The following is a 143,370-nucleotide window of genomic DNA, read 5'->3' as shown; positions in this document are numbered from 1 at the left end:
ACTTAAAACTGCACAGAGTGAAGGTCGGGTTATCTAGCCATAGTTATTACATTCTCCTTTCTTTTATAAACCTTGTTGTCATCCATACACTCTACTCTGTTGTCATCCGGCCCTCTACTCTGCTCTTGTGAGGCCCCATCTGGAGGCTGCATCCACGTCTGGAGCCCCCAGTATGAGAAAGACAGGGAGCTGTTGGAGAGGGTCCAGAGGAGCCACAGAGATGATCAGGGACTGAGGAGAGGGGAATGGAGGAGAAGGAAGGACGAAAGGAAAGGAAAAGGGAACTGTGAAGGGGAAGCGAAGGGAAGAGAAAGAAGGAAAAGGGAAAGGAAATGGGGGAGGAAGGAGAAGAAAGGGAAAAGTTGAGTTGGCTTGTGCCAGAGAGGTGTGTTTGTTTTTTGAAGGACTAAATGAAGTCAGTTTCTGGTTGCATCCAAATACGTGTGTTTAAAAGATGGATGGCGTGCTCTGATGGAGTGTGATTTTGTTGTTTGTTTTGCTTTTTCTAAAGAAAGCCCAAATACTGTGAGGCTTGTAGAGCAGGGCTGAGGTGAAAGTAAGAGATTTCCCTCAGGTGCAGTGCTTGGAAGAAGTGAAAGAACAATGGGAAACCATTGCCTTAAATTAACCTACTGAGAAAAAAATGCTAGTGAGTAGGAAAAGTCACGCAGACAGTGGGACTGAATACAGTTTTGTGCTCCAAGTGCAGAGCAGCTGTTGGAAAGCAGTTCAGCAGAGGGTTCCAAGACGATGAGGTGTCTGAAGCAGATGAGAAAAGAGAGAGACCTTGAAAAGGTGCTGTGTAATGTGCTGCACAGCGTAAAGGCTCTGACTGGCCGTGCGTTGTTGCCTGAGCAGCCTTTGGAGTGAAGTCTCTGTTTCTGGAAGTAGAATGACTCCCTTGAACAGCAGGTCACGATGAGAGCTTACATCCCACTTTGTGGCTTACAGCTGCTGTTAGTTCCCACCAGCTGGGAGCTGATAACTGATTTCCTTGTTGATGGCAGTCGTTCAGTTCAGTGGGATGAAGTATTTGTGCTACGGACGTGAGCATTTCAGTGCTGCACGTTGCGAGTGCTGGCACAACAGGCAAATACTTGCAAGGCAGCTGAATGAGCAGTTGAGAAAAGTTTGCAAATCTAATTTCTGTATTAGATGGATAATATTCATCTGAATTGCTCTAATACTTTCTGGAGAGCAGCCAAATTTGGACCTGCTGCAATGCCTTTCTGCTACACTGTGCTCAGAGAAAGGGAATGGAGCAGGTCAGAGAGAGCGGCTCTCAAGCAAACAGCTGCAGGGATTTGCTACCAGCTGGGGAGAGGATTTCAGAGGAACTTGTTGTCCTGCCTGCTCTGCCTGCCCTCAGAATAGGGTCAAGGATACGAAAAGCGAGCTCCACTGGGAAAATGACTGCTTGGTGCTGCTGAGAGAGACAGAAGAGAGTTACTGAACTGCATGCCTTTGGCAGTGTTTGTGCAGTTGGATAAGGTAGTGTTACATCTTCCATAAGGTGAAAATGTCACTGCTTTTGCACTTGGTGGCAGCAGTGCTTTAAGAAAATGCACACCCATACATAGGTGTGAAATGGGTGCAGGTTAAAAGAAGCCGATAGGGGGGCAGCATGAGAGCCTTGGCGTTTGAGAGAAATCTGGGCTTTAAAGACTTCTGTTTTTTGTGCTTGGAAGTGATTCTGGATGTTGCTCATAGTGCTGCTGACCTTTTGTTTCTGGTAGTTGAGGTCCTACGCAGAGTGACAGCTCCAAAGCAAGAAATGGCGCTTGGTAAGACTTTTTTCCCTGGTTTTTGCATTTCTGAACGAGGGGCTGTGTGGTTTACAAACACGATGACTGAACAATTTGTGAAGTTCTGAGCGCATCCTTAAAAAGAATTGTACTGTTGTACATTCAAATATGGAATTGTCTTTCAAAGCAAGTTAATTGCAACTTTCTTTAACATAACTGGCAGTAGGACCCTTTTTCCAGCATTCAGCAGAACTGCTCTGTACTCACTCAACATCATGTGAGAGCGCTGGCTTTGCATTCGGAAACTGACTATTGGCGGGTTTTTCTTTATCTGCTTCGTTTAAAGTTGTACAACTGCGTGGGCTGTCAGCCTTGGGCATCAGAACAGGTGCTTTGGTGTGGCTGAGTCCAGCAGCACAGACGGTTGGCATGTTTTACAAGCACTCGCAGGTGCGGAGCCACAGCTGGGAAGGTTGCATAGAAAGATTTAGGTTCAATTGGTCTTCTCTGAGCAACTAAGTGTGTTGCTGTGAGGTGCGTGTGTATCCTGCTGCCTCTGTTGTGAGGACAGCACCTGGTGTTAGGAGTGCAATGTTGATGAAACCAGTAAGGTTTTGGCTGCCACAGCAGCTGGCTTTGTAAATTTCTGCCTTAAAAGGACTGAAATAAGCATGGTGTTGCATTGGCTCTCATACATCAGTCGACATTCCTAGTTCAAAAACTGTGAGCCTCTTCCCATACGGTATTCTTGGATTTGTAGCTCTTGTGAAAATGCTTGAGCTGAGTGCAGGTTTTCAGTATCATGGGCAAATTCTGTTCTGTTTTGAGGACGCGTGGTTGAATCTCTTAACTTGACTGTCCCTGCTGCGCGGAACTGTTTCAGGGAGCACAGCAGCAGTAGGCAGTTTTCTCAATGAAAGCTAGCAAGCTGCAATTTAGAGCTGGTCTGAAAAGGACTTGTCTCCCTCCAAAGTACAGAGTATTTCTCCTTCTAATGTGTGCTGAGTGCAGCTTCCGTTCTCGAGTCAAGGATACAAATGAAAAGCCCAAAATAAAAAGATTTATTAGAGAGAGAATTTCCCAGCGATAAATCAGACTGCATAAAAATAAATATAATCTTTAAAGAAGTGCCACTGGTGCACAAACAGCACGGTGCATGCCTTTTACATTTCTGTTTCACAGCACGGAGGTATCAGATCTCTGTTTTGCTTTGTTGAGAGGATACCGAAAGAGAACAGTTGCAGTGTTTGAAGACTGATTTGGGATGATGTTCCGTACAACTGAGTGGGATAAAAGTGACCACATGTAACCTGCAGTGAGCACCAAGCCACTTTAATTAGTTTCCAGTCCTGCGAGTATGTTAAGTGTTTGTACAATGTGCAGCACGCTCAGATGAGATCTGGAATAGCTGAGTTGATGTGTAAGAAGGCAGAACTCACAGCTGACTTAGCTGAGTAGCCTGGAGTCTTCCTGTAGAAGTCTTATATAGTTCTGTTTCCTTTCTTTGCTCAGACAAGTATTTCCCTGCCTGGGTATGGAATGCCCAATAATAGTGATAAGAGCTTGTGTGGTTTTAGTCCCACCTAACAGGGCTTTTGGTGTTCCTGAAGGATTGCTTCAGGAACTTCTTGTGTCAAGCAAGATTTTAAAAGTCTGATGTGGTCACAGCTTTCTTTCAGTGCTGCTTTGTTCAGATTTTGTGTTTTTCTCGCTGGTGAGCTTTGCGGCCGCAGCAATGCAGTGGCCAGGTGCTGGCGAGCATTCCCAGCGCGGTGTAGAAATAAACTCCCTGTGGATTGTTGAAGTCTTGCAGCATTTGTCTTCTGGCCCTTTTTTCTCCCTCGGTGAGCTGACTTGACTTTTTAAGGAGAATAGAATCATAGAATCATAGAATCACCAAGGTTGGAAAAGACCTAAAAGATCATCCAGTCCAACCGTTCACCTGTTCCCAATAGCTCCCACTAAACCATGTCCCTCAACACAACATCCAGCCTTTCCTTGAACACCCCCAGGCTCGGTGACTCCACCACCTCCCTGGGCAGTCCATTGCAGTGCCTGACCACCCTTTCTGAAAAGTAATACTTCCTCATGTCCAGCCTGAATCTGCCCTGCCGTAGCTTGAAACCATTCCCTCTGCTCCTATCACTAATGACACGAGAGAAGAGGCCGACCCCCAGCTCACTACAGGAAGTTATAGAGAGCAAGTTAACCTCCCTTCAGGAAGTTATAGAGAGCAATGAGGTCTCCCCTGAGCCTCCTCTTCTCCAGGCTGAACATTCCCAGCTCCTTCAGCCTCTCCTCATATGGCCTGCGTTCCAGACCCCTCACCAGCTTTGTTGCCCTCCTTTGAACACGTTCCAGGGTCTCAATATCTTTCTTGCAGTGAGGGGCCCAAAACTGGACACAGTACTCAAGGTGCGGCCTCACTAGTGCTGAATATAGGGGAACAATCACCTCTCTGCTCCTGCTTGCAACGCTGTTTCTGATGCAAGCCAGGTTGCCATTGGCCTTCTTGGCCACCTGAGCACACTGTCGGCTCATGTTCAGCCGAGCATCAATCAATACCCCCAGGTCCGTTTCCTCTACACAGTCCTCCAGCCACACCGCCCCAAGCCTGTAGCGTCGCCTGGGGTTGTTGTAGCCGAAGTGCAGGACCCGGCATTTGGCCTTGTTGAAACTCATCCCATTGGCTTCAGCGCAGCTCTCCAGCCTGTCCAGATCCCTCTGTAGGGCCTCGCTACCCCCAGGCAGATCCACGCTTCCAGCCAATTTGGTGTCATCTGCGAATTTACTGAGGGTGCACTCGATGCCCTCATCGAGGTCATCAATAAAGATATTGAAGAGGACAGGCCCCAGCACCGACCCCTGGGGAACACCGCTCACGACCGGTCGCCAGCTGGATTTCACTCCATTCACCACCACTCTCTGTGCCCGGCCCTCCAGCCAGCTCCTCACCCAGCCCACAGTGCAGCCATCCAAGCCTCGGGCTGCCAGCTTCTGCAGGAGAATGCTGTGGGAGACAGTGTCAAAGGCTTTGCTGAAGTCTAGGTAGACCACATCAACAGCCTTTCCCTCATCCACCAGATAGGTCACTAGATCATAGAAGGAGATCAGGTTGGTCAAGCAGGACCTGCCCTTCACGAACCCATGCTGGCTAGGCCTGATCCCCCGCTCATCCCGCACATGCCGCATGATCTCCCTCAAGACAATCTGCTCCATCACCTTCCCTGGCACCGAGGTCAGGCTAACAGGCCTGTAGTTCCCCGGATCCTCCTTATTTTGATCTCCTGCAATCTTTTGTAATCTCCACAGTTGTTCTCTTGTTCCCCTTTCGTTCTACTATGGAATGTACCATGTCTACCATTTGATCCGCTATTGGTTGCCTATCGGTTCCCCCAGATTTCCCTGCCCCCATCCCATCTCCTATAAATCCCCCCTTGTATTCCCTGCCTCCCCTTCCAGCCCCTATCAATTATTTTGTCCCAGTCATCTTGTGCATCAATGTCCATCCTTTATTGACCCACCATCTATCCACCTAAGTGTTACTTCCTCCCAGCCATACTGAGGAATCCCACATTGGTTGGTGGTTCTCCACTACCTCCAGGTGCCCCCTGGCGACAGAGAGGGACTCATCTGTGCCAACCAGGAAATCCCATCCCAAGTGGGCACCCACCACCCCACAGACCCCTGTGACCTATGCTAACAATGGGTGCTGGAAGACCCCATTAATGCCTCCCTCCAAAGCGTCTCATTTTTGGTGTGAGACCCACATTCCCTGTTTTGGGCCCCCTGATGCTCTCTTCCCCCTTCAATGACTCCCAGATCTCCTCAAATCCAGTACCCCTGAATGCCCACCAGTGCCCCAAATGCTTCCCAATCACATCAAATAACTAAGTGTTCATCTCTAGCCACAACATCCTCTCTTTTGCCCCTCAAATCCCTCAGCACCCTTTGATACATTCAAGTCCTTCCCAATCCACACCACCTCCAACATCAGCACTGTGGGATCCCCACATCTGTCCCAATCCACACCTCCCCTACAGATCACCTCTAGACCCCCTGACTCCCATTCTGTCCAATGTACATCTCCTATGGATTCCCTCACAGGTCATCACAGTTATTTCTCTCTTCCTTGACTGTTTTATTAAACAGGTTTTTCTCTCAACCCCTGAGTTCCAGATTATTTCTCTTCTGATTCTCTCCCCCATCCCCACTGGGAGTAGTCAGTGAATGATGAGAACAGCTTTTCTACACTTTGAGAACAGCCTTTCTCATCGCTTGACTCCAACTCTCAGGCGGGAGCAGACAAGATCCTCTGGAGAAAGGCATTCCCTCACTCTGGATTCTCCGTCTCTACTTCTGCTCTGTGGTGAAGGCCTTGGGGAAAAGTACTATGAGTTGGGCAGGGCAGCGCAGAGTACACGGCAGTAAGAACTGTGCTTCAGCCCTGAAGGCACCCAAAAGGGGGGATTTATTTTGGCACAGGGTGGAAATCATGAGTCTGCCTGAAAGGTGACAGGGGTACGGCTGTGGCTCAGTGTGGGTGGTGGGGAGGACATTTACAGTTTGGGGTAACATGGGTCACTGCCACATTGCACTGCCAGGAGGGGCTGGGCAGGAAAGCAAGGAGTGGGACTTTGTGGAAGGAGGGAATGTCTGAACCGGTTTTCTTTTTCTTGGTGATGGAATCTGTGTGAGTCGTTATTCCTGTCTTTGTGACTGTTCAACATTTGTGTTCCTTGTGGAATCCCTTTCCCTGTTTGAAATGCTGTGTGTTGCTGGGGGACTTTGGTTATGACTCTTGCCCAGGGAATTTGGTGCCCTGGGGAAGCGGGTGGGCTCCATTACCCAGCAGCACACAAGGGATTTTCAACCACTACTGAAGAGCAGCCAGGTTAAACAGCTGTGATGGGTCATAGGGTGTCAAAAGAAAAACCAAGAAGACCCCTCTGGCTCAGTGGAGAGACATCACTGGTGAGCCTGGGGGAACACTGACTAAGAAACCGGGAACATAAATGATGTAACACGGCCAGATGTCATAACTGAGTATTCTAATAATGATAGCTGGGTGTCTGTGGGAATGTATTGTTGGAGTCGTGGGCTTTGGAGAGAGTGGGACAAACTGGTTTGATGGTGTGTGGGAGTGTAAACATATAATGGTGTGTGGGAGTGTAATTGAGGGTACAAATAGTGGAACTGTGGGGGAAGAAAAGGCAGAAGAGTTAAGTAAAATCAGTGAGATTGAGATATCAGAGCTAATGATCTGCACTGATGAGAACAGTGAGAACAAATCCCCTACACCCTCCTTCACCAGGGCTCATAAGCAGGACCCTCAGAGTGGTAGAGAGAGATCTGGAGCCAGAGACTTCACTGAGCAGTGCTGCACAGAGCCAAGGATGGCTCCATTTCTCAGCTTCTCGCTCTGTGCTGCCAGAAAAGGGCTGGGGATCACCAGGAGCTGGGAGGGGACAGAACCAGGACAGCTGACCTGCAGTGCCAAAGGGATCTCCCACACCGTATGGCATCAGGTGAGCTCTGAGGAGCTTCCTGGTGGGGAGAAGCCACTGCTGGAGGTGATGTGCGGTGAGCAGTTGCGTTGTGTATCACTGATTTATATCTATTCAGATCTCTATAATTAAAATCACCATTATTTATCTCTTCCCTTTTTGTCTTCTCTGCATTTCTGGTTTCTTTTGTGGTGAAGACCCCATTCAGAAACAGCCATGAGCTGCACCCTGAAGCAGGATGGCTGTGGGCAGCACGGTGTGCAGAGGGACGCGAGCAGTATCACTCACCATTGTCCCCAACACGTGCAAGATACGAGCCCTGCCATGTGGCACCAGTCAGCCCAGCGGACACAAAGGGATGCTGGGGAGAAGCTCTGGGGCTGCAGCACTGCCAGACTTCGCAGCTTTGGGATGGGCACACTCACAGAGCGAGGACAGCCACAACCCTTTGGCTGAACCAACGCTGACACCACAGCCCTGATCCCTTCCTCTGCCCGTCTTTCTCTTCCCTGCACTGCATCTCCTTCTCTTCCCTTTCCTCTCCTAAGGCTGTTCAGGCACTGCAAGGCATATTTCCATTTCTTCTTATCGCATCGCTCAGCTACACACACAGATGGCCTTTCCCTGTTACCCAGAGCAGTTCTCTCACCATGCCCGGTTTCTTCTGCTCTTCCTGCCAGCAGCTTTTTGATGCTGTTTCCTAAGGAGAAGCAGCTGTGCAGGGATGTTCTGTGTGTCTGTGTGCGTGTGCTGCTCTCAGTAATTTGTGAGTGCACTGATGAACCTGAGAGAAGGGTCAGGAGAGCAGTAACGTGGCTGTTGGAGGTTTTCTGAGAATCATCTGTAGTGGAAGGCGTAGAGGATGAATAAAGAAGCTGAGTTGTTCTGAATCTTTCTTCAGTGTAGTCTTGTTTGTTGTTCTTACAATGAATGTCAGCATGTGGAATGAGGAGAGGGAAAGGTGCAAGCAGGATTTGGTTTGTGTGCCTCCTCCAGCCCACTGCTTGCTTCTGTAGAACACATTTTTTTCATACAATCCTATCATCCTTCCTAGCCGTGCTGCACAGTGTTTCTATTGCTCAGAGCAGCAGTGTGACACCAAGCCTTGTCTCCAATAAAAGTAGAAAAAGCTGAGCTTGTTCTCCAAGTTGCTGGAGGTGGTGGGAGCAGAAGGCAGTGCAAACCCACACGGTGTGCCAGCAGCTCATCCCCACAGCACAGAGATACCAGAGTGCTCTCCAGTGCATGCTTGCCTTGCAAGTGATCCCTTTTGAGCTTGAAGGTTTTTAGTTTCACCTTGGAAGGTGTGTGTGAGACCTCCTGCAGCAGGGCCTTCTCATTTGCTGTGCTCAGCTAAAGCTGCTGTGCTAGGGATGCAGTTGGCAGGATGTGGAGGTTGATTTTGGTGAGCCAATGAGGCTGTTTTTCCATAATTTTTTTCCTGAAAGAATCATTTTAATGGTGAATTTCCCCCAATGGTTTGTCACACGACATGTTTAATTGCACTAAAAGTTAATTCTAACTCATGTGCCTCTGAACTCCCCTGCTTTCTTTCTGCTCTGGGGAAAGTCCTTCTGTTGCAGACATGAGTCTCTGCAGAGCTGTGACTGCAGTGCCCTGACTGCAGTAACAGGATTGTTTCAGATGTTACATTGGTTTGTATTGCTTGTGGTTGTGGAATTCTGGGGAGGGAGAAGGGGAACTTCCATTCTCAGGTTGGATGTTCACTTGGGAAGCTTTGTCTTGGTGAATTCTACCAGTACTTGCATCCACCCCGCAGAGAGCTATGTCATAGGTCACCTCTGCACTCATGGAATCAACACAGCCACAGACGCAGCTCCCAAGGGAACAACCAGCCCCCCAGGTGCCCATGTGCAAGGCTGTTATTGGTTTTTCACGTTGGCATCCAAAGTTGGAGGCCCTGTGTGCTGCAGCATCATCAGCATGAATGAGACGTGGTGGGAATGGTCCTGTGACGGGTGTGCTGTGTGTGATGGATGCCCACACAGCAGAGCAGGTGTGAACTATTGTTTCAGCCTATTGAGAACAGGGAGGCTAACATGGTTTCCACCAGGCAGTGAGTTTAATCCAAGAAGACTGTGGCAACCCAGACGGAGGGGCTGCTCAGAAATGTGGCTGTTCAAGTCTCTGGCTTCAGGGACTGCTTGAGCCTGCTGCTACCTGGGGAAGATGGCAGGGATTACACCTGCATGAGGTGTGAGCAAGTGGATGAGTTACTCCAGCTGGTGATTGAGCTCAAGGAAGAGGTACAGAAACCTAGGACCATCAGGGAATGTGAGTGGGAGATAAACTGTTGGGGTGACTGGCTGGCATGTCAGAGGAAAGGGTGCCAGGAAGACACCCTCACAAAAGTGGTGGACCCCCAGCCCCATCAGAGTAGGACAGACCTGACTGATGAGGAGGGTTGGACGAGAGTCCCTACTCGACGTCATGGGAACCCCCCCTGCCTGCCTACCCCGCTTCCCCAGATCCCCCTTAGCAACAGGTTTCACATGCTGGAAATGGAAGGTGAGGTGAGCAATGAGGTGATGGAGGATCTGCTGAGGAGGGAGCCTAAGGCAAGGAGGGAGTCTGAGGCGAGGCAGCCATCCCCATGCCTCCAGACTGCCTCTGTCAGGAAAGAAAAAAGGGTAGTCGTGGTGGGTGACTCCCTTCTCAGAGGAACAGAGGGCCCCATATGCAGACCAGACCTGAGCCGCTGAGAAGTGTGCTGCCTTCCTGGGGCCCGGGTCAGGGACATAAGCAGGAAAATACCAAAGCTGGTGAGGCCCACTGATTACTTTCCATTGCTCATAGTTCAGGTGGGCAGTGAAGAAATTGCTCAGACAAGCCTACGGGCAATGAAAAGGGATTTCAAGGGTTTAGGGCGCTTAGTTCAAGGTGCAGGAGTACAAGTACTCCTTTTGTTCTGTACTATCAGGGGCAGTATGGGACTCAGAGCTTGCACGGAAGGTGCAAGCAATGAATAACTGGCTCAGAGGCTGGTGCCGAGCCAGAAACTTTGGGTTCTTCGACCATGGGGTAGTTTACTTGGCCCCTGGCTTGCTGTCCAACTATGGAACCCACCTATCTCAAAGGGGGCAACGAATCTTAGCTGAGGAGCTAGTGGGGCTCATCGATAGAGCTTTAAACTAATTATGACGGGGGAAGGGGGACAGCACAGGCCTCACAAGAGAAGAGCCTAGGGGAACGATTTTAGAGCTGGGGGTGAGGCAAATGACTCGGCTCAAGTGCATCTATACCAATGCACGCAGCACGAGCAACAAGCAGGAGGAACTGGAAGCGATTGTGCACCAGGCTAACTATGATCTAGCTGCTGTTACTGAAACATGGTGGGACTGCTCCCATGACTGGAGTGTTGAGATTGATGGCTATGAGCTCTTCAGAAGGTATAGACAAGGAAGGAAGGGTGGTGGTGTGGCCCTTTATATTAAAGACTGTTTTGATGTTGAAGAGCTTGAGATTGCAAATGATAAAGTGGAGTGTCTATGGGTGAGGGTCAGGGGGAAGGCCTGTAGGGGAGACATTGTAGTTGGGGTCTGTTATAGACCACCAAATCAGGATGAGGAGATGGACGAAGCATTCTACGAGCAGCTTGCGGAAGTCGTGCGATCGCCAGCACTTGTTCTTGTGGGGGATTTCAACTTCCCTGATATATGTTGGAAATATAACATGGCTCAAAGGAAGCAGTCCAAGAGGTTTCTGGAGTGTGTGGAAGATAGCTTCCTTACACAGCTGGTACGAGAGCCTACCAGGGGTGGTGCCCTGTTTGACCTGCTCTTTGCTAACAGAGAAGGACTGGTAGGTGATGTGAAGGTTGGAGACTGTCTAGGGCAGAGCGACCGTGAAATTGTAGAGTTCTCTATTCTTGGAGATGTCAGAAGGGTGACTACCAAAACTGCTATCTTGAACTTCCAGAGGGCGGACTTTGACCTGCTCAGGACGCTTGTAGCACGGGTCCCTTGGGAGTCGCTCCTTAAGGGTAAAGGGGTCCAGGAAGCCTGGACGCTCCTCAAGGTGGAAATCTTAAAGGCGCAAAAACAGGCTGTCCCTGAATACCGTAAGGCGAGCCGTAGGGGGAGAAGACTGGTGTGGATGAGCCGGAAATTACTGTCAAGACTCAGGAAAAAAAAGAGAGCCTATGTCCTCTGGAAGAAGGGACAGGCTACTAGGTGAGATTACAAGGAAGTTGCTAAGGTATGCAGGGAGGAAGTCCGGAAGGCGAAAGCCCATCTTGAACTTAGATTGGCCACTGCAGTAAAAGAGGATAAGAAATCCTTTTACCAATATATCAATGGCAAGAGAAAAACCAAGGATAATCTCTATCCTTTAATTGATGCGGCGGGGAATGTGACCACAGATGACAAGGAGAAGGCTGAGGTCCTCAACGCCTTCTTTTCATCTGCCTTTAATAGTCAGACCAGTTATCTTCAGGGCACTTTGTGCCCTGATCTGGATATCTGGGCTGACACGCAGAATGTCTCCCCGGAGATTGAGGTGGAGGCCGTTAGGGAGCTCCTTCTCCATCTGGACAGTCACAAGTTCATGGGACCGGATGGGCTTCATCCTAGGGAATGTTGGGAGGGAGTTGGTGGGGGTGATTGCTAAGCCGCTCTCAGCTATCTACCAGTGCTCCTGGTTGACTGTAGAGGTTCCAGAGGATTGGAGGCTTGCTGATGTGACTCCCATCTGCAAGAAGGGCCATAAGGAGGATCCGGGAAACTACAGGCCTGTCAGCCTGACATCAGTATCAGGGAAGGTCATGGAACAAATCCTCCTGGGAGAGATCACACGGCTCGTGCATGATGCCCACGGGATCAGGTCCAGCCAGCATGGGTTCATGAAAGGCAGGTCATGTTTGACCAACCTCATCTCTTTCTACCACTGGGTCACCAGACTAGTAGATGAGGGAAAGGCTGTTGATGTAGTCTACCTAGGCTTCAGCAAAGCCTTTGACACGGTCTCTCACAGTATCCTTCTGTGGAAACTGGCTGCCCGTGGCTTGGACAGTTTTACCTTCCGTTGGATAAGGAAATGGCTGGAGGGCCGCGCTCAACGGGTGGTGGTCAATGGAGTTAAGTCTAGCTGGAGACCTGTTTCAAGTGGTGTCCCCCAGGGGTCGGTGCTGGGGCCCATCCTGTTTAATATCTTCATTGACAACTTAGATGAAGGGATTGAGTGCACCCTGAGTAAGTTTGCAGATGACACCAAGCTGGGAGGTGGTGTCGATCTGCCTGAAGGCAGGGAGGCCGTGCAGAGGGATCTAGATAAGCTGGATCGCTGAGCTGAGGTGAATGGGATGAGGTTTAACAAGGCTGTCAGGTCCTGCACTTTGGCCACAACAACCCCATGCAGCGTTACAGGCTTGGGGATAAGTGGTTGGATGACTGTGAAGAGGAAAGGGACCTGGGGGTGTTGGTTGATGCTCAGCTGAATGTGAGCTGACAGTGTGCCCAGGTGGCCAAGAGGGCCAACGGCATCCTGGCCTGCATTAGAAACAGTGTGGCCAGCAGGAGCAGGGAGGTCATCGTCCCCTGTACTCAGCTCTGGTGAGGCCATACCTCGAGAGCTTCTGGGTGTCAGGAAGCCTTCACAGAACCTCACCTGAGGACATGGGCAAGCTCCTGCTGGTTTCACTAGCTCACCAAAATCAACTCCACTTCCTGCCGACTGCATTCCTAGCACAGCAGCTTTAGCTGAGCACAGCAAATGAGAAGGCCCTGCTGCAGGAGGTCTCGCACACACCTTCCCAAGGTGAAACTAAAAACCTTCAAGCTCAAAAGGGATCACTTGCAAGGCAAGCATGCACTGGAGAGCACTCTGGTATCTCTGTGCTGTGGGGATGAGCTGCTGGCACACCGTGTGGGTTTGCACTGCCTTCTGCTCCCACCACCTCCAGCAACTTGGAGAACAAGCTCAGCTTTTTCTACTTTTATTGGAGACAAGGCTCGGTATCACACTGCTGCTCTGAGCAACAGAAACACAATGCAGCACGGCTAGGAAGGATGACAGGATTGTATGAAAAAAATGTGTTCTACAGAAGCAAGCAGTGGGCTGGAGGAGGCACACAAACCAAATCCTGCTTGCACCTTTCCCTCTCCTCATTCCACATGCTGACATTCATTGTAAGAACAACAAACAAGACTACACTGAAGAAAGATTCAGAACAACTCAGCTTCTTTATTCATCCTCTACGCCTTCCACTACAGATGATTCTCAGAAAACCTCCAACAGCCACGTTACTGCTCTCCTGACCCTTCTCTCAGGTTCATCAGTGCACTCACAAATTACTGAGAGCAGCACACGCACACAGACACACAGAACATCCCTGCACAGCCACTTCTCCTTAGGAAACGGCATCAAAAAGCTGCTGGCAGGAAGAGCAGAAGAAACCGGGCATGGTGAGAGAACTGCTCTGGGTAGCAAGGAAAGGCCATCTGAAGCTCCTGGGTTAAGTCCCTTCTGCAGAGGGTGCCAGTCATGCACCAGGAACACTTGTAGGGCCAGTGAGGAACTCTGCCCTCTGCACAAAGCCCTTCTCACACGCAAGGCATTTCTATGGCTTCCTGCCATGTAAACTCACTGGACTTTGCCCAAGTGCAGACACTCTGGTAGCTCAGCAGGTTTGAGGTGTGGCCAAAACTCTTCTTGCAGGCTGCACATTTGTAGGGTTCCTCATGTGAATCCACAGGTGTGTGTTGAGCTCCCAGCTCTGGACACACCTCTTCCTGCAGTCAAGGCACTCACTGGGACTCTGCACTGGTTGGTTCTCTGGGATCTACTGAGGGTTGAGCTCCAGATGAAGCTCTTCCCACACAGCCTGCAGACAGGATTTCTTCCTTCCTGGTGACATATCAGCCCAGCTGAGGTTTCCTTTGGGTCCTCACCTGCTGCCCCACAGCACAGGAGTTTCTGCGGGGGAGGTAAGAGGTGACTCTCCTTGCACACAGCCCTGGCAGAAACGTGCCACCTGGCAGAACGTTTTGAGTGGCTGTGACACATCCCACTCTGGATTCTCCTCTGTATGGCCACTCAACACAGCAACTGCAGCTGAAGGACAGCAATGTGCATAATTCTCATGCAAAGAAGGAGAAAGAGGATTTAGATTGGCCACAGAGCTCTTCCTCTACTCAGGGGATTTGTAAGGTTCATCACTACACAAATCCATACTTGGTCACCAGGCTGGGGCTCTGCTTGAAGCTCTTCCCACGTTCTGGGCTCTGTAGGCTCTGTATCTTGTGTGGCTGTGCTGATAGGTAACGAGGCTGAAACTGCTTTTGAAGGTTCTCCGTATCTTGAGATGCTTCTACAGCCTGTGTGCCTTGTGGATGTGCTTGTGGGTGCTGAGATTAGATCTTCTTTTAAAGCTCTTCCCACACTCAGAGCACTTGTAGGGTCTCTCTCCTGTGTGGAAGTGCTGGTGTTGCTTCAATGCAGAACTGCTTTTGAAGCTCTTCCCACACTCAGAGCACTTATAGGGACTCTCCCCTGTGTGCATGTGTTGGTGGTAGGTGAGTTGGGAACTCCATTTGAAGCTCTTCCCACACTCAGGGCACTTGTAGGGTTTCTCTCCTGTGTGGAAGCGATCGTGGCGCTTCAGTTCAGTACTACTTTTGAAGCTCTTCCCACATTCACGACACTGAAATGGTTTCTCTCCTGTGTGGAAGCGCAGGTGGTAGATGAGATGGGAACGGCTTCTTACAGCCCTCCCACACTCAGTACACTTGTAGGGTCTCTCCTCTGAGTGGAAGCGTTTGTGGCTCATCAAATTAGACCTGCTTTTGTAGCTCTTCCCACACTCAGTACACTTGTAGGGTCTCTCCTCTGAGTGGAAGCGTTTGTGGCTCTTCAAATTAGACCTGCATTTGAAGCTCTTCCCACACTCAGAGCACTTGTAGGGTCTCTCCTCTGAGTGGATGTGTTGGTGGTTGGTGAGTTGGGATCTCTTTTTGAAGCTCTTCCCACAATCAGAGCACTTGTATGCACTCATTGCTGAGCGTACACACTGGTGGTTAACGATGCTGGAATCTTTTTCAAAGCTGTTTCCACACTCTGTGCATGGATTCTGCTTTTCCTTCAGGCACACATCCTTGCTCCTGGGATCTTCACGCTCCTTTTGACCTATGTTTGAGTCCAGTGGGCTCCTTCCTTTCTCTTGCAGACACTTTCCCAGTGGCATCGTGGTGATGTGCTCAGCCTGACCTTGCTCCACGCCTCCTTGGACATCCCTTCTGATTTCTTCCACACAGACACCACCCCACCGCCTTTTGGCCACACCACTTTCCTGCAGATCCTCCAGTAGATCTGTAACCCCAGTTCCTGCTGGATGAAAGAGGAAATCCAGAAAGAGCACACAGTGCCCAAAATAAAACACACACAGAGATGGCTCTTCCAGCCCCAACCTCCTCCTTCCCTCCACCACCTCACCTGGGCTGAGGTCTCCTGGCACGGCCTCAGGGCTACGCACATCTGGGATCCAGGGCTCTTCCCTGCCTTCAAGCAGGGAGATCAGCACTGGTCTGGGGGCTGGAAGTGGAGCTTCAAGCAGAGAAACAGGGGAGATGAGAACATTTCCATCATTCTGGCACAGTGCCTGTTCAACAGCTCTACTCTGTGTCCCTCCCCAGGGAGAAAACACACTTTGGGCATGAATGACACTGGGCCCACAGCTTCCTTTGGAACAAAGAACGCTTTCACAACTCTGAAAATTAGGAAGGGATATTTTTCTTTAAAATCCACTTGTGAACGGCTTGTTTATTTTCTGACAATATATCGGTGACCAAGGCATCAAAATGTCTACAGCAAGTGAATGGAAAATCCTACACTGTAAAGGAGTAAGCAGGGAGTCATCTGTGAGCTGCAGCTGGTGGCACAATATAAAGCCCCAATGGAAGGGCTGGTTCTCTCCCTCCTGGCTGATGCCTGCTTGCCAGCACTGACTCTGGGGCGTTTGTGAGCCTGCTGTGCATCCTAATCCCTTCTGAAACTCATGCTTCTCAGCATTTCCTTTGCTGCTGCTGTAGTTATCAATATGGAACTGCATGGTGATCATTCAAGGCCCGGCCTGCAGAGGCTCCTTCTGCACAGCCAAAGGTGCCCTAACGAGGAGGAAAGGCAGCAAAGCCCTCACCCAGCGAGGCCACACACTGGTACGTCTCCAGCATCACGTCCCGGTACAGCGCTTGCTGCGCAGGGTCCAGCAGCGCCCACTCCTCCCTGCTGAAATACACGGCCACCTCCGCAAAGCTCACGGGCTCCTGCAAGCAAAGAGGCTCCTTGCTGGGAACAGCCAAGGCCCAGGGAAACAGCTCAAACAGGACACAAACTCCCGTCCCAGCCGCTTCTCTGCCCCCAGCACACACACACGCTGGCTGAGGCCACCTCCCTCTCCCCCTGCATTCACATCCCTCGCCCCTTGGCCTCTCCTGCCTGCTTCCCCCAGCCCCTACCTGAGATGGATGTGCTGTGGCCATCTGCGACTCTCCTGCAGGTGAGATGACCATTGCTGGAAGGCAGAAGTTGAACCGGAGCCTGCAGGGACAAGAGAAGTGGGAGGGGAGCTGTGAGGGAATGCAGCAGTCCCTGTCCCAGCCCAGCCCTCCACAGCCTATCTGTGGGGCACTGCCTGGGGCACGGCACAGCATGCCTTGCACAGGAAGACAATCAGCAACAGCACTGGTAACACTCTGGCTAAAGCTGATTACAAATCACAAAGCTCACTCAAACAGGGACTTAAGACAAAAAATGGCAAGGAGTCAGTCATCTTACCCCTAAACAGGGTGCAGCGCAAGCGCCCCTCGAGCTCTTCTGCACAGCAATGGGCTGATCGACAGGATCTCCCCACAAGCAGAGATGTCTCTCAAGGTCACACCTGTACAGAGATCCCTCTCAGCTTGCTGTCAAGACACCTTGCTGACACAGATCTTCTGTAAGAGGGGCTAGGTTAGTTTGGAAATTCATGAGCATTTCTAAAGTTATGTGTTACAGTAATGATTTCAAGGTAATCACAGAATCATACAATAGCCTGGGTTGAAAAGGACCACAATGAACAACTAGTTTCAACCCCTCACTCTGTGCAGGAATGCCATCCACCACATTGGGCAGCCCTGAGCCACGTCCAGCCCACTCTCGAATACCCCAAAGGATTGGGCATCCATGTCCTCTGTGGGTGACCTTTTCATGTCCCTCTCCACCCTCTGAATGCAAAACTTCCTCCTGCTATCGAAACTAAGTCGCCCCGGCTCAATTTGAAAGCATTCCCCCTCGTCCTATCACTATCCACCCACGAAAGCTGTCGTTCCTCCTCCACTTTATGCATTTCCTTCAAGCCCTGGAAGGCCACCACGAGCTCTGCCCAGACTCTTCTCCAAGGCAAAAAATCCCAGTTCCCGCATTGCACCAAGAATGCCGCGGCGGATGCGTTTCCCTCCTCCCCCACCTGGCGGCGCTGCTTCCCATTCACTCAGCACGCACACCGCGCTCGCTTCCCGGGGACCTTCTCAGCACCGTGCGCCCTCTGCACGACGCAGCCTGGGCTGCACTTTGCTGACGTGCAGCTCGGGCGCGTTCTCAACGTGTGCTGCAGTCAGCCCACAGACCGCCAGCTTTTCAGCGTCTATTGCACAGCCCAGTGCCGGACCTGCTGCAGATGCTGGACGTGCTCAGGGCCCGCACCTGTGTGCTAAAGGCATCTGCAGCTGCTGGGACAGCCCGAACAAAAGCCTTGGCAGGGGTTTGCACGATCCCAGGTGAGCCATCAGCCCAGCGCTAAGTACACAAAGGGTAACCCTGAAAGGGCCACTAGAGGCAGATGCTGCATACTGGGTCCCCGAAGGGAAACTGCGGGCTGCCGGGGAGGGAGAAGGGACTTGAAATTCCGCCCTTGGAGGCTTCGCATTCAGACGCTCAAAAGGAGGCATCGGGGAGTTCAAAACTTCCATCAATCCTTGCGTGCAGAGCTGCGGAGCGAGGTCATCTCGTGTCTCCCGTGGCCCAGAGGGAGAAACGCAGGCCCAGCTGCGCTGTGTTCCAGAGAGCCAACCGGGCAGCAGAGCACGCTGAGCTCCTGGGCTCACTTCCTCTCTGTCCCAGCTCCAACCCCTTCCTTCGCCCCTCGGAGCCCAAGCCGGGCTGCAACACGCCTGGGAACCGCTGCTCGCTCGTTGCAGCCCGTCTGGCCCAGCAAACACGCTGTGCTGGGCGGGAGCTGGAGCCGGGACCGGGCTCCCGCCTGCGCTACAGCAGTGCCGGTTCCGCCCCGCCCGCTGCCGCTCCCCGCTCGCCTCCCGCTGCTGCTGGCAGGGGGCAGGAAATGTGCGCTCCTCTGCACCAGCCGCGAAGGGCTCCTACCTTGGGTGCGGAGCAGGCTGCTCCCGCCTCTGGTGCAGGCAACCGGGCTCCCGGGAGTCGCGGAGAGCAGAGGATGCCGAGTGCCCTCAGCCCGGAGCTGGCCGCAGCACGGCCTTGCTGCTCCTCCTGCCTCCGCGGTGCTGCCCGGATGGCTTCCGGCCAGGCTCTGGCCGCTTCGGCACAGCCTCAGGTGCCGGGCAGCAGTTCCCACAGCGAGCACGCCCCGAGCCGGCTGCCAGGCCTTGGGCTGTTTCACAGCTCGTTCTCCTGGCACGTCTGCACCCGGGGAAGGGAGGGATGGGGGCTGCGTTTTGTTACGCTAATGAAGCGTCGCTGTCTGCTGGGTCTCTGCTTCCTTTGCTGGGGACATTCGCACAGCCTTGTGGTCACACGTCCCCACGTTGCTGTCCTGCCGTTCCTTTAACTCCTCTCACCCGCGAGCAGCTCCCAGCAAGAGGCAGTCTCCGGCTGCCTGCTCTCGAGGGCAGCATCTCCCTGCAGCTGGCTCACTTGCTCACTGAGCGCTGCCCATGGCACTGATGTCACGTTTCTACTCGCTGAGCAAGTGAGTTCTATTTCCAACAACTTCCTGTCCTGCTTTCTCAATTTGGTCTTCTGTGCAAGGCATGAGCATGGTTAAGCTGTCTGCTGTACGAGGTCCGGCTCTGCTAAAAACTCTCGAGACCCACACATCCACTGTGGGGCAGCGAAAGAGGCCTGGTATGTTATAGGTACAGGGAGTCACGTGTCTTAAGGAGACATCCTATGTGGAGGTGAAGGAGCGAGGGTGCTCCCCTTGAAGGTGGATCCACGGCTATAGGTTGGGTGATGGCGATCGGTGTGGGAGCACACTTCTCGGAATAGAGGAAACTGGCATTTTGGTTGGCATTGTGGACTGGGGTTTAAAGAGGAATATGCATTTGGTCACACTAACGTGGTAGCTATGAGGTGTGGACTTTGGGGAACAATAAAGAATCAATGAAATTGAGTATGGAGGAGCACGGGGAAAGGAAGTTCAGATATTTCTGGGGAGCTTGAGGACCCTGTGAGAAATTAATGGTGGTTGGAAGCTGATGACCATTTAGCAGTTAATAGTGTTCTTGCGAAGGCAGGAGATGAGCCGCTGGAAGCGAATAGCCTTCATCTGGAGGGACCTGGGAAACTTGATCTGCCAGTGTTAGCCCGGGAAGCCTTAGGAGGGGAGGAGCTGAGAGCAGGTCTCTAGGACCCAGAGATCTCCTCAGGAAGAGCTGAGGACTTCTCTAGAGATGACAAGGCGGTTTTGCATATGGATATAAAACTATGGAATACTGGTTAAACACTCTCTATGCCCTTTCCTATCCAAAGATCCTGCTACAGGTTGAGAAGGGCAAAGCAGTTAAGGTTTACCCGCGGCAATTAGACACAGAGTCTGCTGTCCTGTCTGCAGAACAAATCTTTCATTGTGCACAGTGAACTGGAACAACATGCTCTTGGTCAAATGTCTCAATAATCGTGACCCTTTTGCTGCATGCGGCAGTGCTGGATCTTCCATCCTGCCCTGAAGGAGATGGCACTAGAGCTGGGCTCGTCCCTCTCGTGCCGTCCCGTGGCACACAGGCCACTCACCTCCGTCAGCCACCCTCCTCAGGTTTGCCGCTGGTCAGCTTGACCTTGATAGCATCTGCTCACTCCTGTGCCAGGTGTACAAGCCAGACGTCTTGTGATCACGTCGAGAGGTTCTGTCTGGCACAAGGAGTTACAGTCTTTTGGTTTTCTCCCTCCATGTCTGCTGAGCTTGTTTCCATCTCCCAAAGTCTTTTGCTAACCAGAGCGAGAATGTCTTTGTTTTCTCCTGGTGATCTAGAGATTAAAGGAAGCAAATTACAGGACCTGGACGAACTAATTGAGGGGACTTGGAGAGTGTTCAGAAACGGAGGACGCAGAGGCGCAGGCTTTGGTTCCAGACAGTAAAAATTTAAACTGAGAGTAAACCAAGATAGTGAAGAGAGGACCAAAACTTGATAGAGGACTTAGGAGAGTAGGTGGGAGAAGGAGGGAGGATTAGAATTCAAAACAAAATAATAGATCCCGCTTCCTTATTATGGGCTGCAATCATGGCTGAGCACAGGAAAACTCACTGGGAACTGAGACCCTGTATAAATACTTGAGGCAAAGGGTTGTGGCTTGGCATTTATACACCACCACTAAGCAGGTAACGCAGCCATGTGAGATTTGTTTACAGAATAGTCCTAGAACTGGCCCCAGGGTGCCATGGGACAAAAAGGGAAGGGAATTTATCCTGGGCAACAATGGTGACTTGATTTCTCGGAACTCCCAACAAAAGGGGGATAGAGGTATACGTTGGTATTAACAGTCACCTTTTCAGGTTGGCCAGAGGCTTTTCCCTTGCAGGAGCAACAAGGTGCAGGAAGTGACTGAAGTATTGTGACAAGACACAATTCCAAGATTTGGGGTTCCAGAACATCATCTATAGCGATCAGGGTGAAAGAGCAAGCATCGTGCAGCTACACGTGAGTTAAGAAGACATCTCAGCCCCAGTGGACTATTGAGAAGACCGGAGCATTGAAGGTAAGGATTTAGAGACAACATGTGTAGAATGTGTTCTATAGGTTGCACGTGTTAAATAAGACTTGCTTCAGCCTGGCGTGAAAATACCTATTTAAAGATCACTAAAGGAACAGCGGTTAGCCTAAAGCTCCCTGATTGCAGGATATGTACAGCCTTAGCAAGAGATGGAGGAATGGAAATCCCTCAGTGTGGGACGCCCTCCACCAATTGGACACCGTGGGGTGGAGCAGGAAGTAGGCGTAGGTGTGCAAATAAAACGGTGACAATTGGAAGAAGGACCTGAATTCAGTGTACAGCTATGGACAGGCCTCAGTGTAAGACCGTTCCTGAGAACTAGAAGGACATTATGTAGGAGGATATTAGTGCTTCAATGGAACAGCTCCTCCTCCAGGGATACTGAGAACCTCGTGGAAAAGGGTGAAGCGGGGAATAACCCCCTTATAGACAGGCCCTCTGGGTTCCATAGTTTTATGGGATGGTTTATTCCTAGCCTAGGAGTAAGGGAATCAGAAAAGGCAATTGTCAGTATAGCAGCTACACTAGAGAATATCAAGAACTCAACTATGGATGCTATACTTGGACTGCAGACAGAGGTGTCCTCTCTTCATCAAGTAGTATTGCAGAATGGAACGGCTCTTGATCTCCTGGTGGCCAAAGAAGGAGCGATTTGCGGAATCAAACTCTAACCCATTAAGTAAGGTTAAAAGGGCAGATACATTTATTTCAGTGCTGCGCCACACACCGGGTGCAAGGGTGCAAGGAGCGATCCGCTCCTCCTAGCTTGCACACCAAAGAGTGGGGTCTCGGTACGTTTATTAGCCAAGCCATACATATTTAGTAGTACTACCCAAAACTCATTGACATATTCATGACTTTTCCGGGAATTCATTCACATACTGTCCCCCCTCCCCAGGGCACGCGCAGTAGCTTCCATTGGATGAAGGCTCGACGTCTTCCTCCCCATTCGGTGGTCGTTTGGGATGAAGTCAGTTGTCTCCCTCGCCACGTCCTTCCAACCTTTGTCCCAGTCCTGGGCTCTTCTCTTGTCCTGCATGCCTCAGCAATTTCCTATTCTGCTTATCTTCCCTTTTTTCCTTGCTCTCGTAGGGGCCCCTCTTCCACTGTCTGCAGAGGGCTCCCTTTGTAGAATATGCCTGGGCTGACAGAGCGGTTAGACTAAGCAATAAATCTCCCTTGAGTTAGCAAAAGGTGAAACTAAGCGATGCTATTTGCGACCTCTTTTGAGTTAGCATAACCAGGCGATGTTATGGATCCCTTACATCCAGTATTCTTACATCTTGTATTCTTCAGCTTACCATCTCAATTCCCCCCTTTTCATTGCTAGCAGCAAGTTCTTTTCCTAAATTGCCCCATTTTGGAAAAGGGAAGACTTAAAACATCTTCCACTTTCCACTTTCTGCCTTAGTTTATGCTTTTTCCATTCTTCATAACTATTCTCTGGTCCAGATGTTTTACAGAGCCATAGTTCACACCTTGTTGCAATGCACACCAATGTGAGACAAAAAGCTTCTTGAGCCAAGCGAAGTTAGGTAGCTGACTAGTAAGTGTTTCCTGTATCCCCTTTGGTCCCTCCATAACTGGGTTAGTCTCTATTTTGTCATGAGCTTCCTATTTATCGATTTTGAGTGGTCCAGAAGATTAAAGCAGCACATCCTACTAAGATCCTCACAACCGTGCCCCTTCATTTAATCAGAGCAGATCCCTTACCTCAATTCCTTTAACCTGTATACTATTGGGAGAAAATAAAGATGTTCTTGCTTGGACTGGCAAAAGGCCCTCGGAGGTATAAACAAGTTAAAGATTGTAGCTATTCATGCCAGACAGACCCTCTTGACATGATCACAAGACGTCTGGCTTGTACACCTGGCATGGGTGTCAGCAAATGCTATAAAGACCATTGGCAAGCCCTGCCAAAACTGAGGTGGCTTTGTGGAGGCGAGTGGCGAGGAACCGTGGGTGCGTGTGTGACAGAGGAGCAAGCGGCGGATTGCCAAGTGACAGAAGAACCCCTCAACTGTACATGGAACCCGCTTTACGTTCCCCTGACCGAGGGCAGACAGAGGAGACGACCTGCACAGAAGGAGGTGAGCGCCAACGTGGAGCTGCATCTCGCACAGGAATGGTTCCACGGCAGCTGGGGGCAGGGTGCGGCAGGCGGCACATCGCTGAGCGGCTGATGACAGAGTACTGTGCTGAGATGGAGGCCCCTGACGGCTCCTTCCTGGTCAGGGAAAGCGAGACTTACGCTGGGGACTACGTTCTGTCCTTCTGGCACCGTGGGAAGGGGCGGCATTGCCGCACACACTGGCGACAGGACGCTACCAGTCAGAAGTTCTTCCTGACTGACACCGGGTATTTGCCAGCCTGTACGACCTCATCGCCTACTACTGGGAGACGCTGCTGAGGTACCACGGACTTGAGATAAGGCTGACTGAGCCGGTGCCTCGGTCCAACGCTCACTCCAATGCAGACCGGGTGCCGTGGGACGGCACCAGAGGGACAAGTCCAGATCCAGCGCCATCTACTGCAGGGCAGGAGGGAAGAACTGCCAAGCATGGCAGAAGAGTTACATTTAATAAGGCACTTAACCACGTGCACATTGTTCAAGTTCATCGCTCACAATAAAAGTTTTTTGTTCTGCACTAACAACTGAGTCTGTGTCTAATTGCCACAGTTAAACCTTCCTCTTATTTCTCTTCCGCAACCTCTATGAGGACCTTTGGGCAGGATTTCAGAAGGGCATAGAGGGGCTTTACCAGTGTTCCTTGGTTGTAGGCGGCACCACCTCGTTATCCCTAGGACAGTCTGGAGCTCCTTCCAGAGTCTCCTGGCTGTTTCCTAGGGCTCGGGAATCCTGAAGTGATTCCATAACACAAATGGGTTACTTGTGGCTGTGCTACTTAGGCTTTCTGTGGAGAAAGTTTAGTAAGCTAATTGTCCATGTTATGCATTACCTCCTTTGTTTTAGTAGCTTTCAGGTCATCCCTGTCTGCATTTGTGGGTTACTGTTTAACCCAAACCAGCTGAGCTACTCCTAAGACCGGGATAAGGGCTCTCTGTATTATCCTGTATTATCCTGTATTATATATATATATATATATATAAAATATATATATATCCTGTATAATCCTGTATTATACCTTACCAGTGGGTTATTTGCCCTTTTAACCCTTCTTGGATTTTGATACTGGCTCCAAACAGTTCTCACTATGCCTGGTGGGAGTTTGAGCTCTCCCATCTCTGCCCAGCCACCAGAAACCTTTACCCAAATGACTCCTACTCATTGTATTACTTCCACTAATGATATTCATGCCCACTAATGAGAGTGTTATTACTTTCTTAATAGAGGCCATTGTTAAGTATAGAGATGTAAGGTTGATCCCAGTAGAAGGGAGAAGAGTGACAATCACACATTAAACAATAACAAATAAATGTAACACAAAACATAGTACTGTTATAACCAAAATACAAAATGTAACAGCACACAACATCAACTTGCCAGAGATATCACCCTGAAATAAAGCAAATTAGTAACCAATTCATCTTTTCTTTATGAGTTTCACTTTTGACGATGCACTTTCCTTGACAGACCAAGTAGTTCCTCAGCATCTTGGAATAACCCAACAATACTTAAATTACTCCATGTGCCTTATTAGTTCTACAAGGGAATGCCTCTGGCTTCTGTACTATTGGTCGCTGCCCAATAAAGAAGGTGTGAGAAACACCGGGGCTGATTTATGGAGGAGAAGCAGTAAGCCACTCCTACACGGGACACCCCCTCAAGGACGGCTGTTATCGCCCTCGGGTGAGTGATAAGTGCGGGGGCTCCTGTTAACGACCCGGCAACGGGGCGAGGGCAGAGCCAGTACTGCCGGCAGCAGGGCGGGGCTGATAAGGCGCACCTCATTAACGCTATTTAGTAGCGTTTACGCTTGCTGCTCTGCGATGGCTGCACCCCGGAGGAAGGCTAATGCCACAAAAATTATGGAGACCCAGATGGCAGTCCTGTGCGTGTTTGAAAGGGTAGCTGCTGCAAAGACGAGTGTGGAGACTCAGACTGAGGCCCCAACATGAGATGCTAGTACGCAGGTCACTGGCTATCACGAGTGCCAGTGCCTGGCCTTCAAAGTGCCAGACGATAGTTTTATAGGATGTGACTAACTACAGGACTTACTCAGCCTGGTGGTCAACCTAACAGAGGAGGTAGAGAGGCTAAGGACCATAAAGGAGTGTGAGAAGGAGATTGACTGGTGGTGCCAGTCCCTATCGGCTCCAAGATCTGGGAGCTGTAGCTGAGGCACTGTGTGGAGCATCTCATCCCCCGCAGCCTCATAAACAGGCGAGAGAGGGGAAACGGCAGGCTGATGGTGTTGCAGCAAGCCTCCTGTCCTCTCCTTCCACCTTTGAGCACTTTGAGAAAGGAGTAAGAGTGGAAACAGGTACCGGCTCGACAAAGCAGGCGTCCCCCATCCCAACCATCCTTGGCCCCACAGGTGCCTCTGTGTAGTAGGTTTGAGGCCCTGGAACCTGAGGGAGGGGAGTGTGGGGATGTGGAGGGAGGTCAACCTGTGAGGTTGCCTCGGGTACAGTGGTCGACCCCGCTCCTCAAGACTGCTTCCACCCGGAAGGACAGAAAGGTGGTGGTTGTGGGAGACTCCCTGCTGAGAAGGAACCGAAGGCCCTATATGTCGCCCTGACCCTGCCCGTAGGGAGGTGTGCTGCCTTCCTGGGGCACGGGTCAGGGACATTTCTAGGAGACTTCCTGGTCTGATTCGCCCTTCCGATGATTACCCACTATTGATAGTCCAGGCTGGCAGTGATGAAGTTGCTGGGAAAAGTCTCAGGGCTATCAAGAAAGACTTCAGGGGACTGGGGCGGGTAGTCGAGGGAGCGGGTGTGCAGGTGGTGTTTTCCTCCATACCTTCAGTGGCAGGGCAAGATGCTGAGTGGTACCAAAAAACCCACCTCATAAATAAATGGTTTAAAAGTTGGTGCAAATGCAGGAATTTTGTTTTTTTTGACCATGGTGCAACTTACTTGGCGCCTGGTATGATGGCAGCAGACGGATGTAGCCTGTCTCTGAGAGGGAGAAGGATCTTAGCTGAGGAACTAGCAGGACTCATTGACAGGTCTTTAAACTAGGTATGAAGGGGAAAGGGGACAAAACCAGAGCTGCTGGGGTTGAGCGGGTCATTTGAGGGCTCGTACCGAACTTGATAGGTGATGACGGTGAGGTACAAAGTGATGGACTGGGGCAGGGGGGTGCTGGGGATGCTACCTGTTGTAGGGAAGCCTAGATCCTCTATAAAGGTGGTAAGACGGAAAGCCCAGCTGAAGTGCCTTTATACCAATGCACGCAGCCTAGGAAACAAGCAGGATGAGTTGGAAACTGTGATGCGTTTGGAAAGCTATGACCTTGTTGCCAGCATGGAAACGTGGTGGGATGAATCCCATAACTGGAACACCACCGTTGAGGGCTATCGGCTCTTTAGAAGAGATAGGCTAGGTAGGAAGGGTGAGGGAGTTGCCCTCTATGTCAAAGAGTAGATAGACTGTGAGGAGCTCCCTCAGAGAAACGGTCAGGAACAGGTTGAGAGCCTGTGGGTTAGAATTAGGGATGGGTCTAACAAAGGACAACTGATGATAGGAGTGTACTACAGGCCGCCTGATCAAGGGGAGACTGTTGATGAGGCTTTCTTGCTTCAGATGCAGGAGGCTTCGTGTTCGCAGGCTCTTGTGCTGATGGGGGACTTCAACGATCCAGATATCTCTTGGAAAGGCCACACGGCAAGTTGCAGGAGGTCTAGGAGGCTTCTGGAATGTGTTGACGATAACTTTCTGGTCCAGGTATTGGACAGACCGATCAGAGGTGAAGCGTTGCTGGACCTGCTGCTCACCAATGTGGAGGAAATTATTAATGGTGTTAAGGCTAGAGGCAGCTTGGGTTGTAGCGACCACGCCCTGGTCGAGTTCGTGGTCTCGAGGGATGTGGGCCTGGCAAAAAGTGGTGTCAGGACCCTGAACTTTGCAAGAGCGAACTTCAAGCTGCTCAATGGACTGCTGGCTGAGATCTCCTGGGATGCTGTCTTAAAAAACAAAGACATTGAGGAGAGCTGGCTATTCTTCAAGGATGCCTTCCTGAGAGCACAAGAACTCTCCATCCCTCTGAAGAAGAAAGCGGGCAGAGGAGGTAGGAAACCGGTGTGGCTCAGTAAGGACCTGCTGGGCGTGCTGAGGGCGAAGAAAGGTGTATACAGGCTCTGGAACCAAGGGCGTGTCACCTGGGAAGAATACAGGGATGCCGTCCGGGCTTGCAGAAGTGCGATCAGGAAAGCCAAGGCGCAGGTGGAACTGAACTTGGCGAGGGACATGAAAAACAATAGGAAGAAGTTTTACAGGTACATTGGCCACAAGAGATGTGCCAAAGCGAGTGTGCCTCCTTTGGTAAATGTAAAAGGAGAACTCGCTTCAACAGACAATGAGAAGGCTGAGGTACGGCATGAGTTCTTTGCCTCAGTCTTCACTGGTGGACAAGATTCCAGAACTTCTCACGTTCCCAAGCCCTGCATCCCTAAACCGCTAGGTGGGGACCGGGGTGACAGATCTCCCCCCCCACTGTGAGGACAGAGCAGGTCCGAGACCGCCTCATGAGACTGAATGTGTATAAGTCTATGGGACCAGATAGCGTGCATCCCAGGGTTCTGAAGGAGCTGGCTGAGGTGGTTGCCAAGCCGCTCTCCATCATTTTTGAAAAGTCGTGGCTGTCAGGTGAGGTCCCGGATGACTGGAGGAAGGGTCACGTCACTCCCATTTACAAGAAAGGGAGCAAGGAGGACCCCGGGAACTACAGGCCGGTGAGTCTCACCTCTGTGCCTGGGAAGATCATGGAACAGATCATGCTGGATGACATGCTTGACCACATGAGGGATGGGCGTGTCATCCGTGACAGTCAGCACGGCTTCATCAGAGGAAGGTCATACTTGACCAATCTGGTGGCCTTGTATGATGGAGTGACGGCATCGGTGGATAAGGGAAAGGCGACCGATGCCATTTACCTGGACTTAAGCAAGGCCTTTGACATGGTCCCCCACCACATCCTCATCTCCAAATTGGAGGGATGTGGATTTGATGGGTGGACCACTCGATGGATAAGAAACTGGTTGAAAGGCCGCAGACAGAGGGTGGTCATCAATGGCTCTATGTCCAGGTGGAGGCCGGTAATGAGCGGCATCCCCCAGGGGTCTGTCTTGAGACCGGTGCTCTTCAACATCTTTATCAATGACATCGATGTAGGAATCGAGTGCACCCTCAGCAAGTTCGATGATGACACACAGCTGAGCAGTGCGGTCAACACGGTTGAAGGAAGGGATGCCATGCAGAGGGACCTCGAGAGGCTAGAAAGGTGGGCCCGGGTGAACCTGATGAGGTTCAACATGGCAAAGTGCAAAGTTTTGCACTTGGGCCGGAGGAATCCCAGGCATCCGTACAGGCTGGAAGGAGCGGTCCTTGGGAGCAGCCCTGTGGAGAAGGACCTGGGGGTCCTGATAGATGAAAAACTTAATATGAGCCAACAGTGTGCTCTTGCGGCTCGGAGGGCAAATGGTATCCTGGTGTCCATCAAAAGAGGGGTGGCCAGCAGGGACAGGTAGGTGATTGTCCCCCTCTACTCTGCTCTTGTGAGGCCCCATCTAGAATACTGTGTCCAAGTGTGGAGCCCGCAGTACAGAAAAGACAGGGAGCTGTTGGAGAGGGTCCAGAGGAGGGCCGCTAGGATGATCAGGGGACTGGAGCACCTCCCCTATGAGGACAGGCTGAGGGAGCTGGGCTTGTTCAGCCTGGAGAAAAGAAGGCTGCGGGCTGACCTCATGGCAGCCTTTCAGTACCTAAAGGGAGCCTACAGAGGGGAGGGGAATCAACTCTTTGAAAGGGTTGATATGTGTAGGATGAGGGGAAATGGTTTTAAGTTGAGGGAAGGGAGATTTAGGCCGGACATCTGGGGGAAATTCCTTACCCAGAGTGGTGAGGTACTGGAACAGGCTGCCCAGAGAGGTTGTGGATGCCCCGTCCTTGGAGGTGTTCAAGGCCAGGTTGGATGGGGCTCTGGGCAGCCTGGTTTAGCATTAAACGTAGAGGTTGGTGACCCTGCATGTGGCAGGGGGGTTGGAGATTCATGATCCTTGAGGTCCCTTCCAACCCTGGCCACTCTGTGATTCTGTGATTCTGTAGGAAAAGTATCAGTCAGTACCAACATACAAGGATACTCCACTTTTCTTGGGAGTTCCGAGAAATCAATTTGCCATTGTTGCCCTCCCTTCTAAATCATTAATTAGATTCCAATCCTCTCTAGAATATTCTACAGGTTCTGACTCAGGTTTAAAGATTTTAAGTTGACCCTCTGGAATTCAAAGCCCTCTTCAACTACCTGTTCTGCCACCTGACCCACCATCTTATTTCCAGTTTCCTGTGCAGTGCTACCTTTCTGATGTCCTTTACAATGTGTAACAACCACGCTCCTTGGTAGGTTGGCATCATGCTTGTGCACTTAAAGGGCCCCAGGAAGCCTGGACGCTCCTCAAGATGGAAATCTTAAAGGCGCAAGAACAGGCTGTCCCTGAGTGCCGTAAGGCGAGCCGTAGGGGAAGACGACCAGTGTGGATGAGCCGGGAATTACTGTTGAGACTCAGGGAGAAAAAGAGAGTCTACATCCTCTGGAAGAAGGGACAGGCTACTTGGGGAGATTACAAAGAAGTAGCTAAGGTATGCAGGAAGGAAGTTAGGAAGGCGAAAGCCCAACTTGAGTGCAGGTTGGCCTCTGCAGTAAAAGACAATAAAAAATCCTTTTATAAATGTATCAACGGCAAAAGAAGAACCAAAGATAATTCTCATCCTATACTTGATGCAGCAGAGAATGTGGCCACTGAGGACAAGGAGAGGGCTGAGGTTCTCAATGCCTTCTTTACATCTGCCTTTAATAGCCAGATCAATTATCTTCTGGGCTTTTTATGCCCCGATCTGGAAGTCTGGGACGCTGCTCAGAATATGCCCCCCACAATTCTGGTGGAGACAGTCAGAGAGGTGATTGCCGAGCCGCTCTCGGCCATCTATCAATGCTCCTGGTTAACTGCTGAGGTCCCAGAGGATTGGAGGCTTGCTGATGTGACTCCATTCTACAAGAAGGGCTGTAAGGAGGAGCCGGGGAACTGTAGGACTGTTAGCCAGACCTCAGTACCAGGGAAAGTTATGAAGCAAATCATCTTGGATGAGACTGCACGGCATGTGCTCAGTGTCCAGGGGATCAGGCCCAGCCAGCACAGGTTTGTGAAAGGCAGGTTGTGCTTGACCAACCTCATCTCTCCTTCTATGACTGGGTGACCAGGCTGGTAGATGAGGGAAGGGCTGCTGATGTAGTCTTCCTAGACTTCAGCAAAGCCTTTGACACGGTCCCTCACAGGCTTCTTCTGGGGAAACTGGCTGCCCGTGTTCTGAACAGATAGACACTTCTTTGGGTAAGGAACTGGCTACAGGGCCGTGCCCAGCGGGTCGTGGTGAATGGAGTGAAGTCCAGGTGGCGACCCATTTCAAGTGGTGTCCCCCAGGGGTCAATACTGGGGCCCATCTTGTTTAATATCTTTATTGATGACCTGGATGAACTGAATGTACCCTCAGTAAATTTGCAGATGACACCAAGCTGGGAGGTGGTGTCGATCTGCCTGAGGGTAGGAAGCCCGTCAGAGGGATTTAGACAGGCTGGACCGCTGGGCTGAGGTGAATGGGATGAGGTTCAACAAGGCCAAGTGTCAGGTCCTGCACTTTGGCCACAACAACCCCATGCAGCGTTACAGGCTTGGGGGTGAGTGGCTGGATGAGTGTGAAGAAGAGAAGGACCTAGGGGTGTTGGTTGATGCTCGGCTGAACATGAGCTGACAGTGTGCCCAGGTGGCCAAGAAGGCCAACGGCATTCTGGCCTGCATTGGAAATAGTGTGGCCAGCAGGAGCAGGGAGGTGATCATCCCCCTCTGCTCAGCACTGGTGAGGCCGCACCTCGAGTACTGTGTTCAGTTTTGGGCTCCTCGCTACAGGAAAGATGTTGAGGTCCTGGAGCACGTCCAGAGAAGGGCAACAAAACTGGTGAGGGGTCTGGAGCTTATGGCCTTATGAGGAGCGGCTCAGGGAGCTGGGATTGTTCAGTCTGGAGAAGAGGAGGCTCAGGGGAGACCTCATTGCACTCTACAACTTCCTGAAGGGAGGTTGTGGTGAAGAGCGATTTGGCCTCTTCTCCCAGGCAACAAGCAGGACACGGGGTAATGGCAGCAAGTTGTGTCAGAGGAGGTTTAGATTAGACATAAGGAAGAACTTTTTCTCTCAGAGAGTGGTCAGGCACTGGAATGGCTGCCCAGAGAGATGGTGGAGTCGCTGTCCCTGGCAGTGTTCAAGAGGCATCTGGATGATGTGCTGCGTGATGTGGTTTAGTGCTAGTAGTGGCAATGGTGATGAGGAGATGGTTGGACCAGATGATCTTAGCAGTTATAACTTAGCAGTTATTTCAGCCCTTTGAGGGAAAGTCCCCTCAGGTAATGGTCTTGCTTCAATTACCTTGTCAGTTGCAGCTACTGCATATTTTGCTTTACAGTTTCCTTGTCTCACAAAACTGCTACCGTCGGTAAACCAGGTGTCTTCTGCGTCATCTAAGGGTTTGTTCTTCAGGTCCGACTGGCTGGAAGATGCAGCTTCAGTTGTTCCAAAGCTGTTACAAAATACTGGTTGTCCAGGAGTTCCGCTAAGGAAGATACTGGGTTGCAATTATTTCTACGTCATCCTGCTCTACCAGGATGGCCTGGGATTTCAGAAACCTTTGGAGTGAGAGCCAGTGCCTCCCTTTTTACCTCCAATACAACAGACACTGTATGAGGTATAAAAACTGTTATTCTTTGGCCTAGCAACACCTGAGTACTGGCGCAGCCACTGCCCTCAAGCATCCCGGCCACCCCTTACTCACTTCATCCAGCTGTTTGGAGAAGTGTGCCACTGCCCAAGGTTCTGGGCAAGGACTCCCAGGGCCATTCCTTGTTTTATTATGTGAGCATTTCTGGTAGCCCCAAAGCAGAGGGCCTTCATGAGTTCTTATTTCAGTTTAGGGAATGCCCACCTTGCCTTCCCATTTCTTGCAATATTTTGGCTTCACCAACAGTCCCTAGCTGTGCACCCACGGTCGGCACCATCCTGTCATTCCTACGGAGTTCCTTGGCAGTTTGTGACCCAGGGGGTTGGCAGATGGCTTCTTTCCTGGCAGTCCTTAAGGGTTGAAGTCCAGCTGTAATCTCATATCCCAGATATGTCTTTCTGTTGAGAAACTTGATCATCATTTCAACAAGAAATTCAGCAAACTCACCATCCATTGCACACAGTCCTCTTGGTTTCTGTGACGTCCACGTACTGCAGTAAGGCTCCACTCTGGGATGGAGGAACCCAAGTCTCAGGTTCCTGAGTTGACCAGCTCTCAAAAATCATTGAGCTGTTCTCACAACCCTGGGTAACACTGTTCAGATTAACTGAGTCTTTTCTGCCCATCCTAGGGCTTTTCTATTCAAAGGCAAGTAACCTTAGGCTTCCTTTGGCCAAACCAGGCAGAAAAGGCATTCTTCAAGTCCAGAAGGTAAACTCCACTTACCGATTCCTTAACTTGCGTAATAAGGTGTATGGATTTTCCACCACTGAGTGTATGCATTCAACTATTCTATTGTCCTCAAATCTCGTTCCAAACTATAGCACTTGTTTTCCATTTATTTATTTATTTACCTATCTATCTATTTATTTATTCATTCAGGTTTGGAGTACTGTATTTGGATCCATATTCAATCACTAATCCAAACTCCAAAAACTATCTATTATTTCTTTTATCTTTCTACAGTCACATATCCTCAAAGGGCTCTGCTTTACCCTGACTGGGCTAACTCTTGCTTTTAACTTAACTCCTCTTTAGGGCTGCATTTTTGGGTCTGCCAGGTATCCCTGATACCCACCCTCCTAAGCGTTTCTTATTCATGATTCCTGAAACTTCTGGGGCTATAATCTTGTTTTTCCGTGTTTGTGTTAAAGGCAGGCTTAAAATTCTCAATCAGTTAATACTGTTTGATCCTTAGCTCCAGTTTCATTTAACTTCTTGCCAGAGTAACCTGGCATGTACAAGAATTTATGCATTCCTACTTGTTTTCTCAGTCTATATTTAATGAATCCCCAAAAGTAAGCCTTTTCTTATTGGGCATTAGCTCCTTCTATTGTTGCAAAATCATCTACGGCTGTCAAGAGGCACCCGTATCCACCGCAAGATAAATTTCTTTATCCTGCTCCCCTAGCTGTAATTTAACCAGTGGATCTGCTAGGGTAAACTTCCCAAATTCCCATCCTTCATCTTTGCAACCAGAGACTGTTCCCCCTTTCTCAGTAATTTACACTTTATTTTCACTCCGGTGGGGCGGAGCCCTCCCTGGGCTCTTCCAGCCCTCCCCCCACCTCTCTCTGAGTGGATCCCTGGGTCCTACAGCCCTACTCTAGTGCTGCGACAGTAACAGCTGCTGTTATTCCCAATTTCCTTATTATCTCTGTTTCTCAATCAGTTTTCTTTTGTTTTCTTTTGCGTTTCCTTCATATCGCTCACCTTTCTTCAGTCCTAACATCCCTTTACACCCTTCTCATCTTTGCCTTCCTCAGCCTGTGTCCTTCCCAAACTTTCCACTGTCCAAACTCTCATCACTACATAAACTACTAGCATCATTTTTCAGTTTTTACCTCCTCCCCTCCAGAGGCTTCCAGTGTTAACACTGGGATTTCCTAGATCTCTGCAGAGGATATTCTCACTTCCAGTGCCCTGTCCTCTCCACCTCCCCCTTCACAAGTAACAGCAGTCTCCGTCCCCGGCTCTCTCTCTCTCACACCAAGTTCTGCTCGCGGGGGAACGGTGTGGGGGTTGCTCTCATGCCAGCAAACATTAACTCACTTTCTCTTCAACCCTTTTCCCTTTGTTCCACTATTAGTACCTTCAGTTACACTTGCACATACCCCTCAATTCTATACCATTAACAATTACACTTATACCATCAAAACAGTTTGTGTCATTCTCTTCAAAGTCCTCAAATCCAACCATACAGCTCTTCAGTTTCCATAAACACCCTTAATACCATATAACTTCTCACTAACAATCCATAAGGTTTGGTTATAAACACCTCACCACAGAACCAGCACTGATTGACCCACCTCCCTCACACATCTCCTTGCAAGCAGAACGCAGTGTTACGTAAATGAGTTGACATTCATTCCCCAAATGGAGCAGGCATCTCTCTATGAATCCATCATCCCCATTCAGAAATTCATACAAAAACGTAAAGACAGACAGACAGACCATGATCATTGTTATACTTGCACTCACACTGCAGCTGTGCCATGTCACAGTACTCAACACATTTGCTCGCAATCACACACAATGCCGGCTTTACACTTTAACAAATCAGAGCTCCAGACTCCTTTTCAGGGTTTTGGTAACAGTTCTCAAATACACGGTACCGAACACTTACAACTGATGGTGACAATGATTTGCGGAATCAAACTCTCTAACCCACCTAAGGTTAAAAGAGCAGATACGTCTTTAGTTCAGCGCTGCGCCACACGCCAGGTGCAAGGGGGATCATTCCTCCTAGCTTGCACACCAGAGAGTGGGGTCCTGTTACATTTATAAGCCAAGCCATACATATTCAACAGTGTTACCCAAGACCCATTGGCATATTAATTGCTTTTCCAGGAATTCATTTACATGCTGTCCCCCTCCCCAGGGCATGCGCAGTAGTTTCCATTGGATGAAGGCTCGACGTCTTCCTCCCCATTCAGTGGTCGTTCAGGGATGAAGTCAGACGTCTTCCTCGCCATGTCCTTTCGACCTTTGTTTCAGCTCTGAGCTCCTTTCCCACCTGGCATGTCTCAGCCGTTTCTCAGCCCGCTTATCTTCCCCATCCATTGCTTTCTTAGGGGCCCCTCTCTACTGACTTGAAGAGGCTCCCTTTTGGAAATATACTTGGGAAAAGCAAAAAACATTAGACAAAACTGGTGTTATCAATCACTTAATAACTAGCACGCTTAATGACTGTTGTTTCTTCCCTGCGTACGCCTTACGGGCTTCCTTTGTAGGGTTTCCTTTCCGAGGAATTGCCCTGTACCCAACTTGTGAGCTCACCTACCCAGGGGAGAGCACGCCGACCCTTTTCTACCCTGCGTAGGACGTCTCCGTATGCCTTATGGGTTCCCCTTTTTCCTAAACATACCTGGTCCGCCGACAAATGGTCCTTGCCTGTCCCCGCAGTGATCGGATGAGGAAGGGGAGTCCTTCCCAGAAATCTCGGGGCACACCAAAGGCGTGCCTCTCAGCCCTCTCAGCCGGTCCTGCAGCCGGACAGATTGTCCCATCTGGGTCGCCAAATTGATTTACGGAATCAAACTCTATCACCCAGAGTTAGGTTATAAAGCAGCTATGTTTTATTCAGCATTTGGCGCCAAGCTGGGTGCAAGGGGGATCGCTCCTCCGAACTTGCACAGTGTAGGACAAAAGTTTGGTACAGATAGGGGCCGAACTAATACATAATCAGTGTTTTTCCCGGAATTCGTATACATATTTCATTACGTTTCTGAGAACCCATCAGCATGTGGTCCCTCCCTCTTGCACGTGGGCAGTGGGCAGGGGGGGTCTTCTTCTGGTGGTCATGGGATGAAGGCTCACTGTCTTCAACCGAAGTAATCCGATCCAACCTGTTCCTTGTGTGATGTTCTCTTCATGTTTACAATAGTTTCCAGATGTTCTTTTCTTATCTGGCCTCACATCCTGCTTGCCTGCATTCTTATGCAATGGTTAACCCTTATCGTGTTCTCTCTTTACTCACATTCCTATGCAATGGTTAATCCTTATTTACTGCACATCCTGCTTGCTACATTCTTTTTTCATGTCATCGTTTACAGCCGGCCCATGTTTCCCCTAACTCATGCCCAAGTAATGGTTTTGGAGAACCTGGCACCTACAAGAATGTATGTATTCCTACTTGTTCTCCTAGCCTGTACTTAATTGGTCCCCAAAAAAGTAAACTTCTCTTGCCAGTGGCTCCTACAACTATTACAAAAACCATCTACGGGTAATAATTCTTGACGTAACACAGAGTAAGAGGCACCCAGAGGTATCAGAAAATAAACCTCTTTACTCTTCTTCCCCAGCTGCTTTCAGTCCTGTGGGGGTGGAACTCTCCTTGAGCCCTTCCAGGCTCCCCCTTACCTCTTCTTCTAGGTAAGGGCATCCCTGTTACACCTTGCTCAACTTTGCCTTCCTCAGCCTGTGTTTTTCCCAACCCTTCTCACTTTCCAGACTTTCATTATCACAGACATTACTAACATTGTATTTCAGTTTCACCCCTCCCCTCCCAGGCTTCCAATGCTCACACTGGGATATCGGGTTTCCCCAGCTTTCTGCAATGACGGCTATTCTCACTTCCAATGTCCCGTCCCATCCCCATTCACAAGCACCGCGCCCTCCACAGTTACAGCGGGAGGCTCCGGCCCCTGGCTCTTTCTCCCACTCCGAGTTGTTCTTACAAGCCGCGGTGGGGGGGGGTGGGAGGGGTGCAGGGGCTGTGTTCTCGTGCCGGCCCAACTCCAATAATCCCAAACTCACTGTTTTCCTCAACCTTTTTGCCGTTTTTTTGTTTGTTTTTCCACAATTCCACTATTTGTACCCTCTACTGCATTTCCACATACCATTAACAACTGCATTTCCACATGTCATTAAGACAGTTTCTCCCAGTGCCTTCAAAATCCACAAATCAAACAGCACAATTCCTCAGCTTCCACAAACACCCAGCACTTGGCCTCATGATTAGGGCACTCAATTATACAACTGGTCCCGTTACTACATTTACGTTCCTGGTTTCTTATTCAATATTCCCCCTGGCTCACCAACAATGTTTCTCCAGGGAGCCAAAATACAACCCAGGGGCTCTTCCCGTATCACTTCAGACACCCCTTGTTCCATAACAGCCTCATACGTGACATCACATAACAGAACACTTTCACCACACGAACATTTAACAATCACAAGGACAGTGACAATAATCAATACAATTTATCCTCAGGATCCTTCCTCTCTCTGCCTCCCTCCAGAGCCCAACCTTCCCTCTGTGTTCATTTCCCACACTTGCGTAGCTGCCAACCTCCTTCTCCAATAATCAACATATCAATGATAAACATCATTTCCATCCATGAGTAGAAATTAGGCCCTAGAAATTGGTCTAATTGTTCTGCTACACTTATAGGATCCTCAGTTAAGGAATTCTTCTTGAAACTCCTAACTTCTCTTCTAGTAAAAACAGCAGGCATTACCATACCCTATTTCCCTTTGACCTAAGACTGCCCTAAGAGGTAAAGTGAAGTATTAGTAAGGTTAGTGTTAGAGAAAGGAAAACTCTCCAGGTCCCATTCGCATTACTCCAACTCCCTCAGTAATCGAGAGCCCATCCTCTCTCCAGGACCCTGCACAGATCAGCAGCACCCACTCTCCTCCTCTGGGGAGGTCACTGCCGCTTGCACTGCTTTAGAAATTGAAGGGGGGGGGCGAAGTTACCTAAGGGATACCATTTCTGATCTTTCTGCTTCTCTCTCCTTTTTCTTTGAGCTTCGACTCCTTCTTGTGAGGAACATTTCTTTACTTCTTGCACTCATTAAGCAACATAAGCCAGTTCTGTTTCAGAAAAGGGAGTCTTACTGTTTACATATAACTACAAAGTCTGACAGGCCCAATTTTCGTCAGACTCCTCTTTTGGTCAAAATAATGGTTTTCCCTGTAGTGGCTCTCTACTGTATACAGTATTTAAACATCTTTTCCCTGTTCTTTCCCCTAGTTTTGGGATTATTTTCCAGTTTTGAAGCATTTCTCCCAAGGCACTATCTCTAGGCACCATTCTGGGGACTTTTCCCCTGCTCTCAGAACTCCTATTACCCATCCCTCCAGAACGCTACCGTGAACTCCCCAGCTCACAGGTTACCACCCCCTGATTCTCTGGATTTGGGGCTCAATCCCTCAGGAGTACTACAGTGACATTCTGGGATTCTGCGTGATTCTGTTAAACAAAGAACACCGGGGGAACGATGCCAGGCCTTCCAATGTCTCTTCAGGCGCTTCCTCGGGCAGGCCATGACTTGTTCTCTGGTTTGATCTCGTGCAGGATATTCTTGCAGTGTGTATGACAAAATATACATCTATACACCTCTATACAGAGTGTGCGTTCCTGGGAAGGATCATCTAGAGGATCAGTGATGTAAACTATCAGAGAAGTTAAGTAGAAGGACTCCCAAAAAGAACTATGATAGCGGAGATCATGAAATTAAAAAAATATATATATTATCCAATTCTAATGCAGAAACAACATCGGATTCCCACACTTATAAAGCCTCCGTTGCTGGGTAATGGAGTCTGCCTAATTCCCCAGGGCAACCCCACGTAGGACGTCTCCTTAAGACACATGGCTCCCTGTACTTGTAACAAACCTGGTCCATACCAGGCCTCTTTCGCTGCCCCACAGTGGATGTGTGGGTCTCGAGAGTTTTTAGCAGAGCCGGACCTCGTACAGCAGACAGCTTAACCATGCTCATGCCTTGCACAGAAGACCGAATTGAGAAAGCAGGACAGGAAGTTGTTGGAAATAGAACTCACTTGCTCAGCGAGTAGAAACGTGACATCAGTGCCATGGGCAGCGCTCAGTGAGCAAGTGAGCCAGCTGCAGGGAGATGCTGCCCTCGAGAGCAGGCAGCCGGAGATTGCCTCTTGCTGGGAGCTGCTCGCGGGTGAGAGGAGTTAAAGGAACGGCAGGACAGCAACGTGGGGACGTGTGACCACAAGGCTGTGCGAATGTCCCCAGCAAAGGAAGCAGAGACCCAGCAGACAGCGACGCTTCATTAGCGTAACAAAACGCAGCCCCCATCCCTCCCTTCCCCGGGTGCAGACGTGCCAGGAGAACGAGCTGTGAAACAGCCCAAGGCCTGGCAGCCGGCTCGGGGCGTGCTCGCTGTGGGAACTGCTGCCCGGCACCTGAGGCTGTGCCGAAGCGGCCAGAGCCTGGCCGGAAGCCATCCGGGCAGCACCGCGGAGGCAGGAGGAGCAGCAAGGCCGTGCTGCGGCCAGCTCCGGGCTGAGGGCACTCGGCATCCTCTGCTCTCCGCGACTCCCGGGAGCCCGGTTGCCTGCACCAGAGGCGGGAGCAGCCTGCTCCGCACCCAAGGTAGGAGCCCTTCGCGGCTGGTGCAGAGGAGCGCACGCTTCTTGCCCCCTGCCAGCAGCAGCGGGAGGCGAGCGGGGAGCGGGGAGCGGCAGCGGGCGGGGCGGAACCGGCACTGCTGTAGCGCAGGCGGGAGCCCGGTCCCGGCTCCAGCTCCCGCCCAGCACAGCGTGTTTGCTGGGCCAGACGGGCTGCAACGAGCAAGCAGCGGTTCCCAGGCATGTTGCAGCCCGGCTTGGGCTCCGAGGGGCGAAGGAAGGGGTTGGAGCTGGGACAGAGAGGAAGTGAGCCCAGGAGCTCAGCGTGCTCTGCTGCCCGGTTGGCTCTCTGGAACACAGCGCAGCTGGGCCTGCGTTTCTCCCTCTGGGCCACGGGAGACACGAGATGACCTCGCTCCGCAGCTCTGCACGCAAGGATTGATGGAAGTTTTGAACTCCCCGATGCCTCCTTTTGAGCGTCTGAATGCGAAGCCTCCAAGGGCGGAATTTCAAGTCCCTTCTCCCTCCCCGGCAGCCCGCAGTTTCCCTTCGGGGACCCAGTACGCAGCATCTGCCTCTAGCGGCCCTTTCAGGGTTACCCTTTGTGTGCTTAGCGCTGGGCTGATGGCTCACCTGGGATCGTGCAAACCCCTGCCAAGGCTTTTGTTCGGGCTGTCCCAGCAGCTGCAGATGCCTTTAGCGCACAGCTGCGGGCCCTGAGCACGTCCAGCATCTGCAGCAGGTCCGGCACTGGGCTGTGCAATAGACACTGAAAAGCTGGCGTTCTGTGGGCTGACTGCAGCACACGTTGAGAACGCGCCCGAGCTGCACGTCAGCAAAGTGCAGCCCAGGCTGCGTCGTGCAGAGGGCGCACGGTGCTGAGAAGGTCCCCGGGAAGCGAGCGCGGTGTGCGTGCTGAGCTGAATGGGAAGCAGCGCCGCCAGGTGGGGGAGGAGGGAAACGCATCCGCCGCGGCATTCTTGGTGCAATGCGGGAACTAGGATTTTTTGCCTTGGAGAAGAGTCTGGGCAGAGCTCGTGGTGGCCTTCCAGGGCTTGAAGGAAATGCATAAAGTGGAGGAGGAACGACAGCTTTCGTGATCAGAAGATCTGTGTCAGCAAGGTGTCTTGACAGCAAGCTGAGAGGGATCTCTGTACAGGTGTGACCTTGAGAGACATCTCTGCTTGTGGGGAGATCCTGTCGATCAGCCCATTGCTGTGCAGAAGAGCTCGAGGGGCGCTTGCGCTGCACCCTGTTTAGGGGTAAGATGACTGACTCCTTGCCATTTTTTGTCTTAAGTCCCTGTTTGAGTGTGCTTTGTGATTTGTAATCAGCTTTAGCCAGAGTGTTACCAGTGCTGTTGCTGATTGTCTTCCTGTGCAAGGCATGCTGTGCCGTGCCCCAGGCAGTGCCCCACAGATGGGCTGTGGAGGGCTGGGCTGGGACAGGGACTGCTGCATTCCCTCACAGCTCCCCTCCCACTTCTCTTGTCCCTGCAGGCTCCGGTTCAACTTCTGCCTTCCAGCAATGATCATCTCACCTGCAGGAGAGCCGCAGATGGCCACAGCACATCCATCTCAGGTAGGGGCTGGGGGAAGCAGGCAGGAGAGGCCAAGGGGCGAGGGATGTGAATGCAGGGGGAGAGGGAGGTGGCCTCAGCCAGCGTGTGTGTGTGCTGGGGGCAGAGAAGCGGCTGGGACGGGAGTTTGTGTCCTGTTTGAGCTGTTTCCCTGGGTCTTGGCTGTTCCCAGCAAGGAGCCTCTTTACTTGCAGGAGCCCGTGAGCTTTGCGGAGGTGGCCGTGTATTTCAGCAGGGAGGAGTGGGCGCTGCTGGACCCTGCGCAGCAAGCGCTGTACCGGGACGTGATGCTGGAGACGTACCAGTGTGTGGCCTCGCTGGGTGAGGGCTTTGCTGCCTTTCCTCCTCGTTAGGGCACCTTTGGCTGTGCAGAAGGAGCCTCTGCAGGCCGGGCCTTGAATGATCACCATGCAGTTCCATATTGATAACTACAGCAGCAGCAAAGGAAATGCTGAGAAGCATGAGTTTCAGAAGGGATTAGGATGCACAGCAGGCTCACAAACGCCCCAGAGTCAGTGCTGGCAAGCAGGCATCAGCCAGGAGGGAGAGAACCAGCCCTTCCATTGGGGCTTTATATTGTGCCACCAGCTGCAGCTCACAGATGACTCCCTGCTTACTCCTTTACAGTGTAGGATTTTCCATTCACTTGCTGTAGACATTTTGATGCCTTGGTCACCGATATATTGTCAGAAAATAAACAAGCCGTTCACAAGTGGATTTTAAAGAAAAATATCCCTTCCTAATTTTCAGAGTTGTGAAAGCGTTCTTTGTTCCAAAGGAAGCTGTGGGCCCAGTGTCATTCATGCCCAAAGTGTGTTTTCTCCCTGGGGAGGGACACAGAGTAGAGCTGTTGAACAGGCACTGTGCCAGAATGATGGAAATGTTCTCATCTCCCCTGTTTCTCTGCTTGAAGCTCCACTTCCAGCCCCCAGACCAGTGCTGATCTCCCTGCTTGAAGGCGGGGAAGAGCCCTGGATCCCAGATGTGCGTAGCCCTGAGGCCGTGCCAGGAGACCTCAGCCCAGGTGAGGTGGTGGAGGGAAGGAGGAGGTTGGGGCTGGAAGAGCCATCTCTGTGTGTGTTTTATTTTGGGCACTGTGTGCTCTTTCTGGATTTCCTCTTTCATCCAGCAGGAACTGGGGTTACAGATCTACTGGAGGATCTGCAGGAAAGTGGTGTGGCCAAAAGGCGGTGGGGTGGTGTCTGTGTGGAAGAAATCAGAAGGGATGTCCAAGGAGGCGTGGAGCAAGGTCAGGCTGAGCACATCACCACGATGCCACTGGGAAAGTGTCTGCAAGAGAAAGGAAGGAGCCCACTGGACTCGAACATAGGTCAAAAGGAGCGTGAAGATCCCAGGAGCAAGGATGTGTGCCAGAAGGAAAAGCAGAATCCATGCACAGAGTGTGGAAACAGCTTTGAAAAAGATTCCAGCATCGTTAACCACCAGTGTGTACGCTCAGCAATGAGTGCATACAAGTGCTCTGATTGTGGGAAGAGCTTCAGAAAGAGATCCCAACTCACCAACCACCAACACATCCACTCAGAGGAGAGACCCTACAAGTGCTCTGAGTGTGGGAAGAGCTTCAAATGCAGGTCTAATTTGAAGAGCCACAAACGCTTCCACTCAGAGGAGAGACCCTACAAGTGTACTGAGTGTGGGAAGAGCTACAAAAGCAGGTCTAATTTGATGAGCCACAAACGCTTCCACTCAGAGGAGAGACCCTACAAGTGTACTGAGTGTGGGAGGGCTGTAAGAAGCCGTTCCCATCTCATCTACCACCTGCGCTTCCACACAGGAGAGAAACCATTTCAGTGTCGTGAATGTGGGAAGAGCTTCAAAAGTAGTACTGAACTGAAGCGCCACGATCGCTTCCACACAGGAGAGAAACCCTACAAGTGCCCTGAGTGTGGGAAGAGCTTCAAATGGAGTTCCCAACTCACCTACCACCAACACATGCACACAGGGGAGAGTCCCTATAAGTGCTCTGAGTGTGGGAAGAGCTTCAAAAGCAGTTCTGCATTGAAGCAACACCAGCACTTCCACACAGGAGAGAGACCCTACAAGTGCTCTGAGTGTGGGAAGAGCTTTAAAAGAAGATCTAATCTCAGCACCCACAAGCACATCCACAAGGCACACAGGCTGTAGAAGCATCTCAAGATACGGAGAACCTTCAAAAGCAGTTTCAGCCTCGTTACCTATCAGCACAGCCACACAAGATACAGAGCCTACAGAGCCCAGAACGTGGGAAGAGCTTCAAGCAGAGCCCCAGCCTGGTGACCAAGTATGGATTTGTGTAGTGATGAACCTTACAAATCCCCTGAGCAGAGGAAGAGCTCTGTGGCCAATCTAAATCCTCTTTCTCCTTCTTTGCATGAGAATTATGCACATTGCTGTCCTTCAGCTGCAGTTGCTGTGTTGAGTGGCCATACAGAGGAGAATCCAGAGTGGGATGTGTCACAGCCACTCAAAACGTTCTGCCAGGTGGCACGTTTCTGCCAGGGCTGTGTGCAAGGAGAGTCACCTCTTACCTCCCCCGCAGAAACTCCTGTGCTGTGGGGCAGCAGGTGAGGACCCAAAGGAAACCTCAGCTGGGCTGATATGTCACCAGGAAGGAAGAAATCCTGTCTGCAGGCTGTGTGGGAAGAGCTTCATCTGGAGCTCAACCCTCAGTAGATCCCAGAGAACCAACCAGTGCAGAGTCCCAGTGAGTGCCTTGACTGCAGGAAGAGGTGTGTCCAGAGCTGGGAGCTCAACACACACCTGTGGATTCACATGAGGAACCCTACAAATGTGCAGCCTGCAAGAAGAGTTTTGGCCACACCTCAAACCTGCTGAGCTACCAGAGTGTCTGCACTTGGGCAAAGTCCAGTGAGTTCACATGGCAGGAAGCCATAGAAATGCCTTGCGTGTGAGAAGGGCTTTGTGCAGAGGGCAGAGTTCCTCACTGGCCCTACAAGTGTTCCTGGTGCATGACTGGCACCCTCTGCAGAAGGGACTTAACCCAGGAGCTTCAGATGGCCTTTCCTTGCTACCCAGAGCAGTTCTCTCACCATGCCCGGTTTCTTCTGCTCTTCCTGCCAGCAGCTTTTTGATGCCGTTTCCTAAGGAGAAGTGGCTGTGCAGGGATGTTCTGTGTGTCTGTGTGCGTGTGCTGCTCTCAGTAATTTGTGAGTGCACTGATGAACCTGAGAGAAGGGTCAGGAGAGCAGTAACGTGGCTGTTGGAGGTTTTCTGAGAATCATCTGTAGTGGAAGGCGTAGAGGATGAATAAAGAAGCTGAGTTGTTCTGAATCTTTCTTCAGTGTAGTCTTGTTTGTTGTTCTTACAATGAATGTCAGCATGTGGAATGAGGAGAGGGAAAGGTGCAAGCAGGATTTGGTTTGTGTGCCTCCTCCAGCCCACTGCTTGCTTCTGTAGAACACATTTTTTTCATACAATCCTGTCATCCTTCCTAGCCGTGCTGCATTGTGTTTCTGTTGCTCAGAGCAGCAGTGTGATACCGAGCCTTGTCTCCAATAAAAGTAGAAAAAGCTGAGCTTGTTCTCCAAGTTGCTGGAGGTGGTGGGAGCAGAAGGCAGTGCAAACCCACACGGTGTGCCAGCAGCTCATCCCCACAGCACAGAGATACCAGAGTGCTCTCCAGTGCATGCTTGCCTTGCAAGTGATCCCTTTTGAGCTTGAAGGTTTTTAGTTTCACCTTGGGAAGGTGTGTGCGAGACCTCCTGCAGCAGGGCCTTCTCATTTGCTGTGCTCAGCTAAAGCTGCTGTGCTAGGAATGCAGTCGGCAGGAAGTGGAGTTGATTTTGGTGAGCTAGTGAAACCAGCAGGAGCTTGCCCATGTCCTCAGGTGAGGTTCTGTGAAGGCTTCCTGACACCCAGAAGCTCTCGAGGTATGGCCTCACCAGAGCTGAGTACAGGGGACGATGACCTCCCTGCTCCTGCTGGCCACACTGTTTCTAATGCAGGCCAGGATGCCGTTGGCCCTCTTGGCCACCTGGGCACACTGTCAGCTCACATTCAGCTGAGCATCAACCAACACCCCCAGGTCCCTTTCCTCTTCACAGTCATCCAACCACTTATCCCCAAGCCTGTAACGCTGCATGGGGTTGTTGTGGCCAAAGTGCAGGACCTGACAGCCTTGTTAAACCTCATCCCATTCACCTCAGCTCAGCGATCCAGCTTATCTAGATCCCTCTGCACGGCCTCCCTGCCTTCAGGCAGATCGACACCACCTCCCAGCTTGGTGTCATCTGCAAACTTACTCAGGGTGCACTCAATCCCTTCATCTAAGTTGTCAATGAAGATATTAAACAGGATGGGCCCCAGCACCGACCCCTGGGGGACACCACTTGAAACAGGTCTCCAGCTAGACTTAACTCCATTGACCACCACCCGTTGAGCGCGGCCCTCCAGCCATTTCCTTATCCAACGGAGGGTAAAACTGTCCAAGCCACGGGCAGCCAGTTTCCACAGAAGGATACTGTGAGAGACCGTGTCAAAGGCTTTGCTGAAGCCTAGGTAGACTACATCAACAGCCTTTCCCTCATCTACTAGTCTGGTGACCCAGTGGTAGAAAGAGATGAGGTTGGTCAAACATGACCTGCCTTTCATGAACCCATGCTGGCTGGACCTGATCCCGTGGGCATCATGCACGAGCCGTGTGATCTCTCCCAGGAGGATTTGTTCCATGACCTTCCCTGATACTGACGTCAGGCTGACAGGCCTGTAGTTTCCCGGATCCTCCTTATGGCCCTTCTTGCAGATGGGAGTCACATCAGCAAGCCTCCAATCCTCTGGAACCTCTACAGTCAACCAGGAGCACTGGTAGATAGCTGAGAGCGGCTTAGCAATCACCCCCACCAACTCCCTCCCAACATTCCCTAGGATGAAGCCCATCCGGTCCCATGAACTTGTGACTGTCCAGATGGAGAAGGAGCTCCCTAACGGCCTCCACCTCAATCTCCGGGGAGACATTCTGCGTGTCAGCACAGATATCCAGATCAGGGCACAAAGTGCCCTGAAGATAACTGGTCTGACTATTAAAGGCAGATGAAAAGAAGGCGTTGAGGACCTCAGCCTTCTCCTTGTCATCTGTGGTCACATTCCCCGCCGCATCAATTAAAGGATAGAGATTATCCTTGGTTTTTCTCTTGCCATTGATATATTGGTAAAAGGATTTCTTATCCTCTTTTACTGCAGTGGCCAATCTAAGTTCAAGATGGGCTTTCGCCTTCCGGACTTCCTCCCTGCATACCTTAGCAACTTCCTTGTAATCTCACCTAGTAGCCTGTCCCTTCTTCCAGAGGACATAGGCTCTCTTTTTTTTCCTGAGTCTTGACAGTAATTTCCGGCTCATCCACACCAGTCTTCTCCCCCTACGGCTCGCCTTACGGTATTCAGGGACAGCCTGTTTTTGCGCCTTTAAGATTTCCACCTTGAGGAGCGTCCAGGCTTCCTGGACCCCTTTACCCTTAAGGAGCGACTCCCAAGGGACCCGTGCTACAAGCGTCCTGAGCAGGTCAAAGTCCGCCCTCTGGAAGTTCAAGATAGCAGTTTTGGTAGTCACCCTTCTGACATCTCCAAGAATAGAGAACTCTACAATTTCACGGTCGCTCTGCCCTAGACAGTCTCCAACCTTCACATCACCTACCAGTCCTTCTCTGTTAGCAAAGAGCAGGTCAAACAGGGCACCACCCCTGGTAGGCTCTCGTACCAGCTGTGTAAGGAAGCTATCTTCCACACACTCCAGAAACCTCTTGGACTGCTTCCTTTGAGCCATGTTATATTTCCAACATATATCAGGGAAGTTGAAATCCCCCACAAGAACAAGTGCTGGCGATCGCACGACTTCCGCAAGCTGCTCGTAGAATGCTTCGTCCATCTCCTCATCCTGATTTGGTGGTCTATAACAGACCCCAACTACAATGTCTCCCCTACAGGCCTTCCCCCTGACCCTCACCCATAGACACTCCACTTTATCATTTGCAATCTCAAGCTCTTCAACATCAAAACAGTCTTTAATATAAAGGGCCACACCACCACCCTTCCTTCCTTGTCTATACCTTCTGAAGAGCTCATAGCCATCAATCTCAACACTCCAGTCATGGGAGCAGTCCCACCATGTTTCAGTAACAGCAGCTAGATCATAGTTAGCCTGGTGCACAATCGCTTCCAGTTCCTCCTGCTTGTTGCTCGTGCTGCGTGCATTGGTATAGATGCACTTGAGCCGAGTCATTTGCCTCACCCCCAGCTCTAAAATCGTTCCCCTAGGCTCTTCTCTTGTGAGGCCTGTGCTGTCCCCCTTCCCCCGTCATAATTAGTTTAAAGCTCTATCGATGAGCCCCACTAGCTCCTCAGCTAAGATTCGTTGCCCCCTTTGAGATAGGTGGGTTCCATAGTTGGACAGCAAGCCAGGGGCCAAGTAAACTACCCCATGGTCGAAGAACCCAAAGTTTCTGGCTCGGCACCAGCCTCTGAGCCAGTTATTCATTGCTTGCACCTTCCGTGCAAGCTCTGAGTCCCATACTGCCCCTGATAGTACAGAACAAAAGGAGTACTTGTACTCCTGCACCTTGAACTAAGCGCCCTAAACCCTTGAAATCCCTTTTCATTGCCCGTAGGCTTGTCTGAGCAATTTCTTCACTGCCCACCTGAACTATGAGCAATGGAAAGTAATCAGTGGGCCTCACCAGCTTTGGTATTTTCCTGCTTATGTCCCTGACCCGGGCCCCAGGAAGGCAGCACACTTCTCAGCGGCTCAGGTCTGGTCTGCATATGGGGCCCTCTGTTCCTCTGAGAAGGGAGTCACCCACCACGACTACCCTTTTTTCTTTCTGACAGAGGCAGTCTGGAGGCATGGGGATGGCTGCCTCGCCTCAGACTCCCTCCTTGCCTTAGGCTCCCTCCTCAGCAGATCCTCCATCACCTCATTGCTCACCTCACCTTCCATTTCCAGCATGTGAAACCTGTTGCCAAGGGGGATCTGGGGAAGCGGGGTAGGCAGGCAGGGGGGGTTCCCATGACGTCGAGTAGGGACTCTCGTCCAACCCTCCTCATCAGTCAGGTCTGTCCTACTCTGATGGGGCTGGGGGTCCACCACTTTTGTGAGGGTGTCTTCCTGGCACCCTTTCCTCTGACATGCCAGCCAGTCACCCCAACAGTTTATCTCCCACTCACATTCCCTGATGGTCCTAGGTTTCTGTACCTCTTCCTTGAGCTCAATCACCAGCTGGAGTAACTCATCCACTTGCTCACACCTCATGCAGGTGTAATCCCTGCCATCTTCCCCAGGTAGCAGCAGGCTCAAGCAGTCCCTGAAGCCAGAGACTTGAACAGCCACATTTCTGAGCAGCCCCTCCGTCTGGGTTGCCACAGTCTTCTTGGATTAAACTCACTGCCTGGTGGAAACCATGTTAGCCTCCCTGTTCTCAATAGGCTGAAACAATAGTTCACACCTGCTCTGCTGTGTGGGCATCCATCACACACAGCACACCCGTCACAGGACCATTCCCACCACGTCTCATTCATGCTGATGATGCTGCAGCACACAGGGCCTCCAACTTTGGATGCCAACGTGAAAAACCAATAACAGCCTTGCACGTGGGCACCTGGGGGGCTGGTTGTTCCCTTGGGAGCTGCGTCTGTGGCTGTGTTGATTCCATGAGTGCAGAGGTGACCTATGACATAGCTCTCTGCGGGGTGGATGCAAGTACTGGTAGAATTCACCAAGACAAAGCTTCCCAAGTGAACATCCAACCTGAGAATGGAAGTTCCCCTTCTCCCTCCCCAGAATTCCACAACCACAAGCAATACAAACCAATGTAACATCTGAAACAATCCTGTTACTGCAGTCAGGGCACTGCAGTCACAGCTCTGCAGAGACTCATATCTGCAACAGAAGGACTTTCCCCAGAGCAGAGGGAAAGCAGGGGAGTTCAGAGGCACATGAGTATTCTAACTTTTAGTGCAATTAAACATGTCGTGTGACAAACCATTGGGGGAAATTCACCATTAAAATGATTCTTTCAGGAAAAAAATTATGGAAAAACAGCCTCATTGGCTCACCAAAATCAACCTCCACATCCTGCCAACTGCATCCCTAGCACAGCAGCTTTAGCTGAGCACAGCAAATGAGAAGGCCCTGCTGCAGGAGGTCTCGCACACACCTTCCAAGGTGAAACTAAAAACCTTCAAGCTCAAAAGGGATCACTTGCAAGGCAAGCATGCACTGGAGAGCACTCTGGTATCTCTGTGCTGTGGGGATGAGCTGCTGGCACACCGTGTGGGTTTGCACTGCCTTCTGCTCCCACCACCGCCAGACAATTAGGATGGTGCATTTAGGAAGAAGCAGCTCAGCGTTTTGTACTTTTATTGGAGACAACCAAGGCTTGACCTCACACAGCTGCTCTGAACACCTGATTAAAGCATTCAAGAAGAGCAGTAGAACCAATGTGCAGCACGGTTAGGAAGGATAATAGGGTTGTGTGAAAGAAATGCCTTCCGAAGAAGCAAGCAGTGGGCTGGAGGAGGCACCCAAACCAAATCCTGCTTGCACCTTTCCCTCTCCTCATTCCACATGCTGACATTCATTGTAAGAACAACAAACAAGACTACACTGAAGAAAGATTCAGAACAACTCAGCTTCTTTATTCATCCTCTACGCCTTCCACTACAGATGATTCTCAGAAAACCTCCAACAGCCACGTTACTGCTCTCCTGACCCTTCTCTCAGGTTCATCAGTGCACTCACAAATTACTGAGAGCAGCACACGCACACAGACACACAGAACATCCCTGCACAGCCACTTCTCCTTAGGAAACGGCATCAAAAAGCTGCTGGCAGGAAGAGCAGAAGAAACCGGGCATGGTGAGAGAACTGCTCTGGGTAGCAAGGAAAGGCCATCTGAAGCTCCTGGGTTAAGTCCCTTCTGCAGAGGGTGCCAGTCATGCACCAGGAACACTTGTAGGGCCAGTGAGGAACTCTGCCCTCTGCACAAAGCCCTTCTCACACGCAAGGCATTTCTATGGCTTCCTGCCATGTGAACTCACTGGACTTTGCCCAAGTGCAGACACTCTGGTAGCTCAGCAGGTTTGAGGTGTGGCCAAAACTCTTCTTGCAGGCTGCACATTTGTAGGGTTCCTCATGTGAATCCACAGGTGTGTGTTGAGCTCCCAGCTCTGGACACACCTCTTCCTGCAGTCAAGGCACTCACTGGGACTCTGCACTGGTTGGTTCTCTGGGATCTACTGAGGGTTGAGCTCCAGATGAAGCTCTTCCCACACAGCCTGCAGACAGGATTTCTTCCTTCCTGGTGACATATCAGCCCAGCTGAGGTTTCCTTTGGGTCCTCACCTGCTGCCCCACAGCACAGGAGTTTCTGCGGGGGAGGTAAGAGGTGACTCTCCTTGCACACAGCCCTGGCAGAAACGTGCCACCTGGCAGAATGTTTTGAGTGGCTGTGACACATCCCACTCTGGATTCTCCTCTGTATGGCCACTCAACACAGCAACTGCAGCTGAAGGACAGCAATATGCATAATTCTCATGAAAAGAAGGAGAAAGAGGATTTAGATTGGCCACAGAGCTCTTCCTCTACTCAGGGGATTTGTAAGGTTCATCACTACACAAATCCATAGTTGGTCACCAGGCTGGGGCTCTGCCTGAAGCTCTTCCCACGTTCTGGGCTCTGTAGGCTCTGTATCTTGTGTGGCTGTGCTGATAGGTAACGAGGCTGAAACTGCTTTTGAAGGTTCTCCGTATCTTGAGATGCTTCTACAGCCTGTGTGCCTTGTGGATGTGCTTGTGGGTGCTGAGATTAGATCTTCTTTTAAAGCTCTTCCCACACTCAGAGCACTTGTAGGGTCTCTCTCCTGTGTGGATGCGCTGGTGTTCCTTCAATGCAGAACTGCTCTTGAAACTCTTCCCACACTCAGAGCACTTATAGGGTCTCTCTCCTGTGTGAATGTGTTGGTGGTAGTTGAGTTGGGAACTCCATTTGAAGCTCTTCCCACACTCAGGGCACTTGTAGGGTTTCTCCCCTGTGTGGATGCGCTCGTGGCACTTCAGTTCAGAACTGCTTTTGAAGCTCTTCCCACACTCACGACACTGAAATGGTTTCTCTCCTGTGTGGAAGCGTTGGTGGTAGATGAGATGGGAACGGCTTTTTACAGCCCTCCCACACTCACAGCACTTGTAGGGTCTCTCCCCTGTGTGGAAGCGTTTGTGGCTCATCAAATTAGACCTGCTTTTGTAGCTCTTCCCACACTCAGTACACTTGTAGGGTCTCTCTCCTGTGTGGATGCGTTGGTGGTAGGTGAGTTGGGATCTCCATTTGAAGCTCTTCCCACACTCAGAGCACTTGTAGGGTCTCTCCTCTGAGTGGATGTGTTGGTGGTTGGTGAGTTGGGATCTCTTTTTGAAGCTCTTCCCACAATCAGTGCACTTGTATGCACTCATTGCTGAGCGTACACACTGGTGGTTAACGATGCTGGAATCTTTTTCAAAGCTGTTTCCACACTCTGTGCATGGATTCTGCTTTTCCTTCTGGCACACATCCTTGCTCCTGGGATCTTCACGCTCCTTTTGACCTATGTTCGAGTCCAGTGGGCTCCTTCCTTTCTCTTGCAGACACTTTCCCAGTGGCATCGTGGTGATGTGCTCAGCCTGACCTTGCTCCACGCCTCCTTGGACATCCCTTCTGATTTCTTCCACACAGACACCACCCCACCGCCTTTTGGCCACACCACTTTCCTGCAGATCCTCCAGTAGATCTGTAACCCCAGTTCCTGCTGGATGAAAGAGGAAATCCAGAAAGAGCACACAGTGCCCAAAATAAAACACACACAGAGATGGCTCTTCCAGCCCCAACCTCCTCCTTCCCTCCACCACCTCACCTGGGCTGAGGTCTCCTGGCACGGCCTCAGGGCTACGCACATCTGGGATCCAGGGCTCTTCCCCGCCTTCAAGCAGGGAGATCAGCACTGGTCTGGGGGCTGGAAGTGGAGCTTCAAGCAGAGAAACAGGGGAGATGAGAACATTTCCATCATTCTGGCACAGTGCCTGTTCAACAGCTCTACTCTGTGTCCCTCCCCAGGGAGAAAACACACTTTGGGCATGAATGACACTGGGCCCACAGCTTCCTTTGGAGCAAAGAACGCTTTCACAACTCTGAAAATTAGGAAGGGATATTCTCTTTAAAATCCACTTGTGAACGGCTTGTTTATTTTCTGACAATATATCGGTGACCAAGGCATCAAAATGTCTACAGCAAGTGAATGGAAAATCCTACACTGTAAAGGAGTAAGCAGGGAGTCATCTGTGAGCTGCAGCTGGTGGCACAATATAAAGCCCCAATGGAAGGGATGGTTCTCTCCCTCCTGGCTGATGCCTGCTTGCCAGCACTGACTCTGGGGCGTTTGTGAGCCTGCTGTGCATCCTAATCCCTTCTGAAACTCATGCTTCTCAGCATTTCCTTTGCTGCTGCTGTAGTTATCAATATGGAACTGCATGGTGATCATTCAAGGCCCGGCCTGCAGAGGCTCCTTCTGCACAGCCAAAGGTGCCCTAACGAGGAGGAAAGGCAGCAAAGCCCTCACCCAGCGAGGCCACGCACTGGTACGTCTCCAGCATCACGTCCCGGTACAGCGCTCGCTGCGCAGGGTCCAGCAGCGCCCACTCCTCCCTGCTGAAATACACGGCCACCTCCGCAAAGCTCACGGGCTCCTGCAAGTAAAGAGGCTCCTTGCTGGGAACAGCCAAGGCCCAGGGAAACAGCTCAAACAGGACACAAACTCCCGTCCCAGCTGCTTCTCTGCCCCCAGCACACACACACGCTGGCTGAGGCCACCCCCCTCTCCCCCTGCATTCACATCCCTCGCCCCTTGGCCTCTCCTGCCTGCTTCCCCCAGCCCCTACCTGAGATGGATGTGCTGTGGCCATCTGCGGCTCTCCTGCAGGTGAGATGACCATTGCTGGAAGGCAGAAGTTGAACCGGAGCCTGCAGGGACAAGAGAAGTGGGAGGGGAGCTGTGAGGGAATGCAGCAGTCCCTGTCCCAGCCCAGCCCTCCACAGCCTATCTGTGGGGCACTGCCTGGGGCACGGCACAGCATGCCTTGCACAGGAAGACAATCAGCAACAGCACTGGTAACACTCTGGCTAAAGCTGATTACAAATCACAAAGCTCACTCAAACAGGGACTTAAGACAAAGCATGGCAAGGAGCCACTCATCGTACCCTAAAACAAGGAGCAGCCCAAGCACCAATGAAGCTTTCCTGCACTGATCTCTCCGCAAGCAGGGATGTCTCTTGAGGTCACACCTTGCACCTTGATGTCAAGACTCCTGCTCAATAACTGATCTTCCCTAAGAGACTCATGGTTACTTTGGAGTTTATTGAGCTTCTCTAAGGTGATGTGTTAGATTGAAGATATGAAGGTAATTATAGAATAGCACGATTGGCCTAAGTTGAGAACAAACACAAAGAACATCTAGTTCAAACCCCCCCCGTGTGCCAGGACTCCATCCACAGGACCAGTCTGCCCGGAAGCACATTAAACCGAGCCTTGAATGCATCCAGAGACGGGGCATCCACGACCTCTACGGGCAACCTCTTCACTTGCTTCAGCACCCTCCGAATGCAAAACTTCCTCCTGATATGTAAACTGAATCTCCCCTGTCTCAATTTAAAACCATTCCCCCTCGTCCTGTCAATCTCCACCCTCGTAAACAGCCGTTCCCTTCCACTTTATGCGTTTCCTTCAAGCCCTGGAAGGCCACCACGAGCTCTGCCCAGACTCTTCTCCAAGGCAAAAAATCCCAGTTCCCGCATTGCACCAAGAATGCCGCGGCGGATGCGTTTCCCTCCTCCCCCACCTGGCGGCGCTGCTTCCCATTCACTCAGCACGCACACCGCGCTCGCTTCTCGGGGACCTTCTCAGCACCGTGCGCCCTCTGCACGACGCAGCCTGGGCTGCACTTTGCTGACGTGCAGCTCGGGCGCGTTCTCAACGTGTGCTGCAGTCAGCCCACAGACCGCCAGCTTTTCAGCGTCTATTGCACAGCCCAGTGCCGGACCTGCTGCAGATGCTGGACGTGCTCAGGGCCCGCAGCTGTGCGCTAAAGGCATCTGCAGCTGCTGGGACTGCCCGAACAAAAGCCTTGGCAGGGGTTTGCACGACCCCAGGTGAGCCATCAGCCCAGCGCTAAGCACACAAAACGTTACCCGTTACCCTGCCGCTAGAGGCAGATGTTGCCTGCTGGGTCCCCGAAGGGAAACTGCGGGCTGCCGGGGAGGGAGAAGGGACTTGAAATTCCGCCCTTGGAGGCTTCGCATTCAGACGCTCAAAAGGAGGCATCGGGGAGTTCAAAACTTCCATCAATCCTTGCGTGCAGAGCTATGGAGCGAGGTCATCTCGTGTCTCCCGTGGCCCAGACGGAGAAACGCAGGCCCAGCTGCGCTGTGTTCCAGAGAGCCAACCGGGCAGCAGAGCACGCTGAGCTCCTGGGCTCACTTCCTCTCTGTCCCAGCTCCAACCCCTTCCTTCGCCCCTCGGAGCCCAAGCCGGGCTGCAACACGCCTGGGAACCGCTGCTCCCTCGTTGCAGCCCGTCTGGCCCAGCAAACACGCTGTGCTGGGCGGGAGCTGGAGCCGGGACCGGGCTCCCGCCTGCGCTACAGCAGTGCCGGTTCCGCCCCGCCTGGTGCCTCTCACCGCTCGCCTCCCGCTGCTGCTGGCAGGGGGCAAGAAGCGTGCGCTCCTCTGCACCAGCCGCGAAGGGCTCCTACCTCGGGTGCGGAGCAGGCTGCTCCCGCCTCTGGTGCAGGCAACCGGGCTCCTGGGAGTCGCGGAGAGCAGAGGATGCCGAGTGCCCTCAGCCCGGAGCTGGCCGCAGCACGGCCTTGCTGCTCCTCCTGCCTCCGCGGTGCTGCCCGGATGGCTTCCGGCCAGGCTCTGGCCGCTTCGGCACAGCCTCAGGTGCCGGGCAGCAGTTCCCACAGCGAGCACGCCCCGAGCCGGCTGCCAGGCCTTGGGCAGTTTCACAGCTCGTTCTCCTGGCACAGCTGCACCCGGGGAAGGGAGGGATGGGGGCTGCGTTTTGTTACGCTAATGAAGCGTCGCTGTCTGCTGGGTCTCTTTGCTTCCTTTGCACAGCCTTGTGGTCACACGTCCCCACGTTGCTGTCCTGGCGTTCCTTTAACTCCTCTCACCCGCGAGCAGCTCCCAGCAAGAGGCAATCTCCGGCTGCCTGCTCTCGAGGGCAGCATCTCCCTGCAGCTGGCTCGCTTGCTCACTGAGCGCTGCCCATGGCACTGATGTCACGTTTCTACTCGCTGAGCAAGTGAGTTCTATTTCCAACAACTTCCTGTCCTGCTTTCTCAATTCGGTCTTCTGTGTGTGCGAATCAAATGTTGTTTCTGCATTAGAATTGGATAATATTATTTTTATTTTATGATCTCCGCTATCATAGTTCTTTTCGGGAGTCCTTCTATTTAACCTCGGGAAGATCTCTGATAAGGTTCTGTTTATAGGTGTATATATGTATATTTTATCATACACACTGCAAGAATATCCTGCACGAGAGCAAACCTGAGAACAAGTGATGGCCTGCCCGAGGAAGCGCCTGACATCATTCCCCAATGCTCTTTGTTTAACGATGATGACTTTAAAGAAAATCACCGTATAACTAATAAATTAACAAGTAAATAGCAAATGTAAACCTTCTGATAAGATTGTGAACCTGGAGTACCCAGCCAGTGGGGAAACAGGGGAGGGGGGAGGCAAGGGGGAGCAAACAGGGTATAATGGCTGCTATGTTGTGTCCATAGGCGCTCCTGCTTGCGGGACGCCGCCATTGGAATTGCGAATAAAATCTGCTTTTATCACAGATACCGTCCTGACAAAATTACTTGGATATTTCCAAAAATTTGTTGGCTCATTCGGGAGTATTATTGCCTCTTTAGGAGTTTCCCTACCGCCCTGCACAGGATAGGTGCACCCCGCTGATTTCAGCGGTCCTGTCTGGGTGCTGAGGTGACTCCTTGGGACGGCCGATGAAAAACCGAGACTGTTACATAAAGGACGGGCTCTGTGAAAGCCAAGGGGCAGGCAGGCACGGGTGTTGGCCATTGCGACCCGGTAACTTGGTGCACGGACCAAGGTAAGGGGATTTAACTCTTTCCTTAGGGGCTGGTATAGACTCCTGAGTGTGTGTGGTTGAGACGCGCTGTCAGTGCGAAGCGAGTGCTGAGTCCCGAACTGCGGTTCCGCTGTCCCGCGAGGGGCACGGCCAGGGGCGGACGGAGCGGCTGTGTTGGTGAAAGGAAGAGCCTCGGGAGGGAACTGTTGGTGTGCGGTACCCTGCGCACTTGACGAAGTGCCAGCAGTACACCCCTATTAATCCGAGATAGGAGTATAGTACTCCTGAGGGATTGGGCCCAAAATCCGAGAATCAGAGTGTGGTAACCTGTGAGCTGGGGAGTTCACAGAAGCATTCTGGAGGGATGGGTAATAGGAGTTCTGAGAGCAGGGGAGAAAGGTCCCCGGAATGGTGCCTAGAGATAGCCAGCCCCTTGGGAGAAGTGTTTCAAAACTGGAAAATAATCCCAAAAGTAGGAAAAGAACAGGGAAAAGATGTTTAAATACTGTATACAGTAGAGAGCCTCTACAGGGAAAATCATTATTTTGACCAAAAGAGGAGTCTGACGAGGATCGGGCCTGTCAGACTTTGTAGTTATATGTAAACAGTAAGACTCCTTTTTCTGAAACAGAATTGGCTTAGGTCGCTTAATGAGTGCAAGAAGTAAAGAAATGTTCCTCGCGAGGAGTCGAAGTTCAAAGGGAATAGGAAAGAGAAGCAGAAAGATCAAAGATGGGATCCCTTAGGTAACTTCGTCCCCCCTTTTCAATTTCTAAGGCAGTGCAATTTCTAAAGCGGTGGTGACCTCCCCAGAGGAGGAGAGTGGGTGCTGCTGATCTGTGCAGGGTCCTGGAGAGAGGATGGGCTCTCGATTACTGAGGGAGTTGGAGTAATGCGAATGGGACCTGGAGAGTTTTCCTTTCTCTAACACTAACCTTACTAATACTTCACTTTACCTCTTAGGGCAGTCTTAGGTCAAAGGGAAATAGGGTATGGTAATGCCTGCTGTTTTTACTAGAAGAGAAGTTAGGAGTTTCAAGAAGAATTCCTTAACTGAGGATCCTATAAGTGTAGCAGAACAATTAGACCAATTTCTAGGGCCTAATTTCTACTCATGGATGGAAATGATGTTTATCATTGATATGTTGATTATTGGAGAAGGAGGTTGGCAGCTACGCAAGTGTGGGAAATGAACACAGAGGGAAGGTTGGGCTCTGGAGGGAGGCAGAGAGAGGAAGGATCCTGAGGATAAATTGTATTGATTATTGTCACTGTCCTTGTGATTGTTAAATGTTCGTGTGGTGAAAGTGTTCTGTTATGTGATGTCACGTATGAGGCTGTTATGGAACAAGGGGTGTCTGAAGTGATACGGGAAGAGCCCCTGGGTTGTATTTTGGCTCCCTGGAGAAACATTGTTGGTGAGCCAGGGGGAATATTGAATAAGAAACCAGGAACGTAAATGTAGTAACGGGACCAGTTGTATAATTGAGTGCCCTAATCATGAGGCCAAGTGCTGGGTGTTTGTGGAAGCTGAGGAATTGTGCTGTTTGATTTGTGGATTTTGAAGGCACTGGGAGAAACTGTCTTAATGACATGTGGAAATGCAGTTGTTAATGGTATGTGGAAATGCAGTAGAGGGTACAAATAGTGGAATTGTGGAAAAACAAACAAAAAAACGGCAAAAAGGTTGAGGAAAACAGTGAGTTTGGGATTATTGGAGTTGGGCCGGCACGAGAACACAGCCCCTGCACCCCCCCCCCCCCCCACCGCGGCTTGTAAGAACAACTCGGAGTGGGAGAAAGAGCCAGGGGCCGGAGCCTCCCGCTGTAACTGTGGAGGGCGCGGTGCTTGTGAATGGGGATGGGACGGGACATTGGAAGTGAGAATAGCCGTCATTGCAGAAAGCTGGGGAAACCCGATATCCCAGTGTGAGCATTGGAAGCCTGGGAGGGGAGGGGTGAAACTGAAATACAATGTTAGTAATGTCTGTGATAATGAAAGTCTGGAAAGTGAGAAGGGTTGGGAAAAACACAGGCTGAGGAAGGCAAAGTTGAGCAAGGTGTAACAGGGATGCCCTTACCTAGAAGAAGAGGTAAGGGGGAGCCTGGAAGGGCTCAAGGAGAGTTCCACCCCCACAGGACTGAAAGCAGCTGGGGAAGAAGAGTAAAGAGGTTTATTTTCTGATACCTCTGGGTGCCTCTTACTCTGTGTTACGTCAAGAATTATTACCCGTAGATGGTTTTTGTAATAGTTGTAGGAGCCACTGGCAAGAGAAGTTTACTTTTTTGGGGACCAATTAAGTACAGGCTAGGAGAACAAGTAGGAATACATACATTCTTGTAGGTGCCAGGTTCTCCAAAACCATTACTTGGGCATGAGTTAGGGGAAACATGGGCCGGCTGTAAACGATGACATGAAAAAAGAATGTAGCAAGCAGGATGTGCAGTAAATAAGGATTAACCATTGCATAGGAATGTGAGTAAAGAGAGAACACGATAAGGGTTAACCATTGCATAAGAATGCAGGCAAGCAGGATGTGAGGCCAGATAAGAAAAGAACATCTGGAAACTATTGTAAACATGAAGAGAACATCACACAAGGAACAGGTTGGATCGGATTACTTCGGTTGAAGACAGTGAGCCTTCATCCCATGACCACCAGAAGAAGACCCCCCCTGCCCACTGCCCACGTGCAAGAGGGAGGGACCACATGCTGATGGGTTCTCAGAAACGTAATGAAATATGTATACGAATTCCGGGAAAAACACTGATTATGTATTAGTTCGGCCCCTATCTGTACCAAACTTTTGTCCTACACTGTGCAAGTTCGGAGGAGCGATCCCCCTTGCACCCAGCTTGGCGCCAAATGCTGAATAAAACATAGCTGCTTTATAACCTAACTCTGGGTGATAGAGTTTGATTCCGTAAATCAATTTGGCGACCCAGATGGGACAATCTGTCCGGCTGCAGGACCGGCTGAGAGGGCTGAGAGGCACGCCTTTGGTGTGCCCCGAGATTTCTGGGAAGGACTCCCCTTCCTCATCCGATCACTGCGGGGACAGGCAAGGACCATTTGTCGGCGGACCAGGTATGTTTAGGAAAAAGGGGAACCCATAAGGCATACGGAGACGTCCTACGCAGGGTAGAAAAGGGTCGGCGTGCTCTCCCCTGGGTAGGTGAGCTCACAAGTTGGGTACAGGGCAATTCCTCGGAAAGGAAACCCTACAAAGGAAGCCCGTAAGGCGTACGCAGGGAAGAAACAACAGTCATTAAGCGTGCTAGTTATTAAGTGATTGATAACACCAGTTTTGTCTAATGTTTTTTGCTTTTCCCAAGTATATTTCCAAAAGGGAGCCTCTTCAAGTCAGTAGAGAGGGGCCCCTAAGAAAGCAATGGATGGGGAAGATAAGCGGGCTGAGAAACGGCTGAGACATGCCAGGTGGGAAAGGAGCTCAGAGCTGAAACAAAGGTCGAAAGGACATGGCGAGGAAGACGTCTGACTTCATCCCTGAACGACCACTGAATGGGGAGGAAGACGTCGAGCCTTCATCCAATGGAAACTACTGCGCATGCCCTGGGGAGGGGGACAGCATGTAAATGAATTCCTGGAAAAGCAATTAATATGCCAATGGGTCTTGGGTAACACTGTTGAATATGTATGGCTTGGCTTATAAATGTAACAGGACCCCACTCTCTGGTGTGCAAGCTAGGAGGAATGATCCCCCTTGCACCTGGCGTGTGGCGCAGCGCTGAACTAAAGACGTATCTGCTCTTTTAACCTTAGGTGGGTTAGAGAGTTTGATTCCGCAAATCATTGTCACCATCAGTTGTAAGTGTTCGGTACCGTGTATTTGAGAACTGTTACCAAAACCCTGAAAAGGAGTCTGGAGCTCTGATTTGTTAAAGTGTAAAGCCGGCATTGTGTGTGATTGCGAGCAAATGTGTTGAGTACTGTGACATGGCACAGCTGCAGTGTGAGTGCGAGTATAACAATGATCATGGTCTGTCTGTCTGTCTTTACGTTTTTGTATGAATTTCTGAATGGGGATGATGGATTCATAGAGAGATGCCTGCTCCATTTGGGGAATGAATGTCAACTCATTTACGTAACACTGCGTTCTGCTTGCAAGGAGATGTGTGAGGGAGGTGGGTCAATCAGTGCTGGTTCTGTGGTGAGGTGTTTATAACCAAACCTTATGGATTGTTAGTGAGAAGTTATATGGTATTAAGGGTGTTTATGGAAACTGAAGAGCTGTATGGTTGGATTTGAGGACTTTGAAGAGAATGACACAAACTGTTTTGATGGTATAAGTGTAATTGTTAATGGTATAGAATTGAGGGGTATGTGCAAGTGTAACTGAAGGTACTAATAGTGGAACAAAGGGAAAAGGGTTGAAGAGAAAGTGAGTTAATGTTTGCTGGCATGAGAGCAACCCCCACACCGTTCCCCCGCGAGCAGAACTTGGTGTGAGAGAGAGAGAGCCGGGGACGGAGACTGCTGTTACTTGTGAAGGGGGAGGTGGAGAGGACAGGGCACTGGAAGTGAGAATATCCTCTGCAGAGATCTAGGAAATCCCAGTGTTAACACTGGAAGCCTCTGGAGGGGAGGAGGTAAAAACTGAAAAATGATGCTAGTAGTTTATGTAGTGATGAGAGTTTGGACAGTGGAAAGTTTGGGAAGGACACAGGCTGAGGAAGGCAAAGATGAGAAGGGTGTAAAGGGATGTTAGGACTGAAGAAAGGTGAGCGATATGAAGGAAACGCAAAAGAAAACAAAAGAAAACTGATTGAGAAACAGAGATAATAAGGAAATTGGGAATAACAGCAGCTGTTACTGTCGCAGCACTAGAGTAGGGCTGTAGGACCCAGGGATCCACTCAGAGAGAGGTGGGGGGAGGGCTGGAAGAGCCCAGGGAGGGCTCCGCCCCACCGGAGTGAAAATAAAGTGTAAATTACTGAGAAAGGGGGAACAGTCTCTGGTTGCAAAGATGAAGGATGGGAATTTGGGAAGTTTACCCTAGCAGATCCACTGGTTAAATTACAGCTAGGGGAGCAGGATAAAGAAATTTATCTTGCGGTGGATACGGGTGCCTCTTGACAGCCGTAGATGATTTTGCAACAATAGAAGGAGCTAATGCCCAATAAGAAAAGGCTTACTTTTGGGGATTCATTAAATATAGACTGAGAAAACAAGTAGGAATGCATAAATTCTTGTACATGCCAGGTTACTCTGGCAAGAAGTTAAATGAAACTGGAGCTAAGGATCAAACAGTATTAACTGATTGAGAATTTTAAGCCTGCCTTTAACACAAACACGGAAAAACAAGATTATAGCCCCAGAAGTTTCAGGAATCATGAATAAGAAACGCTTAGGAGGGTGGGTATCAGGGATACCTGGCAGACCCAAAAATGCAGCCCTAAAGAGGAGTTAAGTTAAAAGCAAGAGTTAGCCCAGTCAGGGTAAAGCAGAGCCCTTTGAGGATATGTGACTGTAGAAAGATAAAAGAAATAATAGATAGTTTTTGGAGTTTGGATTAGTGATTGAATATGGATCCAAATACAGTACTCCAAACCTGAATGAATAAATAAATAGATAGATAGGTAAATAAATAAATAAATGGAAAACAAGTGCTATAGTTTGGAACGAGATTTGAGGACAATAGAATAGTTGAATGCATACACTCAGTGGTGGAAAATCCATACACCTTATTACGCAAGTTAAGGAATCGGTAAGTGGAGTTTACCTTCTGGACTTGAAGAATGCCTTTTCTGCCTGGTTTGGCCAAAGGAAGCCTAAGGTTACTTGCCTTTGAATAGAAAAGCCCTAGGATGGGCAGAAAAGACTCAGTTAATCTGAACAGTGTTACCCAGGGTTGTGAGAACAGCTCAATGATTTTTGAGAGCTGGTCAACTCAGGAACCTGAGACTTGGGTTCCTCCATCCCAGAGTGGAGCCTTACTGCAGTACGTGGACGTCACAGAAACCAAGAGGACTGTGTGCAATGGATGGTGAGTTTGCTGAATTTCTTGTTGAAATGATGATCAAGTTTCTCAACAGAAAGACATATCTGGGATATGAGATTACAGCTGGACTTCAACCCTTAAGGACTGCCAGGAAAGAAGCCATCTGCCAACCCCCTGGGTCACAAACTGCCAAGGAACTCCGTAGGAATGACAGGATGGTGCCGACCGTGGGTGCACAGCTAGGGACTGTTGGTGAAGCCAAAATATTGCAAGAAATGGGAAGGCAAGGTGGGCATTCCCTAAACTGAAATAAGAACTCATGAAGGCCCTCTGCTTTGGGGCTACCAGAAATGCTCACATAATAAAACAAGGAATGGCCCTGGGAGTCCTTGCCCAGAACCTTGGGCAGTGGCACACTTCTCCAAACAGCTGGATGAAGTGAGTAAGGGGTGGCCGGGATGCTTGAGGGCAGTGGCTGCGCCAGTACTCAGGTGTTGCTAGGCCAAAGAATAACAGTTTTTATACCTCATACAGTGTCTGTTGTATTGGAGGTAAAAAGGGAGGCACTGGCTCTCACTCCAAAGGTTTCTGAAATCCCAGGCCATCCTGGTAGAGCAGGATGACGTAGAAATAATTGCAACCCAGTATCTTCCTTAGCGGAACTCCTGGACAACCAGTATTTTGTAACAGCTTTGGAACAACTGAAGCTGCATCTTCCAGCCAGTCGGACCTGAAGAACAAACCCTTAGATGACGCAGAAGACACCTGGTTTACCGACGGTAGCAGTTTTGTGAGACAAGGAAACTGTAAAGCAAAATATGCAGTAGCTGCAACTGACAAGGTAATTGAAGCAAGACCATTACCTGAGGGGACTTTCCCTCAAAGGGCTGAAATAACTGCTAAGTTATAACTGCTAAGATCATCTGGTCCAACCATCTCCTCATCACCATTGCCACTACTAGCACTAAACCACATCACGCAGCACATCATCCAGATGCCTCTTGAACACTGCCAGGGACAGCGACTCCACCATCTCTCTGGGCAGCCATTCCAGTGCCTGACCACTCTCTGAGAGAAAAAGTTCTTCCTTATGTCTAATCTAAACCTCCTCTGACACAACTTGCTGCCATTACCCCGTGTCCTGCTTGTTGCCTGGGAGAAGAGGCCAAATCGCTCTTCACCACAACCTCCCTTCAGGAAGTTGTAGAGTGCAATGAGGTCTCCCCTGAGCCTCCTCTTCTCCAGACTGAACAATCCCAGCTCCCTGAGCCGCTCCTCATAAGGCCATAAGCTCCAGACCCCTCACCAGTTTTGTTGCCCTTCTCTGGACGTGCTCCAGGACCTCAACATCTTTCCTGTAGCGAGGAGCCCAAAACTGAACACAGTACTCGAGGTGCGGCCTCACCAGTGCTGAGCAGAGGGGGATGATCACCTCCCTGCTCCTGCTGGCCACACTATTTCCAATGCAGGCCAGAATGCCGTTGGCCTTCTTGGCCACCTGGGCACACTGTCAGCTCATGTTCAGCCGAGCATCAACCAACACCCCTAGGTCCTTCTCTTCTTCACACTCATCCAGCCACTCACCCCCAAGCCTGTAACGCTGCATGGGGTTGTTGTGGCCAAAGTGCAGGACCTGACACTTGGCCTTGTTGAACCTCATCCCATTCACCTCAGCCCAGCGGTCCAGCCTGTCTAAATCCCTCTGACGGGCTTCCTACCCTCAGGCAGATCGACACCACCTCCCAGCTTGGTGTCATCTGCAAATTTACTGAGGGTACATTCAGTTCATCCAGGTCATCAATAAAGATATTAAACAAGATGGGCCCCAGTATTGACCCCTGGGGGACACCACTTGAAATGGGTCGCCACCTGGACTTCACTCCATTCACCACGACCCGCTGGGCACGGCCCTGTAGCCAGTTCCTTACCCAAAGAAGTGTCTATCTGTTCAGAACACGGGCAGCCAGTTTCCCCAGAAGAAGCCTGTGAGGGACCGTGTCAAAGGCTTTGCTGAAGTCTAGGAAGACTACATCAGCAGCCCTTCCCTCATCTACCAGCCTGGTCACCCAGTCATAGAAGGAGAGATGAGGTTGGTCAAGCACAACCTGCCTTTCACAAACCTGTGCTGGCTGGGCCTGATCCCCTGGACACTGAGCACATGCCGTGCAGTCTCATCCAAGATGATTTGCTTCATAACTTTCCCTGGTACTGAGGTCTGGCTAACAGTCCTACAGTTCCCCGGCTCCTCCTTACAGCCCTTCTTGTAGAATGGAGTCACATCAGCAAGCCTCCAATCCTCTGGGACCTCAGCAGTTAACCAGGAGCATTGATAGATGGCCGAGAGCGGCTCGGCAATCACCTCTCTGACTGTCTCCACCAGAATTGTGGGGGGCATATTCTGAGCAGCGTCCCAGACTTCCAGATCGGGGCATAAAAAGCCCAGAAGATAATTGATCTGGCTATTAAAGGCAGATGTAAAGAAGGCATTGAGAACCTCAGCCCTCTCCTTGTCCTCAGTGGCCACATTCTCTGCTGCATCAAGTATAGGATGAGAATTATCTTTGGTTCTTCTTTTGCCGTTGATACATTTATAAAAGGATTTTTTATTGTCTTTTACTGCAGAGGCCAACCTGCACTCAAGTTGGGCTTTCGCCTTCCTAACTTCCTTCCTGCATACCTTAGCTACTTCTTTGTAATCTCCCCAAGTAGCCTGTCCCTTCTTCCAGAGGATGTAGACTCTCTTTTTCTCCCTGAGTCTCAACAGTAATTCCCGGCTCATCCACACTGGTCGTCTTCCCCTACGGCTCGCCTTACGGCACTCAGGGACAGCCTGTTCTTGCGCCTTTAAGATTTCCATCTTGAGGAGCGTCCAGGCTTCCTGGGGCCCTTTAAGTGCACAAGCATGATGCCAACCTACCAAGGAGCGTGGTTGTTACACATTGTAAAGGACATCAGAAAGGTAGCACTGCACAGGAAACTGGAAATAAGATGGTGGGTCAGGTGGCAGAACAGGTAGTTGAAGAGGGCTTTGAATTCCAGAGGGTCAACTTAAAATCTTTAAACCTGAGTCAGAACCTGTAGAATATTCTAGAGAGGATTGGAATCTAATTAATGATTTAGAAGGGAGGGCAACAATGGCAAATTGATTTCTCGGAACTCCCAAGAAAAGTGGAGTATCCTTGTATGTTGGTACTGACTGATACTTTTCCTACAGAATCACAGAATCACAGAGTGGCCAGGGTTGGAAGGGACCTCAAGGATCATGAATCTCCAACCCCCCTGCCACATGCAGGGTCACCAACCTCTACGTTTAATGCTAAACCAGGCTGCCCAGAGCCCCATCCAACCTGGCCTTGAACACCTCCAAGGACGGGGCATCCACAACCTCTCTGGGCAGCCTGTTCCAGTACCTCACCACTCTGGGTAAGGAATTTCCCCCAGATGTCCGGCCTAAATCTCCCTTCCCTCAACTTAAAACCATTTCCCCTCATCCTACACATATCAACCCTTTCAAAGAGTTGATTCCCCTCCCCTCTGTAGGCTCCCTTTAGGTACTGAAAGGCTGCCATGAGGTCAGCCCGCAGCCTTCTTTTCTCCAGGCTGAACAAGCCCAGCTCCCTCAGCCTGTCCTCATAGGGGAGGTGCTCCAGTCCCCTGATCATCCTAGCGGCCCTCCTCTGGACCCTCTCCAACAGCTCCCTGTCTTTTCTGTACTGCGGGCTCCACACTTGGACACAGTATTCTAGATGGGGCCTCACAAGAGCAGAGTAGAGGGGGACAATCACCTACCTGTCCCTGCTGGCCACCCCTCTTTTGATGGACACCAGGATACCATTTGCCCTCCGAGCCGCAAGAGCACACTGTTGGCTCATATTAAGTTTTTCATCTATCAGGACCCCCAGGTCCTTCTCCACAGGGCTGCTCCCAAGGACCGCTCCTTCCAGCCTGTACGGATGCCTGGGATTCCTCCGGCCCAAGTGCAAAACTTTGCACTTTGCCATGTTGAACCTCATCAGGTTCACCCGGGCCCACCTTTCTAGCCTCTCGAGGTCCCTCTGCATGGCATCCCTTCCTTCAACCGTGTTGACCGCACTGCTCAGCTGTGTGTCATCATCGAACTTGCTGAGGGTGCACTCGATTCCTACATCGATGTCATTGATAAAGATGTTGAAGAGCACCGGTCTCAAGACAGACCCCTGGGGGATGCCGCTCATTACCGGCCTCCACCTGGACATAGAGCCATTGATGACCACCCTCTGTCTGCGGCCTTTCAACCAGTTTCTTATCCATCGAGTGGTCCACCCATCAAATCCACATCCCTCCAATTTGGAGATGAGGATGTGGTGGGGGACCATGTCAAAGGCCTTGCTTAAGTCCAGGTAAATGGCATCGGTCGCCTTTCCCTTATCCACCGATGCCGTCACTCCATCATACAAGGCCACCAGATTGGTCAAGTATGACCTTCCTCTGATGAAGCCGTGCTGACTGTCACGGATGACACGCCCATCCCTCATGTGGTCAAGCATGTCATCCAGCATGATCTGTTCCATGATCTTCCCAGGCACAGAGGTGAGACTCACCGGCCTGTAGTTCCCGGGGTCCTCCTTGCTCCCTTTCTTGTAAATGGGAGTGACGTGACCCTTCCTCCAGTCATCCGGGACCTCACCTGACAGCCACGACTTTTCAAAAATGATGGAGAGCGGCTTGGCAACCACCTCAGCCAGCTCCTTCAGAACCCTGGGATGCACGCTATCTGGTCCCATAGACTTATACACATTCAGTCTCATGAGGCGGTCTCGGACCTGCTCTGTCCTCACAGTGGGGGGGGAGATCTGTCACCCCGGTCCCCACCTAGCGGTTTAGGGATGCAGGGCTTGGGAACGTGAGAAGTTCTGGAATCTTGTCCACCAGTGAAGACTGAGGCAAAGAACTCATGCCGTACCTCAGCCTTCTCATTGTCTGTTGAAGCGAGTTCTCCTTTTACATTTACCAAAGGAGGCACACTCGCTTTGGCACATCTCTTGTGGCCAATGTACCTGTAAAACTTCTTCCTATTGTTTTTCATGTCCCTCGCCAAGTTCAGTTCCACCTGCGCCTTGGCTTTCCTGATCGCACTTCTGCAAGCCCGGACGGCATCCCTGTATTCTTCCCAGGTGACACGCCCTTGGTTCCAGAGCCTGTATACACCTTTCTTCGCCCTCAGCACGCCCAGCAGGTCCTTACTGAGCCACACCGGTTTCCTACCTCCTCTGCCCGCTTTCTTCTTCAGAGGGATGGAGAGTTCTTGTGCTCTCAGGAAGGCATCCTTGAAGAATAGCCAGCTCTCCTCAATGTCTTTGTTTTTTAAGACAGCATCCCAGGAGATCTCAGCCAGCAGTCCATTGAGCAGCTTGAAGTTCGCTCTTGCAAAGTTCAGGGTCCTGACACCACTTTTTGCCAGGCCCACATCCCTCGAGACCACGAACTCGACCAGGGCGTGGTCGCTACAACCCAAGCTGCCTCTAGCCTTAACACCATTAATAATTTCCTCCACATTGGTGAGCAGCAGGTCCAGCAACGCTTCACCTCTGATCGGTCTGTCCAATACCTGGACCAGAAAGTTATCGTCAACACATTCCAGAAGCCTCCTAGACCTCCTGCAACTTGCCGTGTGGCCTTTCCAAGAGATATCTGGATCGTTGAAGTCCCCCATCAGCACAAGAGCCTGCGAACACGAAGCCTCCTGCATCTGAAGCAAGAAAGCCTCATCAACAGTCTCCCCTTGATCAGGCGGCCTGTAGTACACTCCTATCATCAGTTGTCCTTTGTTAGACCCATCTCTAATTCTAACCCACAGGCTCTCAACCTGTTCCTGACCGTTTCTCTGAGGGAGCTCCTCACAGTCTATCTACTCTTTGACATAGAGGGCAACTCCCTCACCCTTCCTACCTAGCCTATCTCTTCTAAAGAGCCGATAGCCCTCAACGGTGGTGTTCCAGTTATGGGATTCATCCCACCACGTTTCCATGCTGGCAACAAGGTCATAGCTTTCCAAACGCATCACAGTTTCCAACTCATCCTGCTTGTTTCCTAGGCTGCGTGCATTGGTATAAAGGCACTTCAGCTGGGCTTTCCGTCTTACCACCTTTATAGAGGATCTAGGCTTCCCTACAACAGTAACATCCCCAGCACCCCCCTGCCCCAGTCCATCACTTTGTACCTCACCGTCATCACCTATCAAGTTCGGTACGAGCCCTCAAATGACCCGCTCAACCCCAGCAGCTCTGGTTTTGTCCCCTTTCCCCTTCATACCTAGTTTAAAGACCTGTCAATGAGTCCTGCTAGTTCCTCAGCTAAGATCCTTCTCCCTCTCAGAGACAGGCTACATCCGTCTGCTGCCATCATACCAGGCGCCAAGTAAGTTGCACCATGGTCAAAAAAAACAAAATTCCTGCATTTGCACCAACTTTTAAACCATTTATTTATGAGGTGGGTTTTTTGGTACCACTCAGCATCTTGCCCTGCCACTGAAGGTATGGAGGAAAACACCACCTGCACACCCGCTCCCTCGACTACCCGCCCCAGTCCCCTGAAGTCTTTCTTGATAGCCCTGAGACTTTTCCCAGCAACTTCATCACTGCCAGCCTGGACTATCAATAGTGGGTAATCATCGGAAGGGCGAATCAGACCAGGAAGTCTCCTAGAAATGTCCCTGACCCGTGCCCCAGGAAGGCAGCACACCTCCCTACGGGCAGGGTCAGGGCGACATATAGGGCCTTCGGTTCCTTCTCAGCAGGGAGTCTCCCACAACCACCACCTTTCTGTCCTTCCGGGTGGAAGCAGTCTTGAGGAGCGGGGTCGACCACTGTACCCGAGGCAACCTCACAGGTTGACCTCCCTCCACATCCCCACACTCCCCTCCCTCAGGTTCCAGGGCCTCAAACCTACTACACAGAGGCACCTGTGGGGCCAAGGATGGTTGGGATGGGGGACGCCTGCTTTGTCGAGCCGGTACCTGTTTCCACTCTTACTCCTTTCTCAAAGTGCTCAAAGGTGGAAGGAGAGGACAGGAGGCTTGCTGCAACACCATCAGCCTGCCGTTTCCCCTCTCTCGCCTGTTTATGAGGCTGCGGGGGATGAGATGCTCCACACAGTGCCTCAGCTACAGCTCCCAGATCTTGGAGCCGATAGGGACTGGCACCACCAGTCAATCTCCTTCTCACACTCCTTTATGGTCCTTAGCCTCTCTACCTCCTCTGTTAGGTTGACCACCAGGCTGAGTAAGTCCTGTAGTTAGTCACATCCTATAAAACTATTGTCTGGCACTTTGAAGGCCAGGCACTGGCACTCGTGATAGCCAGTGACCTGCGTACTAGCATCTCATGTTGGGGCCTCAGTCTGAGTCTCCACACTCGTCTTTGCAGCAGCTACCCTTTCAAACACGCACAGGACTGCCATCTGGGTCTCCATAATTTTTGTGGCATTAGCCTTCCTCCGGGGTGCAGCCATCGCAGAGCAGCAAGCGTAAACGCTACTAAATAGCGTTAATGAGGTGCGCCTTATCAGCCCCGCCCTGCTGCCGGCAGTACTGGCTCTGCCCTCGCCCCGTTGCCGGGTCGTTAACAGGAGCCCCCGCACTTATCACTCACCCGAGGGCCATAACAGCCGTCCTTGAGGGGGTGTCCCGTGTAGGAGTGGCTTACTGCTTCTCCTCCATAAATCAGCCCCGGTGTTTCCCTCACCTTCTTTATTGGGCAGCGACCAATAGTACAGAAGCCAGAGGCATTCCCTTGTAGAACTAATAAGGCACATGGAGTAATTTAAGTATTGTTGGGTTATTCCAAGATGCTGAGGAACTACTTGGTCTGTCAAGGAAAGTGCATCGTCAAAAGTGAAACTCATTAAGAAAAGATGAATTGGTTACTAATTTGCTTTATTTCAGGGTGATATCTCTGGCAAGTTGATGTTGTGTGCTGTTACATTTTGTATTTTGGTTATAACAGTACTATGTTTTGTGTTACATTTATTTGTTATTGTTTAATGTGTGATTGTCACTCTTCTCCCTTCTACTGGGATCAACCTTACATCTCTATACTTAACAATGGCCTCTATTAAGAAAGTAATAACACTCTCATTAGTGGGCATGAATATCATTAGTGGAAGTAATACAATGAGTAGGAGTCATTTGGGTAAAGGTTTCTGGTGGCTGGGCAGAGATGGGAGAGCTCAAACTCCCACCAGGCATAGTGAGAACTGTTTGGAGCCAGTATCAAAATCCAAGAAGGGTTAAAAGGGCAAATAACCCACTGGTAAGGTATAATACAGGATTATACAGGATATATATATATTTTATATATATATATATATATATAATACAGGATAATACAGGATAATACAGAGAGCCCTTATCCCGGTCTTAGGAGTAGCTCAGCTGGTTTGGGTTAAACAGTAACCCACAAATGCAGACAGGGATGACCTGAAAGCTACTAAAACAAAGGAGGTAATGCATAACATGGACAATTAGCTTACTAAACTTTCTCCACAGAAAGCCTAAGTAGCACAGCCACAAGTAACCCATTTGTGTTATGGAATCACTTCAGGATTCCCGAGCCCTAGGAAACAGCCAGGAGACTCTGGAAGGAGCTCCAGACTGTCCTAGGGATAACGAGGTGGTGCCGCCTACAACCAAGGAACACTGGTAAAGCCCCTCTATGCCCTTCTGAAATCCTGCCCAAAGGTCCTCATAGAGGTTGCGGAAGAGAAATAAGAGGAAGGTTTAACTGTGGCAATTAGACACAGACTCAGTTGTTAGTGCAGAACAAAAAACTTTTATTGTGAGCGATGAACTTGAACAATGTGCACGTGGTTAAGTGCCTTATTAAATGTAACTCTTCTGCCATGCTTGGCAGTTCTTCCCTCCTGCCCTGCAGTAGATGGCGCTGGATCTGGACTTGTCCCTCTGGTGCCGTCCCACGGCACCCGGTCTGCATTGGAGTGAGCGTTGGACCGAGGCACCGGCTCAGTCAGCCTTATCTCAAGTCCGTGGTACCTCAGCAGCGTCTCCCAGTAGTAGGCGATGAGGTCGTACAGGCTGGCAAATACCCGGTGTCAGTCAGGAAGAACTTCTGACTGGTAGCGTCCTGTCGCCAGTGTGTGCGGCAATGCCGCCCCTTCCCACGGTGCCAGAAGGACAGAACGTAGTCCCCAGCGTAAGTCTCGTTTTCCCTGACCAGGAAGGAGCCGTCAGGGGCCTCCATCTCAGCACAGTACTCTGTCATCAGCCGCTCAGCGATGTGCCGCCTGCCGCGCCCTGCCCCCAGCTGCCGTGGAACCATTCCTGTGCGAGATGCAGCTCCACGTTGGCGCTCACCTCCTTCTGTGCAGGTCGTCTCCTCTGTCTGCCCTCGGTCAGGGGAACGTAAAGCGGGTTCCATGTACAGTTGAGGGGTTCTTCTGTCACTTGGCAATCCGCCGCTTGCTCCTCTGTCACACACGCACCCACGGTTCCTCGCCACTCGCCTCCACAAAGCCACCTCAGTTTTGGCAGGGCTTGCCAATGGTCTTTATAGCATTTGCTGACACCCATGCCAGGTGTACAAGCCAGACGTCTTGTGATCATGTCAAGAGGGTCTGTCTGGCATGAATAGCTACAATCTTTAACTTGTTTATACCTCCGAGGGCCTTTTGCCAGTCCAAGCAAGAACATCTTTATTTTCTCCCAATACTATACAGGTTAAAGGAATTGAGGTAAGGGATCTGCTCTGATTAAATGAAGGGGCACGGTTGTGAGGATCTTAGTAGGATGTGCTGCTTTAATCTTCTGGACCACTCAAAATCGATAAATAGGAAGCTCATGACAAAATAGAGACTAACCCAGTTATGGAGGGACCAAAGGGGATACAGGAAACACTTACTAGTCAGCTACCTAACTTCGCTTGGCTCAAGAAGCTTTTTGTCTCACATTGGTGTGCATTGCAACAAGGTGTGAACTATGGCTCTGTAAAACATCTGGACCAGAGAATAGTTATGAAGAATGGAAAAAGCATAAACTAAGGCAGAAAGTGGAAAGTGGAAGATGTTTTAAGTCTTCCCTTTTCCAAAATGGGGCAATTTAGGAAAAGAACTTGCTGCTAGCAATGAAAAGGGGGGAATTGAGATGGTAAGCTGAAGAATACAAGATGTAAGAATACTGGATGTAAGGGATCCATAACATCGCCTGGTTATGCTAACTCAAAAGAGGTCGCAAATAGCATCGCTTAGTTTCACCTTTTGCTAACTCAAGGGAGATTTATTGCTTAGTCTAACCGCTCTGTCAGCCCAGGCATATTCTACAAAGGGAGCCCTCTGCAGACAGTGGAAGAGGGGCCCCTACGAGAGCAAGGAAAAAAGGGAAGATAAGCAGAATAGGAAATTGCTGAGGCATGCAGGACAAGAGAAGAGCCCAGGACTGGGACAAAGGTTGGAAGGACGTGGCGAGGGAGACAACTGACTTCATCCCAAACGACCACCGAATGGGGAGGAAGACGTCGAGCCTTCATCCAATGGAAGCTACTGCGCGTGCCCTGGGGAGGGGGGACAGTATGTGAATGAATTCCCGGAAAAGTCATGAATATGTCAATGAGTTTTGGGTAATACTACTGAATATGTATGGCTTGGCTAATAAACGTATCGAGACCCCACTCTCTGGTATGCGAGTTAGGAGGAGCGATCCCGCTTGCACCCAGCGTGTGGCGCAACGCTGAAAGAAACGTATCTGCCCTTTTAACCTTACTTAATGGGTTAGAGTTTGATTCCGCAAATCGCTCCTTCTTTGGCCATCAGGAGATCAAGAACCATTCCATTCTGCAATACTACTTGATGAAGAGAGGACACCTCTGTCTGCAGTCCAAGTATAGCATCCATAGTTGAGTTCTTGATATTCTCTAGTGTAGCTGCTATACTGACAATTGCCTTTTCTGATTCCCTTACTCCTAGGCTAGGAATAAACCATCCCATAAAACTATGGAACCCAGAGGGCCTGTCTATAAGGGGGTTATTCCCCGCTTCACCCTTTTCCACGAGGTTCTCAGTATCCCTGGAGGAGGAGCTGTTCCATTGAAGCACTAATATCCTCCTACATAATGTCCTTCTAGTTCTCAGGAACGGTCTTACACTGAGGCCTGTCCATAGCTGTACACTGAATTCAGGTCCTTCTTCCAATTGTCACCGTTTTATTTGCACACCTACGCCTACTTCCTGCTCCACCCCACGGTGTCCAATTGGTGGAGGGCGTCCCACACTGAGGGATTTCCATTCCTCCATCTCTTGCTAAGGCTGTACATATCCTGCAATCAGGGAGCTTTAGGCTAACCGCTGTTCCTTTAGTGATCTTTAAATAGGTATTTTCACGCCAGGCTGAAGCAAGTCTTATTTAACACGTGCAACCTATAGAACACATTCTACACATGTTGTCTCTAAATCCTTACCTTCAATGCTCCGGTCTTCTCAATAGTCCACTGGGGCTGAGATGTCTTCTTAACTCACGTGTAGCTGCACGATGCTTGCTCTTTCACTTTGATCGCTACAGATGATGTTCTGGAACCCCAAATCTTGGAATTGTGTCTTGTCACAATACTTCAGTCACTTCCTGCACCTTGTTGCTCCTGCAAGGGAAAAGCCTCTGGCCAACCTGAAAAGGTGACTGTTAATACCAACGTATACCTCTATCCCCCTTTTGTTGGGAGTTCCGAGAAATCAAGTCACCATTGTTGCCCAGGATAAATTCCCTTCCCTTTTTGTCCCATGGCACCCTGGGGCCAGTTCTAGGACTATTCTGTAAACAAATCTCACATGGCTGCGTTACCTGCTTAGTGGTGGTGTATAAATGCCAAGCCACAACCCTTTGCCTCAAGTATTTATACAGGGTCTCAGTTCCCAGTGAGTTTTCCTGTGCTCAGCCATGATTGCAGCCCATAATAAGGAAGCGGGATCTATTATTTTGTTTTGAATTCTAATCCTCCCTCCTTCTCCCACCTACTCTCCTAAGTCCTCTATCAAGTTTTGGTCCTCTCTTCACTATCTTGGTTTACTCTCAGTTTAAATTTTTACTGTCTGGAACCAAAGCCTGCGCCTCTGCGTCCTCTGTTTCTGAACACTCTCCAAGTCCCCTCAATTAGTTCGTCCAGGTCCTGTAATTTGCTTCCTTTAATCTCTAGATCACCAGGAGAAAACAAAGACATTCTCGCTCTGGTTAGCAAAAGACTTTGGGAGATGGAAACAAGCTCAGCAGACATGGAGGGAGAAAACCAAAGACTGTAACTCCTTGTGCCAGACAGAACCTCTCGACGTGATCACAAGACGTCTGGCTTGTACACCTGGCACAGGAGTGAGCAGATGCTATCAAGGTCAAGCTGACCAGTGGCAAACCTGAGGAGGGTGGCTGACGGAGGTGAGTGGCCTGTGTGCCACGGGACGGCACGAGAGGGACGAGCCCAGCTCTAGTGCCATCTCCTTCAGGGCAGGATGGAAGATCCAGCACTGCCGCATGCAGCAAAAGGGTCACGATTATTGAGACATTTGACCAAGAGCATGTTGTTCCAGTTCACTGTGCACAATGAAAGATTTGTTCTGCAGACAGGACAGCAGACTCTGTGTCTAATTGCCGCGGGTAAACCTTAACTGCTTTGCCCTTCTCAACCTGTAGCAGGATCTTTGGATAGGAAAGGGCATAGAGAGTGTTTAACCAGTATTCCATAGTTTTATATCCATATGCAAAACCGCCTTGTCATCTCTAGAGAAGTCCTCAGCTCTTCCTGAGGAGATCTCTGGGTCCTAGAGACCTGCTCTCAGCTCCTCCCCTCCTAAGGCTTCCCGGGCTAACACTGGCAGATCAAGTTTCCCAGGTCCCTCCAGATGAAGGCTATTCGCTTCCAGCGGCTCATCTCCTGCCTTCGCAAGAACACTATTAACTGCTAAATGGTCATCAGCTTCCAACCACCATTAATTTCTCACAGGGTCCTCAAGCTCCCCAGAAATATCTGAACTTCCTTTCCCCGTGCTCCTCCATACTCAATTTCATTGATTCTTTATTGTTCCCCAAAGTCCACACCTCATAGCTACCACGTTAGTGTGACCAAATGCATATTCCTCTTTAAACCCCAGTCCACAATGCCAACCAAAATGCCAGTTTCCTCTATTCCGAGAAGTGTGCTCCCACACCGATCGCCATCACCCAACCTATAGCCGTGGATCCACCTTCAAGGGGAGCACCCTCGCTCCTTCACCTCCACATAGGATGTCTCCTTAAGACACGTGACTCCCTGTACCTATAACATACCAGGCCTCTTTCGCTGCCCCACAGTGGATGTGTGGGTCTCGAGAGTTTTTAGCAGAGCCGGACCTCGTACAGCAGACAGCTTAACCATGCTCATGCCTTGCACAGAAGACCAAATTGAGAAAGCAGGACAGGAAGTTGTTGGAAATAGAACTCACTTGCTCAGCGAGTAGAAACGTGACATCAGTGCCATGGGCAGCGCTCAGTGAGCAAGTGAGCCAGCTGCAGGGAGATGCTGCCCTCGAGAGCAGGCAGCCGGAGACTGCCTCTTGCTGGGAGCTGCTCGCGGGTGAGAGGAGTTAAAGGAACGCCAGGACAGCAACGTGGGGACGTGTGACCACAAGGCTGTGCGAATGTCCCCAGCAAAGGAAGCAGAGACCCAGCAGACAGCGACGCTTCATTAGCGTAACAAAACGCAGCCCCCATCCCTCCCTTCCCCGGGTGCAGACGTGCCAGGAGAACGAGCTGTGAAACAGCCCAAGGCCTGGCAGCCGGCTCGGGGCGTGCTCGCTGTGGGAACTGCTGCCCGGCACCTGAGGCTGTGCCGAAGCGGCCAGAGCCTGGCCGGAAGCCATCCGGGCAGCACCGCGGAGGCAGGAGGAGCAGCAAGGCCGTGCTGCGGCCAGCTCCGGGCTGAGGGCACTCGGCATCCTCTGCTCTCCGCGACTCCCGGGAGCCCGGTTGCCTGCACCAGAGGCGGGAGCAGCCTGCTCCGCACCCAAGGTAGGAGCCCTTCGCGGCTGGTGCAGAGGAGCGCACACTTCTTGCCCCGTGCCAGCAGCAGCGGGAGGCGAGCGGGGAGCGGCAGCGGGCGGGGCGGAACCGGCACTGCTGTAGCGCAGGCGGGAGCCCGGTCCCGGCTCCAGCTCCCGCCCAGCACAGCGTGTTTGCTGGGCCAGACGGGCTGCAACGAGGGAGCAGCGGTTCCCAGGCGTGTTGCAGCCCGGCTTGGGCTCCGAGGGGCGAAGGAAGGGGTTGGAGCTGGGACAGAGAGGAAGTGAGCCCAGGAGCTCAGCGTGCTCTGCTGCCCGGTTGGCTCTCTGGAACACAGCGCAGCTGGGCCTGCGTTTCTCCCTCTGGGCCACGGGAGACACGAGATGACCTCGCTCCGCAGCTCTGCACGCAAGGATTGATGGAAGTTTTGAACTCCCCGATGCCTCCTTTTGAGCGTCTGAATGCGAAGCCTCCAAGGGGGGAATTTCAAGTCCCTTCTCCCTCCCCGGCAGCCCGCAGTTTCCCTTCGGGGACCCAGTACGCAGCATCTGCCTCTAGCGGCCCTTTCAGGGTTACCCTTTGTGTACTTAGCGCTGGGCTGATGGCTCACCTGGGATCGTGCAAACCCCTGCCAAGGCTTTTGTTCGGGCAGTCCCAGCAGCTGCAGATGCCTTTAGCGCACAGCTGCGGGCCCTGAGCACGTCCAGCATCTGCAGCAGGTCCGGCACTGGGCTGTGCAATAGACACTGAAAAGCTGGCGGTCTGTGGGCTGACTGCAGCACACGTTGAGAACGCGCCCGAGCTGCACGTCAGCAAAGTGCAGCCCAGGCTGCGTCGTGCAGAGGGCGCACGGTGCTGAGAAGGTCCCCGGGAAGCGAGCGCGGTGTGCGTGCTGAGTGAATGGGAAGCAGCGCCGCCAGGTGGGGGAGGAGGGAAACGCATCCGCCGCGGCATTCTTGGTGCAATGCGGGAACTGGGATTTTTTGCCTTGAAGAGTCTGGGCAGAGCTCGTGGTGGCCTTCCAGGGCTTGAAGGAAATGCATAAAGTGGAGGAGGAACGACAGCTTTCGTGGGTGGATAGTGATAGGACGAGGGGGAATGCTTTCAAATTGAGCCGGGGCGACTTAGTTTCGATAGCAGGAGGAAGTTTTGCATTCAGAGGGTGGAGAGGGACATGAAAAGGTCACCCACAGAGGACATGGATGCCCAATCCTTTGGGGTATTCGAGAGTGGGCTGGACGTGGCTCAGGGCTGCCCAATGTGGTGGATGGCATTCCTGCACAGAGTGAGGGGTTGAAACTAGTTGTTCATTGTGGTCCTTTTCAACCCAGGCTATTGTATGATTCTGTGATTACCTTGAAATCATTACTGTAACACATAACTTTAGAAATGCTCATGAATTTCCAAACTAACCTAGCCCCTCTTACAGAAGATCTGTGTCAGCAAGGTGTCTTGACAGCAAGCTGAGAGGGATCTCTGTACAGGTGTGACCTTGAGAGACATCTCTGCTTGTGGGGAGATCCTGTCGATCAGCCCATTGCTGTGCAGAAGAGCTCGAGGGGCGCTTGCGCTGCACCCTGTTTAGGGGTAAGATGACTGACTCCTTGCCATTTTTTGTCTTAAGTCCCTGTTTGAGTGTGCTTTGTGATTTGTAATCAGCTTTAGCCACAGAGTTACCAGTGCTGTTGCTGATTGTCTTCCTGTGCAAGGCATGCTGTGCCATCCCCCAGGCAGTGCCCCACAGATGGGCTGTGGAGGGCTGGGCTGGGACAGGGACTGCTGCCTTCCCTCACAGCTCCCCTCCCACTTCTCTTGTCCCTGCAGGCTCCGGTTCAACTTCTGCCTTCCAGCAATGGTCATCTCACCTGCAGGAGAGTCGCAGATGGCCACAGCACATCCATCTCAGGTAGGGGCTGGGGGAAGCAGGCAGGAGAGGCCAAGGGGCGAGGGATGTGAATGCAGGGGGAGAGGGAGGTGGCCTCAGCCAGCGTGTGTGTGTGCTGGGGGCAGAGAAGCGGCTGGGACGGGAGTTTGTGTCCTGTTTGAGCTGTTTCCCTGGGCCTTGGCTGTTCCCAGCAAGGAGCCTCTTTGCTTGCAGGAGCCCGTGAGCTTTGCGGAGGTGGCCGTGTATTTCAGCAGGGAGGAGTGGGCGCTGCTGGACCCTGCGCAGCAAGCGCTGTACCGGGACGCGATGCTGGAGACGTACCAGTATGTGGCCTCGCTGGGTGAGGGCTTTGCTGCCTTTCCTCCTCGTTAGGGCACCTTTGGCTGTGCAGAAGGAGCCTCTGCAGGCCGGGCCTTGAATGATCACCATGCAGTTCCATATTGATAACTACAGCAGCAGCAAAGGAAATGCTGAGAAGCATGAGTTTCAGAAGGGATTAGGATGCACAGCAGGCTCACAAACGCCCCAGAGTCAGTGCTGGCAAGCAGGCATCAGCCAGGAGGGAGAGAACCAGCCCTTCCATTGGGGCTTTATATTGTGCCACCAGCTGCAGCTCACAGATGACTCCCTGCTTACTCCTTTACAGTGTAGGATTTTCCATTCACTTGCTGTAGACATTTTGATGCCTTGGTCACCGATATATTGTCAGAAAATAAACAAGCCGTTCACAAGTGGATTTTAAAGAAAAATATCCCTTCCTAATTTTCAGAGTTGTGAAAGCGTTCTTTGTTCCAAAGGAAGCTGTGGGCCCAGTGTCATTCATGCCCAAAGTGTGTTTTCTCCCTGGGGAGGGACACAGAGTAGAGCTGTTGAACAGGCACTGTGCCAGAATGATGGAAATGTTCTCATCTCCCCTGTTTCTCTGCTTGAAGCTCCACTTCCAGCCCCCAGACCAGTGCTGATCTCCCTGCTTGAAGGCGGGGAAGAGCCCTGGATCCCAGATGTGCGTAGCCCTGAGGCCGTGCCAGGAGACCTCAGCCCAGGTGAGGTGGTGGAGGGAAGGAGGAGGTTGGGGCTGGAAGAGCCATCTCTGTGTGTGTTTTATTTTGGGCACTGTGTGCTCTTTCTGGATTTCCTCTTTCATCCAGCAGGAACTGGGGTTACAGATCTACTGGAGGATCTGCAGGAAAGTGGTGTGGCCAAAAGGCGGTGGGGTGGTGTCTGTGTGGAAGAAATCAGAAGGGATGTCCAAGGAGGCGTGGAGCAAGGTCAGGCTGAGCACATCACCACGATGCCACTGGGAAAGTGTCTGCAAGAGAAAGGAAGGAGCCCACTGGACTCGAACATAGGTCAAAAGGAGCGTGAAGATCCCAGGAGCAAGGATGTGTGCCAGAAGGAAAAGCAGAATCCATGCACAGAGTGTGGAAACAGCTTTGAAAAAGATTCCAGCATCGTTAACCACCAGTGTGTACGCTCAGCAATGAGTGCATACAAGTGCTCTGATTGTGGGAAGAGCTTCAAAAAGAGATCCCAACTCACCAACCACCAACACATCCACTCAGAGGAGAGACCCTACAAGTGCTCTGAGTGTGGGAAGAGCTTCAAATGCAGGTCTAATTTGAAGAGCCACAAACGCTTCCACTCAGAGGAGAGACCCTACAAGTGTACTGAGTGTGGGAAGAGCTACAAAAGCAGGTCTAATTTGATGAGCCACAAACGCTTCCACTCAGAGGAGAGACCCTACAAGTGTACTGAGTGTGGGAGGGCTGTAAGAAGCCGTTCCCATCTCATCTACCACCTGCGCTTCCACACAGGAGAGAAACCATTTCAGTGTCGTGAATGTGGGAAGAGCTTCAAAAGTAGTACTGAACTGAAGCGCCACGATCGCTTCCACACAGGAGAGAAACCCTACAAGTGCCCTGAGTGTGGGAAGAGCTTCAAATGGAGTTCCCAACTCACCTACCACCAACACATGCACACAGGGGAGAGTCCCTATAAGTGCTCTGAGTGTGGGAAGAGCTTCAAAAGCAGTTCTGCATTGAAGCAACACCAGCACTTCCACACAGGAGAGAGACCCTACAAGTGCTCTGAGTGTGGGAAGAGCTTTAAAAGAAGATCTAATCTCAGCACCCACAAGCACATCCACAAGGCACACAGGCTGTAGAAGCATCTCAAGATACGGAGAACCTTCAAAAGCAGTTTCAGCCTCGTTACCTATCAGCACAGCCACACAAGATACAGAGCCTACAGAGCCCAGAACGTGGGAAGAGCTTCAAGCAGAGCCCCAGCCTGGTGACCAAGTACGGATTTGTGTAGTGATGAACCTTACAAATCCCCTGAGTAGAGGAAGAGCTCTGTGGCCAATCTAAATCCTCTTTCTCCTTCTTTGCATGAGAATTATGCACATTGCTGTCCTTCAGCTGCAGTTGCTGTGTTGAGTGGCCATACAGAGGAGAATCCAGAGTGGGATGTGTCACAGCCACTCAAAACATTCTGCCAGGTGGCACGTTTCTGCCAGGGCTGTGTGCAAGGAGAGTCACCTCTTACCTCCCCCGCAGAAACTCCTGTGCTGTGGGGCAGCAGGTGAGGACCCAAAGGAAACCTCAGCTGGGCTGATATGTCACCAGGAAGGAAGAAATCCTGTCTGCAGGCTGTGTGGGAAGAGCTTCATCTGGAGCTCAACCCTCAGTAGATCCCAGAGAACCAACCAGTGCAGAGTCCCAGTGAGTGCCTTGACTGCAGGAAGAGGTGTGTCCAGAGCTGGGAGCTCAACACACACCTGTGGATTCACATGAGGAACCCTACAAATGTGCAGCCTGCAAGAAGAGTTTTGGCCACACCTCAAACCTGCTGAGCTACCAGAGTGTCTGCACTTGGGCAAAGTCCAGTGAGTTCACATGGCAGGAAGCCATAGAAATGCCTCGCGTGTGAGAAGGGCTTTGTGCAGAGGGCAGAGTTCCTCACTGGCCCTACAAGTGTTCCTGGTGCATGACTGGCACCCTCTGCAGAAGGGACTTAACCCAGGAGCTTCAGATGGCCTTTCCTTGCTACCCAGAGCAGTTCTCTCACCATGCCCGGTTTCTTCTGCTCTTCCTGCCAGCAGCTTTTTGATGCCGTTTCCTAAGGAGAAGTGGCTGTGCAGGGATGTTCTGTGTGTCTGTGTGCGTGTGCTGCTCTCAGTAATTTGTGAGTGCACTGATGAACCTGAGAGAAGGGTCAGGAGAGCAGTAACGTGGCTGTTGGAGGTTTTCTGAGAATCATCTGTAGTGGAAGGCGTAGAGGATGAATAAAGAAGCTGAGTTGTTCTGAATCTTTCTTCAGTGTAGTCTTGTTTGTTGTTCTTACAATGAATGTCAGCATGTGGAATGAGGAGAGGGAAAGGTGCAAGCAGGATTTGGTTTGTGTGCCTCCTCCAGCCCACTGCTTGCTTCTGTAGAACACATTTTTTTCATACAATCCTGTCATCCTTCCTAGCCGTGCTGCATTGTGTTTCTGTTGCTCAGAGCAGCAGTGTGATACCGAGCCTTGTCTCCAATAAAAGTAGAAAAAGCTGAGCTTGTTCTCCAAGTTGCTGGAGGTGGTGGGAGCAGAAGGCAGTGCAAACCCACACGGTGTGCCAGCAGCTCATCCCCACAGCACAGAGATACCAGAGTGCTCTCCAGTGCATGCTTGCCTTGCAAGTGATCCCTTTTGAGCTTGAAGGTTTTTAGTTTCACCTTGGGAAGGTGTGTGCGAGACCTCCTGCAGCAGGGCCTTCTCATTTGCTGTGCTCAGCTAAAGCTGCTGTGCTAGGAATGCAGTCGGCAGGAAGTGGAGTTGATTTTGGTGAGCTAGTGAAACCAGCAGGAGCTTGCCCATGTCCTCAGGTGAGGTTCTGTGAAGGCTTCCTGACACCCAGAAGCTCTCGAGGTATGGCCTCACCAGAGCTGAGTACAGGGGACGATGACCTCCCTGCTCCTGCTGGCCACACTGTTTCTAATGCAGGCCAGGATGCCGTTGGCCCTCTTGGCCACCTGGGCACACTGTCAGCTCACATTCAGCTGAGCATCAACCAACACCCCCAGGTCCCTTTCCTCTTCACAGTCATCCAACCACTTATCCCCAAGCCTGTAACGCTGCATGGGGTTGTTGTGGCCAAAGTGCAGGACCTGACAGCCTTGTTAAACCTCATCCCATTCACCTCAGCTCAGCGATCCAGCTTATCTAGATCCCTCTGCACGGCCTCCCTGCCTTCAGGCAGATCGACACCACCTCCCAGCTTGGTGTCATCTGCAAACTTACTCAGGGTGCACTCAATCCCTTCATCTAAGTTGTCAATGAAGATATTAAACAGGATGGGCCCCAGCACCGACCCCTGGGGGACACCACTTGAAACAGGTCTCCAGCTAGACTTAACTCCATTGACCACCACCCGTTGAGCGCGGCCCTCCAGCCATTTCCTTATCCAACGGAGGGTAAAACTGTCCAAGCCACGGGCAGCCAGTTTCCACAGAAGGATACTGTGAGAGACCGTGTCAAAGGCTTTGCTGAAGCCTAGGTAGACTACATCAACAGCCTTTCCCTCATCTACTAGTCTGGTGACCCAGTGGTAGAAAGAGATGAGGTTGGTCAAACATGACCTGCCTTTCATGAACCCATGCTGGCTGGACCTGATCCCGTGGGCATCATGCACGAGCCGTGTGATCTCTCCCAGGAGGATTTGTTCCATGACCTTCCCTGATACTGACGTCAGGCTGACAGGCCTGTAGTTTCCCGGATCCTCCTTATGGCCCTTCTTGCAGATGGGAGTCACATCAGCAAGCCTCCAATCCTCTGGAACCTCTACAGTCAACCAGGAGCACTGGTAGATAGCTGAGAGCGGCTTAGCAATCACCCCCACCAACTCCCTCCCAACATTCCCTAGGATGAAGCCCATCCGGTCCCATGAACTTGTGACTGTCCAGATGGAGAAGGAGCTCCCTAACGGCCTCCACCTCAATCTCCGGGGAGACATTCTGCGTGTCAGCACAGATATCCAGATCAGGGCACAAAGTGCCCTGAAGATAACTGGTCTGACTATTAAAGGCAGATGAAAAGAAGGCGTTGAGGACCTCAGCCTTCTCCTTGTCATCTGTGGTCACATTCCCCGCCGCATCAATTAAAGGATAGAGATTATCCTTGGTTTTTCTCTTGCCATTGATATATTGGTAAAAGGATTTCTTATCCTCTTTTACTGCAGTGGCCAATCTAAGTTCAAGATGGGCTTTCGCCTTCCGGACTTCCTCCCTGCATACCTTAGCAACTTCCTTGTAATCTCACCTAGTAGCCTGTCCCTTCTTCCAGAGGACATAGGCTCTCTTTTTTTTCCTGAGTCTTGACAGTAATTTCCGGCTCATCCACACCAGTCTTCTCCCCCTACGGCTCGCCTTACGGTATTCAGGGACAGCCTGTTTTTGCGCCTTTAAGATTTCCACCTTGAGGAGCGTCCAGGCTTCCTGGACCCCTTTACCCTTAAGGAGCGACTCCCAAGGGACCCGTGCTACAAGCGTCCTGAGCAGGTCAAAGTCCGCCCTCTGGAAGTTCAAGATAGCAGTTTTGGTAGTCACCCTTCTGACATCTCCAAGAATAGAGAACTCTACAATTTCACGGTCGCTCTGCCCTAGACAGTCTCCAACCTTCACATCACCTACCAGTCCTTCTCTGTTAGCAAAGAGCAGGTCAAACAGGGCACCACCCCTGGTAGGCTCTCGTACCAGCTGTGTAAGGAAGCTATCTTCCACACACTCCAGAAACCTCTTGGACTGCTTCCTTTGAGCCATGTTATATTTCCAACATATATCAGGGAAGTTGAAATCCCCCACAAGAACAAGTGCTGGCGATCGCACGACTTCCGCAAGCTGCTCGTAGAATGCTTCGTCCATCTCCTCATCCTGATTTGGTGGTCTATAACAGACCCCAACTACAATGTCTCCCCTACAGGCCTTCCCCCTGACCCTCACCCATAGACACTCCACTTTATCATTTGCAATCTCAAGCTCTTCAACATCAAAACAGTCTTTAATATAAAGGGCCACACCACCACCCTTCCTTCCTTGTCTATACCTTCTGAAGAGCTCATAGCCATCAATCTCAACACTCCAGTCATGGGAGCAGTCCCACCATGTTTCAGTAACAGCAGCTAGATCATAGTTAGCCTGGTGCACAATCGCTTCCAGTTCCTCCTGCTTGTTGCTCGTGCTGCGTGCATTGGTATAGATGCACTTGAGCCGAGTCATTTGCCTCACCCCCAGCTCTAAAATCGTTCCCCTAGGCTCTTCTCTTGTGAGGCCTGTGCTGTCCCCCTTCCCCCGTCATAATTAGTTTAAAGCTCTATCGATGAGCCCCACTAAACCTTAACTGCTTTGCCCTTCTCAACCTGTAGCAGGATCTTTGGATAGGAAAGGGCATAGAGAGTGTTTAACCAGTATTCCATAGTTTTATATCCATATGCAAAACCGCCTTGTCATCTCTAGAGAAGTCCTCAGCTCTTCCTGAGGAGATCTCTGGGTCCTAGAGACCTGCTCTCAGCTCCTCCCCTCCTAAGGCTTCCCGGGCTAACACTGGCAGATCAAGTTTCCCAGGTCCCTCCAGATGAAGGCTATTCGCTTCCAGCGGCTCATCTCCTGCCTTCGCAAGAACACTATTAACTGCTAAATGGTCATCAGCTTCCAACCACCATTAATTTCTCACAGGGTCCTCAAGCTCCCCAGAAATATCTGAACTTCCTTTCCCCGTGCTCCTCCATACTCAATTTCATTGATTCTTTATTGTTCCCCAAAGTCCACACCTCATAGCTACCACGTTAGTGTGACCAAATGCATATTCCTCTTTAAACCCCAGTCCACAATGCCAACCAAAATGCCAGTTTCCTCTATTCCGAGAAGTGTGCTCCCACACCGATCGCCATCACCCAACCTATAGCCGTGGATCCACCTTCAAGGGGAGCACCCTCGCTCCTTCACCTCCACATAGGATGTCTCCTTAAGACACGTGACTCCCTGTACCTATAACATACCAGGCCTCTTTCGCTGCCCCACAGTGGATGTGTGGGTCTCGAGAGTTTTTAGCAGAGCCGGACCTCGTACAGCAGACAGCTTAACCATGCTCATGCCTTGCACAGAAGACCAAATTGAGAAAGCAGGACAGGAAGTTGTTGGAAATAGAACTCACTTGCTCAGCGAGTAGAAACGTGACATCAGTGCCATGGGCAGCGCTCAGTGAGCAAGTGAGCCAGCTGCAGGGAGATGCTGCCCTCGAGAGCAGGCAGCCGGAGACTGCCTCTTGCTGGGAGCTGCTCGCGGGTGAGAGGAGTTAAAGGAACGGCAGGACAGCAACGTGGGGACGTGTGACCACAAGGCTGTGCGAATGTCCCCAGCAAAGGAAGCAGAGACCCAGCAGACAGCGACGCTTCATTAGCGTAACAAAACGCAGCCCCCATCCCTCCCTTCCCCGGGTGCAGACGTGCCAGGAGAACGAGCTGTGAAACAGCCCAAGGCCTGGCAGCCGGCTCGGGGCGTGCTCGCTGTGGGAACTGCTGCCCGGCACCTGAGGCTGTGCCGAAGCGGCCAGAGCCTGGCCGGAAGCCATCCGGGCAGCACCGCGGAGGCAGGAGGAGCAGCAAGGCCGTGCTGCGGCCAGCTCCGGGCTGAGGGCACTCGGCATCCTCTGCTCTCCGCGACTCCCGGGAGCCCGGTTGCCTGCACCAGAGGCGGGAGCAGCCTGCTCCGCACCCAAGGTAGGAGCCCTTCGCGGCTGGTGCAGAGGAGCGCACATTTCCCGCCCCCTGCCAGCAGCAGCGGGAGGCGAGCGGGGAGCGGCAGCGGGCGGGGCGGAACCGGCACTGCTGTAGCGCAGGCGGGAGCCCGGTCCCGGCTCCAGCTCCCGCCCAGCACAGCGTGTTTGCTGGGCCAGACGGGCTGCAACGAGGGAGCAGCGGTTCCCAGGCGTGTTGCAGCCCGGCTTGGGCTCCGAGGGGCGAAGGAAGGGGTTGGAGCTGGGACAGAGAGGAAGTGAGCCCAGGAGCTCAGCGTGCTCTGCTGCCCGGTTGGCTCTCTGGAACACAGCGCAGCTGGGCCTGCGTTTCTCCCTCTGGGCCACGGGAGACACGAGATGACCTCGCTCCGCAGCTCTGCACGCAAGGATTGATGGAAGTTTTGAACTCCCCGATGCCTCCTTTTGAGCGTCTGAATGCGAAGCCTCCAAGGGCGGAATTTCAAGTCCCTTCTCCCTCCCCGGCAGCCCGCAGTTTCCCTTCGGGGACCCAGTACGCAGCATCTGCCTCTAGCGGCCCTTTCAGGGTTACCCTTTGTGTACTTAGCGCTGGGCTGATGGCTCACCTGGGATCGTGCAAACCCCTGCCAAGGCTTTTGTTCGGGCAGTCCCAGCAGCTGCAGATGCCTTTAGCGCACAGCTGCGGGCCCTGAGCACGTCCAGCATCTGCAGCAGGTCCGGCACTGGGCTGTGCAATAGACACTGAAAAGCTGGCGGTCTGTGGGCTGACTGCAGCACACGTTGAGAACGCGCCCGAGCTGCACGTCAGCAAAGTGCAGCCCAGGCTGCGTCGTGCAGAGGGCGCACGGTGCTGAGAAGGTCCCCGGGAAGCGAGCGCGGTGTGCGTGCTGAGTGAATGGGAAGCAGCGCCGCCAGGTGGGGGAGGAGGGAAACGCATCCGCCGCGGCATTCTTGGTGCAATGCGGGAACTGGGATTTTTTGCCTTGAAGAGTCTGGGCAGAGCTCGTGGTGGCCTTCCAGGGCTTGAAGGAAATGCATAAAGTGGAGGAGGAACGACAGCTTTCGTGGGTGGATAGTGATAGGACGAGGGGGAATGCTTTCAAATTGAGCCGGGGCGACTTAGTTTCGATAGCAGGAGGAAGTTTTGCATTCAGAGGGTGGAGAGGGACATGAAAAGGTCACCCACAGAGGACATGGATGCCCAATCCTTTGGGGTATTCGAGAGTGGGCTGGACGTGGCTCAGGGCTGCCCAATGTGGTGGATGGCATTCCTGCACAGAGTGAGGGGTTGAAACTAGTTGTTCATTGTGGTCCTTTTCAACCCAGGCTATTGTATGATTCTGTGATTACCTTGAAATCATTACTGTAACACATAACTTTAGAAATGCTCATGAATTTCCAAACTAACCTAGCCCCTCTTACAGAAGATCTGTGTCAGCAAGGTGTCTTGACAGCAAGCTGAGAGGGATCTCTGTACAGGTGTGACCTTGAGAGACATCTCTGCTTGTGGGGAGATCCTGTCGATCAGCCCATTGCTGTGCAGAAGAGCTCGAGGGGCGCTTGCGCTGCACCCTGTTTAGGGGTAAGATGACTGACTCCTTGCCATTTTTTGTCTTAAGTCCCTGTTTGAGTGTGCTTTGTGATTTGTAATCAGCTTTAGCCACAGAGTTACCAGTGCTGTTGCTGATTGTCTTCCTGTGCAAGGCATGCTGTGCCATCCCCCAGGCAGTGCCCCACAGATGGGCTGTGGAGGGCTGGGCTGGGACAGGGACTGCTGCATTCCCTCACAGCTCCCCTCCCACTTCTCTTGTCCCTGCAGGCTCCGGTTCAACTTCTGCCTTCCAGCAATGATCATCTCACCTGCAGGAGAGCCGCAGATGGCCACAGCACATCCATCTCAGGTAGGGGCTGGGGGAAGCAGGCAGGAGAGGCCAAGGGGCGAGGGATGTGAATGCAGGGGGAGAGGGAGGTGGCCTCAGCCAGCGTGTGTGTGTGCTGGGGGCAGAGAAGCGGCTGGGACGGGAGTTTGTGTCCTGTTTGAGCTGTTTCCCTGGGCCTTGGCTGTTCCCAGCAAGGAGCCTCTTTGCTTGCAGGAGCCCGTGAGCTTTGCGGAGGTGGCCGTGTATTTCAGCAGGGAGGAGTGGGCGCTGCTGGACCCTGCGCAGCAAGCGCTGTACCGGGACGTGATGCTGGAGACGTACCAGTGTGTGGCCTCGCTGGGTGAGGGCTTTGCTGCCTTTCCTCCTCGTTAGGGCACCTTTGGCTGTGCAGAAGGAGCCTCTGCAGGCCGGGCCTTGAATGATCACCATGCAGTTCCATATTGATAACTACAGCAGCAGCAAAGGAAATGCTGAGAAGCATGAGTTTCAGAAGGGATTAGGATGCACAGCAGGCTCACAAACGCCCCAGAGTCAGTGCTGGCAAGCAGGCATCAGCCAGGAGGGAGAGAACCAGCCCTTCCATTGGGGCTTTATATTGTGCCACCAGCTGCAGCTCACAGATGACTCCCTGCTTACTCCTTTACAGTGTAGGATTTTCCATTCACTTGCTGTAGACATTTTGATGCCTTGGTCACCGATATATTGTCAGAAAATAAACAAGCCGTTCACAAGTGGATTTTAAAGAAAAATATCCCTTCCTAATTTTCAGAGTTGTGAAAGCGTTCTTTGTTCCAAAGGAAGCTGTGGGCCCAGTGTCATTCATGCCCAAAGTGTGTTTTCTCCCTGGGGAGGGACACAGAGTAGAGCTGTTGAACAGGCACTGTGCCAGAATGATGGAAATGTTCTCATCTCCCCTGTTTCTCTGCTTGAAGCTCCACTTCCAGCCCCCAGACCAGTGCTGATCTCCCTGCTTGAAGGCGGGGAAGAGCCCTGGATCCCAGATGTGCATAGCCCTGAGGCCGTGCCAGGAGACCTCAGCCCAGGTGAGGTGGTGGAGGGAAGGAGGAGGTTGGGGCTGGAAGAGCCATCTCTGTGTGTGTTTTATTTTGGGCACTGTGTGCTCTTTCTGGATTTCCTCTTTCATCCAGCAGGAACTGGGGTTACAGATCTACTGGAGGATCTGCAGGAAAGTGGTGTGGCCAAAAGGCGGTGGGGTGGTGTCTGTGTGGAAGAAATCAGAAGGGATGTCCAAGGAGGCGTGGAGCAAGGTCAGGCTGAGCACATCACCACGATGCCACTGGGAAAGTGTCTGCAAGAGAAAGGAAGGAGCCCACTGGACTCGAACATAGGTCAAAAGGAGCGTGAAGATCCCAGGAGCAAGGATGTGTGCCAGAAGGAAAAGCAGAATCCATGCACAGAGTGTGGAAACAGCTTTGAAAAAGATTCCAGCATCGTTAACCACCAGTGTGTACGCTCAGCAATGAGTGCATACAAGTGCTCTGATTGTGGGAAGAGCTTCAAAAAGAGATCCCAACTCACCAACCACCAACACATCCACTCAGAGGAGAGACCCTACAAGTGCTCTGAGTGTGGGAAGAGCTTCAAATGCAGGTCTAATTTGAAGAGCCACAAACGCTTCCACTCAGAGGAGAGACCCTACAAGTGTACTGAGTGTGGGAAGAGCTACAAAAGCAGGTCTAATTTGATGAGCCACAAACGCTTCCACTCAGAGGAGAGACCCTACAAGTGTACTGAGTGTGGGAGGGCTGTAAGAAGCCGTTCCCATCTCATCTACCACCTGCGCTTCCACACAGGAGAGAAACCATTTCAGTGTCGTGAATGTGGGAAGAGCTTCAAAAGTAGTACTGAACTGAAGCGCCACGATCGCTTCCACACAGGAGAGAAACCCTACAAGTGCCCTGAGTGTGGGAAGAGCTTCAAATGGAGTTCCCAACTCACCTACCACCAACACATGCACACAGGGGAGAGTCCCTATAAGTGCTCTGAGTGTGGGAAGAGCTTCAAAAGCAGTTCTGCATTGAAGCAACACCAGCACTTCCACACAGGAGAGAGACCCTACAAGTGCTCTGAGTGTGGGAAGAGCTTTAAAAGAAGATCTAATCTCAGCACCCACAAGCACATCCACAAGGCACACAGGCTGTAGAAGCATCTCAAGATACGGAGAACCTTCAAAAGCAGTTTCAGCCTCGTTACCTATCAGCACAGCCACACAAGATACAGAGCCTACAGAGCCCAGAACGTGGGAAGAGCTTCAAGCAGAGCCCCAGCCTGGTGACCAAGTACGGATTTGTGTAGTGATGAACCTTACAAATCCCCTGAGTAGAGGAAGAGCTCTGTGGCCAATCTAAATCCTCTTTCTCCTTCTTTGCATGAGAATTATGCACATTGCTGTCCTTCAGCTGCAGTTGCTGTGTTGAGTGGCCATACAGAGGAGAATCCAGAGTGGGATGTGTCACAGCCACTCAAAACATTCTGCCAGGTGGCACGTTTCTGCCAGGGCTGTGTGCAAGGAGAGTCACCTCTTACCTCCCCCGCAGAAACTCCTGTGCTGTGGGGCAGCAGGTGAGGACCCAAAGGAAACCTCAGCTGGGCTGATATGTCACCAGGAAGGAAGAAATCCTGTCTGCAGGCTGTGTGGGAAGAGCTTCATCTGGAGCTCAACCCTCAGTAGATCCCAGAGAACCAACCAGTGCAGAGTCCCAGTGAGTGCCTTGACTGCAGGAAGAGGTGTGTCCAGAGCTGGGAGCTCAACACACACCTGTGGATTCACATGAGGAACCCTACAAATGTGCAGCCTGCAAGAAGAGTTTTGGCCACACCTCAAACCTGCTGAGCTACCAGAGTGTCTGCACTTGGGCAAAGTCCAGTGAGTTCACATGGCAGGAAGCCATAGAAATGCCTTGCGTGTGAGAAGGGCTTTGTGCAGAGGGCAGAGTTCCTCACTGGCCCTACAAGTGTTCCTGGTGCATGACTGGCACCCTCTGCAGAAGGGACTTAACCCAGGAGCTTCAGATGGCCTTTCCTTGCTACCCAGAGCGGTTCTCTCACCATGCCCGGTTTCTTCTGCTCTTCCTGCCAGCAGCTTTTTGATGCCGTTTCCTAAGGAGAAGTGGCTGTGCAGGGATGTTCTGTGTGTCTGTGTGCGTGTGCTGCTCTCAGTAATTTGTGAGTGCACTGATGAACCTGAGAGAAGGGTCAGGAGAGCAGTAACGTGGCTGTTGGAGGTTTTCTGAGAATCATCTGTAGTGGAAGGCGTAGAGGATGAATAAAGAAGCTGAGTTGTTCTGAATCTTTCTTCAGTGTAGTCTTGTTTGTTGTTCTTACAATGAATGTCAGCATGTGGAATGAGGAGAGGGAAAGGTGCAAGCAGGATTTGGTTTGTGTGCCTCCTCCAGCCCACTGCTTGCTTCTGTAGAACACATTTTTTTCATACAATCCTGTCATCCTTCCTAGCCGTGCTGCATTGTGTTTCTGTTGCTCAGAGCAGCAGTGTGATACCGAGCCTTGTCTCCAATAAAAGTAGAAAAAGCTGAGCTTGTTCTCCAAGTTGCTGGAGGTGGTGGGAGCAGAAGGCAGTGCAAACCCACACGGTGTGCCAGCAGCTCATCCCCACAGCACAGAGATACCAGAGTGCTCTCCAGTGCATGCTTGCCTTGCAAGTGATCCCTTTTGAGCTTGAAGGTTTTTAGTTTCACCTTGGGAAGGTGTGTGCGAGACCTCCTGCAGCAGGGCCTTCTCATTTGCTGTGCTCAGCTAAAGCTGCTGTGCTAGGAATGCAGTCGGCAGGAAGTGGAGTTGATTTTGGTGAGCTAGTGAAACCAGCAGGAGCTTGCCCATGTCCTCAGGTGAGGTTCTGTGAAGGCTTCCTGACACCCAGAAGCTCTCGAGGTATGGCCTCACCAGAGCTGAGTACAGGGGACGATGACCTCCCTGCTCCTGCTGGCCACACTGTTTCTAATGCAGGCCAGGATGCCGTTGGCCCTCTTGGCCACCTGGGCACACTGTCAGCTCACATTCAGCTGAGCATCAACCAACACCCCCAGGTCCCTTTCCTCTTCACAGTCATCCAACCACTTATCCCCAAGCCTGTAACGCTGCATGGGGTTGTTGTGGCCAAAGTGCAGGACCTGACAGCCTTGTTAAACCTCATCCCATTCACCTCAGCTCAGCGATCCAGCTTATCTAGATCCCTCTGCACGGCCTCCCTGCCTTCAGGCAGATCGACACCACCTCCCAGCTTGGTGTCATCTGCAAACTTACTCAGGGTGCACTCAATCCCTTCATCTAAGTTGTCAATGAAGATATTAAACAGGATGGGCCCCAGCACCGACCCCTGGGGGACACCACTTGAAACAGGTCTCCAGCTAGACTTAACTCCATTGACCACCACCCGTTGAGCGCGGCCCTCCAGCCATTTCCTTATCCAACGGAGGGTAAAACTGTCCAAGCCACGGGCAGCCAGTTTCCACAGAAGGATACTGTGAGAGACCGTGTCAAAGGCTTTGCTGAAGCCTAGGTAGACTACATCAACAGCCTTTCCCTCATCTACTAGTCTGGTGACCCAGTGGTAGAAAGAGATGAGGTTGGTCAAACATGACCTGCCTTTCATGAACCCATGCTGGCTGGACCTGATCCCGTGGGCATCATGCACGAGCCGTGTGATCTCTCCCAGGAGGATTTGTTCCATGACCTTCCCTGATACTGACGTCAGGCTGACAGGCCTGTAGTTTCCCGGATCCTCCTTATGGCCCTTCTTGCAGATGGGAGTCACATCAGCAAGCCTCCAATCCTCTGGAACCTCTACAGTCAACCAGGAGCACTGGTAGATAGCTGAGAGCGGCTTAGCAATCACCCCCACCAACTCCCTCCCAACATTCCCTAGGATGAAGCCCATCCGGTCCCATGAACTTGTGACTGTCCAGATGGAGAAGGAGCTCCCTAACGGCCTCCACCTCAATCTCCGGGGAGACATTCTGCGTGTCAGCACAGATATCCAGATCAGGGCACAAAGTGCCCTGAAGATAACTGGTCTGACTATTAAAGGCAGATGAAAAGAAGGCGTTGAGGACCTCAGCCTTCTCCTTGTCATCTGTGGTCACATTCCCCGCCGCATCAATTAAAGGATAGAGATTATCCTTGGTTTTTCTCTTGCCATTGATATATTGGTAAAAGGATTTCTTATCCTCTTTTACTGCAGTGGCCAATCTAAGTTCAAGATGGGCTTTCGCCTTCCGGACTTCCTCCCTGCATACCTTAGCAACTTCCTTGTAATCTCACCTAGTAGCCTGTCCCTTCTTCCAGAGGACATAGGCTCTCTTTTTTTTCCTGAGTCTTGACAGTAATTTCCGGCTCATCCACACCAGTCTTCTCCCCCTACGGCTCGCCTTACGGTATTCAGGGACAGCCTGTTTTTGCGCCTTTAAGATTTCCACCTTGAGGAGCGTCCAGGCTTCCTGGACCCCTTTACCCTTAAGGAGCGACTCCCAAGGGACCCGTGCTACAAGCGTCCTGAGCAGGTCAAAGTCCGCCCTCTGGAAGTTCAAGATAGCAGTTTTGGTAGTCACCCTTCTGACATCTCCAAGAATAGAGAACTCTACAATTTCACGGTCGCTCTGCCCTAGACAGTCTCCAACCTTCACATCACCTACCAGTCCTTCTCTGTTAGCAAAGAGCAGGTCAAACAGGGCACCACCCCTGGTAGGCTCTCGTACCAGCTGTGTAAGGAAGCTATCTTCCACACACTCCAGAAACCTCTTGGACTGCTTCCTTTGAGCCATGTTATATTTCCAACATATATCAGGGAAGTTGAAATCCCCCACAAGAACAAGTGCTGGCGATCGCACGACTTCCGCAAGCTGCTCGTAGAATGCTTCGTCCATCTCCTCATCCTGATTTGGTGGTCTATAACAGACCCCAACTACAATGTCTCCCCTACAGGCCTTCCCCCTGACCCTCACCCATAGACACTCCACTTTATCATTTGCAATCTCAAGCTCTTCAACATCAAAACAGTCTTTAATATAAAGGGCCACACCACCACCCTTCCTTCCTTGTCTATACCTTCTGAAGAGCTCATAGCCATCAATCTCAACACTCCAGTCATGGGAGCAGTCCCACCATGTTTCAGTAACAGCAGCTAGATCATAGTTAGCCTGGTGCACAATCGCTTCCAGTTCCTCCTGCTTGTTGCTCGTGCTGCGTGCATTGGTATAGATGCACTTGAGCCGAGTCATTTGCCTCACCCCCAGCTCTAAAATCGTTCCCCTAGGCTCTTCTCTTGTGAGGCCTGTGCTGTCCCCCTTCCCCCGTCATAATTAGTTTAAAGCTCTATCGATGAGCCCCACTAAACCTTAACTGCTTTGCCCTTCTCAACCTGTAGCAGGATCTTTGGATAGGAAAGGGCATAGAGAGTGTTTAACCAGTATTCCATAGTTTTATATCCATATGCAAAACCGCCTTGTCATCTCTAGAGAAGTCCTCAGCTCTTCCTGAGGAGATCTCTGGGTCCTAGAGACCTGCTCTCAGCTCCTCCCCTCCTAAGGCTTCCCGGGCTAACACTGGCAGATCAAGTTTCCCAGGTCCCTCCAGATGAAGGCTATTCGCTTCCAGCGGCTCATCTCCTGCCTTCGCAAGAACACTATTAACTGCTAAATGGTCATCAGCTTCCAACCACCATTAATTTCTCACAGGGTCCTCAAGCTCCCCAGAAATATCTGAACTTCCTTTCCCCGTGCTCCTCCATACTCAATTTCATTGATTCTTTATTGTTCCCCAAAGTCCACACCTCATAGCTACCACGTTAGTGTGACCAAATGCATATTCCTCTTTAAACCCCAGTCCACAATGCCAACCAAAATGCCAGTTTCCTCTATTCCGAGAAGTGTGCTCCCACACCGATCGCCATCACCCAACCTATAGCCGTGGATCCACCTTCAAGGGGAGCACCCTCGCTCCTTCACCTCCACATAGGATGTCTCCTTAAGACACGTGACTCCCTGTACCTATAACATACCAGGCCTCTTTCGCTGCCCCACAGTGGATGTGTGGGTCTCGAGAGTTTTTAGCAGAGCCGGACCTCGTACAGCAGACAGCTTAACCATGCTCATGCCTTGCACAGAAGACCAAATTGAGAAAGCAGGACAGGAAGTTGTTGGAAATAGAACTCACTTGCTCAGCGAGTAGAAACGTGACATCAGTGCCATGGGCAGCGCTCAGTGAGCAAGTGAGCCAGCTGCAGGGAGATGCTGCCCTCGAGAGCAGGCAGCCGGAGACTGCCTCTTGCTGGGAGCTGCTCGCGGGTGAGAGGAGTTAAAGGAACGGCAGGACAGCAACGTGGGGACGTGTGACCACAAGGCTGTGCGAATGTCCCCAGCAAAGGAAGCAGAGACCCAGCAGACAGCGACGCTTCATTAGCGTAACAAAACGCAGCCCCCATCCCTCCCTTCCCCGGGTGCAGACGTGCCAGGAGAACGAGCTGTGAAACAGCCCAAGGCCTGGCAGCCGGCTCGGGGCGTGCTCGCTGTGGGAACTGCTGCCCGGCACCTGAGGCTGTGCCGAAGCGGCCAGAGCCTGGCCGGAAGCCATCCGGGCAGCACCGCGGAGGCAGGAGGAGCAGCAAGGCCGTGCTGCGGCCAGCTCCGGGCTGAGGGCACTCGGCATCCTCTGCTCTCCGCGACTCCCAGGAGCCCGGTTGCCTGCACCAGAGGCGGGAGCAGCCTGCTCCGCACCCAAGGTAGGAGCCCTTCGCGGCTGGTGCAGAGGAGCGCACATTTCCCGCCCCCTGCCAGCAGCAGCGGGAGGCGAGCGGGGAGCGGCAGCGGGCGGGGCGGAACCGGCACTGCTGTAGCGCAGGCGGGAGCCCGGTCCCGGCTCCAGCTCCCGCCCAGCACAGCGTGTTTGCTGGGCCAGACGGGCTGCAACGAGGGAGCAGCGGTTCCCAGGCGTGTTGCAGCCCGGCTTGGGCTCCGAGGGGCGAAGGAAGGGGTTGGAGCTGGGACAGAGAGGAAGTGAGCCCAGGAGCTCAGCGTGCTCTGCTGCCCGGTTGGCTCTCTGGAACACAGCGCAGCTGGGCCTGCGTTTCTCCCTCTGGGCCACGGGAGACACGAGATGACCTCGCTCCGCAGCTCTGCACGCAAGGATTGATGGAAGTTTTGAACTCCCCGATGCCTCCTTTTGAGCGTCTGAATGCGAAGCCTCCAAGGGCGGAATTTCAAGTCCCTTCTCCCTCCCCGGCAGCCCGCAGTTTCCCTTCGGGGACCCAGTACGCAGCATCTGCCTCTAGCGGCCCTTTCAGGGTTACCCTTTGTGTACTTAGCGCTGGGCTGATGGCTCACCTGGGATCGTGCAAACCCCTGCCAAGGCTTTTGTTCGGGCAGTCCCAGCAGCTGCAGATGCCTTTAGCGCACAGCTGCGGGCCCTGAGCACGTCCAGCATCTGCAGCAGGTCCGGCACTGGGCTGTGCAATAGACACTGAAAAGCTGGCGGTCTGTGGGCTGACTGCAGCACACGTTGAGAACGCGCCCGAGCTGCACGTCAGCAAAGTGCAGCCCAGGCTGCGTCGTGCAGAGGGCGCACGGTGCTGAGAAGGTCCCCGGGAAGCGAGCGCGGTGTGCGTGCTGAGTGAATGGGAAGCAGCGCCGCCAGGTGGGGGAGGAGGGAAACGCATCCGCCGCGGCATTCTTGGTGCAATGCGGGAACTGGGATTTTTTGCCTTGGAGAAGAGTCTGGGCAGAGCTCGTGGTGGCCTTCCAGGGCTTGAAGGAAATGCATAAAGTGGAGGAGGAACGACAGCTTTCGTGGGTGGATAGTGATAGGACGAGGGGGAATGCTTTCAAATTGAGCCGGGGCGACTTAGTTTCGATAGCAGGAGGAAGTTTTGCATTCAGAGGGTGGAGAGGGACATGAAAAGGTCACCCACAGAGGACATGGATGCCCAATCCTTTGGGGTATTCGAGAGTGGGCTGGACGTGGCTCAGGGCTGCCCAATGTGGTGGATGGCATTCCTGCACAGAGTGAGGGGTTGAAACTAGTTGTTCATTGTGGTCCTTTTCAACCCAGGCTATTGTATGATTCTGTGATTACCTTGAAATCATTACTGTAACACATAACTTTAGAAATGCTCATGAATTTCCAAACTAACCTAGCCCCTCTTACAGAAGATCTGTGTCAGCAAGGTGTCTTGACAGCAAGCTGAGAGGGATCTCTGTACAGGTGTGACCTTGAGAGACATCTCTGCTTGTGGGGAGATCCTGTCGATCAGCCCATTGCTGTGCAGAAGAGCTCGAGGGGCGCTTGCGCTGCACCCTGTTTAGGGGTAAGATGACTGACTCCTTGCCATTTTTTGTCTTAAGTCCCTGTTTGAGTGTGCTTTGTGATTTGTAATCAGCTTTAGCCACAGAGTTACCAGTGCTGTTGCTGATTGTCTTCCTGTGCAAGGCATGCTGTGCCATCCCCCAGGCAGTGCCCCACAGATGGGCTGTGGAGGGCTGGGCTGGGACAGGGACTGCTGCATTCCCTCACAGCTCCCCTCCCACTTCTCTTGTCCCTGCAGGCTCCGGTTCAACTTCTGCCTTCCAGCAATGATCATCTCACCTGCAGGAGAGCCGCAGATGGCCACAGCACATCCATCTCAGGTAGGGGCTGGGGGAAGCAGGCAGGAGAGGCCAAGGGGCGAGGGATGTGAATGCAGGGGGAGAGGGAGGTGGCCTCAGCCAGCGTGTGTGTGTGCTGGGGGCAGAGAAGCGGCTGGGACGGGAGTTTGTGTCCTGTTTGAGCTGTTTCCCTGGGCCTTGGCTGTTCCCAGCAAGGAGCCTCTTTGCTTGCAGGAGCCCGTGAGCTTTGCGGAGGTGGCCGTGTATTTCAGCAGGGAGGAGTGGGCGCTGCTGGACCCTGCGCAGCAAGCGCTGTACCGGGACGTGATGCTGGAGACGTACCAGTGTGTGGCCTCGCTGGGTGAGGGCTTTGCTGCCTTTCCTCCTCGTTAGGGCACCTTTGGCTGTGCAGAAGGAGCCTCTGCAGGCCGGGCCTTGAATGATCACCATGCAGTTCCATATTGATAACTACAGCAGCAGCAAAGGAAATGCTGAGAAGCATGAGTTTCAGAAGGGATTAGGATGCACAGCAGGCTCACAAACGCCCCAGAGTCAGTGCTGGCAAGCAGGCATCAGCCAGGAGGGAGAGAACCAGCCCTTCCATTGGGGCTTTATATTGTGCCACCAGCTGCAGCTCACAGATGACTCCCTGCTTACTCCTTTACAGTGTAGGATTTTCCATTCACTTGCTGTAGACATTTTGATGCCTTGGTCACCGATATATTGTCAGAAAATAAACAAGCCGTTCACAAGTGGATTTTAAAGAAAAATATCCCTTCCTAATTTTCAGAGTTGTGAAAGCGTTCTTTGTTCCAAAGGAAGCTGTGGGCCCAGTGTCATTCATGCCCAAAGTGTGTTTTCTCCCTGGGGAGGGACACAGAGTAGAGCTGTTGAACAGGCACTGTGCCAGAATGATGGAAATGTTCTCATCTCCCCTGTTTCTCTGCTTGAAGCTCCACTTCCAGCCCCCAGACCAGTGCTGATCTCCCTGCTTGAAGGCGGGGAAGAGCCCTGGATCCCAGATGTGCATAGCCCTGAGGCCGTGCCAGGAGACCTCAGCCCAGGTGAGGTGGTGGAGGGAAGGAGGAGGTTGGGGCTGGAAGAGCCATCTCTGTGTGTGTTTTATTTTGGGCACTGTGTGCTCTTTCTGGATTTCCTCTTTCATCCAGCAGGAACTGGGGTTACAGATCTACTGGAGGATCTGCAGGAAAGTGGTGTGGCCAAAAGGCGGTGGGGTGGTGTCTGTGTGGAAGAAATCAGAAGGGATGTCCAAGGAGGCGTGGAGCAAGGTCAGGCTGAGCACATCACCACGATGCCACTGGGAAAGTGTCTGCAAGAGAAAGGAAGGAGCCCACTGGACTCGAACATAGGTCAAAAGGAGCGTGAAGATCCCAGGAGCAAGGATGTGTGCCAGAAGGAAAAGCAGAATCCATGCACAGAGTGTGGAAACAGCTTTGAAAAAGATTCCAGCATCGTTAACCACCAGTGTGTACGCTCAGCAATGAGTGCATACAAGTGCTCTGATTGTGGGAAGAGCTTCAAAAAGAGATCCCAACTCACCAACCACCAACACATCCACTCAGAGGAGAGACCCTACAAGTGCTCTGAGTGTGGGAAGAGCTTCAAATGCAGGTCTAATTTGAAGAGCCACAAACGCTTCCACTCAGAGGAGAGACCCTACAAGTGTACTGAGTGTGGGAAGAGCTACAAAAGCAGGTCTAATTTGATGAGCCACAAACGCTTCCACTCAGAGGAGAGACCCTACAAGTGTACTGAGTGTGGGAGGGCTGTAAGAAGCCGTTCCCATCTCATCTACCACCTGCGCTTCCACACAGGAGAGAAACCATTTCAGTGTCGTGAATGTGGGAAGAGCTTCAAAAGTAGTACTGAACTGAAGCGCCACGATCGCTTCCACACAGGAGAGAAACCCTACAAGTGCCCTGAGTGTGGGAAGAGCTTCAAATGGAGTTCCCAACTCACCTACCACCAACACATGCACACAGGGGAGAGTCCCTATAAGTGCTCTGAGTGTGGGAAGAGCTTCAAAAGCAGTTCTGCATTGAAGCAACACCAGCACTTCCACACAGGAGAGAGACCCTACAAGTGCTCTGAGTGTGGGAAGAGCTTTAAAAGAAGATCTAATCTCAGCACCCACAAGCACATCCACAAGGCACACAGGCTGTAGAAGCATCTCAAGATACGGAGAACCTTCAAAAGCAGTTTCAGCCTCGTTACCTATCAGCACAGCCACACAAGATACAGAGCCTACAGAGCCCAGAACGTGGGAAGAGCTTCAAGCAGAGCCCCAGCCTGGTGACCAAGTACGGATTTGTGTAGTGATGAACCTTACAAATCCCCTGAGTAGAGGAAGAGCTCTGTGGCCAATCTAAATCCTCTTTCTCCTTCTTTGCATGAGAATTATGCACATTGCTGTCCTTCAGCTGCAGTTGCTGTGTTGAGTGGCCATACAGAGGAGAATCCAGAGTGGGATGTGTCACAGCCACTCAAAACGTTCTGCGAGGTGGCACGTTTCTGCCAGGGCTGTGTGCAAGGAGAGTCACCTCTTACCTCCCCCGCAGAAACTCCTGTGCTGTGGGGCAGCAGGTGAGGACCCAAAGGAAACCTCAGCTGGGCTGATATGTCACCAGGAAGGAAGAAATCCTGTCTGCAGGCTGTGTGGGAAGAGCTTCATCTGGAGCTCAACCCTCAGTAGATCCCAGAGAACCAACCAGTGCAGAGTCCCAGTGAGTGCCTTGACTGCAGGAAGAGGTGTGTCCAGAGCTGGGAGCTCAACACACACCTGTGGATTCACATGAGGAACCCTACAAATGTGCAGCCTGCAAGAAGAGTTTTGGCCACACCTCAAACCTGCTGAGCTACCAGAGTGTCTGCACTTGGGCAAAGTCCAGTGAGTTCACATGGCAGGAAGCCATAGAAATGCCTTGCGTGTGAGAAGGGCTTTGTGCAGAGGGCAGAGTTCCTCACTGGCCCTACAAGTGTTCCTGGTGCATGACTGGCACCCTCTGCAGAAGGGACTTAACCCAGGAGCTTCAGATGGCCTTTCCTTGCTACCCAGAGCGGTTCTCTCACCATGCCCGGTTTCTTCTGCTCTTCCTGCCAGCAGCTTTTTGATGCCGTTTCCTAAGGAGAAGTGGCTGTGCAGGGATGTTCTGTGTGTCTGTGTGCGTGTGCTGCTCTCAGTAATTTGTGAGTGCACTGATGAACCTGAGAGAAGGGTCAGGAGAGCAGTAACGTGGCTGTTGGAGGTTTTCTGAGAATCATCTGTAGTGGAAGGCGTAGAGGATGAATAAAGAAGCTGAGTTGTTCTGAATCTTTCTTCAGTGTAGTCTTGTTTGTTGTTCTTACAATGAATGTCAGCATGTGGAATGAGGAGAGGGAAAGGTGCAAGCAGGATTTGGTTTGTGTGCCTCCTCCAGCCCACTGCTTGCTTCTGTAGAACACATTTTTTTCATACAATCCTGTCATCCTTCCTAGCCGTGCTGCATTGTGTTTCTGTTGCTCAGAGCAGCAGTGTGATACCGAGCCTTGTCTCCAATAAAAGTAGAAAAAGCTGAGCTTGTTCTCCAAGTTGCTGGAGGTGGTGGGAGCAGAAGGCAGTGCAAACCCACACGGTGTGCCAGCAGCTCATCCCCACAGCACAGAGATACCAGAGTGCTCTCCAGTGCATGCTTGCCTTGCAAGTGATCCCTTTTGAGCTTGAAGGTTTTTATTTTCACCTTGGGAAGGTGTGTGCGAGACCTCCTGCAGCAGGGCCTTCTCATTTGCTGTGCTCAGCTAAAGCTGCTGTGCTAGGAATGCAGTCGGCAGGAAGTGGAGTTGATTTTGGTGAGCTAGTGAAACCAGCAGGAGCTTGTCCATGTCCTCAGGTGAGGTTCTGTGAAGGCTTCCTGACACCCAGAAGCTCTCGAGGTATGGCCTCACCAGAGCTGAGTACAGGGGACGATGACCTCCCTGCTCCTGCTGGCCACACTGTTTCTAATGCAGGCCAGGATGCCGTTGGCCCTCTTGGCCACCTGGGCACACTGTCAGCTCACATTCAGCTGAGCATCAACCAACACCCCCAGGTCCCTTTCCTCTTCACAGTCATCCAACCACTTATCCCCAAGCCTGTAATGCTGCATGGGGTTGTTGTGGCCAAAGTGCAGGACCTGACAGCCTTGTTAAACCTCATCCCATTCACCTCAGCTCAGCGATCCAGCTTATCTAGATCCCTCTGCACGGCCTCCCTGCCTTCAGGCAGATCGACACCACCTCCCAGCTTGGTGTCATCTGCAAACTTACTCAGGGTGCACTCAATCCCTTCATCTAAGTTGTCAATGAAGATATTAAACAGGATGGGCCCCAGCACCGACCCCTGGGGGACACCACTTGAAACAGGTCTCCAGCTAGACTTAACTCCATTGACCACCACCCGTTGAGCGCGGCCCTCCAGCCATTTCCTTATCCAACGGAAGGTAAAACTGTCCAAGCCACGGGCAGCCAGTTTCCACAGAAGGATACTGTGAGAGACCGTGTCAAAGGCTTTGCTGAAGCCTAGGTAGACTACATCAACAGCCTTTCCCTCATCTACTAGTCTGGTGACCCAGTGGTAGAAAGAGATGAGGTTGGTCAAACATGACCTGCCTTTCATGAACCCATGCTGGCTGGACCTGATCCCGTGGGCATCATGCACGAGCCGTGTGATCTCTCCCAGGAGGATTTGTTCCATGACCTTCCCTGATACTGACGTCAGGCTGACAGGCCTGTAGTTTCCCGGATCCTCCTTATGGCCCTTCTTGCAGATGGGAGTCACATCAGCAAGCCTCCAATCCTCTGGAACCTCTACAGTCAACCAGGAGCACTGGTAGATAGCTGAGAGCGGCTTAGCAATCACCCCCACCAACTCCCTCCCAACATTCCCTAGGATGAAGCCCATCCGGTCCCATGAACTTGTGACTGTCCAGATGGAGAAGGAGCTCCCTAACGGCCTCCACCTCAATCTCCGGGGAGACATTCTGCGTGTCAGCACAGATATCCAGATCAGGGCACAAAGTGCCCTGAAGATAACTGGTCTGACTATTAAAGGCAGATGAAAAGAAGGCGTTGAGGACCTCAGCCTTCTCCTTGTCATCTGTGGTCACATTCCCCGCCGCATCAATTAAAGGATAGAGATTATCCTTGGTTTTTCTCTTGCCATTGATATATTGGTAAAAGGATTTCTTATCCTCTTTTACTGCAGTGGCCAATCTAAGTTCAAGATGGGCTTTCGCCTTCCGGACTTCCTCCCTGCATACCTTAGCAACTTCCTTGTAATCTCACCTAGTAGCCTGTCCCTTCTTCCAGAGGACATAGGCTCTCTTTTTTTTCCTGAGTCTTGACAGTAATTTCCGGCTCATCCACACCAGTCTTCTCCCCCTACGGCTCGCCTTACGGTATTCAGGGACAGCCTGTTTTTGCGCCTTTAAGATTTCCACCTTGAGGAGCGTCCAGGCTTCCTGGACCCCTTTACCCTTAAGGAGCGACTCCCAAGGGACCCGTGCTACAAGCGTCCTGAGCAGGTCAAAGTCCGCCCTCTGGAAGTTCAAGATAGCAGTTTTGGTAGTCACCCTTCTGACATCTCCAAGAATAGAGAACTCTACAATTTCACGGTCGCTCTGCCCTAGACAGTCTCCAACCTTCACATCACCTACCAGTCCTTCTCTGTTAGCAAAGAGCAGGTCAAACAGGGCACCACCCCTGGTAGGCTCTCGTACCAGCTGTGTAAGGAAGCTATCTTCCACACACTCCAGAAACCTCTTGGACTGCTTCCTTTGAGCCATGTTATATTTCCAACATATATCAGGGAAGTTGAAATCCCCCACAAGAACAAGTGCTGGCGATCGCACGACTTCCGCAAGCTGCTCGTAGAATGCTTCGTCCATCTCCTCATCCTGATTTGGTGGTCTATAACAGACCCCAACTACAATGTCTCCCCTACAGGCCTTCCCCCTGACCCTCACCCATAGACACTCCACTTTATCATTTGCAATCTCAAGCTCTTCAACATCAAAACAGTCTTTAATATAAAGGGCCACACCACCACCCTTCCTTCCTTGTCTATACCTTCTGAAGAGCTCATAGCCATCAATCTCAACACTCCAGTCATGGGAGCAGTCCCACCATGTTTCAGTAACAGCAGCTAGATCATAGTTAGCCTGGTGCACAATCGCTTCCAGTTCCTCCTGCTTGTTGCTCGTGCTGCGTGCATTGGTATAGATGCACTTGAGCCGAGTCATTTGCCTCACCCCCAGCTCTAAAATCGTTCCCCTAGGCTCTTCTCTTGTGAGGCCTGTGCTGTCCCCCTTCCCCCGTCATAATTAGTTTAAAGCTCTATCAATGAGCCCCACTAGCTCCTGAGCTAAGATTCGTTGCCCCCTTTGAGATAGGTGGGTTCCATAGTTGGACAGCAAGCCAGGGGCCAAGTAAACTACCCCATGGTCGAAGAACCCAAAGTTTCTGGCTCGGCACCAGCCTCTGAGCCAGTTATTCATTGCTTGCACCTTCCGTGCAAGCTCTGAGTCCCATACTGCCCCTGATAGTACAGAACAAAAGGAGTACTTGTACTCCTGCACCTTGAACTAAGCGCCCTAAACCCTTGAAATCCCTTTTCATTGCCCGTAGGCTTGTCTGAACAATTTCTTCACTGCCCACCTGAACTATGAGCAATGGAAAGTAATCAGTGGGCCTCACCAGCTTTGGTATTTTCCTGCTTATGTCCCTGACCCGGGCCCCAGGAAGGCAGCACACTTCTCAGCGGCTCAGGTCTGGTCTGCATATGGGGCCCACTGTTCCTCTGAGAAGGGAGTCACCCACCACGACTACCCTTTTTTCTTTCCTGACAGAGGCAGTCTGGAGGCATGGGGATGGCTGCCTCGCCTCAGACTCCCTCCTTGCCTTAGGCTCTCTCCTCAGCAGATCCTCCATCACCTCATTGCTCACCTCACCTTCCATTTCCAGCATGTGAAACCTGTTGCTAAGGGGGATCTGGGGAAGCGGGGTAGGCAGGCAGGGGGGGTTCCCATGACGTCGAGTAGGGACTCTCGTCCAACCCTCCTCATCAGTCAGGTCTGTCCTACTCTGATGGGGCTGGGGGTCCACCACTTTTGTGAGGGTGTCTTCCTGGCACCCTTTCCTCTGACATGCCAGCCAGTCACCCCAACAGTTTATCTCCCACTCACATTCCCTGATGGTCCTAGGTTTCTGTACCTCTTCCTTGAGCTCAATCACCAGCTGGAGTAACTCATCCACTTGCTCACACCTCATGCAGGTGTAATCCCTGCCATCTTCCCCAGGTAGCAGCAGGCTCAAGCAGTCCCTGAAGCCAGAGACTTGAACAGCCACATTTCTGAGCAGCCCCTCCGTCTGGGTTGCCACAGTCTTCTTGGATTAAACTCACTGCCTGGTGGAAACCATGTTAGCCTCCCTGTTCTCAATAGGCTGAAACAATAGTTCACACCTGCTCTGCTGTGTGGGCATCCATCACACACAGCACACCCGTCACAGGACCATTCCCACCACGTCTCATTCATGCTGATGATGCTGCAGCACACAGGGCCTCCAACTTTGGATGCCAACGTGAAAAACCAATAACAGCCTTGCACATGGGCACCTGGGGGGCTGGTTGTTCCCTTGGGAGCTGCGTCTGTGGCTGTGTTGATTCCATGAGTGCAGAGGTGACCTATGACATAGCTCTCTGCGGGGTGGATGCAAGTACTGGTAGAATTCACCAAGACAAAGCTTCCCAAGTGAACATCCAACCTGAGAATGGAAGTTCCCCTTCTCCCTCCCCAGAATTCCACAACCACAAGCAATACAAACCAATGTAACATCTGAAACAATCCTGTTACTGCAGTCAGGGCACTGCAGTCACAGCTCTGCAGAGACTCATATCTGCAACAGAAGGACTTTCCCCAGAGCAGAGGGAAAGCAGGGGAGTTCAGAGGCACATGAGTATTCTAACTTTTAGTGCAATTAAACATGTCGTGTGACAAACCATTGGGGGAAATTCACCATTAAAATGATTCTTTCAGGAAAAAAATTATGGAAAAACAGCCTCATTGGCTCACCAAAATCAACCTCCACATCCTGCCAACTGCATCCCTAGCACAGCAGCTTTAGCTGAGCACAGCAAATGAGAAGGCCCTGCTGCAGGAGGTCTCGCACACACCTTCCAAGGTGAAACTAAAAACCTTCAAGCTCAAAAGGGATCACTTGCAAGGCAAGCATGCACTGGAGAGCACTCTGGTATCTCTGTGCTGTGGGGATGAGCTGCTGGCACACCGTGTGGGTTTGCACTGCCTTCTGCTCCCACCACCGCCAGACAATTAGGATGGTGCATTTAGGAAGAAGCAGCTCAGCGTTTTGTACTTTTATTGGAGACAACCAAGGCTTGACCTCACACAGCTGCTCTGAACACCTGATTAAAGCATTCAAGAAGAGCAGTAGAACCAATGTGCAGCACGGTTAGGAAGGATAATACGGTTGTGTGAAAGAAATGCCTTCCGAAGAAGCAAGCAGTGGGCTGGAGGAGGCACCCAAACCAAATCCTGCTTGCACCTTTCCCTCTCCTCATTCCACATGCTGACATTCATTGTAAGAACAACAAACAAGACTACACTGAAGAAAGATTCAGAACAACTCAGCTTCTTTATTCATCCTCTACGCCTTCCACTACAGATGATTCTCAGAAAACCTCCAACAGCCACGTTACTGCTCTCCTGACCCTTCTCTCAGGTTCATCAGTGCACTCACAAATTACTGAGAGCAGCACACGCACACAGACACACAGAACATCCCTGCACAGCCGCTTCTCCTTAGGAAATGGCATCAAAAAGCTGCTGGCAGGAAGAGCAGAAGAAACCGGGCATGGTGAGAGAACTGCTCTGGGTAGCAAGGAAAGGCCATCTGAAGCTCCTGGGTTAAGTCCCTTCTGCAGAGGGTGCCAGTCATGCACCAGGAACACTTGTAGGGCCAGTGAGGAACTCTGCCCTCTGCACAAAGCCCTTCTCACACGCGAGGCATTTCTATGGCTTCCTGCCATGTGAACTCACTGGACTTTGCCCAAGTGCAGACACTGGTAGCTCAGCAGGTTTGAGGTGTGGCCAAAACTCTTCTTGCAGGCTGCACATTTGTAGGGTTCCTCATGTGAATCCACAGGTGTGTGTTGAGCTCCCAGCTCTGGACACACCTCTTCCTGCAGTCAAGGCACTCACTGGGACTCTGCACTGGTTGGTTCTCTGGGATCTACTGAGGGTTGAGCTCCAGATGAAGCTCTTCCCACACAGCCTGCAGACAGGATTTCTTCCTTCCTGGTGACATACCAGCCCAGCTGAGGTTTCCTTTGGGTCCTCACCTGCTGCCCCACAGCACAGGAGTTTCTGCGGGGGAGGTAAGAGGTGACTCTCCTTGCACACAGCCCTGGCAGAAACGTGCCACCTCGCAGAACGTTTTGAGTGGCTGTGACACATCCCACTCTGGATTCTCCTCTGTATGGCCACTCAACACAGCAACTGCAGCTGAAGGACAGCAATATGCATAATTCTCATGAAAAGAAGGAGAAAGAGGATTTAGATTGGCCACAGAGCTCTTCCTCTGCTCAAGGGATTAGTAAGGTTCATCACTACACAAATCCATAGTTGGTCACCAGGCTGGGGCTCTGCCTGAAGCTCTTCCCACGTTCTGGGCTCTGTAGGCTCTGTATCTTGTGTGGCTGTGCTGATAGGTAACGAGGCTGAAACTGCTTTTGAAGGTTCTCCGTATCTTGAGATGCTTCTACAGCCTGTGTGCCTTGTGGATGTGCTTGTGGGTGTTGAGATTAGATCTGCATTTAAAGCTCTTCCCACACTCAGAGCACTTGTAGGGTCTCTCTCCTGTGTGGATGCGCTGGTGTTCCTTCAATGCAGAACTGCTCTTGAAACTCTTCCCACACTCAGTACACTTATAGGGTCTCTCTCCTGTGTGAATGTGTTGGTGGTAGTTGACTTGGGAACACCATTTGAAGCTCTTCCCACACTCAGGGCACTTGTAGGGTTTCTCCCCTTTGTGGATGCGCTCGTGGCACTTCAGTTCAGAACTGCTTTTGAAGCTCTTCCCACACTCAGGGCACTTGTAGGGTTTCTCTCCTGTGTGGAAGCGTTGGTGGTAAATGAGATATGAACGGCTTTTTACAGCCCTCCCACACTCACAGCACTTGTAGGGTCTCTCCCCTGTGTGGAAGCGTTTGTGGCTCATCAAATTAGACCTGCTTTTGTAGCTCTTCCCACACTCAATACACTTGTAGGGTCTCTCCTCTGAGTGGATGTGTTGGTGGCTCATCAAATTAGAACTGCTTTTGAAGCTCTTCCCACACTCAGTACACTTGTAGGGTCTCTCCTCTGAGTGGAAGCGTTTGTGGCACTTCAAATTAGACCTGCTTTTGAAGCTCTTCCCACACTCAGAGCACTTGTAGGGTCTCTCCTCTGAGTGGATGCGTTGGTGGCAGGTGAGTTGGGATCTCCATTTGAAGCTCTTCCCACAATCAGAGCACTTGTATGCACTCATTGCTGAGCGTACACACTGGTGGTTAATGATGCTGGAATCTTTTCCAAAGCTGTTTCCACACTCTGTGCATGGATTCTGCTTTTCCTTCTGGCACACATCCTTGCTCCTGGGATCTTCACGCTCCTTTTGACCTATGTTCGAGTCCAGTGGGCTCCTTCCTTTCTCTTGCAGACACTTTCCCAGTGGCATCGTGGTGATGTGCTCAGCCTGACCTTGCTCCACGCCTCCTTGGACATCCCTTCTGATTTCTTCCACACAGACACCACCCCACCGCCTTTTGGCCACACCACTTTCCTGCAGATCCTCCAGTAGATCTGTAACCCCAGTTCCTGCTGGATGAAAGAGGAAATCCAGAAAGAGCACACAGTGCCCAAAATAAAACACACACAGAGATGGCTCTTCCAGCCCCAACCTCCTCCTTCCCTCCACCACCTCACCTGGGCTGAGGTCTCCTGGCACGGCCTCAGGGCTACGCACATCTGGGATCCAGGGCTCTTCCCCGCCTTCAAGCAGGGAGATCAGCACTGGTCTGGGGGCTGGAAGTGGAGCTTCAAGCAGAGAAACAGGGGAGATGAGAACATTTCCATCATTCTGGCACAGTGCCTGTTCAACAGCTCTACTCTGTGTCCCTCCCCAGGGAGAAAACACACTTTGGGCATGAATGACACTGGGCCCACAGCTTCCTTTGGAACAAAGAACGCTTTCACAACTCTGAAAATTAGGAAGGGATATTTTTCTTTAAAATCCACTTGTGAACGGCTTGTTTATTTTCTGACAATATATCGGTGACCAAGGCATCAAAATGTCTACAGCAAGTGAATGGAAAATCCTACACTGTAAAGGAGTAAGCAGGGAGTCATCTGTGAGCTGCAGCTGGTGGCACAATATAAAGCCCCAATGGAAGGGCTGGTTCTCTCCCTCCTGGCTGATGCCTGCTTGCCAGCACTGACTCTGGGGCGTTTGTGAGCCTGCTGTGCATCCTAATCCCTTCTGAAACTCATGCTTCTCAGCATTTCCTTTGCTGCTGCTGTAGTTATCAATATGGAACTGCATGGTGATCATTCAAGGCCCGGCCTGCAGAGGCTCCTTCTGCACAGCCAAAGGTGCCCTAACGAGGAGGAAAGGCAGCAAAGCCCTCACCCAGCGAGGCCACACACTGGTACGTCTCCAGCATCGCGTCCCGGTACAGCGCTTGCTGCGCAGGGTCCAGCAGCGCCCACTCCTCCCTGCTGAAATACACGGCCACCTCCGCAAAGCTCACGGGCTCCTGCAAGCAAAGAGGCTCCTTGCTGGGAACAGCCAAGGCCCAGGGAAACAGCTCAAGCAGGACACAAACTCCCGTCCCAGCCGCTTCTCTGCCCCCAGCACACACACACGCTGGCTGAGGCCACCTCCCTCTCCCCCTGCATTCACATCCCTCGCCCCTTGGCCTCTCCTGCCTGCTTCCCCCAGCCTCTACCTGAGATGGATGTGCTGTGGCCATCTGCGACTCTCCTGCAGGTGAGATGACCATTGCTGGAAGGCAGAAGTTGAACCGGAGCCTGCAGGGACAAGAGAAGTGGGAGGGGAGCTGTGAGGGAAGGCAGCAGTCCCTGTCCCAGCCCAGCCCTCCACAGCCCATCTGTGGGGCACTGCCTGGGGGATGGCACAGCAGGTCTTACACAGGAAGACAATCAGCAACAGCACTGGTAACACTCTGGCTAAAGCTGATTACAAATCACAAAGCACACTCAAACAGGGACTTAAGACAAAGCATGGCAAGGAGCCACTCATCGTACCCTAAAACAAGGAGCAGCCCAAGCACCAATGAAGCTTTCCTGCACTGATCTCTCCGCAAGCAGGGATGTCTCTTGAGGTCACACCTTGCACCTTGATGTCAAGACTCCTGCTCAATAACTGATCTTCCCTAAGAGACTCATGGTTACTTTGGAGTTTATTGAGCTTCTCTAAGGTGATGTGTTAGATTGAAGATATGAAGGTAATTATAGAATAGCACGATTGGCCTAAGTTGAGAACAAACACAAAGAACATCTAGTTCAAACCCCCTCCTGTGTGCCAGGACTCCATCCACAGGACCAGTCTGCCCGGAAGCACATTAAACCAAGCCTTGAATGCATCCAGAGACGGGGCATCCACGACCTCTACGAGCAACCTCTTCACTTGCTTCAGCACCCTCCGAATGCAAAACTTCCTCCTGATATGTAAACTGAATCTCCCCTGTCTCAATTTAAAACCATTCCCCCTCGTCCTGTCAATCTCCACCCTCGTAAACAGCCGTTCCCTTCCACTTTATGCATTTCCTTCAAGCCCTGGAAGGCCACCACGAGCTCTGCCCAGACTCTTCTCTTCTCCAAGGCAAAAAATCCCAGTTCCCCCATTGCACCAAGAATGCCGCGGCGGATGCGTTTCCCTCCTCCCCCACCTGGCGGCGCTGCTTCCCATTCAGCTCAGCACGCACACCGCGCTCGCTTCCCGGGGACCTTCTCAGCACCGTGCGCCCTCTGCACGACGCAGCCTGGGCTGCACTTTGCTGACGTGCAGCTCGGGCGCGTTCTCAACGTGTGCTGCAGTCAGCCCACAGCCCGCCAGCTTTTCAGCGTCTATTGTACAGCCCAGTGCCGGACCTGCTGCAGATGCTGGACGTGCTCAGGGCCCGCAGCTGTGCGCTAAAGGCATCTGCAGCTGCTGGGACTGCCCGAACAAAAGCCTTGGCAGGGGTTTGCACGACCCCAGGTGAGCCATCAGCCCAGCGCTAAGCACACAAAACGTTACCCGTTACCCTGCCGCTAGAGGCAGATGTTGCCTGCTGGGTCCCCGAAGGGAAACTGCGGGCTGCCGGGGAGGGAGAAGGGACTTGAAATTCCGCCCTTGGAGGCTTCGCATTCAGACGCTCAAAAGGAGGCATCGGGGAGTTCAAAACTTCCATCAATCCTTGCGTGCAGAGCTATGGAGCGAGGTCATCTCGTGTCTCCCGTGGCCCAGACGGAGAAACGCAGGCCCAGCTGCGCTGTGTTCCAGAGAGCCAACCGGGCAGCAGAGCACGCTGAGCTCGTGCTCACTTCCTCTCTGTCCCAGCTCCAACCCCTTCCTTCGCCCCTCGGAGCCCAAGCCGGGCTGCAACACGCCTGGGAACCGCTGCTCCCTCGTTGCAGCCCGTCTGGCCCAGCAAACACGCTGTGCTGGGCGGGAGCTGGAGCCGGGACCGGGCTCCCGCCTGCGCTACAGCAGTGCCGGTTCCGCCCCGCCTGGTGCCTCTCACCGCTCGCCTCCCGCTGCTGCTGGCAGGGGGCAAGAAGTGTGCGCTCCTCTGCACCAGCCGCGAAGGGCTCCTACCTTGGGTGCGGAGCAGGCTGCTCCCGCCTCTGGTGCAGGCAACCGGGCTCCTGGGAGTCGCGGAGAGCAGAGGATGCCGAGTGCCCTCAGCCCGGAGCTGGCCGCAGCACGGCCTTGCTGCTCCTCCTGCCTCCGCGGTGCTGCCCGGATGGCTTCCGGCCAGGCTCTGGCCGCTTCGGCACAGCCTCAGGTGCCGGGCAGCAGTTCCCACAGCGAGCACGCCCCGAGCCGGCTGCCAGGCCTTGGGCAGTTTCACAGCTCGTTCTCCTGGCACAGCTGCACCCGGGGAAGGGAGGGATGGGGGCTGCGTTTTGTTACGCTAATGAAGCGTCGCTGTCTGCTGGGTCTCTTTGCTTCCTTTGCACAGCCTTGTGGTCACACGTCCCCACGTTGCTGTCCTGGCGTTCCTTTAACTCCTCTCACCCGCGAGCAGCTCCCAGCAAGAGGCAATCTCCGGCTGCCTGCTCTCGAGGGCAGCATCTCCCTGCAGCTGGCTCACTTGCTCACTGAGCGCTGCCCATGGCACTGATGTCACGTTTCTACTCGCTGAGCAAGTGAGTTCTATTTCCAACAACTTCCTGTCCTGCTTTCTCAATTCGGTCTTCTGTGTGTGCGAATCAAATGTTGTTTCTGCATTAGAATTGGATAATATTATTTTTATTTTATGATCTCCGCTATCATAGTTCTTTTCGGGAGTCCTTCTATTTAACCTCGGGAAGATCTCTGATAAGGTTCTGTTTATAGGTGTATATATGTATATTTTATCATACACACTGCAAGAATATCCTGCACGAGAGCAAACCTGAGAACAAGTGATGGCCTGCCCGAGGAAGCGCCTGACATCATTCCCCAATGCTCTTTGTTTAACGATGATGACTTTAAAGAAAATCACCGTATAACTAATAAATTAACAAGTAAATAGCAAATGTAAACCTTCTGATAAGATTGTGAACCTGGAGTACCCAGCCAGTGGGGAAACAGGGGAGGGGGGAGGCAAGGGGGAGCAAACAGGGTATAATGGCTGCTATGTTGTGTCCATAGGCGCTCCTGCTTGCGGGACGCCGCCATTGGAATTGCGAATAAAATCTGCTTTTATCACAGATACCGTCCTGACAAAATTACTTGGATATTTCCAAAAATTTGTTGGCTCATTCGGGAGTATTATTGCCTCTTTAGGAGTTTCCCTACCGCCCTGCACAGGATAGGTGCACCCCGCTGATTTCAGCGGTCCTGTCTGGGTGCTGAGGTGACTCCTTGGGACGGCCGATGAAAAACCGAGACTGTTACATAAAGGACGGGCTCTGTGAAAGCCAAGGGGCAGGCAGGCACGGGTGTTGGCCATTGCGACCCGGTAACTTGGTGCACGGACCAAGGTAAGGGGATTTAACTCTTTCCTTAGGGGCTGGTATAGACTCCTGAGTGTGTGTGGTTGAGACGCGCTGTCAGTGCGAAGCGAGTGCTGAGTCCCGAACTGCGGTTCCGCTGTCCCGCGAGGGGCACGGCCAGGGGCGGACGGAGCGGCTGTGTTGGTGAAAGGAAGAGCCTCGGGAGGGAACTGTTGGTGTGCGGTACCCTGCGCACTTGACGAAGTGCCAGCAGTACACCCCTATTAATCCGAGATAGGAGTATAGTACTCCTGAGGGATTGGGCCCAAAATCCGAGAATCAGAGTGTGGTAACCTGTGAGCTGGGGAGTTCACAGAAGCATTCTGGAGGGATGGGTAATAGGAGTTCTGAGAGCAGGGGAGAAAGGTCCCCGGAATGGTGCCTAGAGATAGCCAGCCCCTTGGGAGAAGTGTTTCAAAACTGGAAAATAATCCCAAAAGTAGGAAAAGAACAGGGAAAAGATGTTTAAATACTGTATACAGTAGAGAGCCTCTACAGGGAAAATCATTATTTTGACCAAAAGAGGAGTCTGACGAGGATCGGGCCTGTCAGACTTTGTAGTTATATGTAAACAGTAAGACTCCTTTTTCTGAAACAGAATTGGCTTAGGTCGCTTAATGAGTGCAAGAAGTAAAGAAATGTTCCTCGCGAGGAGTCGAAGTTCAAAGGGAATAGGAAAGAGAAGCAGAAAGATCAAAGATGGGATCCCTTAGGTAACTTCGTCCCCCCTTTTCAATTTCTAAAGCAGTGCAATTTCTAAAGCGGTGGTGACCTCCCCAGAGGAGGAGAGTGGGTGCTGCTGATCTGTGCAGGGTCCTGGAGAGAGGATGGGCTCTCGATTACTGAGGGAGTTGGAGTAATGCGAATGGGACCTGGAGAGTTTTCCTTTCTCTAACACTAACCTTACTAATACTTCACTTTACCTCTTAGGGCAGTCTTAGGTCAAAGGGAAATAGGGTATGGTAATGCCTGCTGTTTTTACTAGAAGAGAAGTTAGGAGTTTCAAGAAGAATTCCTTAACTGAGGATCCTATAAGTGTAGCAGAACAATTAGACCAATTTCTAGGGCCTAATTTCTACTCATGGATGGAAATGATGTTTATCATTGATATGTTGATTATTGGAGAAGGAGGTTGGCAGCTACGCAAGTGTGGGAAATGAACACAGAGGGAAGGTTGGGCTCTGGAGGGAGGCAGAGAGAGGAAGGATCCTGAGGATAAATTGTATTGATTATTGTCACTGTCCTTGTGATTGTTAAATGTTCGTGTGGTGAAAGTGTTCTGTTATGTGATGTCACGTATGAGGCTGTTATGGAACAAGGGGTGTCTGAAGTGATACGGGAAGAGCCCCTGGGTTGTATTTTGGCTCCCTGGAGAAACATTGTTGGTGAGCCAGGGGGAATATTGAATAAGAAACCAGGAACGTAAATGTAGTAACGGGACCAGTTGTATAATTGAGTGCCCTAATCATGAGGCCAAGTGCTGGGTGTTTGTGGAAGCTGAGGAATTGTGCTGTTTGATTTGTGGATTTTGAAGGCACTGGGAGAAACTGTCTTAATGACATGTGGAAATGCAGTTGTTAATGGTATGTGGAAATGCAGTAGAGGGTACAAATAGTGGAATTGTGGAAAAACAAACAAAAAAACGGCAAAAAGGTTGAGGAAAACAGTGAGTTTGGGATTATTGGAGTTGGGCCGGCACGAGAACACAGCCCCTGCACCCCCCCCCCCCCCCCACCGCGGCTTGTAAGAACAACTCGGAGTGGGAGAAAGAGCCAGGGGCCGGAGCCTCCCGCTGTAACTGTGGAGGGCGCGGTGCTTGTGAATGGGGATGGGACGGGACATTGGAAGTGAGAATAGCCGTCATTGCAGAAAGCTGGGGAAACCCGATATCCCAGTGTGAGCATTGGAAGCCTGGGAGGGGAGGGGTGAAACTGAAATACAATGTTAGTAATGTCTGTGATAATGAAAGTCTGGAAAGTGAGAAGGGTTGGGAAAAACACAGGCTGAGGAAGGCAAAGTTGAGCAAGGTGTAACAGGGATGCCCTTACCTAGAAGAAGAGGTAAGGGGGAGCCTGGAAGGGCTCAAGGAGAGTTCCACCCCCACAGGACTGAAAGCAGCTGGGGAAGAAGAGTAAAGAGGTTTATTTTCTGATACCTCTGGGTGCCTCTTACTCTGTGTTACGTCAAGAATTATTACCCGTAGATGGTTTTTGTAATAGTTGTAGGAGCCACTGGCAAGAGAAGTTTACTTTTTTGGGGACCAATTAAGTACAGGCTAGGAGAACAAGTAGGAATACATACATTCTTGTAGGTGCCAGGTTCTCCAAAACCATTACTTGGGCATGAGTTAGGGGAAACATGGGCCGGCTGTAAACGATGACATGAAAAAAGAATGTAGCAAGCAGGATGTGCAGTAAATAAGGATTAACCATTGCATAGGAATGTGAGTAAAGAGAGAACACAATAAGGGTTAACCATTGCATAAGAATGCAGGCAAGCAGGATGTGAGGCCAGATAAGAAAAGAACATCTGGAAACTCTATTGTAAACATGAAGAGAACATCACACAAGGAACAGGTTGGATCGGATTACTTCGGTTGAAGACAGTGAGCCTTCATCCCATGACCACCAGAAGAAGACCCCCCCTGCCCACTGCCCACGTGCAAGAGGGAGGGACCACATGCTGATGGGTTCTCAGAAACGTAATGAAATATGTATACGAATTCCGGGAAAAACACTGATTATGTATTAGTTCGGCCCCTATCTGTACCAAACTTTTGTCCTACACTGTGCAAGTTCGGAGGAGCGATCCCCCTTGCACCCAGCTTGGCGCCAAATGCTGAATAAAACATAGCTGCTTTATAACCTAACTCTGGGTGATAGAGTTTGATTCCGTAAATCAATTTGGCGACCCAGATGGGACAATCTGTCCGGCTGCAGGACCGGCTGAGAGGGCTGAGAGGCACGCCTTTGGTGTGCCCCGAGATTTCTGGGAAGGACTCCCCTTCCTCATCCGATCACTGCGGGGACAGGCAAGGACCATTTGTCGGCGGACCAGGTATGTTTAGGAAAAAGGGGAACCCATAAGGCATACGGAGACGTCCTACGCAGGGTAGAAAAGGGTCGGCGTGCTCTCCCCTGGGTAGGTGAGCTCACAAGTTGGGTACAGGGCAATTCCTCGGAAAGGAAACCCTACAAAGGAAGCCCGTAAGGCGTACGCAGGGAAGAAACAACAGTCATTAAGCGTGCTAGTTATTAAGTGATTGATAACACCAGTTTTGTCTAATGTTTTTTGCTTTTCCCAAGTATATTTCCAAAAGGGAGCCTCTTCAAGTCAGTAGAGAGGGGCCCCTAAGAAAGCAATGGATGGGGAAGATAAGCGGGCTGAGAAACGGCTGAGACATGCCAGGTGGGAAAGGAGCTCAGAGCTGAAACAAAGGTCGAAAGGACATGGCGAGGAAGACGTCTGACTTCATCCCTGAACGACCACTGAATGGGGAGGAAGACGTCGAGCCTTCATCCAATGGAAACTACTGCGCATGCCCTGGGGAGGGGGACAGCATGTAAATGAATTCCTGGAAAAGCAATTAATATGCCAATGGGTCTTGGGTAACACTGTTGAATATGTATGGCTTGGCTTATAAATGTAACAGGACCCCACTCTCTGGTGTGCAAGCTAGGAGGAATGATCCCCCTTGCACCTGGCGTGTGGCGCAGCGCTGAACTAAAGACGTATCTGCTCTTTTAACCTTAGGTGGGTTAGAGAGTTTGATTCCGCAAATCATTGTCACCATCAGTTGTAAGTGTTCGGTACCGTGTATTTGAGAACTGTTACCAAAACCCTGAAAAGGAGTCTGGAGCTCTGATTTGTTAAAGTGTAAAGCCGGCATTGTGTGTGATTGCGAGCAAATGTGTTGAGTACTGTGACATGGCACAGCTGCAGTGTGAGTGCGAGTATAACAATGATCATGGTCTGTCTGTCTGTCTTTACGTTTTTGTATGAATTTCTGAATGGGGATGATGGATTCATAGAGAGATGCCTGCTCCATTTGGGGAATGAATGTCAACTCATTTACGTAACACTGCGTTCTGCTTGCAAGGAGATGTGTGAGGGAGGTGGGTCAATCAGTGCTGGTTCTGTGGTGAGGTGTTTATAACCAAACCTTATGGATTGTTAGTGAGAAGTTATATGGTATTAAGGGTGTTTATGGAAACTGAAGAGCTGTATGGTTGGATTTGAGGACTTTGAAGAGAATGACACAAACTGTTTTGATGGTATAAGTGTAATTGTTAATGGTATAGAATTGAGGGGTATGTGCAAGTGTAACTGAAGGTACTAATAGTGGAACAAAGGGAAAAGGGTTAAAGAGAAAGTGAGTTAATGTTTGCTGGCATGAGAGCAACCCCCACACCGTTCCCCCGCGAGCAGAACTTGGTGTGAGAGAGAGAGAGCCGGGGACGGAGACTGCTGTTACTTGTGAAGGGGGAGGTGGAGAGGACAGGGCACTGGAAGTGAGAATATCCTCTGCAGAGATCTAGGAAATCCCAGTGTTAACACTGGAAGCCTCTGGAGGGGAGGAGGTAAAAACTGAAAAATGATGCTAGTAGTTTATGTAGTGATGAGAGTTTGGACAGTGGAAAGTTTGGGAAGGACACAGGCTGAGGAAGGCAAAGATGAGAAGGGTGTAAAGGGATGTTAGGACTGAAGAAAGGTGAGCGATATGAAGGAAACGCAAAAGAAAACAAAAGAAAACTGATTGAGAAACAGAGATAATAAGGAAATTGGGAATAACAGCAGCTGTTACTGTCGCAGCACTAGAGTAGGGCTGTAGGACCCAGGGATCCACTCAGAGAGAGGTGGGGGGAGGGCTGGAAGAGCCCAGGGAGGGCTCCGCCCCACCGGAGTGAAAATAAAGTGTAAATTACTGAGAAAGGGGGAACAGTCTCTGGTTGCAAAGATGAAGGATGGGAATTTGGGAAGTTTACCCTAGCAGATCCACTGGTTAAATTACAGCTAGGGGAGCAGGATAAAGAAATTTATCTTGCGGTGGATACGGGTGCCTCTTGACAGCCGTAGATGATTTTGCAACAATAGAAGGAGCTAATGCCCAATAAGAAAAGGCTTACTTTTGGGGATTCATTAAATATAGACTGAGAAAACAAGTAGGAATGCATAAATTCTTGTACATGCCAGGTTACTCTGGCAAGAAGTTAAATGAAACTGGAGCTAAGGATCAAACAGTATTAACTGATTGAGAATTTTAAGCCTGCCTTTAACACAAACACGGAAAAACAAGATTATAGCCCCAGAAGTTTCAGGAATCATGAATAAGAAACGCTTAGGAGGGTGGGTATCAGGGATACCTGGCAGACCCAAAAATGCAGCCCTAAAGAGGAGTTAAGTTAAAAGCAAGAGTTAGCCCAGTCAGGGTAAAGCAGAGCCCTTTGAGGATATGTGACTGTAGAAAGATAAAAGAAATAATAGATAGTTTTTGGAGTTTGGATTAGTGATTGAATATGGATCCAAATACAGTACTCCAAACCTGAATGAATAAATAAATAGATAGATAGGTAAATAAATAAATAAATGGAAAACAAGTGCTATAGTTTGGAACGAGATTTGAGGACAATAGAATAGTTGAATGCATACACTCAGTGGTGAAAAATCCATACACCTTATTACGCAAGTTAAGGAATCGGTAAGTGGAGTTTACCTTCTGGACTTGAAGAATGCCTTTTCTGCCTGGTTTGGCCAAAGGAAGCCTAAGGTTACTTGCCTTTGAATAGAAAAGCCCTAGGATGGGCAGAAAAGACTCAGTTAATCTGAACAGTGTTACCCAGGGTTGTGAGAACAGCTCAATGATTTTTGAGAGCTGGTCAACTCAGGAACCTGAGACTTGGGTTCCTCCATCCCAGAGTGGAGCCTTACTGCAGTACGTGGACGTCACAGAAACCAAGAGGACTGTGTGCAATGGACGGTGAGTTTGCTGAATTTCTTGTTGAAATGATGATCAAGTTTCTCAACAGAAAGACATATCTGGGATATGAGATTACAGCTGGACTTCAACCCTTAAGGACTGCCAGGAAAGAAGCCATCTGCCAACCCCCTGGGTCACAAACTGCCAAGGAACTCCGTAGGAATGACAGGATGGTGCCGACCGTGGGTGCACAGCTAGGGACTGTTGGTGAAGCCAAAATATTGCAAGAAATGGGAAGGCAAGGTGGGCATTCCCTAAACTGAAATAAGAACTCATGAAGGCCCTCTGCTTTGGGGCTACCAGAAATGCTCACATAATAAAACAAGGAATGGCCCTGGGAGTCCTTGCCCAGAACCTTGGGCAGTGGCACACTTCTCCAAACAGCTGGATGAAGTGAGTAAGGGGTGGCCGGGATGCTTGAGGGCAGTGGCTGCGCCAGTACTCAGGTGTTGCTAGGCCAAAGAATAACAGTTTTTATACCTCATACAGTGTCTGTTGTATTGGAGGTAAAAAGGGAGGCACTGGCTCTCACTCCAAAGGTTTCTGAAATCCCAGGCCATCCTGGTAGAGCAGGATGATGTAGAAATAATTGCAACCCAGTATCTTCCTTAGCAGAACTCCTGGACAACCAGTATTTTGTAACAGCTTTGGAACAACTGAAGCTGCATCTTCCAGCCAGTCGGACCTGAAGAACAAACCCTTAGATGACGCAGAAGACACCTGGTTTACCGACGGTAGCAGTTTTGTGAGAAAAGGAAACTGTAAAGCAAAATATGCAGTAGCTGCAACTGACAAGGTAATTGAAGCAAGACCATTACCTGAGGGGACTTTCCCTCAAAGGGCTGAAATAACTGCTAAGTTATAACTGCTAAGATCATCTGGTCCAACCATCTCCTCATCACCATTGCCACTACTAGCACTAAACCACATCACGCAGCACATCATCCAGATGCCTCTTGAACACTGCCAGGGACAGCGACTCCACCATCTCTCTGGGCAGCCATTCCAGTGCCTGACCACTCTCTGAGAGAAAAAGTTCTTCCTTATGTCTAATCTAAACCTCCTCTGACACAACTTGCGGCCATTACCCCTTGTCCTGCTTGTTGCCTGGGAGAAGAGGCCAAATCGCTCTTCACCACAACCTCCCTTCAGGAAGTTGTAGAGTGCAATGAGGTCTCCCCCGAGCCTCCTCTTCTCCAGACTGAACAATCCCAGCTCCCTGAGCCGCTCCTCATAAGGCCATAAGCTCCAGACCCCTCACCAGTTTTGTTGCCCTTCTCTGGACGTGCTCCAGGACCTCAACATCTTTCCTGTAGCGAGGAGCCCAAAACTGAACACAGTACTCGAGGTGCGGCCTCACCAGTGCTGAGCAGAGGGGGATGATCACCTCCCTGCTCCTGCTGGCCACACTATTTCCAATGCAGGCCAGAATGCCGTTGGCCCTCTTGGCCACCTGGGCACACTGTCAGCTCATGTTCAGCCGAGCATCAACCAACACCCCTAGGTCCTTCTCTTCTTCACACTCATCCAGCCACTCACCCCCAAGCCTGTAACGCTGCATGGGGTTGTTGTGGCCAAAGTGCAGGACCTGACACTTGGCCTTGTTGAACCTCATCCCATTCACCTCAGCCCAGCGGTCCAGCCTGTCTAAATCCCTCTGACGGGCTTCCTACCCTCAGGCAGATCGACACCACCTCCCAGCTTGGTGTCATCTGCAAATTTACTGAGGGTACATTCAGTTCATCCAGGTCATCAATAAAGATATTAAACAAGATGGGCCCCAGTATTGACCCCTGGGGGACACCACTTGAAATGGGTCGCCACCTGGACTTCACTCCATTCACCACGACCCGCTGGGCACGGCCCTGTAGCCAGTTCCTTACCCAAAGAAGTGTCTATCTGTTCAGAACACGGGCAGCCAGTTTCCCCAGAAGAAGCCTGTGAGGGACCGTGTCAAAGGCTTTGCTGAAGTCTAGGAAGACTACATCAGCAGCCCTTCCCTCATCTACCAGCCTGGTCACCCAGTCATAGAAGGAGAGATGAGGTTGGTCAAGCACAACCTGCCTTTCACAAACCTGTGCTGGCTGGGCCTGATCCCCTGGACACTGCGCACATGCCGTGCAGTCTCATCCAAGATGATTTGCTTCATAACTTTCCCTGGTACTGAGGTCTGGCTAACAGTCCTACAGTTCCCCGGATCCTCCTTACAGCCCTTCTTGTAGAATGGAGTCACATCAGCAAGCCTCCAATCCTCTGGGACCTCAGCAGTTAACCAGGAGCATTGATAGATGGCCGAGAGCGGCTCGGCAATCACCTCTCTGACTGTCTCCACCAGAATTGTGGGGGGCATATTCTGAGCAGCGTCCCAGACTTCCAGATCGGGGCATAAAAAGCCCAGAAGATAATTGATCTGGCTATTAAAGGCAGATGTAAAGAAGGCATTGAGAACCTCAGCCCTCTCCTTGTCCTCAGTGGCCACATTCTCTGCTGCATCAAGTATAGGATGAGAATTATCTTTGGTTCTTCTTTTGCCGTTGATACATTTATAAAAGGATTTTTTATTGTCTTTTACTGCAGAGGCCAACCTGCACTCAAGTTGGGCTTTCGCCTTCCTAACTTCCTTCCTGCATACCTTAGCTACTTCTTTGTAATCTCCCCAAGTAGCCTGTCCCTTCTTCCAGAGGATGTAGACTCTCTTTTTCTCCCTGAGTCTCAACAGTAATTCCCGGCTCATCCACACTGGTCGTCTTCCCCTACGGCTCGCCTTACGGCACTCAGGGACAGCCTGTTCTTGCGCCTTTAAGATTTCCATCTTGAGGAGCGTCCAGGCTTCCTGGGGCCCTTTAAGTGCACAAGCATGATGCCAACCTACCAAGGAGCGTGGTTGTTACACATTGTAAAGGACATCAGAAAGGTAGCACTGCACAAGAAACTGGAAATAAGATGGTGGGTCAGGTGGCAGAACAGGTAGTTGAAGAGGGCTTTGAATTCCAGAGGGTCAACTTAAAATCTTTAAACCTGAGTCAGAACCTGTAGAATATTCTAGAGAGGATTGGAATCTAATTAATGATTTAGAAGGGAGGGCAACAATGGCAAATTGATTTCTCGGAACTCCCAAGAAAAGTGGAGTATCCTTGTATGTTGGTACTGACTGATACTTTTCCTACAGAATCACAGAATCACAGAGTGGCCAGGGTTGGAAGGGACCTCAAGGATCATGAATCTCCAACCCCCCTGCCACATGCAGGGTCACCAACCTCTACGTTTAATGCTAAACCAGGCTGCCCAGAGCCCCATCCAACCTGGCCTTGAACACCTCCAAGGACGGGGCATCCACAACCTCTCTGGGCAGCCTGTTCCAGTACCTCACCACTCTGGGTAAGGAATTTCCCCCAGATGTCTGGCCTAAATCTCCCTTCCCTCAACTTAAAACCATTTCCCCTCATCCTACACATATCAACCCTTTCAAAGAGTTGATTCCCCTCCCCTCTGTAGGCTCCCTTTAGGTACTGAAAGGCTGCCATGAGGTCAGCCCGCAGCCTTCTTTTCTCCAGGCTGAACAAGCCCAGCTCCCTCAGCCTGTCCTCATAGGGGAGGTGCTCCAGTCCCCTGATCATCCTAGCGGCCCTCCTCTGGACCCTCTCCAACAGCTCCCTGTCTTTTCTGTACTGCGGGCTCCACACTTGGACACAGTATTCTAGATGGGGCCTCACAAGAGCAGAGTAGAGGGGGACAATCACCTACCTGTCCCTGCTGGCCACCCCTCTTTTGATGGACACCAGGATACCATTTGCCCTCCGAGCCGCAAGAGCACACTGTTGGCTCATATTGAGTTTTTCATCTATCAGGACCCCCAGGTCCTTCTCCACAGGGCTGCTCCCAAGGACCGCTCCTTCCAGCCTGTACGGATGCCTGGGATTCCTCCGGCCCAAGTGCAAAACTTTGCACTTTGCCATGTTGAACCTCATCAGGTTCACCCGGGCCCACCTTTCTAGCCTCTCGAGGTCCCTCTGCATGGCATCCCTTCCTTCAACCGTGTTGACCGCACTGCTCAGCTTGGTGTCATCAACGAACTTGCTGAGGATGCACTCGATTCCTACATCGATGTCATTGATAAAGATGTTGAAGAGCACCGGTCTCAAGACAGACCCCTGGGGGATGCCGCTCGTTACCGGCCTCCACCTGGACATAGAGCCATTGATGACCACCCTCTGTCTGCGGCCTTTCAACCAGTTTCTTATCCATCGAGTGGTCCACCCATCAAATCCACATCCCTCCAATTTGGAGATGAGGATGTGGTGGGGGACCATGTCAAAGGCCTTGCTCAAGTCCAGGTAAATGGCATCGGTCGCCTTTCCCTTATCCACCGATGCCGTCACTCCATCATACAAGGCCACCAGATTGGTCAAGTATGACCTTCCTCTGATGAAGCCGTGCTGACTGTCACGGATGACACGCCCATCCCTCATGTGGTCAAGCATGTCATCCAGCATGATCTGTTCCATGATCTTCCCAGGCACAGAGGTGAGACTCACCGGCCTGTAGTTCCCGGGGTCCTCCTTGCTCCCTTTCTTGTAAATGGGAGTGACGTGACCCTTCCTCCAGTCATCCGGGACCTCACCTGACAGCCACGACTTTTCAAAAATGATGGAGAGCGGCTTGGCAACCACCTCAGCCAGCTCCTTCAGAACCCTGGGATGCACGCTATCTGGTCCCATAGACTTATACACATTCAGTCTCATGAGGCGGTCTCGGACCTGCTTTGTCCTCACAGTGGGGGGGGAGATCTGTCACCCCGGTCCCCACCTAGCGGTTTAGGGATGCAGGGCTTGGGAACGTGAGAAGTTCTGGAATCTTGTCCACCAGTGAAGACTGAGGCAAAGAACTCATGCCGTACCTCAGCCTTCTCATTGTCTGTTGAAGCGAGTTCTCCTTTTACATTTACCAAAGGAGGCACACTCGCTTTGGCACATCTCTTGTGGCCAATGTACCTGTAAAACTTCTTCCTATTGTTTTTCATGTCCCTCGCCAAGTTCAGTTCCACCTGCGCCTTGGCTTTCCTGATCGCACTTCTGCAAGCCCGGACGGCATCCCTGTATTCTTCCCAGGTGACACGCCCTTGGTTCCAGAGCCTGTATACACCTTTCTTCGCCCTCAGCACGCCCAGCAGGTCCTTACTGAGCCACACCGGTTTCCTACCTCCTCTGCCCGCTTTCTTCTTCAGAGGGATGGAGAGTTCTTGTGCTCTCAGGAAGGCATCCTTGAAGAATAGCCAGCTCTCCTCAATGTCTTTGTTTTTTAAGACAGCATCCCAGGAGATCTCAGCCAGCAGTCCATTGAGCAGCTTGAAGTTCGCTCTTGCAAAGTTCAGGGTCCTGACACCACTTTTTGCCAGGCCCACATCCCTCGAGACCACGAACTCAACCAGGGCGTGGTCGCTACAACCCAAGCTGCCTCTAGCCTTAACACCATTAATAATTTCCTCCACATTGGTGAGCAGCAGGTCCAGCAACGCTTCACCTCTGATCGGTCTGTCCAATACCTGGACCAGAAAGTTATCGTCAACACATTCCAGAAGCCTCCTAGACCTCCTGCAACTTGCCGTGTGGCCTTTCCAAGAGATATCTGGATCGTTGAAGTCCCCCATCAGCACAAGAGCCTGCGAACACGAAGCCTCCTGCATCTGAAGCAAGAAAGCCTCATCAACAGTCTCCCCTTGATCAGGCGGCCTGTAGTACACTCCTATCATCAGTTGTCCTTTGTTAGACCCATCTCTAATTCTAACCCACAGGCTCTCAACCTGTTCCTGACCGTTTCTCTGAGGGAGCTCCTCACAGTCTATCTACTCTTTGACATAGAGGGCAACTCCCTCACCCTTCCTACCTAGCCTATCTCTTCTAAAGAGCCAATAGCCCTCAACGGTGGTGTTCCAGTTATGGGATTCATCCCACCACGTTTCCATACTGGCAACAAGGTCATAGCTTTCCAAACGCATCACAGTTTCCAACTCATCCTGCTTGTTTCCTAGGCTGCGTGCATTGGTATAAAGGCACTTCAGCTGGGCTTTCCGTCTTACCACCTTTATAGAGGATCTAGGCTTCCCTACAACAGGTAGCATCCCCAGCACCCCCCTGCCCCAGTCCATCACTTTGTACCTCACCGTCATCACCTATCAAGTTCGGTACGAGCCCGCAAATGACCCGCTCAACCCCAGCAGCTCTGGTTTTGTCCCCTTTCCCCTTCATACCTAGTTTAAAGACCTGTCAATGAGTCCTGCTAGTTCCTCAGCTAAGATCCTTCTCCCTCTCAGAGACAGGCTACATCCGTCTGCTGCCATCATACCAGGCGCCAAGTAAGTTGCACCATGGTCAAAAAAAACAAAATTCCTGCATTTGCACCAACTTTTAAACCATTTATTTATGAGGTGGGTTTTTTGGTACCACTCAGCATCTTGCCCTGCCACTGAAGGTATGGAGGAAAACACCACCTGCACACCCGCTCCCTCGACTACCCGCCCCAGTCCCCTGAAGTCTTTCTTGATAGCCCTGAGACTTTTCCCAGCAACTTCATCACTGCCAGCCTGGACTATCAATAGTGGGTAATCATCGGAAGGGCGAATCAGACCAGGAAGTCTCCTAGAAATGTCCCTGACCCGTGCCCCAGGAAGGCAGCACACCTCCCTACGGGCAGGATCAGGGCGACATATAGGGCCTTCGGTTCCTTCTCAGCAGGGAGTCTCCCACAACCACCACCTTTCTGTCCTTCCGGGTGGAAGCAGTCTTGAGGAGCGGGGTCGACCACTGTACCCGAGGCAACCTCACAGGTTGACCTCCCTCCACATCCCCACACTCCTCTCCCTCAGGTTCCAGGGCCTCAAACCTACTACACAGAGGCACCTGTGGGGCCAAGGATGGTTGGGATGGGGGACGCCTGCTTTGTCGAGCCGGTACCTGTTTCCACTCTTACTCCTTTCTCAAAGTGCTCAAAGGTGGAAGGAGAGGACAGGAGGCTTGCTGCAACACCATCAGCCTGCCGTTTCCCCTCTCTCGCCTGTTTATGAGGCTGCGGGGGATGAGATGCTCCACACAGTGCCTCAGCTACAGCTCCCAGATCTTGGAGCCGATAGGGACTGGCACCACCAGTCAATCTCCTTCTCACACTCCTTTATGGTCCTTAGCCTCTCTACCTCCTCTGTTAGGTTGACCACCAGGCTGAGTAAGTCCTGTAGTTAGTCACATCCTATAAAACTATCGTCTGGCACTTTGAAGGCCAGGCACTGGCACTCGTGATAGCCAGTGACCTGCGTACTAGCATCTCATGTTGGGGCCTCAGTCTGAGTCTCCACACTCGTCTTTGCAGCAGCTACCCTTTCAAACACGCACAGGACTGCCATCTGGGTCTCCATAATTTTTGTGGCATTAGCCTTCCTCCGGGGTGCAGCCATCGCAGAGCAGCAAGCGTAAACGCTACTAAATAGCGTTAATGAGGTGCGCCTTATCAGCCCCGCCCTGCTGCCGGCAGTACTGGCTCTGCCCTCGCCCCGTTGCCGGGTCGTTAACAGGAGCCCCCGCACTTATCACTCACCCGAGGGCCATAACAGCCGTCCTTGAGGGGGTGTCCCGTGTAGGAGTGGCTTACTGCTTCTCCTCCATAAATCAGCCCCGGTGTTTCTCACACCTTCTTTATTGGGCAGCGACCAATAGTACAGAAGCCAGAGGCATTCCCTTGTAGAACTAATAAGGCACATGGAGTAATTTAAGTATTGTTGGGTTATTCCAAGATGCTGAGGAACTACTTGGTCTGTCAAGGAAAGTGCATCGTCAAAAGTGAAACTCATAAAGAAAAGATGAATTGGTTACTAATTTGCTTTATTTCAGGGTGATATCTCTGGCAAGTTGATGTTGTGTGCTGTTACATTTTGTATTTTGGTTATAACAGTACTATGTTTTGTGTTACATTTATTTGTTATTGTTTAATGTGTGATTGTCACTCTTCTCCCTTCTATTGGGATCAACCTTACATCTCTATACTTAACAATGGCCTCTATTAAGAAAGTAATAACACTCTCATTAGTGGGCATGAATATCATTAGTGGAAGTAATACAATGAGTAGGAGTCATTTGGGTAAAGGTTTCTGGTGGCTGGGCAGAGATGGGAGAGCTCAAACTCCCACCAGGCATAGTGAGAACTGTTTGGAGCCAGTATCAAAATCCAAGAAGGGTTAAAAGGGCAAATAACCCACTGGTAAGGTATAATACAGGATTATACAGGATATATATATATTTTATATATATATATATATATATATATAATACAGGATAATACAGGATAATACAGAGAGCCCTTATCCCGGTCTTAGGAGTAGCTCAGCTGGTTTGGGTTAAACAGTAACCCACAAATGCAGACAGGGATGACCTGAAAGCTACTAAAACAAAGGAGGTAATGCATAACATGGACAATTAGCTTACTAAACTTTCTCCACAGAAAGCCTAAGTAGCACAGCCACAAGTAACCCATTTGTGTTATGGAATCACTTCAGGATTCCCGAGCCCTAGGAAACAGCCAGGAGACTCTGGAAGGAGCTCCAGACTGTCCTAGGGATAACGAGGTGGTGCCGCCTACAACCAAGGAACACTGGTAAAGCCCCTCTATGCCCTTCTGAAATCCTGCCCAAAGGTCCTCATAGAGGTTGCGGAAGAGAAATAAGAGGAAGGTTTAACTGTGGCAATTAGACACAGACTCAGTTGTTAGTGCAGAACAAAAAACTTTTATTGTGAGCGATGAACTAGAACAATGTGCACGTGGTTAAGTGCCTTATTAAATGTAACTCTTCTGCCATGCTTGGCAGTTCTTCCCTCCTGCCCTGCAGTAGATGGCGCTGGATCTGGACTTGTCCCTCTGGTGCCGTCCCACGGCACCCGGTCTGCATTGGAGTGAGCGTTGGACCGAGGCACCGGCTCAGTCAGCCTTATCTCAAGTCCGTGGTACCTCAGCAGCGTCTCCCAGTAGTAGGCGATGAGGTCGTACAGGCTGGCAAATACCCGGTGTCAGTCAGGAAGAACTTCTGACTGGTAGCGTCCTGTTGCCAGTGTGTGCGGCAATGCCGCCCCTTCCCACGGTGCCAGAAGGACAGAACGTAGTCCCCAGCGTAAGTCTCGCTTTCCCTGACCAGGAAGGAGCCGTCAGGGGCCTCCATCTCAGCACAGTACTCTGTCATCAGCCGCTCAGCGATGTGCCGCCTGCCGCACCCTGCCCCCAGCTGCCGTGGAACCATTCCTGTGCGAGATGCAGCTCCACGTTGGCGCTCACCTCCTTCTGTGCAGGTCGTCTCCTCTGTCTGCCCTCGGTCAGGGGAACGTAAAGCGGGTTCCATGTACAGTTGAGGGGTTCTTCTGTCACTTGGCAATCCGCCGCTTGCTCCTCTGTCACACACGCACCCACGGTTCCTCGCCACTCGCCTCCACAAAGCCACCTCAGTTTTGGCAGGGCTTGCCAATGGTCTTTATAGCATTTGCTGACACCCATGCCAGGTGTACAAGCCAGACGTCTTGTGATCATGTCAAGAGGGTCTGTCTGGCATGAATAGCTACAATCTTTAACTTGTTTATACCTCCGAGGGCCTTTTGCCAGTCCAAGCAAGAACATCTTTATTTTCTCCCAATAGTATACAGGTTAAAGGAATTGAGGTAAGGGATCTGCTCTGATTAAATGAAGGGGCACGGTTGTGAGGATCTTAGTAGGATGTGCTGCTTTAATCTTCTGGACCACTCAAAATCGATAAATAGGAAGCTCATGACAAAATAGAGACTAACCCAGTTATGGAGGGACCAAAGGGGATACAGGAAACACTTACTAGTCAGCTACCTAACTTCGCTTGGCTCAAGAAGCTTTTTGTCTCACATTGGTGTGCATTGCAACAAGGTGTGAACTATGGCTCTGTAAAACATCTGGACCAGAGAATAGTTATGAAGAATGGAAAAAGCATAAACTAAGGCAGAAAGTGGAAAGTGGAAGATGTTTTAAGTCTTCCCTTTTCCAAAATGGGGCAATTTAGGAAAAGAACTTGCTGCTAGCAATGAAAAGGGGGGAATTGAGATGGTAAGCTGAAGAATACAAGATGTAAGAATACTGGATGTAAGGGATCCATAACATCGCCTGGTTATGCTAACTCAAAAGAGGTCGCAAATAGCATCGCTTAGTTTCACCTTTTGCTAACTCAAGGGAGATTTATTGCTTAGTCTAACCGCTCTGTCAGCCCAGGCATATTCTACAAAGGGAGCCCTCTGCAGACAGTGGAAGAGGGGCCCCTACGAGAGCAAGGAAAAAAGGGAAGATAAGCAGAATAGGAAATTGCTGAGGCATGCAGGACAAGAGAAGAGCCCAGGACTGGGACAAAGGTTGGAAGGACGTGGCGAGGGAGACAACTGACTTCATCCCAAACGACCACCGAATGGGGAGGAAGACGTCGAGCCTTCATCCAATGGAAGCTACTGCGCGTGCCCTGGGGAGGGGGGACAGTATGTGAATGAATTCCCGGAAAAGTCATGAATATGTCAATGAGTTTTGGGTAGTACTACTAAATATGTATGGCTTGGCTAATAAACGTACCGAGACCCCACTCTTTGGTGTGCAAGCTAGGAGGAGCGGATCGCTCCTTGCACCCTTGCACCCGGTGTGTGGCGCAGCACTGAAATAAATGTATCTGCCCTTTTAACCTTACTTAATGGGTTAGAGTTTGATTCCGCAAATCGCTCCTTCTTTGGCCACCAGGAGATCAAGAGCCGTTCCATTCTGCAATACTACTTGATGAAGAGAGGACACCTCTGTCTGCAGTCCAAGTATAGCATCCATAGTTGAGTTCTTGATATTCTCTAGTGTAGCTGCTATACTGACAATTGCCTTTTCTGATTCCCTTACTCCTAGGCTAGGAATAAACCATCCCATAAAACTATGGAACCCAGAGGGCCTGTCTATAAGGGGGTTATTCCCCGCTTCACCCTTTTCCACGAGGTTCTCAGTATCCCTGGAGGAGGAGCTGTTCCATTGAAGCACTAATATCCTCCTACATAATGTCCTTCTAGTTCTCAGGAACGGTCTTACACTGAGGCCTGTCCATAGCTGTACACTGAATTCAGGTCCTTCTTCCAATTGTCACCGTTTTATTTGCACACCTACGCCTACTTCCTGCTCCACCCCACGGTGTCCAATTGGTGGAGGGCGTCCCACACTGAGGGATTTCCATTCCTCCATCTCTTGCTAAGGCTGTACATATCCTGCAATCAGGGAGCTTTAGGCTAACCGCTGTTCCTTTAGTGATCTTTAAATAGGTATTTTCACGCCAGGCTGAAGCAAGTCTTATTTAACACGTGCAACCTATAGAACACATTCTACACATGTTGTCTCTAAATCCTTACCTTCAATGCTCCGGTCTTCTCAATAGTCCACTGGGGCTGAGATGTCTTCTTAACTCACGTGTAGCTGCACGATGCTTGCTCTTTCACCCTGATCGCTATAGATGATGTTCTGGAACCCCAAATCTTGGAATTGTGTCTTGTCACAATACTTCAGTCACTTCCTGCACCTTGTTGCTCCTGCAAGGGAAAAGCCTCTGGCCAACCTGAAAAGGTGACTGTTAATACCAACGTATACCTCTATCCCCCTTTTGTTGGGAGTTCCGAGAAATCAAGTCACCATTGTTGCCCAGGATAAATTCCCTTCCCTTTTTGTCCCATGGCACCCTGGGGCCAGTTCTAGGACTATTCTGTAAACAAATCTCACATGGCTGCGTTACCTGCTTAGTGGTGGTGTATAAATGCCAAGCCACAACCCTTTGCCTCAAGTATTTATACAGGGTCTCAGTTCCCAGTGAGTTTTCCTGTGCTCAGCCATGATTGCAGCCCATAATAAGGAAGCGGGATCTATTATTTTGTTTTGAATTCTAATCCTCCCTCCTTCTCCCACCTACTCTCCTAAGTCCTCTATCAAGTTTTGGTCCTCTCTTCACTATCTTGGTTTACTCTCAGTTTAAATTTTTACTGTCTGGAACCAAAGCCTGCGCCTCTGCGTCCTCTGTTTCTGAACACTCTCCAAGTCCCCTCAATTAGTTCGTCCAGGTCCTGTAATTTGCTTCCTTTAATCTCTAGATCACCAGGAGAAAACAAAGACATTCTCGCTCTGGTTAGCAAAAGACTTTGGGAGATGGAAACAAGCTCAGCAGACATGGAGGGAGAAAACCAAAGACTGTAACTCCTTGTGCCAGACAGAACCTCTCGACGTGATCACAAGACGTCTGGCTTGTACACCTGGCACAGGAGTGAGCAGATGCTATCAAGGTCAAGCTGACCAGTGGCAAACCTGAGGAGGGTGGCTGACGGAGGTGAGTGGCCTGTGTGCCACGGGACGGCACGAGAGGGACGAGCCCAGCTCTAGTGCCATCTCCTTCAGGGCAGGATGGAAGATCCAGCACTGCCGCATGCAGCAAAAGGGTCACGATTATTGAGACATTTGACCAAGAGCATGTTGTTCCAGTTCACTGTGCACAATGAAAGATTTGTTCTGCAGACAGGACAGCAGACTCTGTGTCTAATTGCCGCGGGTAAACCTTAACTGCTTTGCCCTTCTCAACCTGTAGCAGGATCTTTGGATAGGAAAGGGCATAGAGAGTGTTTAACCAGTATTCCATAGTTTTATATCCATATGCAAAACCGCCTTGTCATCTCTAGAGAAGTCCTCAGCTCTTCCTGAGGAGATCTCTGGGTCCTAGAGACCTGCTCTCAGCTCCTCCCCTCCTAAGGCTTCCCGGGCTAACACTGGCAGATCAAGTTTCCCAGGTCCCTCCAGATGAAGGCTATTCGCTTCCAGCGGCTCATCTCCTGCCTTCGCAAGAACACTATTAACTGCTAAATGGTCATCAGCTTCCAACCACCATTAATTTCTCACAGGGTCCTCAAGCTCCCCAGAAATATCTGAACTTCCTTTCCCCGTGCTCCTCCATACTCAATTTCATTGATTCTTTATTGTTCCCCAAAGTCCACACCTCATAGCTACCACGTTAGTGTGACCAAATGCATATTCCTCTTTAAACCCCAGTCCACAATGCCAACCAAAATGCCAGTTTCCTCTATTCCGAGAAGTGTGCTCCCACACCGATCGCCATCACCCAACCTATAGCCGTGGATCCACCTTCAAGGGGAGCACCCTCGCTCCTTCACCTCCACATAGGATGTCTCCTTAAGACACGTGACTCCCTGTACCTATAACATACCAGGCCTCTTTCGCTGCCCCACAGTGGATGTGTGGGTCTCGAGAGTTTTTAGCAGAGCCGGACCTCGTACAGCAGACAGCTTAACCATGCTCATGCCTTGCACAGAAGACCAAATTGAGAAAGCAGGACAGGAAGTTGTTGGAAATAGAACTCACTTGCTCAGCGAGTAGAAACGTGACATCAGTGCCATGGGCAGCGCTCAGTGAGCAAGTGAGCCAGCTGCAGGGAGATGCTGCCCTCGAGAGCAGGCAGCCGGAGATTGCCTCTTGCTGGGAGCTGCTCGCGGGTGAGAGGAGTTAAAGGAACGGCAGGACAGCAACGTGGGGACGTGTGACCACAAGGCTGTGCGAATGTCCCCAGCAAAGGAAGCAGAGACCCAGCAGACAGCGACGCTTCATTAGCGTAACAAAACGCAGCCCCCATCCCTCCCTTCCCCGGGTGCAGACGTGCCAGGAGAACGAGCTGTGAAACAGCCCAAGGCCTGGCAGCCGGCTCGGGGCGTGCTCGCTGTGGGAACTGCTGCCCGGCACCTGAGGCTGTGCCGAAGCGGCCAGAGCCTGGCCGGAAGCCATCCGGGCAGCACCGCGGAGGCAGGAGGAGCAGCAAGGCCGTGCTGCGGCCAGCTCCGGGCTGAGGGCACTCGGCATCCTCTGCTCTCCGCGACTCCCAGGAGCCCGGTTGCCTGCACCAGAGGCGGGAGCAGCCTGCTCCGCACCCAAGGTAGGAGCCCTTCGCGGCTGGTGCAGAGGAGCGCACATTTCCCGCCCCCTGCCAGCAGCAGCGGGAGGCGAGCGGGGAGCGGGGAGCCGCAGCGGGCGGGGCGGAACCGGCACTGCTGTAGCGCAGGCGGGAGCCCGTTCCCGGCTCCAGCTCTCGCCCAGCACAGCGTGTTTGCTGGGCCAGACGGGCTGCAACGAGGGAGCAGCGGTTCCCAGGCGTGTTGCAGCCCGGCTTGGGCTCCGAGGGGCGAAGGAAGGGGTTGGAGCTGGGACAGAGAGGAAGTGAGCCCAGGAGCTCAGCGTGCTCTGCTGCCCGGTTGGCTCTCTGGAACACAGCGCAGCTGGGCCTGCGTTTCTCCCTCTGGGCCACGGGAGACACGAGATGACCTCGCTCCGCAGCTCTGCACGCAAGGATTGATGGAAGTTTTGAACTCCCCGATGCCTCCTTTTGAGCGTCTGAATGCGAAGCCTCCAAGGGGGGAATTTGAAGTCCCTTCTCCCTCCCCGGCAGCCCGCAGTTTCCCTTCGGGGACCCCGTACGCAGCATCTGCCTCTAGCGGCCCTTTCAGGGTTACCCTTTGTGTGCTTAGCGCTGGGCTGATGGCTCACCTGGGATCGTGCAAACCCCTGCCAAGGCTTTTGTTCGGGCTGTCCCAGCAGCTGCAGATGCCTTTAGCGCACAGCTGCGGGCCCTGAGCACGTCCAGCATCTGCAGCAGGTCCGGCACTGGGCTGTGCAATAGACACTGAAAAGCTGGCGGTCTGTGGGCTGACTGCAGCACACGTTGAGAACGCGCCCGAGCTGCACGTCAGCAAAGTGCAGCCCAGGCTGCGTCGTGCAGAGGGCGCACGGTGCTGAGAAGGTCCCCGGGAAGCGAGCGCGGTGTGCGTGCTGAGTGAATGGGAAGCAGCGCCGCCAGGTGGGGGAGGAGGGAAACGCATCCGCCGCGGCATTCTTGGTGCAATGCGGGAACTGGGATTTTTTGCCTTGAAGAGTCTGGGCAGAGCTCGTGGTGGCCTTCCAGGGCTTGAAGGAAATGCATAAAGTGGAGGAGGAACGACAGCTTTCGTGGGTGGATAGTGATAGGACGACGGGGAATGCTTTCAAATTGAGCCGGGGCGACTTAGTTTCGATAGCAGGAGGAAGTTTTGCATTCAGAGGGTGGAGAGGGACATGAAAAGGTCACCCACAGAGGACATGGATGCCCAATCCTTTGGGGTATTCGAGAGTGGGCTGGACGTGGCTCAGGGCTGCCCAATGTGGTGGATGGCATTCCTGCACATAGCGAGGGGTTGAAACTAGTTGTTCATTGTGGTCCTTTTCAACCCAGGCTATTGTATGATTCTGTGATTACCTTGAAATCATTACTGTAACACATAACTTTAGAAATGCTCATGAATTTCCAAACTAACCTAGCCCCTCTTACAGAAGATCTGTGTCAGCAAGGTGTCTTGACAGCAAGCTGAGAGGGATCTCTGTACAGGTGTGACCTTGAGAGACATCTCTGCTTGTGGGGAGATCCTGTCGATCAGCCCATTGCTGTGCAGAAGAGCTCGAGGGGCGCTTGCGCTGCACCCTGTTTAGGGGTAAGATGACTGACTCCTTGCCATTTTTTGTCTTAAGTCCCTGTTTGAGTGTGCTTTGTGATTTGTAATCAGCTTTAGCCACAGAGTTACAAGTGCTGTTGCTGATTGTCTTCCTGTGCAAGGCATGCTGTGCCATCCCCCAGGCAGTGCCCCACAGATGGGCTGTGGAGGGCTGGGCTGGGACAGGGACTGCTGCATTCCCTCACAGCTCCCCTCCCACTTCTCTTGTCCCTGCAGGCTCCGGTTCAACTTCTGCCTTCCAGCAATGATCATCTCACCTGCAGGAGAGCCGCAGATGGCCACAGCACATCCATCTCAGGTAGGGGCTGGGGGAAGCAGGCAGGAGAGGCCAAGGGGCGAGGGATGTGAATGCAAGGGGAGAGGGAGGTGGCCTCAGCCAGCGTGTGTGTGCTGGGGGCAGAGAAGCGGCTGGGACGGGAGTTTGTGTCCTGTTTGAGCTGTTTCCCTGGGCCTTGGCTGTTCCCAGCAAGGAGCCTCTTTGCTTGCAGGAGCCCGTGAGCTTTGCGGAGGTGGCCGTGTATTTCAGCAGGGAGGAGTGGGCGCTGCTGGACCCTGCGCAGCAAGCGCTGTACCGGGACGTGATGCTGGAGACGTACCAGTGTGTGGCCTCGCTGGGTGAGGGCTTTGCTGCCTTTCCTCCTCGTTAGGGCCACCTTTGGCTGTGCAGAAGGAGCCTCTGCAGGCCGGGCCTTGAATGATCACCATGCAGTTCCATATTGATAACTACAGCAGCAGCAAAGGAAATGCTGAGAAGCATGAGTTTCAGAAGGGATTAGGATGCACAGCAGGCTCACAAACGCCCCAGAGTCAGTGCTGGCAAGCAGGCATCAGCCAGGAGGGAGAGAACCAGCCCTTCCATTGGGGCTTTATATTGTGCCACCAGCTGCAGCTCACAGATGACTCCCTGCTTACTCCTTTACAGTGTAGGATTTTCCATTCACTTGCTGTAGACATTTTGATGCCTTGGTCACCGATATATTGTCAGAAAATAAACAAGCCGTTCACAAGTGGATTTTAAAGAAAAATATCCCTTCCTAATTTTCAGAGTTGTGAAAGCGTTCTTTGTTCCAAAGGAAGCTGTGGGCCCAGTGTCATTCATGCCCAAAGTGTGTTTTCTCCCTGGGGAGGGACACAGAGTAGAGCTGTTGAACAGGCACTGTGCCAGAATGATGGAAATGTTCTCATCTCCCCTGTTTCTCTGCTTGAAGCTCCACTTCCAGCCCCCAGACCAGTGCTGATCTCCCTGCTTGAAGGCGGGGAAGAGCCCTGGATCCCAGATGTGCGTAGCCCTGAGGCCGTGCCAGGAGACCTCAGCCCAGGTGAGGTGGTGGAGGGAAGGAGGAGGTTGGGGCTGGAAGAGCCATCTCTGTGTGTGTTTTATTTTGGACACTGTGTGCTCTTTCTGGATTTCCTCTTTCATCCAGCAGGAACTGGGGTTACAGATCTACTGGAGGATCTGCAGGAAAGTGGTGTGGCCAAAAGGCGGTGGGGTGGTGTCTGTGTGGAAGAAATCAGAAGGGATGTCCAAGGAGGCGTGGAGCAAGGTCAGGCTGAGCACATCACCACGATGCCACTGGGAAAGTGTCTGCAAGAGAAAGGAAGGAGCCCACTGGACTCGAACATAGGTCAAAAGGAGCGTGAAGATCCCAGGAGCAAGGATGTGTGCCAGAAGGAAAAGCAGAATCCATGCACAGAGTGTGGAAACAGCTTTGAAAAAGATTCCAGCATCGTTAACCACCAGTGTGTACGCTCAGCAATGAGTGCATACAAGTGCTCTGATTGTGGGAAGAGCTTCAAAAAGAGATCCCAACTCACCAACCACCAACACATCCACTCAGAGGAGAGACCCTACAAGTGCTCTGAGTGTGGGAAGAGCTTCAAATGCAGGTCTAATTTGAAGAGCCACAAACGCTTCCACTCAGAGGAGAGACCCTACAAGTGTACTGAGTGTGGGAAGAGCTACAAAAGCAGGTCTAATTTGATGAGCCACAAACGCTTCCACTCAGAGGAGAGACCCTACAAGTGTACTGAGTGTGGGAGGGCTGTAAGAAGCCGTTCCCATCTCATCTACCACCTGCGCTTCCACACAGGAGAGAAACCATTTCAGTGTCGTGAATGTGGGAAGAGCTTCAAAAGTAGTACTGAACTGAAGCGCCACGATCGCTTCCACACAGGAGAGAAACCCTACAAGTGCCCTGAGTGTGGGAAGAGCTTCAAATGGAGTTCCCAACTCACCTACCACCAACACATGCACACAGGGGAGAGTCCCTATAAGTGCTCTGAGTGTGGGAAGAGCTTCAAAAGCAGTTCTGCATTGAAGCAACACCAGCACTTCCACACAGGAGAGAGACCCTACAAGTGCTCTGAGTGTGGGAAGAGCTTTAAAAGAAGATCTAATCTCAGCACCCACAAGCACATCCACAAGGCACACAGGCTGTAGAAGCATCTCAAGATACGGAGAACCTTCAAAAGCAGTTTCAGCCTCGTTACCTATCAGCACAGCCACACAAGATACAGAGCCTACAGAGCCCAGAACGTGGGAAGAGCTTCAAGCAGAGCCCCAGCCTGGTGACCAAGTATGGATTTGTGTAGTGATGAACCTTACAAATCCCCTGAGTAGAGGAAGAGCTCTGTGGCCAATCTAAATCCTCTTTCTCCTTCTTTGCATGAGAATTATGCACATTGCTGTCCTTCAGCTGCAGTTGCTGTGTTGAGTGGCCATACAGAGGAGAATCCAGAGTGGGATGTGTCACAGCCACTCAAAACGTTCTGCGAGGTGGCACGTTTCTGCCAGGGCTGTGTGCAAGGAGAGTCACCTCTTACCTCCCCCGCAGAAACTCCTGTGCTGTGGGGCAGCAGGTGAGGACCCAAAGGAAACCTCAGCTGGGCTGATATGTCACCAGGAAGGAAGAAATCCTGTCTGCAGGCTGTGTGGGAAGAGCTTCATCTGGAGCTCAACCCTCAGTAGATCCCAGAGAACCAACCAGTGCAGAGTCCCAGTGAGTGCCTTGACTGCAGGAAGAGGTGTGTCCAGAGCTGGGAGCTCAACACACACCTGTGGATTCACATGAGGAACCCTACAAATGTGCAGCCTGCAAGAAGAGTTTTGGCCACACCTCAAACCTGCTGAGCTACCAGAGTGTCTGCACTTGGGCAAAGTCCAGTGAGTTCACATGGCAGGAAGCCATAGAAATGCCTTGCGTGTGAGAAGGGCTTTGTGCAGAGGGCAGAGTTCCTCACTGGCCCTACAAGTGTTCCTGGTGCATGACTGGCACCCTCTGCAGAAGGGACTTAACCCAGGAGCTTCAGATGGCCTTTCCTTGCTACCCAGAGCGGTTCTCTCACCATGCCCGGTTTCTTCTGCTCTTCCTGCCAGCAGCTTTTTGATGCCGTTTCCTAAGGAGAAGTGGCTGTGCAGGGATGTTCTGTGTGTCTGTGTGCGTGTGCTGCTCTCAGTAATTTGTGAGTGCACTGATGAACCTGAGAGAAGGGTCAGGAGAGCAGTAACATGGCTGTTGGAGGTTTTCTGAGAATCATCTGTAGTGGAAGGCGTAGAGGATGAATAAAGAAGCTGAGTTGTTCTGAATCTTTCTTCAGTGTAGTCTTGTTTGTTGTTCTTACAATGAATGTCAGCATGTGGAATGAGGAGAGGGAAAGGTGCAAGCAGGATTTGGTTTGTGTGCCTCCTCCAGCCCACTGCTTGCTTCTGTAGAACACATTTTTTTCATACAATCCTGTCATCCTTCCTAGCCGTGCTGCATTGTGTTTCTGTTGCTCAGAGCAGCAGTGTGATACCGAGCCTTGTCTCCAATAAAAGTAGAAAAAGCTGAGCTTGTTCTCCAAGTTGCTGGAGGTGGTGGGAGCAGAAGGCAGTGCAAACCCACACGGTGTGCCAGCAGCTCATCCCCACAGCACAGAGATACCAGAGTGCTCTCCAGTGCATGCTTGCCTTGCAAGTGATCCCTTTTGAGCTTGAAGGTTTTTATTTTCACCTTGGGAAGGTGTGTGCGAGACCTCCTGCAGCAGGGCCTTCTCATTTGCTGTGCTCAGCTAAAGCTGCTGTGCTAGGAATGCAGTCGGCAGGAAGTGGAGTTGATTTTGGTGAGCTAGTGAAACCAGCAGGAGCTTGCCCATGTCCTCAGGTGAGGTTCTGTGAAGGCTTCCTGACACCCAGAAGCTCTCGAGGTATGGCCTCACCAGAGCTGAGTACAGGGGACGATGACCTCCCTGCTCCTGCTGGCCACACTGTTTCTAATGCAGGCCAGGATGCCGTTGGCCCTCTTGGCCACCTGGGCACACTGTCAGCTCACATTCAGCTGAGCATCAACCAACACCCCCAGGTCCCTTTCCTCTTCACAGTCATCCAACCACTTATCCCCAAGCCTGTAACGCTGCATGGGGTTGTTGTGGCCAAAGTGCAGGACCTGACAGCCTTGTTAAACCTCATCCCATTCACCTCAGCTCAGCGATCCAGCTTATCTAGATCCCTCTGCACGGCCTCCCTGCCTTCAGGCAGATCGACACCACCTCCCAGCTTGGTGTCATCTGCAAACTTACTCAGGGTGCACTCAATCCCTTCATCTAAGTTGTCAATGAAGATATTAAACAGGATGGGCCCCAGCACCGACCCCTGGGGGACACCACTTGAAACAGGTCTCCAGCTAGACTTAACTCCATTGACCACCACCCGTTGAGCACGGCCCTCCAGCCATTTCCTTATCCAACGGAGGGTAAAACTGTCCAAGCCACGGGCAGCCAGTTTCCACAGAAGGATACTGTGAGAGACCGTGTCAAAGGCTTTGCTGAAGCCTAGGTAGACTACATCAACAGCCTTTCCCTCATCTACTAGTCTGGTGACCCAGTGGTAGAAAGAGATGAGGTTGGTCAAACATGACCTGCCTTTCATGAACCCATGGTGGCTGGACCTGATCCCGAGGGCATCATGCACGAGCCGTGTGATCTCTCCCAGGAGGATTTGTTCCATGACCTTCCCTGATACTGACGTCAGGCTGACAGGCCTGTAGTTTCCCGGATCCTCCTTATGGCCCTTCTTGCAGATGGGAGTCACATCAGCAAGCCTCCAATCCTCTGGAACCTCTACAGTCAACCAGGAGCACTGGTAGATAGCTGAGAGCGGCTTAGCAATCACCCCCACCAACTCCCTCCCAACATTCCCTAGGATGAAGCCCATCCGGTCCCATGAACTTGTGACTGTCCAGATGGAGAAGGAGCTCCCTAACGGCCTCCACCTCAATCTCCGGGGAGACATTCTGCGTGTCAGCCCAGATATCCAGATCAGGGCACAAAGTGCCCTGAAGATAACTGGTCTGACTATTAAAGGCAGATGAAAAGAAGGCGTTGAGGACCTCAGCCTTCTCCTTGTCATCTGTGGTCACATTCCCCGCCGCATCAATTAAAGGATAGAGATTATCCTTGGTTTTTCTCTTGCCATTGATATATTGGTAAAAGGATTTCTTATCCTCTTTTACTGCAGTGGCCAATCTAAGTTCAAGATGGGCTTTCGCCTTCCGGACTTCCTCCCTGCATACCTTAGCAACTTCCTTGTAATCTCACCTAGTAGCCTGTCCCTTCTTCCAGAGGACATAGGCTCTCTTTTTTTTCCTGAGTCTTGACAGTAATTTCCGGCTCATCCACACCAGTCTTCTCCCCCTACGGCTCGCCTTACGGTATTCAGGGACAGCCTGTTTTTGCGCCTTTAAGATTTCCACCTTGAGGAGCGTCCAGGCTTCCTGGACCCCTTTACCCTTAAGGAGCGACTCCCAAGGGACCCGTGCTACAAGCGTCCTGAGCAGGTCAAAGTCCGCCCTCTGGAAGTTCAAGATAGCAGTTTTGGTAGTCACCCTTCTGACATCTCCAAGAATAGAGAACTCTACAATTTCACGGTCGCTCTGCCCTAGACAGTCTCCAACCTTCACATCACCTACCAGTCCTTCTCTGTTAGCAAAGAGCAGGTCAAACAGGGCACCACCCCTGGTAGGCTCTCGTACCAGCTGTGTAAGGAAGCTATCTTCCACACACTCCAGAAACCTCTTGGACTGCTTCCTTTGAGCCATGTTATATTTCCAACATATATCAGGGAAGTTGAAATCCCCCACAAGAACAAGTGCTGGCGATCGCACGACTTCCGCAAGCTGCTCGTAGAATGCTTCGTCCATCTCCTCATCCTGATTTGGTGGTCTATAACAGACCCCAACTACAATGTCTCCCCTACAGGCCTTCCCCCTGACCCTCACCCATAGACACTCCACTTTATCATTTGCAATCTCAAGCTCTTCAACATCAAAACAGTCTTTAATATAAAGGGCCACACCACCACCCTTCCTTCCTTGTCTATACCTTCTGAAGAGCTCATAGCCATCAATCTCAACACTCCAGTCATGGGAGCAGTCCCACCATGTTTCAGTAACAGCAGCTAGATCATAGTTAGCCTGGTGCACAATCGCTTCCAGTTCCTCCTGCTTGTTGCTCGTGCTGCGTGCATTGGTATAGATGCACTTGAGCCGAGTCATTTGCCTCACCCCCAGCTCTAAAATCGTTCCCCTAGGCTCTTCTCTTGTGAGGCCTGTGCTGTCCCCCTTCCCCCGTCATAATTAGTTTAAAGCTCTATCGATGAGCCCCACTAGCTCCTGAGCTAAGATTCGTTGCCCCCTTTGAGATAGGTGGGTTCCATAGTTGGACAGCAAGCCAGGGGCCAAGTAAACTACCCCATGGTCGAAGAACCCAAAGTTTCTGGCTCGGCACCAGCCTCTGAGCCAGTTATTCATTGCTTGCACCTTCCGTGCAAGCTCTGAGTCCCATACTGCCCCTGATAGTACAGAACAAAAGGAGTACTTGTACTCCTGCACCTTGAACTAAGCGCCCTAAACCCTTGAAATCCCTTTTCATTGCCCGTAGGCTTGTCTGAGCAATTTCTTCACTGCCCACCTGAACTATGAGCAATGGAAAGTAATCAGTGGGCCTCACCAGCTTTGGTATTTTCCTGCTTATGTCCCTGACCCGGGCCCCAGGAAGGCAGCACACTTCTCAGCGGCTCAGGTCTGGTCTGCATATGGGGCCCACTGTTCCTCTGAGAAGGGAGTCACCCACCACGACTACCCTTTTTTCTTTCCTGACAGAGGCAGTCTGGAGGCATGGGGATGGCTGCCTCGCCTCAGACTCCCTCCTTGCCTTAGGCTCCCTCCTCAGCAGATCCTCCATCACCTCATTGCTCACCTCACCTTCCATTTCCAGCATGTGAAACCTGTTGCTAAGGGGGATCTGGGGAAGCGGGGTAGGCAGGCAGGGGGGGTTCCCATGACGTCGAGTAGGGACTCTCGTCCAACCCTCCTCATCAGTCAGGTCTGTCCTACTCTGATGGGGCTGGGGGTCCACCACTTTTGTGAGGGTGTCTTCCTGGCACCCTTTCCTCTGACATGCCAGCCAGTCACCCCAACAGTTTATCTCCCACTCACATTCCCTGATGGTCCTAGGTTTCTGTACCTCTTCCTTGAGCTCAATCACCAGCTGGAGTAACTCATCCACTTGCTCACACCTCATGCAGGTGTAATCCCTGCCATCTTCCCCAGGTAGCAGCAGGCTCAAGCAGTCCCTGAAGCCAGAGACTTGAACAGCCACATTTCTGAGCAGCCCCTCCGTCTGGGTTGCCACAGTCTTCTTGGATTAAACTCACTGCCTGGTGGAAACCATGTTAGCCTCCCTGTTCTCAATAGGCTGAAACAATAGTTCACACCTGCTCTGCTGTGTGGGCATCCATCACACACAGCACACCCGTCACAGGACCATTCCCACCACGTCTCATTCATGCTGATGATGCTGCAGCACACAGGGCCTCCAACCTTGGATGCCAACGTGAAAAACCAATAACAGCCTTGCACGTGGGCACCTGGGGGGCTGGTTGTTCCCTTGGGAGCTGCGTCTGTGGCTGTGTTGATTCCATGAGTGCAGAGGTGACCTATGACATAGCTCTCTGCGGGGTGGATGCAAGTACTGGTAGAATTCACCAAGACAAAGCTTCCCAAGTGAACATCCAACCTGAGAATGGAAGTTCCCCTTCTCCCTCCCCAGAATTCCACAACCACAAGCAATACAAACCAATGTAACATCTGAAACAATCCTGTTACTGCAGTCAGGGCACTGCAGTCACAGCTCTGCAGAGACTCATATCTGCAACAGAAGGACTTTCCCCAGAGCAGAGGGAAAGCAGGGGAGTTCAGAGGCACATGAGTATTCTAACTTTTAGTGCAATTAAACATGTCGTGTGACAAACCATTGGGGGAAATTCACCATTAAAATGATTCTTTCAGGAAAAAAATTATGGAAAAACAGCCTCATTGGCTCACCAAAATCAACCTCCACATCCTGCCAACTGCATCCCTAGCACAGCAGCTTTAGCTGAGCACAGCAAATGAGAAGGCCCTGCTGCAGGAGGTCTCGCACACACCTTCCAAGGTGAAACTAAAAACCTTCAAGCTCAAAAGGGATCACTTGCAAGGCAAGCATGCACTGGAGAGCACTCTGGTATCTCTGTGCTGTGGGGATGAGCTGCTGGCACACCGTGTGGGTTTGCACTGCCTTCTGCTCCCACCACCGCCAGACAATTAGGATGGTGCATTTAGGAAGAAGCAGCTCAGCGTTTTGTACTTTTATTGGAGACAACCAAGGCTTGACCTCACACAGCTGCTCTGAACACCTGATTAAAGCATTCAAGAAGAGCAGTAGAACCAATGTGCAGCACGGTTAGGAAGGATAATAGGGTTGTGTGAAAGAAATGCCTTCCGAAGAAGCAAGCAGTGGGCTGGAGGAGGCACCCAAACCAAATCCTGCTTGCACCTTTCCCTCTCCTCATTCCACATGCTGACATTCATTGTAAGAACAACAAACAAGACTACACTGAAGAAAGATTCAGAACAACTCAGCTTCTTTATTCATCCTCTACGCCTTCCACTACAGATGATTCTCAGAAAAACCTCCAACAGCCACGTTACTGCTCTCCTGACCCTTCTCTCAGGTTCATCAGTGCACTCACAAATTACTGAGAGCAACACATGCACACAGACACACAGAACATCCCTGCACAGCCACTTCTCCTTAGGAAACGGCATCAAAAAGCTGCTGGCAGGAAGAGCAGAAGAAACCGGGCATGGTGAGAGAACTGCTCTGGGTAGCAAGGAAAGGCCATCTGAAGCTCCTGGGT

This window comes from Tetrao urogallus (assembly GCF_951394365.1).
Source record: "Tetrao urogallus genome assembly, chromosome: 30".
In the NCBI taxonomy this organism is placed as follows: domain Eukaryota; kingdom Metazoa; phylum Chordata; class Aves; order Galliformes; family Phasianidae; genus Tetrao; species Tetrao urogallus.
The sequence above is the reverse complement of the archived record's forward strand: the minus strand, read 5'-3'. Positions refer to the sequence as shown.